At 45.0% G+C, this 120239-nt stretch overlaps 3 protein-coding genes across 6 annotated transcripts; 2 read left to right on the top strand and 1 right to left on the bottom strand.

Moving 5' to 3' along the window:
- Positions 1-16681: 16681 nt before the first annotated feature.
- Positions 16682-36060, top strand: CIDEA (cell death inducing DFFA like effector a). Of its 3 annotated transcripts, none has more exons than XM_042910817.1 (5): positions 16682-16781; positions 25884-26028; positions 26841-26987; positions 33424-33605; positions 35571-36060. In XM_042910817.1, exons 1-5 carry the CDS (start codon positions 16744-16746, stop codon positions 35716-35718), a joined length of 660 nt encoding a protein of 219 aa, XP_042766751.1. In that variant the 5' UTR covers positions 16682-16743; the 3' UTR covers positions 35719-36060. The 3 variants fall into 3 exon arrangements, with proteins under 3 accessions (XP_042766751.1, XP_042766752.1, XP_042766753.1); XM_042910818.1 differs by lacking the exon at positions 16682-16781 and adding an exon at positions 16934-17136; XM_042910819.1 differs by lacking the exon at positions 16682-16781 and adding an exon at positions 21383-21455.
- Positions 36061-58730: 22670 nt separating this feature from the next.
- On the top strand, positions 58731-72450 carry TUBB6 (tubulin beta 6 class V). 2 transcript variants are annotated; one of them, XM_042910013.1, is made up of 4 exons: positions 58731-58873; positions 59255-59363; positions 61226-61336; positions 70942-72450. In XM_042910013.1, exons 1-4 carry the CDS (start codon positions 58817-58819, stop codon positions 72003-72005), a joined length of 1341 nt encoding a protein of 446 aa, XP_042765947.1. In that variant the 5' UTR covers positions 58731-58816; the 3' UTR covers positions 72006-72450. The 2 variants fall into 2 exon arrangements, with proteins under 2 accessions (XP_042765947.1, XP_042765948.1); XM_042910014.1 differs by lacking the exon at positions 58731-58873 and adding an exon at positions 59685-59755 and having other exon boundaries at positions 59282-59363.
- A 2160-nt stretch (positions 72451-74610) lies between these two features.
- AFG3L2 (AFG3 like matrix AAA peptidase subunit 2) lies at positions 74611-114558 on the bottom strand. The gene is made up of 17 exons (XM_042910012.1): positions 114398-114558; positions 109961-110060; positions 109471-109548; positions 106666-106772; positions 106375-106527; positions 104139-104213; positions 100423-100547; positions 98159-98432; positions 96638-96775; positions 94162-94315; positions 90365-90472; positions 90141-90266; positions 87571-87681; positions 84589-84704; positions 80857-81057; positions 78712-78906; positions 74611-75443 (listed from the first exon to the last, which is right to left on the bottom strand). Exons 1-17 carry the CDS (start codon positions 114512-114514, stop codon positions 75201-75203), a joined length of 2421 nt encoding a protein of 806 aa, XP_042765946.1. The 5' UTR covers positions 114515-114558; the 3' UTR covers positions 74611-75200.
- Positions 114559-120239: the final 5681 nt, after the last annotated feature.

The following is a 120239-nucleotide window of genomic DNA, read 5'->3' as shown; positions in this document are numbered from 1 at the left end:
AGATCTTGACCTGAGCTGAAGTCATTTGCCTGACTGAGTCACCCAGGTGCCTCTACCAGTCTTTATTTTTTAATTGAAGTATGATTTACAGCCAGTAAAACTCATCCTTTTTAATGTACATCTCTGCAAAATTTCACAATGCATACAGTTGTGTAACTACCACCACAACCAAGTTTCAACCCAGCCCATCACTGTCTGCAAATTCACCAGTGTCCCCTTTGTAGTCACTCTCCCCTCAACCCCAGCTCCTGGTTCGTTACCACTGAACTATTGCTATATCTCTGCCTTCTCCAAAATGTCATATAAATGAATTACACAGTTCATACACAGTCTTTTGAATCTGGCTTCTTTCACTTAGCAAAATGCATTTCACGATCATCCATGTTGTTGCACACAGCAGGAATTCATTCCTTTTTACCGCCAAGCAGTAGTCCCTTGTATGAATAAACCAGTGTGTTTACCCATTCCCAGTTGAGGCACATTTCGGGGGTTACTTACAGCTTGGGGCCATTATGAGTAAAGCCGCTCTAAAGATTCACGCACAGGTCTTGAAATGCCCAGAGTCTAAGAGACACCCAAAAACGAACCACCAGAGTCCAGAGTCAAAGCTAAGCAGCAAGGGTCATTTATTGCAGGTTCGAACCTGGACCTCTGCGCCCTCGTTGCCGGTGACGCCGAGAGGTCCTGAGAGAGGTTTTTACACCCCTTTTATAGACAGGTACAAACAAGTCATGGGGAAATCAGGAATTTTCCACAGTTACAGAGCTGCGATTGGTTGGTGTTTAAAGTTGGACACTTAACAGTATTCGATTGGTTCCTGCCTTTAGGTCAGACCACAACCGGGGGTATGGGTATCACAATGATTGATCAGGAATACACGGATGTGCCAGGCAACAATGATTGATCAGGAGTACACGGGTGTGCCAAGTAACAATGGTTGACCAGGAATATACGGATGTGCCAGGCAACAATGATTGATCAGGAATACATGGGCGCGCCAAGCAATTGTACAGAAGCGGAACAAGCTGGTTAAGCTTGGTTAGGTTTCAATTTCCCATAACTTAAGCTTTTAAGTTTTAATTTTCTCAGGCCTCTCAGTCTCTACGTGAATATAGGTTTCTATTTCACTTGAGCAAATAATTAGAAATGGGATTGCTGGGCTGTATGGTTGAATGTTTAACTTTATGAGAAACTGCTGAGCTGTTGTCTACTTTACATTCCCACCAGCAATACATGAGAGTTCCAGTGGCTCTGCATCTTTGTCGGCACTTGGCATTGTCAGGTTTGTTGGGTTTGTCTTGTTTTGTAAGTTTTGTTTTTTGTTTTTTGTTTTTTTCTTTAAGTAGACTTCATGCCAGCGCAGAGCCCAACACAGGGCTTGAACTCACAACCCCGAGATCATGACCTGAGCTGAGATCATGAGGCAGACCCTTAACTGACTGAGACACCCAGGCACCCCTGTTTTGTTTTTTTTTTTTTTTAAGTAAACTCCACACCATACATGGGCTTGAACTCACTATCCCAAGTTGAAGAGTCGATGCTCTATATTGACTGAGCCGGCCAGATGCTTCCTGTCAGATTTGTTTTTAATTTGTAAATTGCACACATCTTAATAAGTGGCATCTCATCATAGTTCTAATTTGTATTTCTCTAATGACCGTCTCTTAGTGTGAATTATCTTCTTTAGTGAAGTATCTCTCCAAATCTGTTCCCCATTTTCTACTGGGTTGTTTTCTTATCATTGAATTTGAGAGTTATTTATTCTGGATATAAGACCTTTATCACAATATGTGATTTGCAAATATTTTCTCCAAATCCACGGCTTGACTTTTCATTTTCCTAACAATCCCTTTTGAAGACAAAATGTTATGAACTTTGATACAGTTCAATTTATCATTTTTTTTTCTTTTATGGCTTATAACTTTGATGTGGTAGCTAAGAAATCTCTGCCTAACCCAAACTCAGAGTACTTTTCTCCTATTTTATATTCTAGAAGTGTTATAGTTTTAGATTGTACATTTAGGTTGTACATTTATGACCCATTTTGAGTTAATTTTGTATATGGTTCAAGGTGTGGATCAAAGTTGTTTTTTCATATGGATATCCAACGCTCCAGAATCATTTGTTGAAAGACTACGGACTTAACTTTACACTTTGTTAGAAATCAGTTGACCACATATGCCTGGAACTCAGCATTCAGAAACTCAGGTTTCTAAACTCCATTCTGTTCCATTTGATTGGTATGTCTCTTCTTTCACCAATACCATACTGTCTTGATGACTAGCTTTATAGAAAGTCTTAAAGTCAGGTAGAGTGACTCTTTCAATTTTGTTCTTCTTTTTCAAAATTTTTTGGGCTCCTTTGACTTTCCATCTGAAGTTTAGAATCATCTTGTTGATTTCTAAAAGAAAAAAATTCCTGCTAGCATTTTGATTGGGATCACATTGAATCCCTAGCTCTCAGTTGGGGAGAATTGGCATCTTACCAATACTGGACAATATTGAACCCACAAACAAGTTGTCTGTCCCTATTTATCTATATCTTCCTTGATTTCTTTAATCTGTGTTTTGTGGTTTGCAGAATATGGGTCTTGAATGTATTTTGTTAGATTTCTACTCAAGTATTTTTTGTTGTTTCTGCTATTTTTTATCATGGTAAAATATATATAATGTAAATTTTTACCCATTTTAATCATTTCTTAAGTTTATTTTTTTAAGAGGGAGAAAAAGAGATGGGAATGCAAACTGGTGCAACCACTATGGAAAACAGTATGGAGGTTCCTCCAAAAACTAAAAATAGAACTGCCCTCCGACCCAGCAATTGCACTACTAGGCATTTATCCATGGGATACAGGTGTGCTGTTTCGAAGGGACACATACACCCCCATGTTTATAGCAGCACTCTCAATAGCCACGGTATGCAAAGAGCCCAATGTCCATCGGTGGATGGACAGATAAAGAAGATGTGGTATATATATACGTTGGGGTACTACTTCGCAATCAAAAAGAATGAAATCTTGCCATTTCCAACTACGCGGATGGAACTAGAGGGTATTATGCTAAGTGAAATTAGAGAAAGACAAAAATCATATGACTTCACTCATATGAGGACTTTAAGAGACAAAACAGATGAACATAAGGAAAGGGAAACAAAAGTAATATAAAAACAGGGAGGAAGACAAAACATAAGAGACTCAAATATGGAGAACAAACTGAGGGTTACTGGAGGAGTTGTGGGAGGGATGGGCTAAATGGGGAAGGGGCACTAAGGAATCTGCTCCTGAAATCCTTGTTGCACTATATGCTAACTAATTTGGATGTAAATTTAAATAAATAAATAGATAAATAAATAAAATAAATAAATAAATAAATAAATAAATAAATAAATAAATAATTTTTTTAAAAAGGGAGAGAGAGAGAGAGCGGGAGGAGCACAGAGAGAATCCCAAGCGGGCTCCAAACTGTCAGTGCACAGCCTGATGCAGGTCTTGAACTCATGAACCATGAGATCATGAACTGAGCTGAAATCAAGAGTCAGATGCTTAACGGGCTAAGTCACCCAAGCTCCCCTACATTTTAACCACTTTTAAATATGCACTTCAGAGGCATTAATACATTCCCACCACTTGTGCATTCATCACCACGAAGCATTTTCAGAACTTTGTCATCATCCCAAACTAAAACTCCATATCCATTAAATGTTAACTTCTCACACTTAATCATGATGAACACTGACTAATGTATAGAATTGTTGAATCACTAAATTGTACACCTGAAATTAATATAACACTGCATGTTAACTATATTGGGATTGAAATTTTAAAATTAATTAAAGAGTAAAATAAAAACTGGGGCGCCTGGGTGGCTGGGTTAAGCGTCCAACGTCAGCTTAGGTCATGATCTCATGGTTTGTGAGTTTGAGCCCCGCATCGGGCTCTGTGCTGACAGCTCAGAGCCTGGAGCCTGCTTTGGATTCTGTCTCCTTCTCTCTCTGCCCCTCCCCACATGTGCTCTGTTTCTCTGTCTCTCAAAAATAAATAAATGTAAAAAAAGTTAAAAAGAAAAGGAAAATAAAAAATAAAAATCCCCCCCCCCCGCCCCTGCCAAAATAACTTCTCATTCCTTCCCTTTCCCTAACCCCTGGTTATATCTATTCTACTGTATGTCACTATGAATTTGACTACTCTCTGCACCTCATATAAGTCAAATCACATAGTATTTGTCCTTCTGTGACTGGCTTATTTCACTTAGCATAATGTTCTCAAGGTTCATCCATGTTGTAACATGTGTTAGAATTCTTTCCTTTTGAAGGCTGAATAATACCCATTGTATGGCTTTACCACATTTTGCTTCTCCAATCATCTCTTGATGGACACTTGGGTGGCTTCTGTCTTTTGACTGTTGTGAATAATTCTGCTATCAACATGAATGTACAAATATCTGAGTCCCTGCTTTGAATTCTTCTGTGCTTATATTCTATGTTGCTGGAATCATATGGTAATTCTATTTTTCATTTTTTGAGGAACCACCAAAATGTTTTCCACAGCACCTGTACCATTTTACATTTCCACCAACAAAGCACAAAGGTTCCAATTTCTCCACATACTCATCAACACTTGTTTTCTGGTTGTTGTTGTTTTTAAATTGCCAGCCTATTGGATGTAAAGTCTTATCTCACGGTGGTTTTCATCTGCATTTTCCTAATGTCTAATTATATTGAACATGTTTGCATATCATTTGTATATCTTCTTTGGAAAAATGTCTCTATGTTCCTTGCTTGTTTTTTAAATTGAGTTATTCTTATTGTTGAGTTGTTAAAATTCTTTATATATTCTGGATATTAGACCCCTAACAGATATATGATTTACAAATGTTTTCTCCTATTCTGTAGGTTCTCTTTTCACTTTACTATTAGTGTCCTTTGATGCCTGAAAGTTTTAAATTTTCATGAAGTCCAGTGTAGTTGTTTTGTTTTGTAGACACCCTTAATCAGCTTGAGGAAATTCCCTTCTATGCTTATTTTGCTAAGAGTTTGTGTCATAAATGGCTATTGAATTTTGTCAAATTCTTTCTCTGTATCTGCTGAGATAATGGTTTTCCATTATGGTATGGTGAGGTATGGTTTTCCTCATTTATTCTGTTGATGTGAACTTTTTTGATGTTCAGATGTTGAAACTGACTTGGCCAGTAATGACCAGTACTGAGCACAGTTCTAGCCATTTGTAGACCTTTTGTGAAGTGACTGTTCAAGTCTCTTGTCCATTTTTTATTTGGATTGTTCATCTTTTTATTGTTGATAGGAGTTCTCTAAACATTCTGGCTAAAAGTCCTTTGTCAGATATATTTTTCTAAATATTTCTCCCAGTTTGTAGCTTGAATTTTCAACTTAAGTTTATTGTTTGAGGGACACCTGGGTGGCTCAGGTGGTTAACTGGCCAGCTCCTGGTTTTGGCTCAGGCAATGACCTCACAGTTTGTGTGTTTGAGGCCCGTGTCGGGCTCCCTGCTAACAGCTCAGGGTCTGCTTGGGATTCTCGCTCCCTCTCTCTCTGTCCCTCCCCTCACTCATGCTCACTCTCTTGCTCTTTCTGTCTCTCAAAAATAAACTTTAAAAAAATGAAAATAAAATAAAAAATATTATTGTTTGATAAGAACATTTTAAAATTTAATGAAATTCAATATATCAAATTTTTGTTTTGTAGTTAGTGCTTTTTGTGTCATGTCCAAGAAATATTTGTCTACCCTAAAGTTGCAAAGATTGTTTTCTATTGTTTTCTTCTAGAAGCTTTATGGTTCTGGCTCTTATATTGTGATCTGTGATCCATCTTGAATTAATATTTGTAGGTGGAGTGAAATATGGGCCAAGCCTTATTTTTTTCTATATAAATATCTAGCTGTTCCAGCTCCACTTTTTAAAAAAAAGATCTTCCTTTTGCCCTTGGCAAAATTTGATTTGGCCCCTCAGTCAGTGTTAGTTTTCTTTTAGGATTTCTCCATAATTAGGTCTGTATGTTTACAGAAGCAACTGAAGAGCATTTGGAGCTAAATTTTAAAAAACAACACTGATTACTATTCTGAATTGGTAATACATGTGTGTGGTCTAAGTTAAAAGGTACAAAATTCTAGAGGTACAAAAGATTATAGAATAGAAATTAAATTCCCTCTCATTCTCTGTCTCTCTTACCCCCAGTGCTGCCCATTAGTGCAAATGCTGTTAGCAGTTTTCTGAGCAACTTAAAAAGACAGGCTTCACGTAAGTCAACATTGAGATTCTGACTGAGGCCTGTGAGTGTGTGTGCGTGAGTGTGTGCACATGTGTGTGTCACAGGTACAAAGTATGATTTGGGTATTACAAATCGTTTCCAGCTCATTGTAAGGGATTCACCTGTGACATCATAAGCAGCACTTAAGAACTTTTTAAAGACCCTATTTTATTCTCTTCTTCCCACTTATGTAGATAAAGACAAACAAGGTATGGCGGAGTTTTAAGCTCACAAATATGAGGTGGCAAGCTTTTTTCTTTTCTTTTTTCTCTTCTACTTCTGGCAATATTTATTGACCAACTCATCAGATCCATATACCAAATAGCTATCAGAAATTGCAATTTAATAGAAAAAAAAGTGGAGGGGCTCAGGAAGACTATAATAATTAGAGTACATCCATTAAAAAAATAATTGCATGTTGTGTATCAGTTGTGAATGCAATCTGTACACAACAAATAAGCCCAGTGGATTTATGGGTGTTTTTTTTTTTTCTGTCCTTTAAGCAATTATCATCCACTGGCATGATCTGTGAAATTCCACCATCACAAGTGGGCTTCGTTATAAAGTGGAAAGGCAGGAACTGCCCGTCTCTAGGCCAATCCTAGGTGTTATGGAATAATGAAGTAGAGAAGATTCAGAAGATTCTGCTTTAACACAATTCCTATTATTATTAATATTATTATTGTCGTTGTTGTTGTTGCAGTAGCTAACAACAAGCATATTCTTGTAGTGTCAATAGCTGAGGCCCAATTATATAGTCATACACAATATAGTGATGTGACAACTCCATACCCAGTACTCACCACAGTGAGTGTGGTCACCATGTGTCACCACACAACGTGGTTACAGTATTATGGCCTCTATTCCCTATGCTCTACTTTTCAGCTCTGTGATTTATTTGTTTTATAGCTGGAGGTTCCTACATCTTAATCTCCCTCACCTATTCCACCCACCTCCCCACCCCCACCCCCTCCCCCTCTGGCAAACACCAGTTTGTTCTCTGTGTGTAAGAAGAGTCTGTTTGGTATTTTGTTGGTTGGTCGGTTGGTCGGTTGGTCACAATTTCGTTTTTATGAAAGCGCCCCCCTTTCTGAGTGCTTGGTCATTGAATCCAGATACCTTGTTTAATGAATGCGCTAATTCGTAAAGTGAAAGAGCTTGAAACCCATGCTTTATTTATCGCCCAAGGATAAATCCTCAAGTGTCAAGACTGTGTCCTGCTCACACAACGTCTTGTTGTTCTGGCCCCCGAGCTGCGGCCGGGCTTGGCCCACCCCACCTACAAAGGGAGAGTCTCTCCCAAGAACATTACCAACCCACAAGTGGGCTGAAGCCCTGGGCCCCTACAGCCCGGGTGCTCTCCTCCCAGCAGGGCCTCCCCGAGTCCCAGGACGCACCCGCGGAAGCTGACGCGCGTCGCCTCCTCCCAGGCCAGAGCCCTGGACTCCGTCCGTCCCCTGAGACACTGAACCATGCCAAGGAGGAGGCGAGGGCAGCTTTCCGATCGGGGCACCTCACCAGACCGGCTCGAAGGAGGATCATTCCCTCAGAGTGGGGGGTGGCGCCAGGGCAGCCAAGGCACGGCCCCGGGCTGGCGCCTGCAGAGGGCGAGGCCCGCCACACGGGGAGAACGGGCCACTGCCCGGGAGGGTGCTGTTCCGAGAGACCCGTGGTGCTGCACCCTTGCCTGGGTCCTCCCTGGTGGGCCCGGTGGGTCTGTGTAAGCCGCGGGGAGCTCATAGGCCAGTGGAGACGATGAAATACCCTCCACGAGACTGGCGTTTGCCAGAATACATTCCCTGAAGCAGAATGAACAGATCAAGGGTGATGATCATTTTTCTCATGTTTGTGATACATGTTCTCGAATTACTTTCCAGAAGGATGGAACAATGTACACACCCACCAGGAGGAAGAGTATAAATTCCTATTCTCCTGCACTCTCACCAGGGCTGGTTTTTAAAAAATCTTTGCTAAAGGACAGGAGGCAGAAGGTGGCAACTGCTTCTTTTTTAAATTTATATTCCTTTGAACATTAGTGAGCTTGAACATTTTCTTAAGCATATTCCTCACAAGCCACTCGCTTTTCCATTTCTGAAAGCCTTTCATACATGCTTTAAAAAGGGTGTTTTGGGGACCCCTGGGTGGCTCAGTCGGTTGAGCGTCAGACTTTGGCTCAGCTCATGATCTCGCGGTTCCGGGGTTGGAGCCCCACATCCAGCTCTGTGCTGTCAGCCTGGGGCCTGCTTCGGATCCTCTGTCCCCCTCTCTCTGCCCCTCCTCTGCTGGTGCTCTCTCAAAAACAAGTAAACATTAATAAAGAGTACACTTTTAAATACCTTTTGAAGGAAAGTGACAGCTATTAAATTATTATTGTAATGATGACAGTTTAACAGAAATGGGAAGAAGGGCTGTCCAGGGAGGCTTTGCAGCCAGCTTATTGATCAGCGCAGGAAGGACGGGGAAAGGGCCCCCAGAGATGCCAAGAAACCTGCATACATGTTAGGAATACAAAAGTAGTATCTACTTGAATCTTTTTTTTTTTTTTTTTTTGAGAGAGACAGGGAGACAATGAGCAGGGAGAGGCAGAGAGACAGAGAATCCCAAGCAGGCTTCACACCCAGCGCAAACAAAGCCCCACTTGAGGGGACAATCTCACAACCGACGGTGAGATCATGACCTGAGCCGAAATCAACGGTTGGCCACTCAACTGACTGAGCCACCCAGGCATCCCTCTACTTGAATTTTTAAATGTACCTACCCTGGGGCACCTGGCTGGCTCAGTCAGGAGAGCATGTGACTCTTGATCTCAGGGTCATGAGTTCAAGCTCCATGTTGGGTGTAGAGCCTACTTTAAAAAAAAAAAAAAAAAAAAGTGTGCATACCCTAAAAGCCAGCATTCTCATTTCTTGGTGGTATACCCCAGAAAAAAAAAAAACAAAAAAAAAAACCCCATGCCCACAGGATGCATTTATGAGAGTGTTTACTTAGCACAGCACTGTTTCTACCCATGAACAAATGAAAACAGCTCAATATTCAGCAAGAAGGGAAATGTTGAGAAAAAGACATGGAAGGATTCATGTGGGACAGAGGAACTAGGCAGGAACAGGATCAGAGCTGGTGACAATGGTCTGAGATTTTTCCCCATCGGTAATGGTTTAATAAAATGTTTTCATGAAAATGTCTCCTAATGACAAGGTATTTGCGTATGACTTATAGACTTAAGATTTCGTTAAAACCTTTATAGAGACCAGGACACTTTGTAGAAAAAGTCTGGTGCTGGGGCATCTGAGTGGCTCAGTCGATTGAACGTCCAACTCTATTTAGGCTCAGGTCATGATCCCAGGGTCATGGGATCAAGCCCTGCTTAAGATTCTCTGTCCCTCTGCCCCTCTCCCCCGCTCCCCCACCAATAAAATTAAAAAAAAAAAAAAAAAAAAAAAAAGAGTCTAGTGCTGGTTTCTATAGACACATTGTTGTTGATATTGGCACAACTTGTTGCGAAAAGCAGAGTTCTGCTCTGCCCTCCTGCCCAGTTGGGAGAGGCAAGGACTGTTCACCCTGGAATTAGCCAAAGCACAGGCTTTTTTGGGCACTTTCTTCAGAGAGAAAAATTTGAATCAAAATCAGCAGAAAAGAACATCACCTTTGTTCCTATATTTGAAAGGAAAAGAAACATCCACACCCAGTAATGAGAACAACCAACATGAGTGTCATGATGGCAGGCAGCGGGGGCCGGTGACCCCAGGTTGTTCACAGCCTGCTCACCGAGGGCCAGCCTGGGGCTGCAGGGCTAAGCCATTTGTCCCAGCTGAGCAGGCCTCATAGCCTGTGGCACATGGAACCCCACAAAGGAGGTTGATTACGTGAGACTTTCTGGAGAAAAGGTCTATAGCTTTCATCAGCTATTTAAGGGATCTTGAACCCCAAAAGGTTGAGAATCACTGCCTTGGGATGACATGATGTCACAGGCAGGCAGTAACTCAACACTGAGGTTTTCCTGCTACACAAGAAATCATGAAAACCTTAATGCCCATTCCAGAATGTAAAGCACTTTTAATCTAGCTGCAGAAACAGCTGTCCAGACTGAGGGCTCCTCCCTCAGACCCAGGGCTCTGCCTTCAGACCTGGCATTCAGGGCAGATGAATCCCCAGCCAGCCAGTTCTGAGTCACCATAGCTAAGCCTCAGGTGGGCTGAGCGGCTTGTCCAGGGTCTCACTCCCAGCAAGTGGCAGACTTGGGGCACACCCCACAGTGTTCCCGAGAACTGAAGAAGGACCAAGCTCTGGCTTTCTGGACACCCCTTCCATACCAGGGGGCTCAGCAGCCCCTGGGACTTTCAAGTGCGAATTGGCCAACGCCCCATCCATAGCCCTGCCCTCCTCACTAAAAATGTAACTGTCTGATCTTTCCTAATTGTGATTCCTGGTCTCGTTAAAGTGTGCAAAAAAGACTGCTTAGTTGCCCACAAGCAATGCTCCCTGGTTTTGTGAAAATTCACCTTGAATCTTTGTTAGCCGGCTCATGAATAAGGCAGAGTTCTCTGTGTTTGTGACTTGGCTTCAAAGGCACTAGAACCCGAGACCTGCACTGGTGGAAATACAGACACCCTGGGCAGCCCTCACGTACAAGCCCCAAATCACACTTTCCTGCCTGTTCCTGAGAGAGGACATCTTTCCATCCGAACTGTGTTCCTGAGATTTACAAAGTCTTCCCTCTGTTCAAATGTGTCCCCTCCCCACACATCCCTCTGCTCTGCCCTCCATCCTTCTAAACGACCCACTTTATGTAGAGTGCCCATGTCTTTAGATATGCTATTTATGCCCCTTGGATGGGTCTTTGCTTTTTTCTAGACAACTCCATACTGTTAAGACTCCGCTCCCCTCTCTACAATCTTCCCTGCTTTCCTTGAGGGAAAAAAATGGATGCTCTCCTCCTTCCTCCTGTGGCACCCTGTGTTGTAATTGTCTGTGGACACGTCCGTGCCCTCAGGGTGAGCTCCTAAAGGGAAGGTAGCTTCTTACTCATTTCGAAAGCCCAGTTCCAATGGCAGAAACTGGAATACACAATGCAATTCTACTTGGTTGTAATAAAAAATGAGCAAACTGCTAATTTACGCAACAACGTGGATGAATTTCACTGACACGATCCAGAGCAAATAAAGCCAAGTATAAAAGAGAAGATCCTGTAGGATTCAATCTATCTCAAATTCAAAAGCAGGCAAAACTAATCTGTGGTGATAGAAGCCAAAATAATGTTATTGCTGGGGCGGGGCAAGGAGGGGGTTACTGCCACGAAAGAGCAAGAGGAGCCTACTGGCGTGTTGCAAATATTCTTGATCTTGATCTGAGCGTCTTATAAACATACAAATTCTATGAGTTGTAAAACAAAGAACTGTGCGCTTTACCATATGCATATTATTATGCAATACAATTGTTTTTAATTTTAGAAAAAGGCCACCAGTGCTTTCCATTAATGAAACCAATTAGAAGCCAAAGGGCAAGGCGCTGCTAGTGCAATCCCAAGGGCCAGCATCCCGGAGCCCAAGGCTGGGCAAAGAAAAGCAGAGAATGGGTTGGGGGTGGGGGCGGGGAATAACTCGTGTGATGCTCAGTAAATGTTTGCTGAGTGGGATAGCAATCATTTACACCTTAGCATAAATAAATATATGGTGTGTGTGTGTGTGTGTGTGTGTGTGTGTGTGTGTTTCCAACAGTGAGTTTACTGGGAAGCAATATGGAAATAAGAGAACACTGGGCACTTTGGCTATGAGAAATAGTGGAGCAAACTGAACGAAATTCTTTGCCTTCCTGAAAGTTCTTCAGAAGATGCCCTGCTTATGTGGTCAATAGTCTTAGAGTTAGCCCTTTCCCAGGGCTCAATTTCCTTATCAATGCCATAATAAGACCTTAACACTTTTTAGTGATTGACAGCTGACAATGTATTTCAAAACTTTATCTCATTTAATCCACATTGCAACCCACTGAGAGTTGGTAAGGAATACAGATGGTCAGGGATTATTAGAAATAAAGAAAGTGAAGCTCATAACAAGAAAAGAAATGCCGAGAAAACTTGCCCACAATCACAGAATCTGAAGGTTGCAAGGCCAGGGTTCTGACCCAGTGTTCATTGTTTTATCCACGTTGTTATTAAAAAAAAAAAAACAACACAGAAATCGGGTTAGATGCCTGCCCAAGTTTCTCTGAGCTTTAAGCATCTATGTTCTCCATAATATAGTCTTGATAAATGAGAAGCAGCTTCTGTATCAGGTATTGACCCTTGGCTGGGAGCTGAACTCCAACTGTCCATCACCTGCATCGCAGTGGCCTTGGTCACCCACACTGATAGAGCACTCTGGCCCGGGCACTGGGCTGGGCCAGGCTTTCCCTTCCAGGACTCAATTCTCTCCCAGCCTGAGGAGAGAGAGAGCCCTGCGCCTTTTTACCGATGAGGATCTACAGCCTGAGAGATGTTAGGTGACCTGCCCGCGGTCACGTTGGAATGAGGTAAGGCCGGGCTAGGAAGCTGTGCTCCAGAACAGGCTCTCGGCCAGGACTCTGAGAGGAAGGGGGATGCCCCACCTTGGAGAAGAAGCGAGACCAGGCTGCAAGGACCCCCATAGGCAGCTGCAGGGAACCAGGGAGGTCAGACTCTGGAAGTCGCCCTGAGGAGAACTGCACACAGACTCTATAGGGACTCTCGACAAACAGTGGTTGAAGTCAGCACAAAACATGGGATTTCTGATCTTAGTTGCACTGGAACATAGTAGTTGCTCAATAAAGATGCGTTAAATGGTGTTGAATGAGAAAGGAGCTTAATTGTGTCAGAGCTGGTGGCTGGAAATGTGCTGGAAAGGCACCAGCCGGCACCTGCAACCTGTCACTCACTTTCTTCTCTGTTGGCTCCTGAGCTTGGCTGCCACATGCTTATGAGCACAACATGCCTCTGCCCTCCTCTCCCTCTCTACACACCCCCACACTCATATGGCTCAGGTTCCCACTTGGGAGCAATGGTAGCCGGCCGGCCTTGGCTGCCAGCCGGGACCTCTCCCTGAGTTCCATCTGAATGTGGGCCACAGGCCGTGGGTCCACCCCACATCTCTGCCCAGTATGGTCCGCGGGCCTGTGAGCTGTAGCATAATCTCAATCTCCACCACAACCTTGCTCCCCCTCCTGTGTTTCTCCTCCCAGTAAGGGCATCACTGCCTCTCCAGTCATCCAGTCTAAAAATATCGGAGTCTCTCCAGCTGCTTTCCTTTTTGTTCATCATCAGGTCCTGTGAAATGTTCCCTGGCAGCCCCTGCCCCCACCCCCAGAGCCAATGTCAGTGGTCTCACCCCTGACATATGTCACATGGATCACTGACATGTCCCCTGGCCCCAGTCTGGCTCCTGAGCCACCCCAGAGTGGTCTTCTCAAATCTATGTCTGAACAGGTCACGCAGTCACCTCTGCTGGTTCCCCACTCAGGGCGACGGCCACTGTGCATTCGGAGCTGTGCAAATTCACTCCGGCATGGCTGCCCTGAGCGTTCTCTTCTAGAACCCCCCACCCACCCACCCACCCAGAAGCCCAGACATGCCAAGTAAGGCAGAATAGTCACAATAGCCCCCCGTGCCCCACTTGCTCTGTCACCCTTCAAGCCTCAGCTCCAGTGTTCCTTTCTGGACACCCTTCAGGAAGAATTCATCCGTTTATTCCCTTTGCAATTTGCATTCACACATTACTACTAACATATTTCCTCATCCATTCATCAAATATTAACAAGTCCACACTAAGTGCCTTTGGATCCAGATGCCTCTCTAGACCGTAGAAATATGATTGGTTATTGGTGTGTCAAGATCTGTGACCTTGACCTTCACTGTTCCAGAACAGGTCTAATACACTTGTATCTTGGGCACGGCAAAGTGCCTTAAATATAAGGTGTCATTCAACTGGGATGGTCAGGAGCTTGACTATAGACTGAGTATTAGGTGCTCTTAAGAGATCATTTTTATTTTGTTAGGAGTGCTAATGTCACTGTGGTATGTGTGAGAAGGTCCTTGCTTCTTCAGAGACACAAGCTGAAGAATGTTATGTGAAGGGGTTCAATAATAATACATATAAATAACAAGCAAACGTATCAAAACGTTACCAGTGGCTGCATCCAGGCGATGGGGTGCTCATGTAGTGTTCTGTCTATATGTCCTTATATTCGAAAGTTTTCAAAATAAAATGCTTTCTAAAAGGTGAATTGAGGGGCACCTGGGTGGCTCAGTCAGTTAAGCATCTGAGTCTTGGTTTCGGCTCAGGTCATTATCTCACAGTTTGTGAGACCAAGCCCCATGCTGGGCTCTGCGCTGACAGTGTGGAGCCTGCTTGGGATTCTCTCTCCCTCTCTCTCTGCCCCTCCCCAGCTCTCTCTTTCTGTCTCTCAAAGTAAATAAATTAATTTTTCTTTAAAAAAAGGAGAATTGAGTTGACTTGCCTGGACCCCCTTTCTCATCTGTCAGACCAGGGGTGTGTTTTAGCCCACGTGGGCCACTATAACAACATACCACAGAATGGATGGCTTATAAACAACAGAAATGTATTGCTCACAGTTCTGGACGCTGCAAGTCTGAGCTCAGGGTGCCCGCCTGGCTGCGTTCTGGCAAAAGCTCTCCTCCTGGTTCCTGCTGTGTCCTCCCCCTGTATAAGGACCTAGGGATCTCTCTGGAGCCTCTTTCAGAAGGCACAAATCCCATTCCTGAGGGCTTCACCCTCATAGCTGAAGTACCCCCCCCCCCAAGTCCCACCTTCTAATACTATCACATTGGGTATTAGGACTTCAATATATGAATTTGGGGGCGGGACAAAAACATTCAGGCCACAGCAGAGTATCCGTGGAAGGAGCCACTAATGATCGGTCTTTTTTTTTTTTTAATTTTTTTTTCTTAAAGTTTTTATTTATTTTTGAGACAAAGAGAGACAGAGCATGAACAGGGGAAGGTCAGAGAGACAGGGAGATGCAGAATCTGAAACAGGCTCCAGGTTCTGAGCACAGAGCCCGACGCGGGGCTCGAACTCCCGGACCGCGAGATGGTGACCTGAGCCGAAGTCGGATGCTTAACCGACTGAGCCACCCTGGCGCCCCTAATGATCAGTCTTAAGACCCTGTCCAGCCCCAGTGGCACTGAGCCAAAAACACAGCTCTGTGGCCTGGGCGTGGAGAGTTCCCAGAAGGCCCTGTGGAGTCCAGGACTCTGGAAGGAAATTGTTTTTGGCTTCAACACACCTTCAGGCAAGTCAAATGAGTGTTGGTATGTTGATCCCCATGCCCCTAAAGGGGAAGAAATGTGTGTTTGTTTCTGTGAGCTAAATTGAAGGATGCAGACAGAAGGAGCCATGTGTTAGGCAATGTGTTAAAACCAAGGTGAGTCAGGTGATGGGAGGCACAGGTCAGGCTACCACTCACAACAGGGCAGTCAGCAGTTACTAACAATTTCTGGAACCAGTCACTTGACCATGTGCAGGACAGTATGTACTAGGAACTCTATATCCCAGAAAGTTTCTGCCTTTGAAGGGGCTGGAATTGAGGGACTGTTTCACTCCTTAACCTGCTCGTGAGACTTCTTTGATTTTGCAGGTAGAGCTCCGTGGAATTCCTGACACGCCCCCCTGCCCTCTTCTGAGGTCCCAAACAAGCCGACTTGCATCTTCTGGTACGATTATCTGCGCAAGCAGGAGGCCGACAAAATCTCCCTCAGCCCTGGCTTGGTTTTTCTGTTGCCTCCCTTACTCTGAGAAAGTCTCTTCCCTATAGCTAAAAGATTGTTAACCAAGTCCAACGGTCCGTTTACTCCTGCATTCTAAACATCCTTCTTACTGCCCCCCAAATGCCCATCAGAACAGCCGCGGAGCACCTAACAGGAAGGGAGCCAACTCCCCGGCCCCACTTCCCGAGAATCTAAAGGGCGCTGTGTCCAGGTGTCTGCGGCCACTTCCTCGCCTTGCCAGCCGGCTTGCTGAGCTTGGAGCGGGATGTCGGTCGGGGGCTGCATCCCGGGCGCCCAACCCAGTGCGGCCCTGGGGGTAACTCATCCTGCACCTCATTCCACCGCCATCCCCGCCCCTCAGTCCGTGGCCCCCATGGGTTTGAAAGCAACACATCTGCCTTTTCACAGCCACAGCCACGCCGCCCAGGCTGCCTCACCTCTCAGAATGTGCAAGGCGAACAGGCTAACAACGACCGTTAGGGGACGCGCGGAGCAGCTGGTGGGTCTCGAGAGTCGTGGGGACCGTCCTCTGCAGCGGTCTGCGAGAACCCCTTCCCCTCCAGGGGCCCGGAACTGGCACGGACCCGGGCGCTCTCCCAGGAGGCGCAGCCACGACCTTCTGCAGAGGTGAGCCCCTAGCCAAGGTCCTCGCCCGGCGCGGGGCGGGCCGGCCGGGGCGGGGCTGGTGGCGGCGCTTTAAGAGGAGGGCGCGGGCGGCGGAGGCCGAGCCTGGGAGGGGGACCTTAGCGATGGAGACCGCCCGGGACTACGCCGGAGCCCTCATCAGGCGAGTGCAGCGCCAGCCAGGCTCTGGGCCACGCCTGCGCCCCGCGGCCACCCATCCCCCCCTGAGCCCCCGCCCCCCTGCGCTCTGAACGGTCTGCATCCCCCTGTGCCTGGCACCCCAGTGAGTCCCTCATTTCCCTGCGTCTCTCGTCCCCCCGTGCGCCGTACCCCCAGCACCTCTTGCGCCTAGCAACCCGAGCGCCCCGAGGCCCCAGTCCCAGCCCACACGCCCAGCGGCTGCGCGGGGGTGCAGAGTCCGAGCAGGCCGCGCTTCTCCTCCCCCTCCTCCAGCTGGCCGCAAGTGCCAGGTGTGGCGCTCCCGAGGTGAGCGGGCATCGACGGAACAGGTGACAGTGGTGAGTGCGGGAGTGGCTGAATTTCTTGATGCTGCTGCAGCCGCCGGGGCAACCGAGGGCCCGGTCCTGGGAAACCCGGGCAACGCCTCCACGGTGCTCCCGCGCAGGGCTTCAGGGGGACCTCGGGGTCGCGACCGGAGCTGGGGCGCTGCTGGTGGGGACGCTCGGCGGCTTTGGGATGGGCCAGGCTTACCCCTAAGGGCGAGCGCGGGCTGCGGGCTCTGGGCTCCAAGGGGAGGGTGGGCTGAGCAGAGAGCGCCCCTCGGGCTCTGAACGCTCCCAGACCCCTGCTTGATGAGCCCACCCAGGCTTGTAACGGGATGTATGGGGGGAAGCGCTACCCCTCCTCGCCGCATCTGAGAGCGCCGACGCTGCCCAGGGAGGGACCAGGTGCCTTCCGAGGCTTCTTAGTCTTCGCTCCCTTCCCGGGTCTCGCCACCCGCTGCGGGGTTGATGGCACCGCAACACTTCCCCGCCCCCCCCCCCCCCCAGCTGTCATTCATCCTCATATCTTGACGTACCCAAACCCGTCCTTGCTGATAAAATCCTACAAATATTGCATGGAAGTAATTCTCAAGTATAGACTTATGGAAGGGATAGTGCTTCTCTAAAGATCTTCAAAGTACTTCAAAAAGGATAGAGAAGCCCTTTGAGTTCTTTAAAATGCAGGTTTCGGAGGTGATCCCATCTGTACCAAAGAGCAGAGGGACAGGGTGGGTTGAAGGGGCAAGGTGGGGAGGGAGAATCACTTTACAAACTAGTGCGATCTATGGAGCTGAACTTGCCGTGCGCAACCCTCAAAGTTAGAAAAAGAGCTTCCAGGGGCGCCTGGGTGGCTCAGTCGGATAAGCGTCAGACTTTGGCTCAGGTCATGATCTAGCAGTCTGTGAGTTTGAGCCCCGTGTGGGGGCTCTGTACTGACAGAGCCTGGAGCCTGTTTCAGATTCTGTCTCCCTCTCTCTCTGACCCACCCCCGTTCATGCTCTGTCTCTCTCTGTCTCAAAAATAAATAAACGTTAAAAAGAAAGAAAGAAAGAAAGAGAAAGAAAGAAAGCTTCCAAAATGTAAAGGCGGTCTGTCTGAATGAACAGCACTGGGCTTTCACTTTAAAAAACAAAAACAATTGGGGCGCCTGGGTGGCGCAGTCGGTTAAGCGTCCGACTTCAGCCAGGTCACGATCTCGCGGTCCGTGAGTTCGAGCCCCGCGTCAGGCTCTGGGCTGATGGCTCGGAGCCTGGAGCCTGTTTCCGATTCTGTGTCTCCCTCTCTCTCTGCCCCTCCCCCATTCATGCTCTGTCTCTCTCTGTCCCAAAAATAAATAAAAAAACGTTGAAAAAAAAATTAAAAAAAAAAACAAAACAAAAACAATGAAGTCAAGTAGTAAGGAACCAGGGAAGGTGGGAAACAGACTTGTTTCCTGCATCTTCCCTAACTCATGTCAGCATGAAGGTGAGCCCTGGGTTTCCTTGTTGTTCTCCGCAACCCCCCCCCTGCCCCCCACAATCCCACTCCCAGGGGGTAACAATTATTAGCAGTTTAGAATCAATCCTCCGCACTTCTCCCCCTCAAATATGCAAATATACCCACTCAGCCACTTCTGTGAACCCTGAGGAGGTGGCAGGCCGATTTAAGGACTGCTAAGAAGGCACCCTTGATTCCTGGCTGGTATTGCCTGGAGGAGAAGGAGGAGGCAGAGCCTTCAGAACTAAGGCTGACCCTGCCCTTCCACCTGATCCCTATAACAGGTTACCAAAATCCAAAGTGCATCTGTGTAAGGTTTCCACTGGGTCAAGTGTGTATGAAAGTGACTTGCTTGTGAAATGTGGGCAGGTCAAAACGTAAGGAAATGTCTACTCAAAGACACACTCCTTCTGAGCTTGGCAAACTCTGAACGTGAGTGACTATTTGTCAGGGACGCACAGTGCAGTTCTTTCAAGAATCTACCTGCTTCCAAACGAAACTGGAAGAAAAAGGATCCATATTACTTGTTGAAAGGAAAACCCTGTCCTTCCCTGCCCTTCTTTAGAACCGCGTCAAGGCTGAAGACCCACGTGAGCCACAGACAGGGTAAAGGCCATGTTTGTAAGTTACAGTCTTGCTGGACTTCTGCCTCCTCCGTGTTCCTTAATTTAAACTAGCCGGACTTAACTCTTTTATTAGTGGAAGATTGCATTTTGCCAAAGAAAAAACTTCATCCACATATACATCGTGTTTTAAGGTCAGCAATCCTAAAGTCTTAAACTAGTCATTAGTTTGTTAATCATCTGTGATCCCTCGAGGCCTTAGTCAGGGCGAAAGCTGCCTGAGGTCCCTCAGCAGAGCTCCAGACGTCAAGGATGTCCATACCAGTGTGTGTTGTCATAGGCAAAGCCACTCAGCCATTGTGTCTGTCCGTGCTAATGTTCATGCCGACCTTGAAGTTGTTACAGAGCTGATATGTATTATACTGTGTGCAAAATTGCTGTTTTTGTTGCCATTTGGTACATCTTTCCTTTCCTTGAACCAGGAACTCTAGGTTTTGTATAGCTGGCATTTCAGTACACATTTTACCACTGTCTTTTTGTTATAAGCGAGGAACTGCATTTTCTACAAGTAAATCTCCCAGGTTACTGATGCTTACTCCTTCCTGGGTCTAAACTGTTATTTTAATAACATTTCCAAGTGTTCAAAGACTTCATGGTCATATACTGAAAATACTCTTACTACATCAAGCATTTCTCTAGGCTGGTCAAGGCACAGATGTGAGCCAGCCGCCGTCGCTGTGGGGCAGACATCCCAATGTGTGTAGCCCGTCACGTGGCTCCCGCACTGCTGGGGAAGGAGGAGTCATCACTGAGGCTGAAGCTTCTCCAGCTTCTGCCAGTGGGTTAGACCCTGCACCCTCCTGACCACTCACTGAGACCCAGCCAGGCCGGATGGGTCCCGTCTGTTTTCCGTCCCGTCTGTTTCTCTGCATTGTTGCATTTGACATCACCACTTCCCTTCTTAAGGTGTTCCTTGTCCCTAGGCTTTGGTAGTAGTGGGCAGTTGGCTTGTCATACCTGCTTGTGTGCGTTCTCTCACGTGGGTTCCTCCTTTCTACCTAACAAGGAAATGAGGGGCCCTTCTCTCTGAATGTTCCCCGGGGGCAGTACCTTACAGGGCCTCATGGAACCACCTCATCGCTGCTGACCCCAAATTATTTCTCTCTGGGGGAGGCTTTGTTCCCAGGCCTGCACTTTTCCTTCTTATTCCACTTCTGGAATAAACATCGGTCCATACAGTGGCATAAAAACATGCTTGTTTATGACTCATGGAGGCTAGCTTCCTTTTACTGGAGTGAAGTTCACCTCTGCTGTCAGTCTGTAGCCTGTTGCTTTATTTGCTACACTTTGCTAAGTCGAGACTTCTCCATTCACTTGGGGAAAAATACAAAGGCTTCTCTGTTTCCCTCACTTCTGGGAGATATGCCTCTTCACAGTTTTTAAGAATATTCTGTGAAGCCTGACTACTCTTTTTGTCTCGGTTTCCCCGAAACAATCTGTTTCCTTGAACAACCTGTTTCCTGGTTTTTCTTTTCCTTTTAGTGAGCTATTTCCTTCCTGCTTATATGGTTGTCTGCACTTTCCCAGGATGGGAGGGTGACCAGTGTGTGCTGTCTAAGGCTTCTCCGAGCTCCTGTCTCAACTTTGATATATTAAAATATTGAGGGGAGAAGAACAAGACATTTTAGATCTTGCACTAATAGCCAGTGACATAAAATATCCTATTAAGAGGACCAGGAGTGGGTTGGATCAATATCTTGCTTTCTTCATTTAGCTAGCTAGTTGCTTTGCTGCTCCTTTAGCTGGAGCAAAGTAAATATTCCTGGGGGCGCCTGGGTGGCTCAGTCGTTAAGCGTCTGACCTCGCTCGGCTCAGTCGTTAAGCGTCTGACCTCGGCTCAGCTCATGAGCTCGCGGTTTGTGAGTTCAAGCCCCGCATCAGGCTCTGTGCTGCCAGCTCGGACCCTGGAGCCTGCTTCAGATTCTGTGTCTCCTCTCTCTCTGTCCCTCCCCCGTCATGCTCTGTCTCTCAAAAATAAATAAATACTAAAAAAAAAAAAAATACTCCTATAATAGTTGTTAAATAGGTTTCATGTACATAAAATTTCATTTAACTCCTTTTTATATTATCTATAAGATAGCCTGGATCTTGTATAATTTGACACGTCAGATCACTCATCCTCTTCCTAGAATGGCAGGCTTTAATTTTCTTGTCTTCAAGGATTTTTTTTTTAGGTGTGCTCCGTAAGCCTTTTCTCCAACAATGACCCAGTGCCCGGTTAAGGAAACATAATGGGTAAGAAGAACAATATGGTGCGTATCTTTTTTTATTGAGGATGGCTGTCCTGAGGGCAGCGTGGGGAGAGGACCAGAAATGACTGCCAACACTTATCTAGTCCAGAAGTTAAAAGACAATAAGGACTTTGTATAATCAACTGTAGTACGTAACTGGAACAGTGGTGCTTACTGAGGCGTGATCGTTCGCATCCAATGAGGAGGTACAGGACCACAACTAACTAGGTCAAAGCTGTTCATGCCCACAAGGTGTGTCATTGGCCTCTAGCACCTGGACCTAAGATTCCAGCACATGAACTTTGTTCACCCATTTCTCAGATTTTTGTCCTAGCCTGTCTTTTACTCAGTGAATCGATCGCGTGCCAATGGCAGGCTAGGTGCTGTGGGGAAGTAAAAAATGTACAGACAGACCCTGACCTCAGTGAGTACAGATTCTAGAAGGGCTCGAGGACAACGGCAAGGAGTTCTTGCTTTGCAGGGGAAGAGAAGAGAGGCTCATGCTGGTGAGGGTCCGGGGTTCCTCTGCATCATAGGAGGCTTTTCACCTTGTAGGGCAGGCACCGTGGTGCAAAAGTGGGAGCTGGGTTCAAACCCCTGTTCTAGCACTGGCTAACTCTGACCTTATCCATTTCTTAACTTCCTGAGCCTCACTTTTATTCATCTGACGTGCCTGTCTTGTCAAGGTATTAGGTAATGCACTAATGCGCACAGGTCTGGCATAGAATAGAACTAGTCTCTCTCTCCTCCTCATACGGACTTCACCATCGAGTTTAAGTTTCAGGTGCCATGATTAGGTTGCCAACAAAGCCAATTCTCAGTGTGAAGCATCTTAGGTAAAATCCTCATTGCCCCATCTACCAGATCACCAGAGACAGGACTGTGAGCAGGGGGCTCTGTAGCACCAGCTCAGCAGAACGTGGGCATCTTGTCTGTCAGGTTGTGTAACCGAGGAACCTGGTGTAACTCCTTGTAATCAGGGCAAAAGTTCAGAGGCTGTGTGCCAGCCCCACCGCTGTGTCAGCTCAAGGCTTGGATTCATCTGATCAATCTAATGGGGAGCCTGCATCAGAGGCCAGTAACCTGCCACAGTCCCCTTGCCGTTGCCTCACTAGGAACAAATAACGCAGTGACTCTGGCCGCCTAGATGGGAAAGGAGCTGTCGGTGTTCACCGAGACCACTGTGGTCCTTTCAACCAGAGCAGCCCCAGACTGATGATTAAGTGATGTTTATTGCTTGAGGTTAGAAGTCCAGAGATAATTATGTCCTACTTCGTTTCCTTGTTAACTGAGTGACCTTGAGAAACCACTCTGAGCCTCGGTTTTCCCATCTGGGAAATGGGGTAATACTTTCCTTGTAAAGTTGTGATGATAATTAGTTAGTATGTATAAAAAGTTAGCATAAGCTGGCCATAGCAAGTGCTTGGATGCAAGCAGTTAGGAAACACTAATATGATGCTAGCTGAATACACTTCAGACCAAACCTGTGCTAACTAACAATCTGGGTCTGATTCCTAGAATGCCCCCTTTTTTTTTTTTTTTTTTTTTTTTTTTTTTTTTGCCAAGGATAATATGTAGATACTCACTGAAACTGGCTGGTCATGCTATGAGCATGAACTTAACCTGATGGTTTTTGAGAGCCGGTTCATTACTACACTATCAGTTTCTCATATAGAAAATTACTTGCTAGATCATTGAATTTTCACTTATGTCCATTTGTAGAACTTCAAGTTAGAACACATACTATTGAAAACCTATTTGCCTAGCACTAATCTAGGCATTATGGGAGATACAACAAAGAAGCTTTTTCCCTGAAGGACATTCCAATCTAGTTGGGAAAATAAAGCTTAGATAAATAAATGGCAATATGTATGTGTGGATGTGTGTGACTGTGTGTAGGTATGTGTGTTTGGATATGTATAAAATAAAGTGCTAAATCCTAGGTGATAGTATAAAAGCCCCTACAATTTTAGCCTTCATGGGGTTAATCTAGACGGTCCATTTTATGTGTCAGAAATCAGTGATGTCCTCACTTTGTATCTTCTGTAAGATTGTCCTAAAAATAAGGCCCTTCGTTTCATTCTTCTGAATGTCACTCTACAAGTATTTGTCCAGATCGTCAACAACGACTTGAGTGCCTGCAGTAGGTAGGATACTGTTTAGGTGTGGGGCCAGTGCAGCTGTAGGCTCTCATCCCTCGGGGCCTGGGGGAGATTAAGTGAGGTCATGTGTCACTTCTCACAGCACCTGACATGAAGCAAGAGCCACGTGAACTATTGATAACTTATGTTGATATTCTTTCCAATAATTTCTTTGCGGGTATATCCCTAAATTTAAAAAGCCCACCGTCCTGGGTGAAAACTACGCATTTCTAGACTGTTCTCCAAAGAGACTGAACCAGCTCCTAGTGCCACCAGCAAGGCACATCTGTTGCCCCTTATTGGAGTTATTTTTTTTTTTTTAATTTTTTTTTCAACGTTTTTTATTTATTTTTGGGACAGAGAGAGACAGAGCATGAACGGGGGAGGGGCAGAGAGAGAGGGAGACACAGAATCGGAAACAGGCTCCAGGCTCCGAGCCATCAGCCCAGAGCCCGACGCGGGGCTCGAACTCACGGACCGCGAGATCGTGACCTGGCTGAAGTCGGACGCTTAACCGACTGTGCCACCCAGGCGCCCCTGGAGTTATTTTTAAATCACTTCTTGCATGTGTGTTTGAAAGCATGCACTGGTGTGTCAAAGGTGGTTTTGCATTTCTTTAATTGTCATCAAAAGCCTCATATGCTCCATGGGGCGCCTGGGTGGCTCAGTCAGTTACGAGTCCGACTTCGGCTCAGGTCATGATCTCACAGTTTGTGGGTTCGAGCCCCATGTCAGGCTCTGTGCTGACAGCTTGCTCAGAGCTTGGAGGCTGCTCCAGATTCTGTCTCCCTTTCTCTCTGTCCCTCCCCCACTCACACTCTGTCTTTTTCAAAAATAAATAAACATTTAAAAAAATAATTAAAAAAATGAAATCTTAAAAAAGTGTTAAATAACTACTAAAGCAGTAAGCTTCTCATTTATCCCCCATTTTATATATATACATAAATGTATAATAAATATTTACATACATACATATTATATACATGTATATTATATGTATATTATATGTATTTGTATATGTATTATATGTATAGAATATGTATATATTATATGTATACATATATAATATACATATGTATATAATATACATATATATACATGTACATATACATATATGTATATATAATATGTATGTATGTATAATTTGACAACCAAAGGTTGGAGGTTTTTTCCCTCAGAAAATTATCTTGATTTGGTTTTGTTTGTTATTTTCCCTCTCTGTGTCAGTTTATTTTATTTTTTAATAATTTTTTTATGTTTATTTTTGACAGAGACAGAGCGCAAATGAGGGAGGGGCAGAGAGAGAGGGAGACACAGAATTGGAAGCAGGCTCCAGGCTCTGAGCTGTCAGCACAGAGCCTGACGCAGGGCTCTAACTCATGAACTGTGAGATCATGACCTGAGCCGAAGTTGGATGCTCAACCAACTGAGCCACCCAAGAGCCCCTGTGTTAGTTTTTTTAATAGTGAAACTTTAAATTAATTCTTTGTTAAATGTGGAATTTACTCCAAAGTGTCATGTGACATATGGCCCAAAGTTCCTTTCCTTCTCATTATTCCAACAACAATTATTATAGTGTTCTGTTGTTCCTCATCTTTTCTAAGTTAATTTCTAAATGTTAGTTTATTGCTCTAGTGACCACTATATGGATTTTCGATTCCTGGCTTAGTTTTACAATATGTAACTTTTGTGTGTGTACCTAATTATTTAACTACTTGGCTAATTCATAACCTCTTAAGACTTTTCAGCAATAGGGGTGCCTGAGTGGCTCAGTCGGTTAAACGTCCGACTTCAGCTCAGGTCATGATCTCACAGTTTGTGAGTTTGAGCCCCGAGTCAGGCTCTGTGCTGACAGCTCAGAGCCTGGAGCCTGATTCAGATTCTGTGTCTCCCTCTCTCTCTGCCCCTCCCCTGCTTGTGCTCTGTCGCTCTCTCTCAAAAATAAACGTTAGGCAAAAAAAAAAAAAAGACTTTTCAGCTATAAAACTCATGTTTGCAAAATCGAATTCTTATTTCTTTTTTGAGTTTGATGCTCTTACCACTTCTTTCTCACATATTTACTACAAGGACTTTGAATGTTCTAGTAAAATGGGCATAATGATGGCTGTGGTTTTTAATTGTTTGTGTTATTTGTTTCTTGGATATCAGGATTTTCAATGATCCCCAATTTTCTTTCTTTCAGATGCAAATATGAAAACTGTTTTAATTTGTATACTTCAAACCCCTCTTTGAAGATTCCTTTTTTGAAGATAATGTCAAAGATATTTTTTACTTTTCTCCTCCATTTCCAGGCCCCTGACATTTATGGGATCACAGACCAAGAAAGTCCTGCTAACCCCCCTCATGCACTCAGCTCGCCCTTTCCGGGTCTCCAACCATGACAGAAGCAGCCGGCGAGGGGTGATGGCCAACAGTCTGAAGGAGCTTCTTAGCAAGGTGCCAGGAACCCCGGGGCTTTCCCATCCCTCACAGGAGGGCCCCTGACCGCATGCAGGGCTATGGGCTTAGATACTAAGCCAGGGCAGAGACAGAAATGCCACTGTCATGGCCTTGGAGAGTCTGAGGGGAGAAGAAAAGAATGAAAGGGAACATTATTACATCTCTGTACCATAAAAGATTTAGCTACAGACACAAAAGCCTTAAAAACAGTCATCAATTGATAATACAGCCTTTCTTCTTTGACAAGGGAGAATACAGGGAAGCAGCAGCCTTTGGAAATCTGTTTTTGGTTATAAAGCCCGGAGAAAAATAGTCCTTAATCTAAAACAGTGTCCTAGATCACCAAATAAGGAAGAATCACAGACTCTCTGGAGTCTGTGGAGTCAGGTTATGGAAGCATAACCCAGACAGAGACACCTGTGGAAAAAAGAAATGAACATCCAACATGCAGACCCTGAAGCAAGAGAGGGTCAGATATGTGATGTGAGCCTAAGGCTCTTTAAATATCATTCTGTTGCATTCTTCATTTTATTTGGCAAAATAAGTGAGTAATTATAGAAACTCTAAATTTGATTCGGTGTCTTCATTTGTCTCATGTCCTTGAAATCTCTGAAGAAGATTGGTCCATTAAAAATCTTTTCTTTTTCCAAGCCAAGACTGAGTCCGAGATGCCAATGAAGGTAGATCTTTATCATTAAAGTTTTAGCAAAATCAGATCACTTCTGAATCTATAACTTAGTCAATGGCTTTGAGTGGTCAAAATGGAATCTCTTCCTTTATTCCATGTCTCTGATGTGTTGTCAATCTAGACCCTGGATGCCTTAGTTATCACCAGCGGACTGGTCACTTTGGTGCTGGAGGAAGACGGAACCGTGGTGGATACGGAAGAGTTCTTTCAGACCTTAGGAGACAACACACATTTCATGATCTTGGAGAAAGGGCAGAGGTGGACACCGGTAAGCAAAAACACTTGTCCAAACAGCTACCGGGCAGACTTTTTTACCCACAAAAGTGCATTCCCTACTTTGGTGTTGACTTGTCCTCTTTCTGAATATGAACTTCATATTCACCTAATAATTGGATCTGCTACCCTCAACAGGATTCTTAAATGTGTTTCTAGGGAACTTAGCATCTTAGTGAACCTGGGCTATAGGATTTAAAGCAAGCAGTTCTGGGAAACAGGTTTAAGCCAGTAAGTAGCTATGGGTCCTTTTAAAGCACACAGATTGACCTGGTGACCATTCACTGTCTCTGTCCTCAGGAAGCCAGCAAGCTAACACAGCCAGTGAAATTAGGTACGTGTGTGTGTATGAATGTACAGTGATTTAGAAAGGTAAACAGAGGGATGCCTGGCTGGCTCAGTCAGTAGAGCATGCAGCTCAGGTCATGATCTCTTGGTTCGTGGGATTGAGCCCCACATTGGGCTCTGCGCTGCCAGTGTGGACCCTGCTTTGGGGTTCTCTCTCTCCCTCCCTGCTTGCACTCTCTCTCAAAAATAAATAAATAGACATTAAAAATAAATAAAATAAAATAAAATAAAATAAAATAAAATAAAATAGAAAACAAACCAAAAAAGAGGAAAGGTAAAGAGATGGAATAAAGACTTCTATGTCCGGGAAAACTACAGATTATATACATATCTTGGAAAACCTTCCCACTATAAAACACCTAAAAAAGTAAAGCAAAATTTTAATACGTATTTTATATGCCTAACTGACCTCCCAGAAAGGAAAATCTTCAGAGGCCAAAACTTTTATGGGAGCCAGAGTCTAGAGAAGTGATGTCTTACCCCTGAGCACCTCACTCATGGCCATCCACTGACTTCAGTGACTTTGGGCTGCAGTTTTGACAGGTGCTGGCAGGACAGGAGACAAAGTCTTGGGCTGACACAAGGTAAGGGGCCAGATTTTAGATGCCCACATAAAGCAGAAGAATCTTAAAGGTCTCTCCCAAGAATCTGTGGCCACCAGCTGCCCTCATGAGGTTTTAGGGACTGCTGATTCCAAAAATACCCAAGAGAGCTTTTAGTTTCCAGAGCCCCAGGAAGGGAGGCATCAGTGGAAGGAGTTTATTCATTGAGTTTTTGCTCACCTGGTCCCTCCCTCCAGCCCCAGTGACCCAGGGTTGACCGTGCCCCCACATAACCAGCAGGAGAAATAGGTTCAGAATGAATCAAATCACAAAACGTAAGGACTTAAAGCACTATAAGTGAGAGTAAGCAGAAATAATAAAGTCAGGCCTCCAAAGACCTCAGATGTTGGAATCATTGGATACAGAGTATAAAATAAGTGTATTTAAAATGTTCAAAGAGTAATCAAAACTAAGAAGGGATGAGAGGTAATCAAAAGGACAAGGTAGACTTGGAAGAACCAAATAGAATTTCTGGAAGCGAAAAACACAACAATTAAACAGAGACAGGCATCACTGAAGATAATAAGAAAAAACCTGGAAGATCTGTCTCAAGAAGGTTCCCATCATGTAGCACAAGAAGGTAGAGGTAGAAAACACAAAGGAAGCTGGAGACATGACTGAGAAGGTCTAATATATGTTTGACATCCTTAGGGTGTAATGTTTTTGTTGTTGCTGTTGTTTTAAACAAGGCTGTACATAAACCATTTTTTAGCTGTTGTTGTTTTTTTCCTTTTAGTAGGCTCTGCACCCAACGTGGGGCTGGAACTCAAGACCCTGAGATCCAGGGTCACATGCTGACTGAGCCAGCCAGGCACCCCTGCATAAACCATTTTTTAAATGACAATTACAACTCCATTAAGAATTTTGTTCATCAAACGATACAATAAAGTATGTAAAATAATAAGCCACAAGTGAGCAGAAGGTGTTTTCAACATAACCCAACAAAAGATTAGTATTTGATAAATTTGGGGAACTCACAGAAATCAATTATGGAAACAATGGACACTCTAATGGAAAATGGGCAAAAAAACATGAACTGGTATCTGAAGAATGGACAGTAGAACATAGTAAAAAATTTTCAACCTCACTGGTGATTAGGAAAACGTAAGTTAAAACCACAATAAGATACTCTTTTACACAATTAAATTTGGTATTATTAGGGTTTTCCATTTTTTCCATTTTTTAAGATATGGAGCAATGAACTCTCTTACACTCTCACCAGCAGCTGTTTAAAACAGTTTACCTTTATCCCATAGAATTGAAGCACCACCTATGACCTGACAAGCCCTCTCCTAGATGTACAGTCAGCACACAGACACCCAGCCATGTGCTTCTACATAAATACATGTAAATAAATACACAGGTGACTATCCATTGAATGGAATATGCTTCGGCTGTGAAAATGCATGAAGTACAGCTACAGGGATCTATATGAATAAATCTCATCAACTCTGTTGAGTGAAAACATCACAGGATAACCCATTAAGCAAGTAATCTTCAAACTTTTTGACCTCAGGACCCCTTTACACTCCTAAAAATTAATGAGGACCCCAAATAGCTTTTGTTTATGTGGATTTCAGTGGAGTCTATAGATATCCATCAATCAGAGGTTCTCAGCTGGGAGCGATCTTACCCCTTGTCTGAAGACATTTTTGGTTGCCACAACTGGGATGAAAGGGGTACTGGTGGCATCTAGTGGGTGGAGATCAGGATACTATGAACTATTCTACAAGGCACAGGACGGCCCCTGTGACAAAGAGTTATCTGGCCCCAAATGCCAAAGTGCCAAAGTTAAGAAACTATAAGCTATAGGGGTGCCTGGGTGGCTCAGTTTGTTAAGTCTGACTTTGGCTCAGGTCATGATCTCATGGCTCGTGAGTTTGAGCCCCACATCGGGCTCTGTGCTGACAACTCAGAGCCTGGAGCCTGCTTCAGATTCTGTGTGTCCCTCTTTCTCTGTCCCTCCCCCACTCACACTGTTTCCCTCTCTCTCTCTCTCTCCCTCTCTCTCTCTCTCAAAACTAAATAAACATTTAAAAAAAATTTTTAAGAAACTATAAGTTATATAGATATTACTTATATTTGAAATTAAAGCTGAGAAAATTGTAAATACATATTTTAAATTAAAATTAATTTTAATTTTAAAATTAAATTTAATTAAATGTAATGTTGAAAATTAAATTACTAAAAATAATAACCCAGTACTGATTAACTTAGATTATATATTTTTATAAAAAAATAACTATTTTCCAAAACAAAAATATTTAATAAGTGACATCTTTTTACATTTTTGCAAATCTTTTTAATGCCTAACCAAATAGTAGAAGATGGCTACATTTTCATATCTGCTTCTATATTCAATCTGTTGTAATACATTGTTTTGGGAAGAAAATGGGACCTCCCACAGATATGTAGTTAGAAAAGGGAGAGCATTTTAATAGTCTTTTCAGGTCATTGAGGATATTCTTCTTTGATATGACACCAAAATCCATTAAGTGGTCTTTTCCTAAAGGCTGCTGCAGTGTGGAATCTGAGGGCATACCAGTGAAGTTTCCTGTTTCATTGGAATCATTGGTTTATCTTGTGCTTTGGCTGGATCGTTTTCCCAGGGATGATTTTATAACCTCATGCATCAGTTCTTTAGAAAATGTTGATTTCATTGAGTGACGCAGGTTTCTCAGCTGGGTAGTAGAAAATTCCTCCGCTCATGAGAGAAGGAGAACAAAAAAGGCAAATTTCACCTTGGTGTTTATTATGAAAATAGTTTTGATCTCTCAGCCCCCTGAAAGGGTCTCTGGACCTCAGGTGTCTCCAACGTACATTTTGGGAATCTCCACATTTAACCAATTATAGATAATCCGAAAATGTACAAAATTAGCAATATGATGTTTGAGACTCATGTGTGCTAAAAATAAAAGTAAGGGAGTGATTCACAACTTAGATGGTCTCCTCTTGAAGGGAGGTGGAAGAATATAACTGGGGAGAGGCATATGGGTGATAACAGGTTGCCAACATTTTATCTGGAGTGGTGAGTATACCCATCATCTACCCATGATACATACAGATCAGTATGTGTACTAATATCCGTATCAAATATTTCATCATTTTTCCAACTGGAAAAAAGACTATAGACCAATTATAAAAAACATAAAATTTAAAACATAGTATCTCTGAAGCAGGTGAGGAGATCATGCCAGTAGATTAGAAGAGCATGCGGTGAATTAGACAAATCATTTATTTATTTATTTATTTATTTATTTACTTTAATTTTAGCTTTTTTTTTTTTTTTGAGAGAGAGCAAGCAAGAGTGGGGGAAGGGCAGAAGGAAAGAGATTGAATCTTAAGTAAGATCTGTGTTCAGTGAGGAGCCTGATGCAGGGCTCAATCTCATGACCGTGAGATCATGACCTGACCTGAAATCGAGAGTCAAGTTGCTCAACCAACCGAGCCACCCAGGCTCCATTAGACAAATCTTTTAAAAGGCAATCTTGAGCTGGACAACTTTTTGTTTGAGAAATATGTTTTGGGCAGTATAATAGCCCCCCAAAGAGGTCCACATCCTAATCCCTGGAGTCCAGGGAGGAGTTACTTAGCAAATGGACCTAGCAGGTATGATTAAGTTAGGGATCTTGAGCCAGGGAGACGGTCCCAGATAACCCAGGGACCGGTATCATCCTGGGGTCTTCACAGAGGGAGAGGAGGGTCAGAGTGAAGGCCAGAAGCAGAGAAAGAGGAGGGGAGATGTGAGAAGCTGAGGAATGAGGGCTCCTCCAGAAGCTGGAGAAGGTGAGGGGGCCATGTGTTCCCGGCAGCCTCCGGAAGGAACCATACTTGGTGGCTCGTTGTGAACTGCCAACCTCCAGAATGTAAGGGTCTAAGTCTCTGTTATTTCAAACCACTAAGTTTGAGGCCAATTTTGTTTGACTCGGATGAGAACATCCAGCCAAGAACTAGTCACCAGAGGACCCCCTGCATCTTCAGTCTGAGTGCCTCTGAGGCCTGTGAGGAAGCAGCACCCTGGAGCCCTTTCAGGGTGAGGCAGGGGGGCAATCATTTCTTCTTCTTGAGCCAGCGAGTTAGAGAAATCCAGGTCACCAGCAGATTAGCTTTGTGAGGGCTGGGTTTTGATTTAAGACCAGACTTAAGGAAGACATTTAGGGGGAATAAGATAAAAGCTTCCATATGTCAGAAAGGAGTACAAGGTGGTGAGAAAGAACAGTGGGAGGATTACAGGTAAAATTCCCCCTTTTTATTCTGTAATCTTAATTTTTACTTTTATTATTATTTTTTATTAGAGAGAGAGCCAGTGCATGAGCAGGGGAGGGGCAAAGGGAGAGAGAGAATCTTAAGCAGGTTCCACACTCAATGCAGAGCCTGATGCAGGGGCTCGATCCCACGGCCCTGGGATCATGACCTGAGCTGAAATCAAGAGTTGGATGCCCAACCGACTGAGCCACCCAGGCGCCTCTGTAATCTTAATATTTAAAAATGATGTTTCCTAACTGCTGGACAGCACCCCCTAAAGGGGCAGCAGAAACTCTTGTGCGTTAAACAGTGGGTTTTACCGTCAATATCTCCTGTCTGTGTGGGAGGAGAGAAGGGTGGCTCCACCAAGAAGCATTTGGACACTTTTAGGGGAATTTATGTTTTAACTTCACATATAGTTGATTATTGGCATTGATGAATTTAACATTTATAGCCTCAACTGCCCCCAACCCCAAAGGTTCCGGAGACGTAGTAACTGTACTGATTGTGTAAATTTGAATACTACAAGATCTGTGTGTGAAGCAAGCCTGTAGGGAGAGTCGCCCCTGGGCTGGCATTTGTACCTTGGCATGGCTTCTTTCTCTTCTTGCTCTCTGCAAAGCTTTCTATGGGGAGGACGCTACCGTGCTCTTTATAAACCTGGGGATTGACAGAGGTCTCTGGCTTTCTCCCCTGACCTAAAGGCTCTACTGATGTTTCAGGAGGACCTAGAGGGGCGATTGTAACCCATGTCCCCAGGAGGTCTGTTTCCATCCAGGGTGGTGACTAGAAAACACAGGAAGCCCTGGGAAGTTCTCACCCTGCCCCTTTCTTCAGCCACTTGATTCTGAAACTTTCTTCCCGGCAGCCTCTTGTAAAGTGGAAATAGTGCTCCCTGCTCCTCTTTAAGCCAACGGTGCTACAGTCCTGAGACTGCCCGTGTCCACCAAACACAACCATCTCCTGAACCCCTACAGTCCAGCCCCGGAGCCACACTGCACTCATCCCACGTCACTGAACTGAAAGTAGCTTAGGGAAGGATACTTTCTAATGGGTTTGGACGTGATAGCAGTATGAACACATGGATGGGCTGAAACCATGCCTTAGGTAATTAGCAGCTCAGTCACCAGCAGATTTTAAACCAAGAGTCAAAACTAGCAAAAACCCAGAATTACACAATTTGCACGTCATAGCCGGAGATGCTCCTTAAGTCTCTTCCTCCCTCCGTGGTTCTAGGGTGGTAACCACGTCCCAGCCCGCCAGCAGCCAAAGAAATCAGGAATAGCAAGAGTCACCTTCGACTTGTACAAGCTGAATCCCAAGGATGTCATTGGCTGCCTCAACGTGAAGGCCACCATGTATGAGATGTATTCGGTGTCCTACGACATCCGGTGTACGGGAGTCAAAGCCCTGCTGAGGTAACAGACATGGGGGTCGACTGGGTTCTGGAAACTGCGCCTGGGCCATCCCCGGCCTGCTGCTTTGCACTGCCAAGCCCAGGCCCCCGGGGGCCCTGACCTGCCTGGTAGCTGCTGGCGTTCACTAATTCACGATGTCATACGGTACTTTTCCTCTTACACCCAGACTTAGGTCAGAAAACAGAGAGTCTTGAGCCAAGGTGTATATACATTTTTTTCTTCAGGGACCATTAGATACTAAGTGGAATCAAAAACTAGATAATAAATATGGAAAGGAACCAAATTTCTTTTAAAAACTAGGGCTGTGCACTTTAAAATCTTTTTTCTAAGCAATAGCAGCTAAAACGGAGCCATGGCGATTCTGACCCGGTTTGCACAGAGTAGCCATGAACCCCGGAGGAATGCTCTTTGGTATCTTCTGTATTACTGCTAACTTGAACCTAGCAGCAAGGTGGCATGGGCCTGTGCCTTTTCCACATACCCACATGCCCTGGCAAGGGCACTGTCGCCCCACAGGCTGAGGCCAGTCTGGCAGATCCGGGAGCCTGTGCAAGACAGATCCCCGATCCATACCCGCACCTTTCTGAACAAATTCTGTATGTTCACCAGGAATACTCTGTGGTTGCAACCAGGCTGGACACCTGCCCTTTGCCTCTGAGCAGCCATCTGTGTGACCTTCAACAGGTTGCTTAATGTCTCTGAGACTTTGTTTCATCATCTTTTAAAAGAGAAGGTTGCTCCTAAGTGCTTTGATTGCATAGGCTCTAAACACACCTACTTCTGTCCTCTAGTAAATTCGTATTGATCCTCTAAATAACCACTTCCTGTGGAGGGATGGATGGAGGGGGGAGAGACAGAAGGTCTAAAAAGGTTGCAGCGGCTGACAGCAGCTTTGGAAGGAAATGCTTTGGAAATGAGATTGGCCTCCTCTGATGGGGCCCCAGGCCCTGGCACAGAGGGAGCTCAGGCAGTGGCTTCTCAATGGCTTCCATTTCCCTCTCAGAACCATTAATGGCCAACTCATAGACAATTGTCACTGGGCCCGTGTTGAAATCTCAACACCTGACCCCCCGGGGGAGCTTCCTCTTTTGGCTGAGATGGGAGAAAATAGCTTGATTGATTGGTTTTTTAAAATGAGACAGGAGAGTTCTAACAACTTGGAAAAGTATAATGAAGAAAGTAAACCTCACCTAAAATCCCACCTCAACAAAATCTTTAAGAGGCAAATTCGGCCTTCTTGTCACTAATTCTTACCATCTGACATCTGATGGCACCACAAGCAGCCACAGAAGTCACCAAAGTCCCCACATCAAAGGCCTCACACCAGGGTCCTGTTGTGGGATCCCAGGGCCAGGGGGCTCTCCCGACCAGCACAACTGACCCCCAGGCCTTGTGACATGATAGGTCTTTAAAACTGGAATGAAATCCTTTAACTCTGGACTCGGTAGAGAGTAAGAATTTGAGTCAAAGCCACTTTTTTAGTCTGAAATAACAGGAATGCCAGCCTCAGCCCTGAGGCGTAGAGGCCACAGCAGGGCCGAGATGGGATGTCCCGGCCACCCTAAGTAAACTGGGTCACAGGATCAGTCTCCTTCAGCTTCTCCTTTCACACCTGACTTGCCTGATTTTAGTAACAAGCCCCAACACCCACGGTGGCCAGAGTAAGCAAGCTGCCAGAGGACAGGACTCACTGTGTGCTCTCCAGAGCACCGTCAGCCTACTCAGGGCTTCCTAGTTCCTGAACAACAGGCCACGTTTGGAAGCGGCTAGAAGGAAGGTGGTCTTCGGCCTCGTGCATCAGCATGTGCACTGTAGCAGGCCCTGGCGGGCTGGGGGGTGGCTCCTTCAGTGAGCGGTGCCTGCTCTGAGCGGATGTTTGGGGGGAGGTGAAGGATTCCCGCACTGTCTGCCCCTCGCTGGCCCAGAGCTCCAAGCCTGACCTGTGCCCCGTCCCCTTTGTTGCAGGAGCCTGCTGCGGGTCCTGTCCCACGCCACCCAGGTGACCGGACAGTTGCTCATCTACATCGGCACGTACATGCTCCAAGTGCTGGGTGACATGGACGAGCAGAGCCCTCCCCGGTCACACTCCAGACGTGGGTTCACAAGTGGATAAGGATGCACGCTGCAGGGGACCCAGCCGGCTCTCGATCCAAATATTCGCTCTCAGATGATGAATTTTGAAGATGCTTCTGTTCTAAACCACGGGCACTTGCACAACGCCTGTCACTTGTACTGGGGGGTGGCACGCAGGGGAAGGAGGAGGGGTGGAGGCACACGAAATGGGGGCTGCAGGAGGGGACGCCCTGAGGGGAGGAGATTCGTAGGGGCCTCCGTGGGGACAGGAAGGACCAAAGGGCAGGCTAGTGTGGTGGCCCGGAGCCGCACAAACCTGTGTTAGGCCTCTCAGCTCCTCACCTCCTGCAATAAACCAATCGATCGCAAGAGCTACTTTTAATACAGGTAATTCTTCCTTGTGTCTCTTCCACGTTCCCAACAAACAGCACTCCTGCATATAAGCAGAAGTCAGCCAGAACGCCCTAACAGATCATGTTTAAGTCCCTGTTAGTAGTCGATGCCAGTAAGCTAAGGAGCTGTCAGATGTTACTCCGGGGGGGGGGTGGGGGTGTTCTACTGTGGGTCTTGAATGAGCCCAGAGGGACCCAGAAGCTTCAGAACCTAAAGTTCTGGAGGGCTTCAGCCAGTGCTTATAGCCTTTTAAAGAAACAAAAACGAAAAAACAAAACAGCCCCCACAAAACTGCTTAAAAACCGCACTAGTGGACCACGTCTTCAGTTCCTAATGTCACCCAGGTTGTCAGTTGGGACCCACAGTTGTGAGTGGCAGGATGCTGACCCAGGCCACTGGGTGGCTTTAGCTGCAGGCGCTGGGGAGTGCAGGCCCCCAAGTAAGGTAGCCAGGGATCTGTCTTTCCATCTCTCTTTTTTTTTTTTAATTTTAATTTTTGAGAGAGAAAGACACAGAGCAGTGAGTGGGGGAGGGGCAGAGAGAGAGAGAGAGAGAGAGAATCCAAAGCAGGCTTCAGGCTCTGAGCTGTCAGCACAGAGCCCAATGTGGGGCTGGAACCCATGAACTGTGAGATCATGACCTGAGGCCGGTCGGGACACTTAACCGACTGAGCGACCTCAGGCTCCCCTGTCTTTCCATCTCTTGGTCCTGCTTTCCTCTGGGTTGGTATCATCTCCAGGCCAGCCCTCATATGAAAGTGAGATGCCAGCCCCACAGCAGGAAGTCCTGGGGTTGCATCCTGGGGAGAGGGTGTGCCACACAGGGCCACGGACCTGGTCCTGCAGACAGGGAAGGATCAGCCCCAGCCACACACATGGGGTGAGGACAGTGTGCCCCCCCCAAAGGAAACGGGGGAGCTTCCACTAGAATAAGGGGCAGCACGATTTGTCTCCTAAGACTCCGGGAGACAAATGTACTCCTACTCAGATTTGTGAATTTCCTTTTAGGAAATGTTAGCGCGGAGGCCTCTCTCCTCTCCTGGCTGACCGTTCAGGCACGGTGAAAAGTCACTGCAGCGGAGAGGGCCCCACACCATCCGTGGGGCTCCTGCCCACTGCCCAGGCCTTCTGGGGGGCGGGGAGTGGGGGGGCTCGGCCTTCCCTCCCTTCACACGCAGGCCACAGCCCCTGCTGCAGTCCCAGAGGTCAGCTTTGCTCCGTCCTGGGCGCTCACCGGTCCAAGCTGCCTGCTGAGAGAGGCTTTCCCTGGCCCGATGAGGCAAGAGTAAAAGAGCCACACAGCATTCCTCAAAACACAGCCTCTGCCTCTAGCATTGTGACAATATAGCTATTTTAGCCCCCCTTCCCCCTGCCGTTTCTGTCGCCTTCTAGAATATGACGCTGCTGCTGTAGAGAGAGTTCCACAGAGAAGGCTCAGAGGCAGTGCCTGTGCAGTCCTTAGAAGCCTCCTCAGTAGAGCGTTTCCTATATAAGGAGGTCTCTGCCGAAAGCCCTGCCCTCCGCGGGTTGGGGCTGGGGCTGCACAGATGCTCCAGGAGGAAGGAGAGGGCCCCACAAACTGCTCACATCTCGCTGGCTCGTCCAGCCCAGTCTTTCCAGCACCTTCAGAGGAGGAGCGAGGAGGAGCGGAGCGCGGGGCCTCTCCCTGACTGAGGGCTTGCGTCACTTCCCAAGGATTCTGCAGTCCTGGAAAGCCACCGCCTGGCTTCCAAAAAAGGAATTTTCACTGAAGTGCCTGACCCTGTTGACTCAGCTGGCGCCCTCACTCGGGCGGCGTGCCCTTGTCCTCACCGGCTCCACAGGAAACCCTGGCCTGTTTTGCAGGGAGGGGAATTAAGCAAAAGGACGACTCGGAAGTGCCATCCCACCATCAAAAGGGGGATTCACTCAGAAGGACTACTTAGGGTTTGGGGGTTCTCTTCCTCTTACCCTGTGTGGTGCTTTCCGGGGATGGCCCGGGATGGGCTCTCGGGGAAGGCTCCCGGGGCCTCTAGGCTCCAATGCACAAGGCCTGTGAAGAGAGGCAAAAGCTGATTTTGCAAACATCAAAGGCTTCTGGGGCCCTTCGTGAGGCTTTTGATGGGAGAGAACCAGCAGAATAAAAACCTGCTTCCTGTCTGGGCAGGGTCCCAACAGGTGCAGCTCCCTCTGGTCTCTGGTTTGAATTAAGCAACACGCACTCCAAACTGACACTTTCCCGTTCTAATCTTAGTGTTTGCACAGCCCACATTTTGTCCGCTAGCTGGGAGAAAGGTGTGGTCCCCATGGTCAGCAGGAACGGCTATGCTGCTGGTCAGAGACACTGCTGCTGGGTTTGGGATGTCACCAAAAGCTAAGTCAAGAGCTGAATCTGCTCCAGTGGCCTGTGTCCCTTTCAAGGGCTCAGGGTCTTTCCATGTACCCTTAATTTACTGACCTAGAAGCACAGTTCATAAAACAGGAAACCATCCCTATGAGCTCAGAGTTCATGACCTCCCATGTCTGTGTGTACCCCAATGTGTATCCGTGTGCCCCCCGTCTCAGTCACACACAGCTCCACGTCCCCACACATCCTGGCATCTCCACTGGGTAACCAGATGAGCAGGGGACAGAGGGCTTGGCATGGACTGAGAGCATTAGCATGAAATATTCCCAAAGCCATTACCTCACTGCCAGAGATGGACCCCAGTTAGAATCATCCTGCTGTGAACAGACTTCCCTAAGACTCTTTATCTGTAAAATGAGGATTAAAACGAGGTGGGCCAGGGGCACTTGGGTGGCTCCATCAGTCGAGTGTCTGACTTCGGCTCAGGTCATGATCTCACAGCTCGTGAGTTTGAGCCTCACATCGGGCTCTGTGCCGACAGCTCAGAGGCTGGAGCCTGCTTTGGATTCTGTGTCTCCCTCTCTCTCTGCCCCTTCCCTGCTCATGGTCTGTCTCTCTCCTTCAAAAATAAATAAACATTAAAAAAAATACAAAAAAATGTTTTAAAAATTTTTAAATGAGGTGGGCCAGGAAGTCCATACTCCCAGACAGGTCTTTCTTGGCACAGGTTTAAAAAAATGTTAACAGGGGCGCCTGGGTGGTTCAGTCAGTTGGGGGTCCGGCTTTGGCTGTCATGATCTCACGGTTCGTGGGTTCGGGCCCCGCATCAGGCTCCGTGCTGGTGGTGTGGAGTCTGCTTGGGATTCTCTCTCCCCGCCCCCCCCCCCCCCCCCCCCCGCTGATTGTTCATCACTTCTGTTCTCTCTCTCTCTCTCAAATAAATAAATAAACCTAAAAAAATAATTAAAAAAAAATGTTAACAGAGCGCCTCTCGTCAGCCTGGCACTTTCTGATTCACCATGTTTCTACTCTTCTGCCCAGCCCTGGAGAAGGTGTCTGTCGCCTGCTGGCCCCTGGACCCCAAGTCAGCGACCCTGCTATAGGCTTTGTCAGACAAGGATCTTAAAACCGGAATCCACTTCCTCCAAGGAAAGTTCTCTTCCTCCTCACCCAGCATGACAACTATATGCATTTCTTCCTACGCAGGAAAGGTGTGCACGACTACTCTCCAGAGCTGCCCCCCTCACAGAGAGAGCCACAGCCTGGCCCTACGCCTTGCCCACCTGGGGACACGGGATTGCTCTCCTTCAGAGCCCAGACCTAGGAGAATGTGGCCTTTCTCCAGGAAGCCACGCCTGGAGTGCTCGTGGCCCACAGACAGTGACCTGCCCCCAAGTCTGAGGGGTGCTGTTCTCACTCAGCGGAGTCTCCTGTCTCAGGCTCCCAACTCCTCTGTGATAAATAAATCGTATGTGAAGAAAACTGGGGGGAACATCCCTCTCCTTCCTCTGTGAGGACTCCAGTTCCCTGTTACAACTATCTCAGTACCTACGAGGGAGCTGGAACCACCCTCGCATGAACCATTGCAAACACCTGCCTTGTCCTGGGGGTCCTCCCCGAGAAAATCACAGCTCCAAGGTGGCTCCTTCCCCGATCTCAGAGAGGGGTCAAGGTCGAAATGTGCCACTGATAGCCACCCAGCGGCACAACCGTCCCCAAACTCTTTGAGCAGGTTTAAATCCCAGGCCACAGATGAGTGGACAAGGAGGGGACCTTTTTCCCCTCAACTTTGTGGGGTGGCAAACTGGGGAGATAAACCATATACACCATTCAAATACATGTGGATTTTTATTTATTTTTTATTTTTTTAATGTTTATTTATTTTTGAGAGAGAGAGGGAGGGCCCGAGAGACAGGGAGAGATTCCAAGCAGGCTCCCCACTGTTAGCACAGAGCCTGACTCGGGACCCATGAACCATGACATCATGACCTGAGCCAAAATCAAAAGTCAGACGCTTAACCGACTGAGCCACCCAGGTGCTCCAGAAGTGTGGATTTTTATATCTGATTGTCAATTCGCCGCTTCTTACATCAGGCCTCTATTCCACTGAGTGGTCCGCCCCCCCTCCCCCCCCCACCTCACGCCCAAGGAGTGCCAGATGCTCTCGGGGGGTAATATGTCAAGGCACCATACTGGGTTGTGTCCCACCCAGGCCTCCCCCCAAGGTGCCCACTGGCTGCGGTCTTTGGAGCTCAGCCTGTGAAGGTCATACTGAATCTCCCCGGCCTCTCCTGCTCAGAAACAGGTCCTCCCTGGCCCGGCCAGACATGAGGTTCCCCCACCCATACAACTGTGGTGTTGAGGCTCCTGTTGAGGCTCCTTGTCCTGCCAGGCAAGGACAGCTGCAAGGTGTGCTGGCTTCCCGGCTCCACCAGGAGGGGGAGTACAGGTCCATGCACGGCTCAGCTCCCCAGGTCTTCTGACTCCAGGATCTAGGATCCAGGATCCAGGATCTGACCCTTCCTAAAAGCACTCCATCTTTTCTAAGTGAACCCAGCCTCTTCTTCTAGTACTTCCTTAGCAGAGCAAAGACCAGACTACAGACTGGGCACTCCCTCCCGGGGGAGGTTGGAGGGGGGGTGGTTGTACATGCAGAAAAACTATCCTTGAAATCACTACCTTGGTCACAAATGCTGTGCCCCACACTTTCCTTGTCTACCTGGACATGATCCACAGGAAATCAACGAGGGGACAACCGTCGTGGGAAGGCATTCAAGCCTGCCAACAGCTGCCTCACTGATGTAGAGTTAGTCTTCAAACAAACAACATGAAACCTAAAAGGATGTTGCTTCCACTCGTTCCTGTACTTAAGTCACCTAAGGGTGATTTACCACTCCAAATGGCACTTCGCTTTAGAAGAGATTGCCTCTCTCCCCAAGGGATGAATCGTGCCCAGATGAGAGCACTTGGCTTAGGAGGACAGCTCCTGAGGGCCAAGCAGTGGCCTCAACATGAGTCACAGATGACACGGTGTCATGCGTGTGTGCAGAGACCCTCCCACCGCACCCAGGACGCTCGTGCTCTGTCCTCACCCTTGGTATGAACACTCTGAGGGCTCACGTCTCTCACAAAGGCAGCTCATTCTAGTTGTGGAGGGTTTTGTTAGTTTTTTGTTTTCGTTTTTAGCCAAATATCTGGGTCCCTAAAACTTCCGCCCACAGGTTCTACTTCTGCCCTCTGGAGTTATAAAGAATAAATCTTCCCTGCTTCCCCAGGCGGTGTCTTTGATCTCCGTGGACCCAGCCTGCACCCGCGGCCTGGGCCGGCTCTCCGGCCCCCCAGCACGGACCCCCCAGCCAGAAGGGAGTGCTCCTGGCGGCGGCCCAGTCTCCTTCCATCAACTCGGACTTCTCTGCCAGGGTGGCTGGGGCCAGCTGGTAACAGTACAAGCTTTCGAAAGGCACAGGACGAAGGCAGATGGGGTTGGTGACTTGGGGGTCCTGGCTCAGAGTGTACTGCTCCGGAGGGGTCTGGGGCAGGCGCCAGAGCAGAGCAGCGAGGGCGAGGAGAGAGCATGCGGGGGAGAGGGCGTCTGCCGGCAGCCGGAGGAGCTTCTAGGGGCGGAGGGGGGAGGGGGAGGTGTCTCAGCCGCCAGTGCAGGAAGGATCTCTCTGGAATCCCTCCCCAGGCGACTTCTAAACCTCCGGGACAGCGAGAAGATCCCCTGCCAGGCTCCCCCGGGTCCTGGGACCCTGGAAACCTCAGCGCGGTCTTTGGAGTGTGTGTGCTTATGCAGGTGTGAATGCATGCTGTGTGCATGTTTGCGCGTGTGTGCTCACGAGTGCTGTGTGGGCATGTGCATACGGTGTACATGTGCGCATGCTGTTAACACGTATGTGTGTGCCTGTCGTGTGCGTCTGTGCCCCTGTGTTGTTAGTGGAGAGACTTGAAACTGCTGAAGAGTTCATGTAGGAGGTAGGAGGGGAGGGAAAGCCCAAAGGTCTATTCTTTTCGTTATAAACTTATTTAAATATGAACAAACACAAAATCAGATAGGAACCCTTTATTCTGATTGCTTCTGTACAAATATTTTTTTCAAACTTACATAACAAACATAAACGAAACTGGGGGAAAACACTAAATTCAACTCAACAGCATTAATTTAATGTAGATGAAGTTAAACTGCATCTTGGAATGGACCTCTGACTTGCTGTATGAGGACTTTGCGTTGCTCAGGTCACTGCAAAGCTTGCCTTCCTACAATATTGTCCCACCGTCTACCAGCACCTAAAACAGCATCTTCACATAGAAAGTGCCCAAGGGGAGCCTGGTGGCTCAGCTGGTTGAGCATTGGACTCTTGATTTTGTCTCAGATCATGATCTCAGCCCCCTCCCCCCACCTCCCTCCACCATCAGGCTCTGTGCTGGCAGCATGGAGCCTGCTTGGGATGCTCTCTCTCTCAAAATAAATAAATGACTTTAAAAAAGAAAAAGACAACAGAGGTGCCTGAGTGACTCTGTCAGTTAAGCCTCCAACTCTTCTTTTTTAAGCTGCCAGCGCAGAAGCCGATGCCTCTGTGGGGCTGGAACCGTGAGATCATGACCTGAGCCAAAGTCAGACACTTTAATTGTCTGAGCCACCCAGGTGCCCCTGAGCCTCCAACTCTTGATCTTGGCTCAGGTCATGATCTCATGGTTTGTGATTTCAAGCCCCATATAGGGCTCTGTGCTGACAGCATGGAGCCTGCTTGGGATTCTCTCTCCCTCTCTCTCTGCCCCTCCCCTGCTCTAAATTAATAAATAAATAAATAACTTAAAAACAGACCTCAAAGTTCTAAGGGTCATCTGTCTTGTATGGTTAAAGTAACTAACATATTTAAAAATTAATTTTTAGGTGTGACAATGGTTACATTCCCAAAAAAAAACCTCACTACCTTTTAGAGCTACAAACTATAATATTTACAGATGAAGTAAATGATATCTGGGAAGTGCTTCAAGATACACGGGAGTTGGGGCACCTGGGTGGCTCAGTCGGTTAAGTGTCCGACTTCAGCTCAGGTCGTGATCTGACAGTTCGTGAGTCGCATTGGGCTCTGTGTTGACAGCTTGGAGCCTGGAGCCTGCTTCAGATTCTGTGTCTCCCTCTCTCCCTACCCCTCCCCTGCCCACACTCTGTCTCTGTCTCTCTCAAATATAAATAAACATGAGCACTGGGTGCTGTATGGAAACCAATTTGACAATAAATTTCATATTAAAAAAAATAAATATAAATAAATAAATAAATGTTAAAAAAATTTTTTTAAAAAGTGATTGGAAATTATTGAAAATATTTGAAAAATTATACTACAAATTATATCACATGATTGGCAGTGTTATAATATATAGTTTTGTTTAGCTATGAATAAAAAGAAACCATTTTGTATTTTGATGGATTGATTAAAGTATTACGGTACAAGCTCTTGGCATTTTTTAATATTGTCCTGTGTTTGCCAGACATAGATGTTTTCCTCAAGACTCATACAATATATAGGTGCTAGTTCCAATTCTACTATTTTGCTAGCTGTGGTGACTTTGGGGCAGTTGATAGTGCCACAATTTACTTCGTCATCTGTAAAATGGGTATAATGCTATTTTGCCTTCCCCAGATCACGGTTATAAGAATTGAATAAGATAATAAATGCTAAAACGGGGCAAAAATATAACCCAAACAGTAAAGTTCTATTAAATAATGGCAGGAATCGACGTAGTTCCTGGCTGTTGGGAAAAATGACAAAAATAAGAACAAAAATATCTAAGGCAGGTCGCAAGTGAGAAAAATAATTATAAAAACAAACACTCGGATTAACTCAATTGATCAGACCTGAGAAACAATTTCCTCCCTGCTGCTTTCAGAGAAGACTGCTCCCATGAGCTCCTGGGGAGATGGTTCTTTTCCTCTGTCCTGGTGCATAAGGTCTTGCTGGGCATGGGAGCCCCAGGATGGCAGACTTGGCATGCTGGCCTGGCCCCGACCCCTCTCCCAGTCGTCAAGATGAGAACATGATCAAGTAGCCACTGCCCCTTTGGCAGGACTGACCCTGCCCTACAGCCTGGAGCCACCTGCGGATGACCTACAGCCCCGAGCACAGCTGCCCAGCCAGGGGCGGCCACAGGAGCAAGAAAAGAAAAAGAAATGCCCGTGGCTCAAGCCACTGTGTTTTGGGGCTTCAGCAGCAGTAAATGCACCCCCCAGATGCCAGAGTCCAGCGCTTGTCTTGGTTGTCTGGACCCTGTGTTTCGGTGGCAGGAGCATTCTTCCTGTTCTTCAGGTGAGACAAATACGCCCTTCTTTGAGGAACAGCTGGTACCCAACTCTACAGTGTTTGCATGGAGCGGCCAAAGGTAAACTGTCCATGTGTCACATGGCCCAGGTCAGTCCAAGAAGCATCTGTGGTCCCTGCCACCTAAAAAATCCGAGAGACCAAACCAAATGGAAACAAGAGGAAGAGTGCAGGGGCAGCTGGGTCATGGCCCTCTCTGCTCCTGTGGCTGCGCCGTGATCATGTCCCCCCTTTTGTTCTGAGTAGTCATGTCAGGCGGGGCTCAAAGCAGGAAAAGCAGTCATTCTAGACAGCCCCAGCAGAAAAGGGTCTCCCACGGGGAATTAGACGCTCATGTCATAGGGATGGCTCAAGTCAGGGCTGCCTGGGCTTTGCTGCCATTGCACCTCAACATGCCCACTGGGTCCAAGGTGGGTCTTCTGGGGTCCTGTGGGGTGGTAGAAGAGCGAGAGGGAGAGTTCCACTTCCAAACCAGGCCCCCCAGCATCTCATGGCCATTGGCCATTTGCAACCAGAGACAGGGAGGGCAAAAATTCAGTTCAATTTTCCAACCCCTTCTTCTAGAAGGAGGGTGGTTTGAAGGGCCCACATGAAGGTTTCTGCCCCTGTTGGTTCAGGCATGTTCCAAATAACTTCTTTAAATTTTTTAATGTTTTTATCATTATGAAATATTTCCCTAGTTTGAAGATAGTCGTATTTGGTTTTCGTAATACAATTCAGCCCCTCATCATCATGATTACCCTGCAGATGAGGAAGCCTAGAATCTAGAATTTAGGGGCCTTTCTCACAGTCCCACCAGTGCCAGTTCAGGGCTCCAGGCACCTTGATCCACTTCTTCCTGGATCCCAGGAGCCAGTGGATGCTTGGCATGGGGCATGGCAGGTAGCAGGCACCATAGGTGCTTGGGAAGGCAACATCCTTTACATTGAGGAGAAAGAAAGATGTACCGGAAATTCAATACACTATCTTCAAAATATCTGACCCATTTATTTTCCCACTTATCCCTGAAAAAGGCCAATTAAGCCTTTACTATAAATCTGACAAAACACACCCTTTTCTTTCTTTTCTTTTCTTTCTTTTCTTTTCTTTTCTTTTCTGTCTTTTAAATCAGGAAGAGGTGTATTGTCACCTGTTTGTTTAAGAAATACTTCCATATTGGGGCCGCTGGGTGGCTCGGTCGGTTGAGCAAGTTGAGCATCCGGCTCCTGATCTTGGCTCCGGTCATGATCTCACGGTTTGTGGGTTTCAGCCCCACATCAGGCTCCATGCTGACAGCGCGAAGCCTGTTTGGGATTCTCTCTTTCCCTCTCTCTGCCCCTCCCCACTCACGTGTGTGTGCTATCAAAAAATAAATAAACTTACAAAAAAGAGAAATACTGGGGCGCCTGGGTGGCTCAGTCAGTTGGGCGTCCAACTTCGGCTCAGATCATGATCTCGCGGACCGTGAGTTCGAGCCCCGCTTTGGGCTCTGGGCTGACAGCTCAGATCCTGGAGCCTGTTTCGGATTCTGTGTCTCCCTCTCTCTCTGACCCTCCCCTGCTCATGCTCTGTCTCTCTCTGTCTCAAAAATAAATGTTTAAAAAAAAATTAACAAAAAAAAAGAGAAATACTTCCACACGAAGCTAGGTTCGTTATCCTAGGTCTAATTTGCATATGTTTCAAATTTTCTGTAATGGAAAGGGGTTTTTTATTGATTTTCAATGCTGCCTCTGTCCTAGGGCGCTATGAGTGAGGCAAGCCCTTCCTCTAACCACAGATCTGACCACGGCCCTGCCCCTCCACGTTTCTGGAGAGAAGCCCCACCTGTCCCAGGCTTAGCTTTCAGTCAGGGTGGGCCACAGAGACACCCTGGGGTCTTAGTGCAACTGAAGCCCAAGGCTTTCCCACCGCGGAGCGTTCTTGCTATGCCCTCTCCTCTGATGGCCCGAGGCCAGCCAGTAGCCAAATCACCCGCACATCACACTGTGCCGTCTGCCCAGCCCTGCCGCCTGGACCCTGGCAATGGCAGGGTGGAGCTGGCCTTAGCTTGTTCTAGAAACAGAAAGGGAACCAAGAGCACCCACATCACCCCAGGCTGTGACATGAAAAAGGCATTCTTTTTCTCTTGGTATCCTCGCACCACATTTCCAGCGTCCCTACAACAACAGTCAGGGGCAGGGCTGGGCATCCTCAGCTGTCTGGGCGTCACCCACCTGCTGTGGCATTCCTCAGGCCTGTTGCTGCCTGCCAGGCCTGGCCTAGAAGGCAGATGGCTACATAAAAATAGTCGGGGAGCCCTTGAGGTGCCACTTCTCCAGCTGCTCTGTTGAGTGGAAGCCAGAGGAGACAGGGGACAAGGCATGGCCTCCATCAGGACTTCGGAGCAGAGGCCGGCTGCTCAGTGCATCCATGTGGTGGGTCAGTGCAGGCTCTGGTCCAGGGAGGATGCACAGGAAGGGCAGGGCCAGAGAGAAAATCTCACCCCACAAGGCAAGCCTCGTGACCCCCCGCTATCCCTGGAATAAGCACTGGACAAAATAATCCTTTCTGTTTCATCAGTTTCCAATCAATTCTACTGCAGCTGAAACAGTTCTGGTGCATTATGCCAGTGTAAATACAGCCACTGATTCCGGGCCCCATTTCTTCTTTAAGAATAGGATCTAGGGGCACCCAGGTGGCTCGGTTGGTTATGTCACTGACTTCAGCTCAGGCCATGATCTCACAGTTCATGAGTTCAAGCCCTGCATCGGGCTCTGTGCTGACAGCTCAGAGCCTGGAGCCTGCTTCGGATTCTGTGTCTCCCTCTCTCTGCCTCTCCCTCTCTCTCTCTCTCTCTCTCTCTCTCCCTCTCTCTCAAAAATAAAATAAAACATTTTTTTAAAAAGCTAGAATCTAGGCAATGGGGAGTCACTAATCAGCAGGCATAAAGTGTCAGTTGAGCAAGATGAGTCAGTTCCAGACATCTGCTGTACAACCTTGTATCTACAGTCAATAAATGATACAGTGTATGCTTTGCGAAGAGGGTAGATCTCACGTGAAGTGTTCTCCCTACAATATAGTAGAACTTAAAAGAAGACAAGAAAAAGCAACAGCTAGAGTCTAAGAAGAAGCCTGAGGCCAGGACAAGTTACTTGGCCTCTCTCAGATTTGGTTTCCTCATCTGTAAGAGAGTGAACAATACCTGCCTGGGGAAGGACAATCCTTTTACATGAAATGCATTGAATAAAGCACGGTGCTCCCTGCCTGGAGCACCGGGGACACAGCGTCAGATGGCTTGATCTCTCCCGATTAAGTGAATGAGCCATATAGCCTACACTTGGCAGTTAGTCACAGATACACTTTGGTAGGGATAAAACAGAACCAGGAGACGAGCTGTCAGGGTGAGTGGAGAGTGACGCTTTCTGAATCACCAGGCCAGGCCAGCTGAGAATCGAGGGACGGGCTGCCACAAAATTCCTGAGAACAGCTGAGGCAGCTGGGAGCTGGTGGGCTCCCGTTTGAACTGAGCTGAACTCTCCAAATAGCCTTCTCTTCCCCTAGACAAGGAACAATAAGAACGGCCCATTGCTTTGGTCCGGAAGTTCAGGGTTTGCAGGCATCTTCACGTACCTCACCTTGGGTGCTCCCAGGAAGCCTATCAGGTGGAAGGGCTCACCCCATCCCAGAGCCCTGGAGCAGTGACCACAGGGCTTGTGGGAAGGCAGAAGGCTGGACCCCGCTGTCCCACCTTCCCAGACGCCCACCACCTAGATGGAAACTCAGCTCCTAACCAGAGCGGCAGGGATGACTAGCAACAAAACTCAGGCAAAAACTCACTGATCAGAATCAGCTGTGAACCGTTATGACTCTTTTTAAATGTTTATTTTTGAGACAGAGAGAGTGCACGTGTGTGCGCGTGCATGAGCAGGGGAAGTAAAGTGAGAGAGAGGGACAGAGGATCTGAAGCAGGTTCTGCAGTGATAGCACAGAGCCCCATGCAGGGCTGTGAGATCATGACCTGAGCTGAAGTTGGACACTCAACCGATGACCCACCCAGGCACCCCTTGACTCTGGTTTTAAAATGCCATCTCGGGGCACCTGGGTGGCTCTTGATTTTGGCCCAGGTCATGATCTCACAGTTTCTGGGTTCAAGCCCCACATCAGGCTCTGTGCTGACAGTGCAGAGCCTGCTTGGGATTCTCTGTCTCTCTCTCTCCCTCCAACTCTCTCTCTCTCTCTCTCTCAAAGTAAATAAACTTCAAAAGAATAAAATGCCATCTGAATTTGTATTTGGTTCTGAGAAAACCCTGGTGGAAACCTCTTTGTTTAGGGGGGGCATTACTAAATTCTTCACGATTTCCTGTCATGACATTCTGAGTCCTCCCTTCAGAATAGGAAAGTCCTCTGCACTGGAAATTTTCTTACACTCTTATTTTCTTCATTTACCATCACTTACTGGCTGCATTTGCATGTTAAGTAGTATGCTGAGTATTGCAGACACCAGATAGGAGGTCTAGTCTCTAATCTTGGGAACCTACAGTCTGGTCCAGGAGGTAAGACTGCTAAATGTGGAACACCTGGACAATCTGGTCATGGGGACATTCAATGAGCACACAACACTGGCCCTGGTGCAGACTGGAAGTTCATGACATGCCTGTGTGGCGATGTCATGTCCAACGGGAATCTGGGACCAGAAGAAAAACACATCATATTATTCCAGCCTGGAGATGGGGACGATGCACATTAAGTTAATCCATCCCACAGGGGTAAATAACAAAAACCTGAACGTTCCCGTGTGTGCTTCTAGTTGTGAAAATGCAGTCGAGGTTTAAATATCTTTGCTGGCACCATGTCATTATGTAACAGCTGAGTTAGTGAGAGGAAGGGCTGGGGAAAAAAAGATGAACAGGTCCAAACAATCCGGACCCATCCTGGCGCAGGGAGAGGCAAGCTGACACATGCCAGGAGGAGGTGAGGGAAATGGCCTGAGGGCCTCTGACAGAGGTGACAAGCAGAAGTCCCAAAGGTGGCTGGAGCACATTGCCGGGGCTTCCAAGCAGAAGACACAGGTGTAAATCAGACCAACAAACAGAGGTGATGCTGAAGGGAACAAGAAACAAGCAGCAGGCACTGCAGGGGGAGAGTCTCAGCTCCTCAGGAGGCTTGGGCTGCAGAGAGAAAGCTCAGAGGCTCAGGCTAGGGGGACTCACAGCAGTGTCCAAATCATGGGGAGACAAAATTCCGTGGCTGAGCCAAAGGTCAAGGCTCAGGGCGGGGATAAATTCAATCTTTTTCCAGGAATCAACGGACGCAAGTTTAGGCCCATAAGATTTTTATCACAAAAAATGTATCCTGGCATGCATACAAATGCTCATTGGATTCATTACAAACAAGATGCTAGAAACTATGGGTCAACCTCAGGAGGAGAAGCCGGAGGTCTCAGGAGGTCCCCAGGAAATCCCACTCCTTGGGACTTGGAGCTCTTTGCCCCAAAGCTAGGTTGCACCATGATGGTCGTCTTCATTACTGGGGACTCCCAGCCTTTCTGGAAGACCCCTCATCTCATTAGAATGGGCCCTTTGAGTCCTGAGCATCTAGCCGATCATTCTCATGCTTTCTGGTGGGCGGGGGGGGGGGGGGGGGTGTGTGTCTGATCTGCCTGTACAAATAAGTCTTGTTGCAATTCTCCTTTCAGTGATGTCTCCCCCAGACCTGCCCTCTCACACTTCTGGGCAGACTCATTCATTCACTTCCATCACTTTCTTCCTTCATATTAACATGAAACAAATTGTGCCAAGTCATTGAATAGTAAGAATTATGGCCATCATTATTTGTTCCCAGCACGTCACATCAGTATAATTGTTACTTCTTTGTCTGCTGCAGAGGTTACTAATACTTCATGACGATTACAGTCAGAATCTATAGCACAGTGTCTGGGATGTAGTAAGCATGTGACATTTGTTGAAGAAAAGAGTGAGTAAATCAATGAATCATCAACACTCAAAATAGCATCCTACGACAGAACCAGACAATAGACTGATATGGCTGTGACCTTGGAGCTTTGATACCCCAGGCCCTGCCAGGGAGCAGGTCCAGCAGGGCAGAGGGAGAGCCCAGGGAGAGACAGGCGTGGGTGCTTCCACTGGTAGATACATCAGTGGAAATGCGTGGCCCGTTTTCTCTGTTTCTCCTTCTCCTTTTACCCATGAAAGTCCGTCTGCCAGTCTGTCTCCTCCCGTTTGTCCTCTTCCTGCCCTCTCTTTCCCCTTACTAACACATAGAATTCAACACTTACTGTTATATCACTAGGTAAATATTTGTTTGATTTTAAACAAAAAGTAATTAAGTATTTCTCTCTCTCTCTCTCTCTCTCTCTCTCACACACACACACACACACACACACACACACACATCCTTTCAAATCACATAATCACTTAAATCAATTTGTAGGGGCACCTGGGTGGCTGTTAAGTGGTTGTTAAGTGTCCAACTCTTGATTTCGGTTCAGGTCATGATTTCGCAGTACCTGAATTTGAGCCCCACATCAGGCTCTGCACTGACAGTGTGGAACCTGCTTTGGATTCTCTCTCTCCCTTTCTCTCTGCAACCCCCACCCCTTCTCTCTCTCAAAATAAATAAAATACACTTTAAAAAACTATAAAAATGTTTTGAAAAATCAATTTCTATTTTACTCAGTCCAAACTTAATTTTTTATAGCCCTATGACTGCAACAAAACAAGGTTGTCTTCCGCAACTCTAGGGCTGAGAGATTAATCGTTTATAAGGTACCTACTTTAAGCCAAACATGCTGAGTGCCTGTTGTATGGCAGACGTCAAATGAAAAGAACCTTTTCATTCCCAACACACAATGCGCCCAACAATCCTGTAAGACTGGAATTATATCCCCCGTTTCCCCATGTGGCAGAGCTGAAATTAAACCCTCTGACCAATCTCCAAGCTCCATGATGTACTAGTGCAAGTCACTTCACTTTATTAGCCAGAGAGTTGGGTGCTCTAACATTCCCAAGGAAAGGACACTGCAGAAGTCACATAGAAATGGAAAGAAAACTCTTTGCAAATGAAGTCCCAGGAGGAAGGGGAGAGTAAAGTGACCTGGTGGGGTCTATAGAGTTGTGTCAGGGAAGCTTCCTTCACCCCAGGGCAGACTCCAGACAGACCCTCAATGGCATTCAGGGGGCGGGGCTCCCAGGGATCCCACCTCTCTAAACGGGGCAGGGCCCCACACCTTCATTCACACACACCAGACCTCAAGTCTCTGCCAGGTGCGCCTCTAAAGCATCTCTTCTTTAAGGGAAAAGCACAGGTTTTGTCTCCCTCTCAAAGAATTCCAGGCATCCCGGGACTGGGAGAGGAGGTTTGGGGGCTCGTGAGGATCTCCCTCCTCCACTAAGAGATTCTCACCTTCAGTTTGCAATGAGCTCTTCTTCCCTGCAGGGAGACTCTCTGGGCCTCTCTTCTGGATAGAGGACTGACAACATGGATCTAAAGCCTTGTAATCATAGCATTTGATCCAGCAATTGCGCTTTTAGGAACAAATCTTCAATTCTAAATTCAAAAATATTGCACGCACAAAGATGTCTGTTGAAGCATTATTGAGAGTAGTGGAAAACAGGAAACGACCCAAATAGCCAAACAGAAGGGAATAATTGGAAGAATAATTAGAATAATAATTAGAATACCCTATAAGATGTTGCGCAGTTAGTAAGGATGGTTTTATGAGGCAACATACAAACATGAAGAAGCTACGTTTACAAAGTTCATTGTTTTAAAGCACACAGGCAACGTGAACCTAATGAAGTTTAAGAAAACTAGTTGTAGAATAAAACATTGCCAGGAAAGGTTGCTGGAAGGGAGGTGGGCAGGGGATGGGCTAAATGGGTGATGGGCATTAAGGAGGGCACTTGTTGGGATGAGCACTGGGTGCTGTATATAAGTGATGAATCACTGGGTTCTACTCCTGAAACTAGTATTACACTATATGTTAACTAAAAAAAAACAAAAAAACAAAAAAAAAAACAAGACTGCCAGGAAATGTGTCAAAATGTCAATTAATTAATTAACTAATTAATGGTGTTTGGGGGGTGGATTTTGTCTTTTGTTCACTTTTCAGTCTTTTCCAAGTTTTGTCAAGTTTGTCTATTACTACCCCACCCCTTTATAAAATTGTGGTTTAAAGAAAGTGCTTAACATGCAATGTACCACCTTCACCCTTGTTAAGCATACAATTAATTCAGCAGCATTCAGGACATTCACAATGTCATGGGACAACTCTCCAGAATTTCCATCTTGCAAAACTCATCTACTAGTTTTTAATGGAAAAATAACATAAAGATTATTTTTAAAAATATAAATTGCCCAAGACTAGTCCTGAAAATTGCCGTGCTTCAGCTGGTTTTAAAAATCCCTAGATGGGAAATACAAATCAAAACCACACTCAGATATCACCTCACGCCAGTCAGAGTGGCCAAAATGAACAAATCAGGAGACTATAGATGCTGGAGAGGATGTGGAGAAACGGGAACCCTCTTGCACTGTTGGTGGGAATGCAAATTGGTGCAGCCACTCTGGAAAGCAGTGTGGAGGTTCCTCAGAAAATTAAAAGTAGACCTACCCTATGACCCAGCAATAGCACTGCTAGGAATTTACCCAAGGGATACAGGAGTACTGATGCATAGGGGCACTTGTACCCCAATGTTTATAGCAGCACTCTCAACAATAGCCAAATTATGGAAAGAGCCTAAATGTCCATCAACTGATGAATCGATAAAGAAATTGTGGTTTATATACACAATGGAGTACTACATGGCAATGAGAAAGAACGAAATATGGCCCTATGTAGCAACGTGGATGGAACTGGAGAGTGTGACGCTAAGTGAAATAAGCCATACAGAGAAAGACAGATACCGTATGGTTTCACTCTTATGTGCATCCTGAGAAACTTAACAGAAACCCGTGGGGGAGGGGAAGGAAAAAAAAAAAAAAAAGAGGTTAGAGTGGGAGAGAGCCAAAGCATAGGAGACTGTTAAAAACTGAGAACAAACTGAGGGTTGATGGGGGGTGGGAGGGAGGGGAGGGTGGGGGATGGGTATTGAGGAGGGCACCTTTTGGGATGAGCACTGGGTGTTGTATGGAAACCAATTTGACAACAAATTTCATATATTGAAAAAAAATTTAAAAAATAAAAATAAAAATCCCTAGATGGGGGCGCCTAGGTGGCTCAGTCAGTTAATCATCTGACTTCAGCTCAGGTCATGATCTTATCACTCCCTCATGATTTGGAGCCCTGCATAGGGCTCAGTGCTGATAGCTGGGAGCCTGAAGCCTGCTTCAGATTCTGTGTCTCCCTCTCTCTCTGCCCCTCCCCCACTCACACTTTGTTTCTCTCTCTCTCTCTAAAAAATAAATTTAAAAAAATTTTAAAAAATCCCTGATGAAGGCAACTTTCGTTACTTCCCCTTGCCTCCAGCCTAAGTCACCTGGCTGGGATATTCCAGAACCCCTTCTCCTGGGCAGCTCCCCATGAGGGCCTCTGCCTCCTCCCAGCACTTCTCTTCCCTCCTCCACAGTGCTGGGCTGATTGCTGTGGCCTCAGCCCCTAACCCCACACACCCTGCAGTGTGTGTGTGTATGCAAGATAAGGGGCCAGGGTGAGGGAGAGTGAGTGGGGAGGTCCCATGAGTGTGGCCTTGGGGTCCTGGGGGAGCCCTAGATGTTTGCACTCAAGATCTTTGCATCTGGTCACTCCACCCCCCACTCATGTTGCTGAGGAAGTAGCTGAGGCTTCCAGATCCCAGGGTCAGATCCCAGAGTTCTGTCACCTCACACAGAGCCCTTCCTTCTAGAACATACTGAAGACTTATATTGTGCACAGTAGCAGGGAAAATGGTCAGTGTTAGAGCTGATTCCATGACTGGGAAAATAGCAAAGTTAAGTTGGCCTGGGTAAAGCCATTTGACTACAGCAAGACATGCTGTCCATTTTTACCTCATTGTCACACAACATGGCAACAATTCCACTCCCATCAGATAGATGTCACATCATGTTTGTTATACAGTTGATTTACTACACTCAGTTCTGTGCACGAATGTCTATTCTTCATTGTGTGCTTCATGGATATACGCTCACTGCTTTCTTAGAAATAGATGAAATGGGACAATGAGGTCGCATTTTGATCAGCTGGCTCTTGAATGATTCAAGTTAGGACAGGTATTGATCAGTTACAAGAAGTGAGAGCTACAAGGGAATTTTAAGATTATCTGGTCTTACTCTCTCCCTGGCTAGTGAGGAAACAGATTTTATGTAAACCTGGAACTTCCAGGATGCAGGGTTAAGAGTCACAGTTAACTTTCCGATCCACGTCCCATGTAGAACAGAACAGGCAGCCCCATACCACATGCTGTTCCTGTCACACTCCAGGGAATTAGTGATTCCATAAAAACAAAGATATCCTCTAATCACACATCCCAAACCTGTCTCCTCTAGCAAAGGTATATAAAACAGGATCTTTATCTTCGTTCCCAACCCAACACAAAAGCGGCCAGAGGGGGAGCGTGGGTGGGTGTGCCCCGTTATCTGATCACCATTGTCCAGATGAACACACAGAAACTCCAAGGGGGGTTGGGGAGGGGGCTGCAGGTGAGAGTTGGGCCCAGCCTTCTCAGTTCTTTGGCCCTTGGCTTATCCATCTGCCTAGAGCTGTCAGGCAGCTTTAGCAGCTTACTGGCTCCCAAACCAGCATGGCACCCGGAACACGTTTATGTTGGTGGGATTGGATTAGATCCAAAGGACCTGTGCCCCTAACTGCCCAGTCAACATTGCGGGGGCACCCCAGAGCTCTAGAATGAATGGGGATTCACATCTTCTCTCTCTCATCACACTTGACTTAGAATGGGTTAGAGAGACTGTGCCGTTTTCAAAGACCTGTAGCCTTTGGCAGCCCTTCCTGGAGGTCTGCTTCCTCTCTTAGAGGCCCTTTTTCTCAGCCACATGGAACTTTGTACTCATCCATCCCTTCTGTGTGCCCATGAAGGGAAAACAGCTCCCTATCATACCTTTGGAGGCAGCTTTTTACCAATGGAAACTGAGACTGTAGCCAAGACGTCTGTGTCCTCTGTTCACTAGACTATTTCATTCACCGTTCCTTCCTGGCCACCATCACTGCATCTGAGAAGCTTACCAACCTGTGGGAGAGTTGAGAAGATAATACAATAATAAAATAACACCTATTGTTAACATGTTGCCACACACAAGAGGGTCCAGGCCTTGGGCTGCACCTCTTCCTGCATGGCCCCTGGGTGCCCACTCAGGGCCCAGACCACTGCTTCAGCACCCAGGATGGGAGGATGCCCTTTGCAAACATCCCAACCTGCTTCCAGGATTCCCACCCCCCATGGTTGACAGGGACATTGATGTGTAAGAAGGAGTGGCCCAGGGATGGCTGTGTGGGGGTTGGGGGGACTGGGGTGTTCACAGGAGCACAGGAGACTCTTCCCAGTGTGGGATAAAGGTGGAAGGGGAGAGGGGGGGCAAACTGAAAGTTAGGGCTAGAGGCTGGAGGCTGCAGGCTGGGAGCGTTTACTTGGAGTCAATAATTCAATTGGGCAATGACAACAAGCAGCCTAAATAGGTGCTGACTACTCAGGAGAGGACAGCCGGCTCATCTCAGGCTTAACGTTTGATGACAGAGTGTGGGCAAGGCTGTGAGCCCCTCACTTGCTTTCCTGGCATTGCAGAGGGTGAGGGAGAGGGTCAGGGCCAGAGACCCCAAGGTTAAAGAAGTTAATCCTTAAAACTGGAAACATTTGTAAAACTCCAAAAAAAAAAAAAAAAGTTTAAAGTTCTCTACCTCTTTCCAAGCACAGACCCACATTAGGACTTTCCCAAAGTGTTCATATATCTAAAAAGAAACTGCTGGTGCGGGTAAAAGAGCATTGTTGCTTCCTCTTTGTGTGGCATTTCCATTTGGCCTGGGAGGGGGTCCAGTCCAGGCCTTCCGGAGTCTCCCTACCTAAACTGCTCACACAGGGAAACTCATGCAAAAGTCTCTGGTGGATGTACATTCCAACTGAAGGTGCCACAGAATCAGAGTCCCTCGGATAATCCTTTCATTTTCCACATGAATAAACTGAAGCCCAGAGAATTTGAGTGAACACAAAGCTAATTGGAAACGGAACCGGAATTGAAATCCGAGTCAACCTGACTCACGCCGGTAGTCACTCCTTTCTACCACACAAGACCGCCTGGAAGAGGAAGGATAGCACCCCAAGCGCCTAATTCACGCCCAGAAGTAACCTTGATTCCCCAAGGGAATATGCTGAGTATCTGCTGCCCGGGCACAGGAGTGAGTGAGCCCTGCCAGCTGGAACTGTCCATAGGAACGGACTGGAGAGAGTTCTAGGTGTGGGTGTAGGTGGTGAGCATGCAGCAGAGGGGCCCAGGCTGGGTGGGGCAGACACTGGGGGGAGGGGAAGAACCAGGCAGTTGAGCAAGGAGGCTAGGGGCCAGAGCCTAGAGAACCCGGATGGCAGCCCCTAACAAGTGGGGACTGTTACCTGCTGGAGGGTGTGAAGGAAACAGGTGCCCAGGGTGGGGGCTGTCCAGCAAACACTGGGAAGCAGGAGGAGCAGAGTTCAAAGACAGGTCAGGGCTGCACCAGGTTATGAAAGAAATATGGAGCCATGCCTTGCATAGAGAGTTGTCTCCTAGTCCCCAGAGAGGGCTTGGTTCATTTGGTTGGAAATCTGCCTGCCTTCTGGTGGCCCCTTGAGGATGGAGAAGAGAGACCTGTATGATTAAACATTCCTTCTAACGTCCTCACTCCTCCAGAGCTGCGTTTACTCAAAGAACATCCGCAAAGACACACCTCCGTCCCAACAGCAGAAGGCAGTCCATGGCACCCAGGAATAGAGAAGGCTACGGAGCCGGCAGGGGTAGAACCTGGCCCTCTACACTCTCCTGGGGCCAAAGAGCTTTTCATCGCTGATTCCCAGTGGAGAGGCTTCCTAGACGACTGTGTGGGGTGCGTGTGTGTGCATGTGTGTGTGTGTGTGTGTGTGTGCGCGCGCGCGTGTGTGTATTCATTGTCAGATGGAGCCAGGTATTCACTTTAAATCCCACTACAAATGATTCAGAGTTGTCGAAATGGAATGATATCTGTATTTCCAGACGGGGAGGCGGGAAATCGAGGACATAAGAACAAAAGCCCGCGGTTAGATGTGTGTGTGTAGGGGGTGCGGGGGACGAGTGTCACAGTCACACTGAAAAACTCCACTTTCATGTCCCAAAGCACTTCTCCCGGCAGGGTTTAACCCCGCGGCGCGGGAGGGGAGCCGGCGGGGACCTAGCGCACCCGCAGCTGCAGAGCGCCCCGGGCCGGCCCCGCCAGGTCCGCGCGGCCCTGGAACCCGCCCCCCTCCTCCCGAGCGACTCTGGGTGGGATCCCGTCCGCCCTCTGCGGCTCAGCGGGAACAGCCTCCCTTCGGGAAGGGCAAGCGGGGGGCGGGGGGGGGGGGGAAGGCAGCAAAGTGGGACACGGAGGGGCCGGAGCCCTGTCCTTCCCGCCCGCCTCCCCACTTTTAAAGTCTCCACCGTCTCATCCTATCTCGGTTCCCAAACCCGCTTCGGTGGGCGCCCCAGGGACCGGCGCATTTCCCGGCCAGGCCAGGCTTCCCCAGCAAGGGGTCCCTCGGCTCCCCTTTCTGTTTTCTCTCCTAGGACTGCGCGGCGTCGAGGCGGCCCCAGGAAGAGGGCCCAGAGGGAGGCGAGCCTCGGTGGGGCACCGGCGACGGGGTGCAGGGGGAGGTAGGCCTGGGGGACGAGGAGCGGGAGCCCGGCGGAGAGGAGGGAGGCGCCAGGCCCGCCAGGACCGGAGGAGGCGCGGCCCCAGAGGGCGAGGCCGGGGGTGGGGGCGCGCGAGGAGCTGGGGAGCCGGAGTTGCGCGGGGACCGCGGGGGCGGAGGGGGCGCGGCCGGGGAGGGCGAGGCCCGCAGCTATTGGTCCGGGAGGCCCGGGTGGGGGGTGGAGAGTGAGAGGAGGGTCGAGTCCCGGGGAGCGCGCCGCGGGCCCGCAGTCTCCGCCGCGGTCCGAACAGCGAGTGCCCCGAGCGCAGAGCCGGCGCCCGCCATGAGGGAGATCGTGCACATCCAGGCGGGCCAGTGCGGGAACCAGATTGGCACCAAGGTGGGCCGGGCACTGGGCTTCCCTGCGGGTGGGCAGCTGGCAGGCCTAGGGTGTCGGGGCTCGACCCCCCGGTGCCGGCGCTCCGGTGCGCACCCTCCGTGCCCCTCGGTCCTCGAGTCCAACCCTGCCCTGCGCGGCACCCGGGAAGTGCTCGAGGAGTGGCGCGGCCGAGGAGGGGGCGTCACAGCCGGGGACCCCCTGCCCCTCACCCCATCCCCGCTCTAGCTGGGAGCGGCCGCCCGCGGCTCTGGCGCGCCTGGAATTCGGCAGCCGGGCCCCGCGCGCCCTGCCCCGCCCGGCCAGCCCTGGAGTGAGCTGCGGGGGAGGGCGCCCTAGGCTGCGGGTTCTGACCGTCTGTCCCCCTGCCTCGCCCTTCCCAAGTTTTGGGAAGTGATCAGCGATGAACACGGTATCGACCCGGCCGGAGGCTACGTGGGTGACTCGGCGCTACAACTGGAGAGAATCAACGTCTACTACAATGAGTCATCCTGTGAGTAGCGCGGCGCGGCCGGGACCCCGCCCTTCCCCTTCGGACCCGGTGGTCCCCGCCCGGACCCTGGCCGTCCCCTGCCTAGACCCCGGCCGTCCCCTTCCCGGACCTCGGCCGTCCCCGCCCGGGCCCCGGCATTCCCCTCCCAGACTTCGGCCGTCCCCTGCCCGGACCCCGGCCGTCCCCCGGCCATTTGCCCCTCCGATCCTGACCATCCCCCCGGCCCCCGCCCAGGATCCTAGCCATCTCTGCCCGGACCCTCGGCCACCCCCCTCTTGGACCTTGGCCATCCGTCTCCCTGACTCGGCCTTCCTCCTCTAGGACCCCGGCCATTTCGCGTCTTCTCCGCCCGATCCCAGACTGGCTCTCTGGATGCCGCCCTCCGCGCAAGGGTAGTTTGCTCTCGGAAAATTTCCCGGGATATAGCAGGATGCCCGGTTCCTTCCTCACTCCCTATGGGGCGGGAAATCCGCCGTCAGTTTATTTCAAAAAGCCGAATTTGGCCTATCACGCGGCTCTGAACTCTTGAACCAGACAACCCGTTAGCTGGTGTTGTGAAATCACTTACTGGGTCTTGTCCGACTTTCTGTTTTGCTTTTTTCTTCAGTTTAAAATGTATCTCTTAATGGAGATTCTTGGCTAAAAATTTGAAAAGCGCTCCGTTAAATGTCTCCTCTGCCCCTTTACCAACCTCCCAAAACTCTTAATGCTCCCTGGAAGCTGAAGTTCCGGGTAGTTGCTGAAGTTGGGTAAAAACCGCAGGCTGTCCTTTATCCAGGGTTGGGAATCATCTCACCCTTGCCCTGGAGATCTACATATATATTGTGGCTACATGTATGCACTATTTCTGTAACAATTTTATTATAAAGGTGGAATTGTGCCCTTCCCAAAACAACAAAAAATGAAGATGTTGAAAAAACACTCAGAAAATGACAGATGCTGCACTTCCATATACGTGACACATAGCCCCAGAAATAATTACTCTGGTTTTTGGAGTCATTTGCTATTTGTCCACACAAGAGCTGGGAAGAGCAGTATACATAAAGCACTGGGTTTTATTCACTCAGCAGCTGTAAGAAAAGGTCTGGATCAGCAGGACATAGAATATGAAATTTCCAGATAGCACTAAAAAATCCAGTGATACATTGCATTTCCCGTTAACCCTTAGGTCCACTTTGTTTATATCCTTGCTTCAGTGGGGTGTGTGCATTAATAGGACTGGAGTTGTAGAGCAGAGCCTATGGGCAATCATATTAACCCCATCCTCACTAGGGAACAATTTCCTGCCCAAGAGGCATGAAAATGTGCTTGCTAACAATAGGGCTGCACAGCAAATCTCATTCATTAGAGTGTCTTCCAGAAACAGCCTGTAGGCTGGCACCTGCAACAAGGTGCTCAGACTATAGCTTGGATCCATTAGTGTGTACATATGAGGGACGTGCCGAAAAGTGGAAAGAATGTCACAGCAACACAGCAGTTTGCTGCAACAGATACAGTTTATTTCCATGGAGCTAAAAAAGTAAAACCACCCAGCAGGAAAGAGGTGTCAGGGTGAAGTGGAAATACAGAAGGCAGGAAGTCAGGAGACCGGATTTCTCATCCTGCTTATTCCCGGAACTTCCTTGCTCTGCCCATTCACGCTTGGGCCGGTTCCCTCATCTGAACAATTTAAGGTGGGAATGTGTTGTCCAAGGCCCTTCCCAGTGCTAAGATTCTGTGATTTGAAGAAAGCCGAGTCTGTCTCTAAAGAAACCCTGTTTTGTAGCACCCAGGCAGCTGTGCTGGGGGGACTTGCTACAGGGAAGCCCATCACTCTGGAAACCAGAAAGTAACCCTTGTGGGTGGGCTTTGTTCTCTTCCAGCTCAAAAATACGTGCCCAGGGCTGCCCTGGTGGACTTGGAGCCGGGCACCATGGACAGTGTGCGGTCCGGGCCTTTTGGGCAGCTCTTCAGGCCTGACAACTTCATCTTCGGTGGGTTCCATCTTTCCTGCTTGCTTCTGCTTCTCTTTTTTTTCTTTCTTTTTTTTTTTAACACCAAACTAATTTATGTGCAAGATTAAAAGCATCATGTGGCAAAGAAAAGCTTAGAATGGAAATCAACAGTCCCTAGTGTCATCATAGGGTGCCCCTTTTAATTCTTCTATTTTCTTTAGGAAAGTAATGTCTGTGTCTCTAAATGAAATGCTTATATTGATAGTTCTTTTATTTTTAAGTTTATTTATTTATTTTGAGAGGGGCAGGGGAAAGGCAGAGAGAGAGAGAGAGAGGGAGAGAGAGAATCCCAAGCAGGCTCCACACTGTCAGTGCAAAACCCGACATGGGGCTCCAACCCATGAACCATGAGATTATGACCTGAGCAGAACAAGACTCGGTCACTTAGCCAACTGAGCCACCCATGTGCCCCAGCCAATAGTTACTGATTTAACAAATTATTTAGACATTAACTTCTTTCTTCCACTTATAAATTGCTATCATAATATGACAGTGATAATTTGTTTTGGTGTGTTACTCATTTTTTAACTTCAGTGTTTTTAGACCTATATTTTTCTTCCATTTCCTATAGACAATTATTTTGCTTTCTTTCTAAAGGCTGGCACCATGTGAATTTTGCTTTGTCAGAATTGGGCAAATCCTTCCCTCCTTCTTCCACCTAAAACATGATAAGAGAAAGCACCTGTCCCTCTACACACTCCTAAATAAAATTATATAACATTAAGTGAAATGGTACTGTTAAGTGCTACCAGCCTCCATCACCCTGTAGCCATGGTGTTTAGAGTCCAGGTTACTTGACAAAATAATCAAAGGGCGAATTTTCAAAATATTCAAGAAGAGACAGAATCTTGAAAGATTTTATTCCGCTCCTTTGTAGCAGAATCACTCTGCACCTGTTGTAAAGGTGACTCAGCAAGATGAACGTTCACAGAGTTTACGAATCCTTTGGGTATCATCTACTTCCCTGTCACCCTGACAACATACACAACCAATGAGACAGGGAAAGCTTCCGATAATAACTTCTTCAAGAGTTGGACCATAATTGACCCTAAGCAGAGACTCTTCTGGACCCTGCTGCCCAATGTGGTAGCCACTAGCCACATGTGGCTATTTAAATTAAAGTTAATAAAAAATTAAATAAAATCAGTTCACTTCCTCCATTGTACTAGCTATGTTTCAAGTGCTCAATAATTACATATAGCCAGTGGCTGCCATATTGGATATATGGAACAGTTCCTTCATTGTAGAAAGCTCTATTGGATAGCAGTGCTCAGGACTTAGTAGAGATACTCTACCAAATTGGGGGAACGAAGAGAGAAAATGGAAAGACACTGTGTAAACATGTGGCCATACATAGCCATTTCTATCTTAAGAGCCAAGGTAGAGGCTACAAGATGGTGGTAGATGTGAAAGTCTTCCACTTGACAATTGTATTTTAATGTTAGATACCACACATTCACTTCACTTATGTTCTTTTCTCAAAAATTACCAATGTAACAGAGTAAGAAATATGCCTGGAGGGAACAATACTACTTATCAACCGATATACCTCAATCAACAAACGCAATTTCAGTGCCTGTAAAAGGCAAAGTGTCTTACAAGCAAATGAGAGACTCCTAAGGCTGATCTGTGGCTTAAAGTTACTATGGTATAGAAATTAAATGTGTCAAAGATCTACTTTTCAACCCCTTCTCTGGAAGGGATAGAGATAGTTTCACTGAGGGTAACAGATAATCCTTTGTCATTTAAACCCTATGTATCTAGAGTATTCTCATGCAAAGTGCTTGATACATATGATCAACATCCTAGGAATGCAAGGATGGTTCAACATTGAGAAGTCAGCTAATAGATTAAGAGAAACAACACCTTAATAGGTGCCCAAAAATATTTGATAAAACTCAGTATGTGTTCCTGACTTGTATAAGACAAAAACACTTCTGCACAAGCTGGAAATAGAATTTAAGAATTACCTACTAAGGGGCACCTGGGTGGCTCAGTCAGTTAAACGTCTGACTTCAGCTCAGGTCATGATCTTGTGGTTTGTGGGTTTGAGCCCCACATTAAGCTCTCTACTGTCTGCGTAGAGCCTGCTTTGGCTCCTCCTCCTCCCTGTCTCTCTGCCCCTCCCCACATGCTCTCTGTCAAAAATAAAGAAACATTAAAGAAAAAAGAATTATCTACCAAAATACATAACTATGTCATACTCACTGGTGAAACATTAGAAGTATTCCCAGCAAAGTCAGGTATGAGAAAAAGATGTCCACTGTCTCTTCTATATTCCATGTTTCGAAGGTTCTAGCCAGTGCATAAAGACCAGAGAAAGAAAAGAGATACAAACCATTTAAAGGAAAAGACAAAATTGTTATTTGAAGGTGGAATGATCCTCTTGGATTTTCCAGATAGGCTGTCCAATGAACAGTGATTAGCATTTATAAGACCTCCGTAAGGCAACCAGACACAAGATGAAAAGACTCAGACATTATTGCTATGAGTGACCAACTGTCCTGATTTGCCTGGGACTGGGAGGTTTCCCAGGACACTACACTTTCCAGTGTTGAAACTGGTGAAGTTCCAGGCAAACTGGGACAAATTGATCTCCTTAAAGGCAATAATCAACTGTAAAATATAATGGGAAAATACCCTCTTCACACTAGGATAACAAAAGTTATACCTAGGGACAAAATTTACCAGTAATTGAGAATGAGGAGGAGTCATTAAAACAAGATATTTTTCTCCCAACAGACTGGCTAATAGTTTAAAATCTAACAGCTAGTGTTGGTGAAGGTGTTTGGGGGAAATGACAGTTTCAAGCATTGTCAGAGAACAGCTTAATGGATTCAGCAAATCAAGAATTTTGATTCAACAGTTTCAGTTCAAGGAATTTGTCCTACAGAAATGCTTGCTCATGCATCCATGGACGATGCATGTTCGTTTCTAGAAGAGCTGAACCCCTTTGCCCACCCCCACCCCCTTGCCCTTACCACCAGCTGGTGTCAGTCTCTGTCAGTTCAGTGGACTGCTCCCTCGGGGCCTTGTGATAAATAGACTTGGCTTGGAGAACAATATTCTGTATGCTCGAGATGACTCGAGCATAAGGATGACTCCCCCCTGTTTGCTTAATACAGATCAGTGCCGTCTTTCACTTTCTCTTAGTAAGTGGGTCTAGATTTTTAGCAGATGTAGACTCTTTGTAAGCCCTTTGAGTGAAATTACCCAAAGAGAGAGAGCGCTGAATGGGGACAAGGAAACTTGGCGGCTAATTTCGGCTCTGCCACCTCTGCTGCCATCAGTCCCCTTCTCTGGGCTCCTTCAGTTTAACAGTCTATGGAATGAAGGGCCCCCAAGCATCTGGGTCTCTGTAAGAATCTGAGGGAAGCAATAGCCTGTGCCTGCCACCTGCACAGAACTACACCTCCACAGAGAATTCTGCTCGGTTTCTTCCCTTAAAGTTTCAATTAATTTCTGGTAAGAATCTGAGAGGATAGCTAAGTTGTCTTTTTTTTTTTATTATTTACATTTTAGTTAACATCCTGTGCAATATTGGTTCCAGGAGTGGAATTCAGTGATTCATCACTTACCTACAATACCCAGTGCTCATCACAAGTGCCTCCTTAGTACCCATCACCCATCTAGCCCATCCTCCACCCCTCCCTCTATCAATCCACAGTTTATTCTCTATTGTTAAGAGTCTCTTGTGGCTTGTTTCCCTCTCTTCTCTTACTCCCTTCCCATATGTTCATCTGTTTTTTTCTTAAATTCCACATATGAGTGAAATCATATGGTGTCTTTCTCTGATTGACTTACCTCGCTTAGCATGATACATTCTAGTTCCAACCACGTCATTGCAAATGGCAAGGGGTGTGTGTGTGTGTGTGTGTGTGTGTGTGTGTGTGTAAAGAAGATGTGGAATATGTAATATATTCAGGAGGATAGCTAAGGTTTCTCAAACCTGAATTACAGTTGGCTGAATCTGCCTCAGTCTCAGTAAGTGTTACCAAACAAAATTAATAGAATTCATCAAGAAAAGTATATAGTTGACCCTTGAAAAATGCAGAGGTTAAGGGGTGCTGACCCCCTGCACGTCAAAAGTTTACTTACAATTTTTGACTCTCCCCAAACTTAACTACGGTTGACTGGAAGTCTTAGCGACTATATAAGCAGTCGATTAACACATATTTTGTAAGTTGTGTGTATTCTGTAGTGTATTTTTACAATAAAGTAAGCTAGAGAAAAGAAAATGTTATTAAGAAAATCATAAGGAAGAGGGGCGCCTGGGTGCCTTAGTCGGTTAAGCATCCGACTTCCGCTCAGGTCATGATCTCGCAGTCTGTGAGTTCGAGCTCCGCGTCAGGCTCTGTGCTGACAGCTCAGAGCCTGGAGCCTGACACTATTTTTACTTCAGAATTGTGAGTTTTTTAAATGAATGTTCTTATTTTGTTAAAATGGCACACTCGTTATGAGGAATGGAGAAGTGTCCCCAACGTATAAACACATTATGCTGTTTGGCAAAATAGTTGTTTTTAAGTCACCCTCCAGTTAATAAAAGAGGTAAAATTGTCTTTGGGAAATGGCTCATCCCCCATTAGCGTTAGAGCTCATTTTTTCAGAGCTGGCAAATTACAGTAAACCAGTGTCATTCCATTTCTAGGTATAGATGAAGTGTTGTTGTTTTTTTAATTTCTATTTATTTTGGGGTGGTTTTAAAAAAACAGACTTGAAGTAATATATAACTTTGAAAGTGAAAGTTATCTGCATTTAAGTTTTGCACATGAATATACTTGACAAAAACAAACCCTTTTTCTTAATGAATCACTGGTCGTATTAGTGGTCATGCCCAGGGACAGTGAGAGAGAGTTTTGTGGGAGAAAATGGAGTAACAGAAAGCCTCTTTCTGCACATGTAACTTTCCCTTCCAGATTCGGGGTTAGAGGGCTTCAGGGAGCACTTGATCCCTCACCCAGTGTGAGCAGGAGGTAAACCAGAGGATAGACTCAGAAAGCCCTGGGGACCTGTTGCCACCCGCCTGTAGCCTTGTGTCCTACGGTCCCGAGCCACCGATTAATGTCACAACATCTCATTACAGAACATGTTCAACTCATGACCCCCAAATATTTAACTGGGAACATCTGTTGCTACGAGACAGTGGCAAAATATTTTCAGAAGTCACTAGTTTCTTTTTTGTCAAGAGCAGAGAAAACCTTGTGGCTAATCATGCTGTAAATACTGAGGAAGCCAAGTGAGCTGTGTGAGCTGGACGAGGAGTCAAGTTCAGGGAGCTTGACTTGCTATGATTGCCCGTCTGCCTGCAGCCACCTACCTGCTGCTGATTGCTGGTTTCTACTCTGTTTTAATGAAATCATCTCCAGCAATTTGACAGTTGCACTCATGTTCTTTCCTTCGTGAAGGTGCGCCAGTCCTAGACTGAGCTCCATGGACGAGCATGGGTCCCCGCCCTTGTTCTTCCTGGTTCCTCTGGTGCGTCTGGCCGGACTGCTGCCTGCTAGCTTGGGTGGGGAAAGGTGGACAGCAGTTAGTGGGGGCACAGGAAGGCAACGACCATTTTTGAGCCAGCTGGGCAGGAAAACAAACAATCTGTGTTTGTAAGAGAGAACGCAGTTGCTTCCTGGACGAGGAAGTGGCCACCAGGATGGCTGAGGTGGCCGGTGCTCTTGGGATGAGCTGCAAGCATGGAGGGGCTTGCCCCGTGCCCATGTGCCACATGGAACATGGTGCTGCCATGCCTGTCATCTTGGTACCTGTGGCCAGCCAGACAGGGCAAAGGCAACAGGAGTGAGTGGCTGATCTCCCTTATGAGGTGGGACCGAGACAGATGAGCAAGGGGCCACCTGTGCCTCCTTCTGATGGGCAGTCCTGCCTTCCTGGACATATTGCTACTTAATATTGAAATGTGTTTCATGTTTTCGACACAAAGTTAAAACTGCACAGTTTTCTCTTCAAATACACAGGGGTCGGGGCACCTGGGTGGCTCAGTCGGTTAAGTGGCCGACTTCGGCTTAGGTCATGATCTCACGGTCCGTGAGTTCGAGCCCCACATCGGGCTCTGTGCTGACAGCTCAGAGCCTGGAGCCCGTTTCAGATTCTGTGTCTCCCTCTCTCTCTGACCCTCCCCTGCTCATACTCTGTCTCTGTCTCAAAAATAAATAAATGTTAAAAAAATTTTTTTTTTCAAATACACAGGGGTGTAGGGTAAAACTGGATCCCCCTCATCCCTAGTGCCGGTGACCCTGAGATTTTATTCCCGGGGCTAACTAGTGCTGTACACGGTGCAGATGTGTCCCACTTGACCTTTTCCCACATACACATGCACACACACATGCACATGCGCACACACACACACAGGCAGTTGATTTGGTTTTCAGAAAATGGGATCATGCTACTCATACCATTTTGCAGCTTTTTGAGGAGTTCATTAACATAACGGGGACACTCCCTGTGACTGTCACCGTGCCTTTCTGCTGCATGGGTGTCCTCATGTAGTAATCCCCCCACTTACTGCAGTTTTTAAAACTCCCCGTAAAGGCACATTTTCATATTTTAATTTTCTCTTTTTTTAATTTTTTAATTTTTTTATTTTTGAGACAGAGAGAGACAGAGCATGAGCAGGGGAGGGGAAGAGAGAGAGGGAGACACAGAATCCGAAGCAGGCTCCAGGCTCTGAGCTGTCAGCACAGAGCCCAACGCGGGGCTCGAACTCACAAACCATGAGATCATGACCTGAGCCGAAGTCGGACGCTCAACCGACTGAGCCACCCAGGCGCCCCAATTTTCTCTTGATTATCATAAGAGACATGTTTGTTTCGTTAAATTTTTATAAGCAATATGAATGTGGAAAGTTCACTCTCCTATTATCCCATCCTTCAGAGACAACCACAGTTACTGGTTCGCTGTGTATTTCTTCAATTTATTTCCTAAATGCAACTTTAAATGTTCTAATAAAGTCTAAAATATTCATTTTGCTAGCTAGGTAAAACATCTGCTTGGCCCAGGACTCAAAGGGAGCAAAAGGGCGCACAGTGAAAACGTGGTCTCATTCCGACCCCGAGCTGGTGCCCACCCAGGCTCCTTCCCAGAGGCAGCACTCCAGGATTTGTACGGTCACTCTGTGCCTATAGCAGCAGATACATACCTGTTACACGCATACAATGACAGCCAACTGCATACACCATTTGGTGCTTCGGGGTTCTTTTTTTTCCTCCTTAGCAATATACGCAGGACTAGGGCTGATGGCTGATTGTATTCTGTCACATAGATACCATTATTGATTTAAGTCCTCTGTTAAAAGGTATTTCGGTTGTTTCCTTTTTTCTTTACTATTGCAAACTGCTCCTTGGTGAGTACTTGTCTGCATGCCATTTTCCACGTGTGTGGGTGGATCTATCCAGGCAAATTTGTAGAAATAAAATTGCTGAGTCTAAGGGGACTAATTCTGATACATATGCTAAACTGTTCTCCATAGAGGGTAGTCCCTGTTATGCCTCTCCACAGTCTGGCAGTGTGGAGGGGCCTTCCCCCAACTCTGGCCAACAGTATCAGCAAGCTTTTTTGATCGCTTTCAGCTTCACAGGGAAGAAACTGAATCTCCTTGTTTTCATGTGCATTCCCCTTGTGAGGAATACATCAGATATTTAAGTTATTTGAATTTCCTTCCCTGTGAACTGTTTCTGTCCTTTGCCCATCTTCCTAAAAGTTTTTCCTTACTGATCTGTAGGCCTTCTTTAGATATTTAAGGCGGGTGTCCCTCTGTATGTGATACAAGTCACTGGTAGTCAACACATTTTAAACTTACTGAAGAATCACAGGATTTGGGTTGTTTTTCTTGTTTTACAGACGTCCACTTAACACCCACAGTGTTTAGCACTGATAGAAGCTGTGGAAACCTCAAGGAAATTTGCGATAAGACTCATTCCTCCAAAAGTAGGCCCTTGTGTAAGGCCACGCCCACAGTGCACTGCAGAATCCAGGGAGGCTGGCAGCAGACCTCAGTGAGAGGGCCCTCGCCCCACAGTGCGTGAGTGCCTCCAAAGTGCCTGCTTGTCTCACCTGACGCAGCACTGGGCTGCTCCCGGGAGGCAGCCTACGTGGTGTCACTGCTGCCCGGCTCAGCTCCCCACTGGTGTCTCTGGCGTCAGGTATGGACCTGCCCACCCGGAGCACAGAAGCTGGTCTCCGGACGGTGGTGGTGGATTGTTGCCACCAGCTGGGTAGAGACAAAAATCAAGTGAACATCTTTGGAATAAGTGGGCAGAGGTCCATACGGTGTGATTCCTGCGCTGGCTTAGCTCTGAGCAGAAGGACAAACAGGCCTCGGTATCTCTTCTTCCTCTCATTTTCTGTGTCCACTTGACACAATCCAATCACCTGCCAGCTCCCATGGCACATCCTGGTCCTTTTCAGAAATTCGGCACATAGGGAAAGTTTGATAGGGATGCTAACAAATTTGTTTTTAAATTTTTTATACATGATCCTTTTCAAAACTAGATTTGAATACACCTGCTTACTAAATACACAAAACGCTTTTTAATAATCTTCCTTGCTTCTTAAATAACTTTTAATTTTAGCTATATATTACATTGCCTTGTTACCAGTTAAAATAATGAGAAACAGCAGTGCCTTGTTTCTATAGTTTATTAAATAGTTCTAGGGGTGCCTCGGTAGCTCAGTCAGTTAAGCGACTGACTCTTGATTTCTGCCCAGGTCATGACTGCACAGTCGTGGGATCCAGCCCCATATGGGGCTCGTGCTGGGCGTGGACGCTGCTTGGGATTCTCTCTTCCCCTCTCCCTCCGCCCCTCCCCACTTTGCGTGTTCTCTCTAAAAAAAAATTTTTTTTAAATAAAATTGATGATATTATCTCTCACCATCCATCAGAGGAGTAAAACCAGGCATGGAGGTGGGGGAAAGGGACCACATTCATCATGAGCCTGAGGAGGTCAGCACCAAGCACTGACTTGACTACTTTTCATAATTTACCCTACAGTGTGCCCTAGAATTTAGTTCTCAGTGGTTTTTCTAATAATTCTTGAAGTATTAACGTATTGATTTAGATTGAAAAAGTCTTATAATTTTTTTTTCAGAAAGTGAGTCCAGTTTGGATGATTGCTCTGATAATTAGGACTGCCCTTGCCAGTCAGAGTATATGGCTCGTATTTTTTATAACCCGAATAAGCTAAACTCCAACCTAAAAATTCTTTCCAGTGAAAATATATATAAAACATTTAATGGAGAAACCGTATTGGCAAAGTTGTATTGGAATATTTCCATTTTCCCAACTCGATCCAAGTACATTGGATTAAGGAAAGTGCCTTTAAGTAAAATGGTCTCCACCTGTGGTAAGCCCTGGTGGTAAAGCCTTTTGGTATCCGCCAGAAACAGAAGAGAATGAACCAACGCAGGTTGTTTCCAGCGCTGCTTTCCACGGAATTGGGTTTGGGGCTGAAAGAGGTGTTTTTTCCCCCCGACCGTCTTAAAAGTGTGAACAACAGCATCACCACCCCGACCCCCACCCCCCATCCCCCGTGCAGCCCTACTGAAATTGTGTGCCACTCTCTTGTGCTTTGTCCCAGGACAAACGGGCGCGGGCAACAACTGGGCGAAGGGGCACTACACGGAAGGGGCCGAGCTGGTGGATTCGGTGCTCGACGTGGTGAGGAAGGAGTGCGAGCACTGCGACTGCCTGCAGGGCTTCCAGCTCACGCACTCGCTGGGCGGGGGCACGGGCTCCGGCATGGGCACGCTGCTCATCAGCAAGATCCGCGAGGAGTACCCCGACAGGATCATGAACACCTTCAGCGTCATGCCCTCGCCCAAGGTGTCGGACACGGTGGTGGAGCCCTACAACGCCACCCTGTCGGTGCACCAGCTGGTGGAGAACACGGACGAGACGTACTGCATCGACAACGAGGCCCTCTACGACATCTGCTTCCGCACACTCAAGCTGACCACGCCCACCTACGGCGACCTCAACCACCTGGTGTCGGCCACCATGAGCGGCGTCACCACGTCCCTGCGCTTCCCCGGCCAGCTCAACGCCGACCTGCGCAAGCTGGCCGTGAACATGGTGCCCTTCCCGCGCCTGCACTTCTTCATGCCCGGCTTCGCGCCGCTCACGGCCCGCGGCAGCCAGCAGTACCGCGCGCTCACCGTGCCCGAACTGACGCAGCAGATGTTCGACGCCAAGAACATGATGGCGGCGTGCGACCCGCGCCACGGCCGCTACCTGACCGTGGCCACCGTCTTCCGGGGCCCCATGTCCATGAAGGAGGTGGACGAGCAGATGCTGGCCATCCAGAACAAGAACAGCAGCTACTTCGTCGAGTGGATCCCCAACAACGTCAAGGTGGCCGTGTGCGACATCCCGCCGCGCGGCCTCAAGATGGCCTCCACCTTCATCGGCAACAGCACGGCCATCCAGGAGCTGTTCAAGCGCATCTCGGAGCAGTTTTCCGCCATGTTCCGGCGCAAGGCTTTCCTGCACTGGTTCACGGGAGAGGGCATGGATGAGATGGAGTTCACAGAAGCAGAGAGCAACATGAACGACCTGGTGTCCGAGTACCAGCAGTATCAAGAAGCCACGGCCAATGATGGCGAGGAAGCTTTTGAAGACGATGAGGAGGAGATCAATGAATAGAGGCGCCTCCCTGTCTCGGATACCATAGTTCAGATGTTCTTCCTTTAACTCCAGAGCATCGTGACCCTAACGGCCGCCACACGGTGCTCTGCTCTGTGTGGGTACAGGCCCCTCACCAGTGCTACAGAATTGCACTATCAGCCCTCTGGAATGAAGAAAGTACATCAGAATAGCAGAGAATTGGCAGTCCTACCCAATCAAGAGATCAGACGACAGATTTTCTACTGGAAGACTTGAAACAATGAACGGGCCATCGATGAAGGGCTAAATGACTTGACCTCGCCTTCTGTTTAGTGTTCGACCATGCTGAGAATTAACAAGGAAGCCAGAAACCCTGTTTTTCATCCTCTGTGATGAAACCTAAAGCTGTGCAGTGTTGCCTTATATTGAGAATGCAGTATGGAACTTTAAAACAACCTATTCGTAATAAAACACTAAAATTGTTTCTTTGCCTCTTCCAGCCTCTGTTTCCAGGAGATTTGTTACTTTGTGTTGTTATAAGGGTTACTTGGGTACCCTGTCTCTTCCTGGGGTGAAGTGCCTCTGCCACTAAGTGAATGAACTCAGAGGAAAGACTTTCCTTGAACTGCAGGCTTTTTAAGGGTGGCAGCATAAAAGCAGCACACACACAAATAAAAGCCCATCATCCCCATTCGCAACCAGCACTTAGACCTCCCACAGAATCTTTCACCTCCCTGCGTCATGTCCTGGTCAGTCCCAACCTTCCCTAATAGCTGGGCTAAGATTTGCCAGAGGAGCTACAGAAAATGACCTGCCAGCTTCCAGCCAAAGCCAGGGGGATGTGCGAGCTCTTGGTGGGTGAGGGGGCACCAGGCAGGGCCAGCTTTGAGAGCTGTGTGCTTCCTTCCAGGAGCACTCAGGGCCAGGGCAGAGACTGAGGGCTGTTTTCTGTATAACAGATCACCACCTTACAGTTTCTAAAACCTGACACAACTTCTGTAAGAGGTCTTGTAAAGCCAGACTCCACAGGACATGACCAGGCTAGTCCTACTAATTAGCAGACATCGCTGTTCACCTTTGTCTCTGGTTTCTTTCTTTCGGCCCCTTTGAAGTTAGCTGTGAACATGTGACTTTGCTTTAGCCAAAAGAATGTGAGTGGCATCTCACTCCAGGTGGAAGTGTCTAAATGCTAGTGCTTGACCCTCAACTCTGCCTCTGCCGGATTCCTCCATCAGTCTGGGCCTCAGTCACCGCGGAGCACAGCCCTCTTGTCCTTGTCAGACAAGGAGCGAGAAAGAACTGTTATTTGGAGCCATTTCCATCTGAGGTGACCCCACAGTGTAACCTAGCTCCCCCGCGACAGAAGGCCTGAGCTCTGTGATGCCATGGCTTACACCCAGTAACTATTTATTCTGGGCTAAGCCCTAGCCGTGGGCAGACAGAAAAGTAAGCATTAAACACAGCAGCAGGATTTGGAACCGCAGTGAAGACAGACCTCACTTTTGCAGAAATCTGAACTACTTTGTGGGTCAGGCTCCACGTGGGACCCGACACGGGCAATGCTCACCACAGTGCTGTGGGCCTCCTTGTGCAGACCAGGAAACCCACAGGTGGCCGTGCTAGCTACTCCAGGCCATGCCAGCTGCCTTCTCAGACTCCACAAGTTTGAGTGCAGCTTTCGCATTAGACATGCAGATGCGGGTTACCATTTGACCAACCATCTCATGCACAGCTTTGTCCCTTTTCTTCCTGAACCAAACCTGACTCATGTTTGGCACAACCCACCCTATTCCACTCAGGGGGCCTCACGGCCAAGGCCTACTGGAGCTCCACGCGTGCTGGCACCTCTCCTTGCAGTGGTACGAGGAAGCATAGACTCCTCGTTGTGTGGAGAACAGCACACTCAACACCCTGACGGCCAAGTGAATCATACAGCCTTCGTCACTGAACTACCTACCACAAGCATCCTGAGGGAGGGAGGCAGTAAATGTGTTACATCTGCAGGTCACCGGGCAGAGCAGTGAGCACTGAGGGACTCAAGTATGAGCTGAGGAGGGCTCCCAGGCTCCTGTAATACTGAGTGACTGGCACCCACACAGCTGCTTCTGTGGTCCGGCGAGCTGGAGCTCGGCATCTCTGGGCCACCTGAAAGAGCGGTCCTGGGACGGAGCAGCCTGCCGTCACACTTCCCACACTGTTGGTCCAGTGCTGCTCCGGGAATGCCATCTATGTCTTAAGTCTAAGAAGTCGTCATTCCCACAACATACTTAACTGCATCAAGAATACACAAGGCAAGCTGAAATAACAAATCCATGTGATGGCTTGGGACAGTCTACCAGGCCTGCTATGGTCACACACTGACTTCCAGACCCAGGTGGTGTGAGCAATGTCTGGTCATGACCAGCCTGGTGAGAATGTAAACCGATGCCATTGTCACAAGATTCTCGCACTGACTTGATATGAATGTACTTTATATCCAGAGTTCATCATTTCAGAATGTACAAATCTAGAAGTTGCCAGGCCTCTTGTGGGAGCTGGTTAAGAACCAGGACTGAGGTTCTGGAGGATTTCTCTCTCCAAAGTTAGAGCACTTAATTCCTTTCCATTATGTTTTCTAAAAGAAAACATCTCGAGCACAAAACAGTGACCCTTTGTTGAGTTCCGAAGAAAAAAAGTACAGTACGCTTTATTTTTGATGTAAAGAAGCCATATTTACATAATACATTCATATTTGTAGATATGTTACAGCTCTCTGTAGAAAACCATTCCATTAAAACGCAACGTGTGATCTGCATTCAATCTTTAAAGTATTAAGTCAAATTAAAATATTCTTATCAGGACTCCAATGTAATTTCACAGCTCATCCACAGAGGGAAACTGAAGGGAAACAGGAATGAAGAGTGGGTGACGGCAAGAGAAAAATACACCCTCTCCCACACTGGCAAGCCTCCACAATGGTGGATCCCCAACACAGCGGCTGGCACCACCCAAGGGGGGAGGGAGCAGCGCCAGGGTGCCGTCTCCACGCTCCCAGCCACTGTTGAGGGCCTGACAGGCTCGCAGACATATTCTGGGCCTTCAGAAAGTCACCCTGCCACCCTGGCTATGACTTCAGAGGCTGAGGACTAAGGACGCCTCTTCCCACCATTTCAACTGGGTCAGCAGATGGTTCTGATCAGCCTAGCAGTGTCCTTATTTCTCTGAGAAAGCCAGAATCGACCATAACACAACAAGCTAAAATGGCCTCCCTCCTCGGATCTGGTTGGCGATTTTCTCATCTCGGGGCTCCTCTTTCTCCTTTTCCCGTTCTTTGTTCCAGTCTTTAAGGCCCTCTGGAAGCGAAGTGTCCTCATCCAAGCTTCCAGTGCCTTCCACAAATTCTTCATAGGTAGATTTTTCTGCAAACGGTCTGGGGCCCAAAAGTTCAACCATGTCATTCTTATCTAATACTTCTTTTTCTAATAATAGAAGAGCAACCTGAAATACAAACAATTCCCGTTAAACACAATTACTCAGTATAAGTCTTTTCAAAGCTAATCATTTTTATTTATAGCTAGCCCCATTCCAAAATAGGATTTAAGACCACTGAAAAAGAGATACATAAGGTCCCATGATTTTAGAGTAAAATATACAAAATATTGGAAAAACAATTGCTCACCAGTAAGGGAGCAGCTAAATACATTGTGATACATTCACACAATGAACAATTATGTACCTATAAGGAAGAATCTCTCTGTTCTACATACATCATGGGAAGACATATTCAGGGAGAAAAGGTAGATGCACACCTTTGTATGGTATGCTACACTGCTTTTAAAAGGAGAAAGATATTTATCTTTTTCTGTGCTTATATATATACGTAAAGAAGTTCTGGAAGGATACACTAGTGGCTGGGAGGGCGAGTTGGAGGAAAGGGCAGAAATAGGTAAGCAGGAAATTTTAAAGTTAGTCAGAAAAAATAAAGACAAGAGTAGAGCTACAAAAGGAAGCCAGGAAGGTTTATATAAAAACATGTACCTTGAAGTTCTAGTCATTTGTACGCTCGAACTACAAACTTGACAGTACCCCTTGTAACAGGCCACCAAGAAAGAGCCACCTGAGCAGCGATGTGTATGCGGGGGAGCGAGGATGGTATCAGGGGAGCAGGGCAGAGTGGTTCTATTAGAGCATCTGACCATTACAAAGACAGTGAAACGGGTTAAAATATAAACTGACCTATAGAATATATTTAGTTCCTGAGGTAACTCCCTATTTAGAAATTTAACTTCTCCGTACCTTACACTAAATGCTATGTGTTTAAAAGATACTATGTGTTAAAAGATAAAGCAATTTTATTGTTTTTTCAATTTTCAAAAACTTTATTATGTAATATTGCAAATATGCACAAAAGTTGTAAATGGATAACGTATCCCCATGGAGCCACTATCAACGGTTAATCAATTTAGGGCCATTTTTGTTTCATCTACTCCCCAAATTATTCTGAAGAAAATCCCAGCTGTCGTTTTATCTGTATATATTTTTGTTTCTAAGAGCTAAAAACTCTTAAAAAACATAATGAAGTTTTCTTCTTAGATCACCATTATTTCTCAATTTGCCTATTTACACAGTTGTGGGTAACCCACTTAAGTTGAAATAATGTTACTTAACATCTCCATGTACTAGTTTCTTCTGTAAAATGCAATGACAATGAGGATTTTAGAGAGAAGTTCATGCACCTTAGCCCGTACCTGGTGCACATGAGACGATGAGTGAATGCTAGCTGGTTACTCTTCCTCTCCTAAAGCTCAGCGCCTACGGATTATCCTATCAAAGGAGTACAGTGAGGCCCAGAATGTGGAGGGCACTAGTCTGAGCAGCAAAGACTCCAGCCACCTCTCCTCTTGATGGCTCCCTTTCTCCCGGCTGGCTCAAACATCACTCGTAGCAGATCTAATTTTCTCAAACTGGCCGGAAGGTACTTCAGAACTCTGCAGTGTTTCGAGATCCTCACTCTGTTGAACGAATTTCCCCTTCCCAAACAAGTCTTTGTTACCACTGTCAGTACGTGCATTATACACGCAAAAGGATAACTGGATCCACTGAAACTCCCTGGATCTACGGCGTGCGTGTTGGGATCCTCCCCTCGAATCCCTGTACACAGTGTCCTGCAGCCAGCAGTCTTCAGTGAGCTCCTCCACTGTCTTTCACAGCTCAGGTCCTTCTTTCCCACAACTGCCTATTGAGGGCACCACCAAGAGATCCCATCTCCAGCCTGGACCTCCTATCCAGGTCTCATCTGCAAATGTCCATTGCCTGCGTCTCTTGGGTGTCAAGACTGACCCTGTCCTCTGTGTTTGCCACTAGGAGTCATCTCAAGGGCTTTCTTCTTGCTCATTCTGTACATTTGACCAATAAATCTCAGTTTTTCAGATCTGTCTGTGCCTTACTTCTGCTGCTACTCCCAGTACCATGCCAGGAATATAGAAGAGACCCACAGCAGCCTCTGAGCTGGTCTCTCCCACCACCCTGGACTGGCACACTGCTGCCATACTCTCCTTCAAATGATGACCTTCATCACTTCCACTCAAGACTCTTTAAGGACTCCCTAGTATAAAACAAAGGGGCTGGATGAGATCGTTTTGAAGGTCACTCTTATTTCTAAAACTGTTTCTAAACTTTCTAGCTAGTTTATGAGAACCTGGGCAACTGCAGCCCCCTCCCCCCAAATATCTGCTCAATCCTGCCCTGCTCCACACACACTTCCTGCTCACCAGGCCTCCATGCGGCCGTGTTCTTCTCTCTGCTCCCCTCCTCTCCTGGTTCACTGTAGCTTGACTTCTAGGTAAAATCTTGTCCTATCTTCTACAAGAAGCCTTTGCTGACCACTCTTATCTTCCTTTCTCAGAGCTCCTGGCTATGCCTTCCAGTGTCCCAGGGTGCCAGCTCTCTCCACCTGCACTGAGCACTTTTGTAAAAAGACATCACAGGTGCTTCTGGATTGGCTAGTATGGGGCAGGTTCACAGGAGGACTCTCTGTGAAGACCTACTGATGGAAGAGCAATGCTGGAATGCTCTTTTACCTGTGTCAACCCCTCATAAAAGGCTTTCTCATTTGTGCTTCAGGAGTATGAAAAGTTCAAAGAACGAAAAATTTTAACTTTGGTTGCATGGATTCTGAATAATTAAGGGTTTACTGGATGCAAGAAATCCACTGAATTTGGGAAGAATCCCTCCCTTTGGTAGGTGCTATCTATATGACGTACAACAGAAAATACAAAGCACGTTTATTCACAAAGCTCATAATTAAGCCAAAGGTAATCTGCATGTGCCGACTCCTATTTATCTAGTTGGGCTAGCTTTTGTTTGCCCTTTCGTCACTACCTGTTTATTCCAGGGGTGAAAATCAGTGGTAAATTCCCATCTGTCTGCTGAGTTCCTTTCTGAGGAGTAAGGGTAAAACACACGGTAGGGAGAAGGGCTGATTCAGTTGTGTATTTTGTGGTTATGAACAGTCGTGATTAATCCTGCACTCATGTTCCTAAAAGCCACAGGGGCTGGGACTGTGTTCTACTTTTGCTCACTACTGCATTCCCACCTCCTCACAGAGACAGAGCAGAAGCAAAGTTAGAATAAAGAAAGGAACCAAGAGTTAGCCAGTTCCAGGAAACGCTAATGTCTATAAACCAACCCAAATAGTCAAGCCATCACTTTAATCTTTTTTTCCTTCAAAATCGTGTAGCGAATTATTCATACAATTAGCACCTACCTTCTCCACATCAGCTTTCTTTTCCGTGAGAAGAGCCACTGTTCTTTTATAAGCATCGTTAATAAGTATTCGCACTTCATCATCTATCAGTCTTGCGGTAGCTTCACTATAAGGTTTCTCTAAAACCATATCACCCTGACGTGGGAGGTCAAAGGAGATTTGCCCGACCTTTTCGTTCATGCCAAACTGAACAATCTGAAAAAGAATACGTGATTAGTGGTGGGCGTCCAGTTTGTGGACAGGCTGATTTATAAAATGGCAGTAAGTCTTTACAATGGCATTAACTCCGCACATTTCACTTCACTACTCTTTAACCTGGCAAAATCTACAGGGCATCCCTGGATTGGCTGAGTGGACAAGGGTGTTCTGTGTAGACAGTGGTAGTGATGGATAGTATTTTCAAGTCTTCAACTAGAGACACAAGACAAGAAGCCCACAGACAACATCTACGAGACCTGCAAGATACTGCAAGAGAAGCCAGCCTCTGACAGACCCAAGAGGATAAAACCCAAGCCCTCCAGGCTCTTCCTGTAAAGGGAAGTGTGCCAACCTGAGAACAAGCGATCCTGGAAGGGAGTTTGCTTTTTCCTGTTCCCTGAAGCCCTGGGGTCCAGTCTGGACCCCCCAAAACTAAAAAGCCCCATGTTAAGAAGTTTCTGGAAGTAAAATCCAAATGCACTAGAAAAGAGAAAGCCAAGATGAAAGTAGGGAGCAGGAACAGAGCCAAGAGAACTCAGAAAGCAGGATGCCCTGTTCTTAAAACCTTCATGAAACAACAGAAAAGGGAATTCTAAAGCTATAAAACTAGAAAAGCTAGCTTCTCCCTCTTAAGAGGTCAAGAAAGCAAATTTCATATAAAATGGGCAACAGAAAAATGTCTAAGAAGTTGTCACAAGAAAAAAGGAGAATAACATCTCCATACATAACGACAGTAGGATGGGAAGACACCCATAAAAAGATGAAAACTGTAACCTACAACTTAAGAAAGCGTGAAAGAAATCAGGAAAATAACATAAAACATGAAAAAGTAATATAAATCAGAATCAAAAACACTTAGATGAGGTGCTAAAACATAGAAAAAAGTTACATATGAAAGAAAACACTATTTTAAAAATGGACATTAAGGTACAAAGAACGCAAGAGCAAACAACCACAATAATGTCCTGAGAAACAGAAGGTAAAGAGGACAACTGTTAAAAAAAAAAACAACAAAACACAAAACCGTCATTAAAAAAGACCTGAGAAACTGACAGACCAGAAGAAGGGCTGACATATGGGTAACAGGAGTTCCCAAAGAAAGTCATTTATATCAATCAAGTTCCAAGACAGCAAAACTTTGGGGATGTACACACAGGGATAAAGAAAATTTGGGTAGGATGATAACAAGCCAGGAGAGTGGATGGTCCCGCAGGAAGGGAGGGGACTGCGAAGGGACGCTCTTAGGGACAGCCCAGGGTACAGGCAGTGTTGTGCCATGGGACACACAGGCTTATAAATGGAACTTTAAACTACGCATATGTACTTCGCAGACTCTTAGTACCACAGATACCTCCTGCCTTTCCAAAGTTCGCGTTGTGCCACTTGCTTTCACAAAAGACCCTATGGCAGTACCTGCTTTCACCAACCCAAAGAAATTGGAAGAGGACTTTCTTTCACTTTTATGAAAAGAAGTGAAAAGAGCATTCAGCATTTGTTTTGCAGCAAGCTGTTACACCTTAGATGTGCTGCAAACAGGGAGTGGCACAGCCAGGCTCCCTTAGCAAGACATGTCCTGAGCTCTAATAGCCTCCCAGCGGTTATTTTTTGGGTGTGGGAACATTCAGAAAATGCTCCATATAAATTAATAGTAAGTGCTTCTTTGCTTTGAGCCATTTCAGCTTCCAAAAGGTTTCATAGGAATGCTCTACTTTCAGATAGTGGGAGAAATCTGTAAACTTTAAATACTGTGCTACCAAAAAACAAAAACAAAAAAAGTTTCTTATGAAAAAGTTTTGATTGCTTTAAAATGGATTTAAGAATTAATTCCTGCCTGAAAAGCCTCAGCCAGTCAAACACAACAGTATTGTTTCAGAGCCAACCACAAACACCCATTTCTCGTGCAAATGTGAGAAAGCAAAAAAGAAACACTCCATTTCATACACTTACTTGAGCATATGCACTCTGAGTCACTTTTCGCAAATCATCTTGAGCACCAGTTGTAATTCTTCCAAAGAAGATTTCCTCTGACACTCGGCCACCCAGAGTCATGCACATCCTGTCCAAGAGCTGCTCTTTGGTGTATAAGTATTGCTCTTTGGGTAAATACTGAGCATAACCTAGTCCTTTGCCCCGTGGGATGATGGAGACCTGGCAAGTAGAAAATATACAAAATGCTGACAACTCAGAAAAACACAAAAAACAAAACCAAAAATGTTGAGGATTCTACCACCAAATGTTGACCACAATGTTTATCTATACGTAGATAAGGTCACTGATGAAAAATAAGCATGACAGCTGGGAATTTCCGTCAGCCTTGGCAAGAGGGGATCTAGCAGAAGTGACCACTCAGGGAGGATATTTTCTTAGGATAACTTCACCTTAGAGTTCTAGACAGTATTTCTTGTCTTTCTATAAGACTCAACTGAAATTATTCAGTCTTGACAAAAGGACAACTGGTGAGTGATGACTCCTTCTGACAGCTCAAATATGGCCTAGGCGCCATTCAACTTGAGTGAGCCCCAGCCACAACCTCCTTTACCTGACAAAGGGGAAGGCAGACCTAGATGCTCAGCAGGCTTCATTTTCTCCTCTAAGTGCTTTTTGCCACTGCGTAAACTCCTTAAAATTTTAAAAAATCAACTTTACTGGGGATAGTTTATATTCAGTAAAATGTACCCATTTTAAGTGTACAGTCCAATGAGTTTTGACAAACCTAACTTCCTCCCACAACAAAGATACAAATCCTTTCTCCATCCCACAAAGTTCCTTTGTATTCCTTCTGGTCAGTCTTACCCCACACTTCCCCTCCAGCCCCAGGCAGCTGGAGATATGCTTCCAGTCCCTATGGATCAGTCACCATTTCTGGAATTGTATATAAATGGAATCATACAGTATGTACTTTATTGTGTCTGGTTTCTTTTACTGTTTCTGAGATTCACCCACACTGCTGTGTGTATTAATAGTTCATTCATTTTTACTGCTGGGTAGCATTCCATTGTACAAACATACCAAACATCCATTTCATTCTTGAGGGACATCAGGGTTGTCTCCAGTTTATTGCTATTATGAATAAAGCAGTAAAAGTCTTTGTGTGGACATGTTTTTATTTCTCTTGGGTGATTATATATAGGAGTGAGATCATTTGGTTGTATGGAAGAATTTGTTTACCCTTATAAGAAACTGCCAAATTGTTTTTCAAAAGGGATGTATCACTTCACATTCCCATCAGCAGTGGATGAGGACTCCAGCTAGACTGACATCTTAACCAACCAACACTAAGGACTGACTTTGTAACTTTAACCATTCTGACAGTTATATGGTGGTATTTCATTGTGGTTTAATTTGCACTTTCCTGATGACTAATGGAGTATCTGCATGTGCTTAATGTCTATGTGTATACCTTCTTTTGTGAAATATAGGCTCAGATCTTTTCCCCATTTCACTGGGTTGCTCATTTTCTTACAGAATTTTAAGAGTTTTTTATATATTCTAAATACAAGTCCTTTGTCATATATGTACTGTAAGTACATGACTTGTCTTTCATTTTCTTTTTTTTTTTTTTTTAAAGAAATTTTTTTTTAACGTTTATTTATTTTTGAGACAGAGAGAGAGCATGAACGGGGGAGGGGCAGAGAGAGAGGGAGACACAGAATCGGAAGCAGGCTCCAGGCTCTGAGCGGTCAGCCCAGAGCCCGACGCGGGGCTCGAACTCACAGACCGCGAGATCGTGACCTGAGTTGAAGTCGGACGCCTAACCGACTGAGCCACCCAGGCGCCCCTGTCTTTCATTTTCTTAACAGTGCCTTTCAAAGACAAAACATTCTCAATTTTGATGATATCCCACATAACTTTTCTTCTGTGGTTCATGCTTTTTGTATACTAAGACAGTTCTGCCTAAGGTCACAAAGATTTTTGACCTATGTTTTCCTCTAAAAGTTTATTGTTTTAGTTTTTACAATCTATTTCAAATTAATTTTTTACATATGATGTAAGGGTCAACATTAGCTTTTCCCCCCACATGAACAGAGTTGCCAGAACCAGTGTGACAATCCTCCTCACCTTAAATTACTTTGGCACTTCTGTTGAAAATCAATTATTTATGTGGGATGGATCTATTCCATCCCAGTGAACTGTTTAGTCCCTTCCGCAATATTAGTCTTCATTACTGTAGCTTTATTCAAAGTCTTAAAATTGGGAGTGTAACCCCTTCAAACTTGTTTTGGCTTATTCTAGTTGATATACATTTCCATATAAATTTTAGATCTGCTTATCAATTTCGATTAAAAAAAAAGTCTGCTATATTTACGGCAGAGATGTGAGCTGAAACTATACATGAGTTTGGGGAGAACGGTGATCATGGTATTTCATGAACACAGTGTATTTCTGTTTTTATTTAGGTCTTATTTAATTCAATTGTACAGATCCTACAAATACTTCAATAGATGTATCCTTAAATATTTCATGTTTCTGGATGCTGTTGTAAATGAAATTGAATTTTTAAAATTTCATTTTCCAATTGTTCACTGCTAAAATACAGAAATACAATTGATCTTTGTATACTGATCCTGCATTCTATAACCTTACTAACTTCACTTTTAGGTTCTAATGGCTTCTCTGCAGGTTATCTAGGATGGTTTATTATTGTTGTTTATTTTTTGAGAGAAAGAGGCAAAGTGTGAGTGAGGGAGGGGCAGAGAGAGAGGGAGACACAGAATCCGAAGCAGGCTCCAGGCTCCGAGCTGTCAGCACAGAGCCTGATGCGGGGCTCGAACTCATGAACCATGAAATCATGACCTGAGCCCAAGTCGGACACTTAACCGACTGAGCCACCCAGGTGCCCCAGTTGTCATTTTTTTAAGTAAACTCTACCCCCAACATGGGGCTTGAACTCATGACTCCAAGATCAAGAGTGGTATGCTTTACGGACTGAGCCAGTCAGGGGCTCCTATCTAGGATGTTTTATGCACACTTTATCTCCTCTGTGGTCACCTTGCTTCAGGGGATCCCCCTCCATTTCCAGTAGTCCCCTGACATCGCAAGTCAGACTGCTGCTTCCTGTGGTTCATGCTGTACCGGTTTGGGGACCCCACTCGGTTGAAAAAGCAAAAATTTAACAATCTCACTTGGTACACCCATCTTTCAGGAGATTTCTCTTTGTTTTCTTTCTTTTTTGCCAGGCTCTCTGGGGTCTCCCTGTGCAGGCATTGTTTAGTGGTCAGCCAGGGAGTTGGGCAGTTTCAACTCAGACCTAGGTCTCATTCCTCTGTAACTTTCTTGCTTTCAGGATTTTCCTGTTCAATTTCCAATAGTCTTCAAATCCTGAACTCTCTCCTCTGCCGCCTCAATACGGTAAAGCCAGCCTTTTCCATCACTGTGGCCACGGAAAAATCCTCAGGCAAGAAAGTCACTAACTCCCAATTCTAACCCACTATAACTACTGCTTTTCAAAAGTAAACTCTCCTCCAGCTTTGATCTGCTTTGGACACTTTTCAGTCCCCTTAAATAGCAGTCTTCTTTCCAAACTTTATAACTCATTTGCAGAAAGGTTTGCTAACCTCTTCATCCCACTGTCATTACCAGACATCTTGGCCAAATTTCTTCATACATTTATCTTTGTGGGAGTGCAACTTTCTCCTCAAGTAATTGCTCACACAATCTGTCTGACACGAACTGTTTTACCTTTAAGAGTGGGTCTGCGTGTTCCAGATACCACCCGGCAACCGCGTGACCTGCCTCATGGTACGCCACGGTCTTCTTCTCCTCGGGCTGCAGAACCTGGGTTTTTTTCTCTAAGCCTGACAAAATAATAACAAAAAACCAAAAACACTGACTCAGTGGCACTGTCATAAAAAGATGGTTTTTTGATCTACACACTTCAATCTACACAGTCTCTAATATGATTTAGAGACTAAGCTGTCTGCGACAATCCAGAAATTCCCAACCACGGTCAGACTAAGAGCAAAGGACCAACTTCAAAATACAGCCAACTCCTGCAAAATGCATTCACTACCCCCAGGACTACTTTTTTCTGAACTCTCCCACGCTTTTGAGTCATCTATTTTGTTTTGGGAAACAGAAATGCAAGATAAAATTCAGCATGTAGGTCAAAAAACATAAAATTCATAGAAAGCACAGAAAACAAATTCCATGTCCATTCATGGAATGACCCCTGCTTAGTCCAGGTACTTGGAATTATGAAGTGCAGGGTAAACAAAGATGAGACTGCCTGCTGTCTGCTCCTGACAGAAGGCAAACGGGAGAGGAAAAAGGGAGCCGGATGAAGATCTGGAAACACCTACTCAGCAAGTCAGCTAGACCAATGCTGCAGCGGCCAACACACTAATCAACTGACCCTAGGGATTCCAAGAATGAGCAGCAGGGCAGACCTGAGAAAACAGACCCAGGAGACCCCTTGTGCTGGGCCTACGTGTTGACTACACAGCCAGGGGACCCCTAATCCAAGTACAATTCCTCTCTGGCCTGGATCAAGGTGGATGCTAAACTCATTTGCACTATAGACACTAACTACATAGCTTGTACTCATACAAATCATTACACCATGACGAAAGTAGTTTGGTTGTGTTCAAGGTAACGCATCTGAGAGAACTTCTCAAATGATAACGTATTAAGGAGTCCGAAAGATTAAAAAAAAGAGAGAGTGCTTTGTTCCCAATAACACAACCCAAGACAAGTACATACCACAGAGCTGGAAGGGTGGAGATTTACAGAAGGTAAGCCTGCTGTCTTCCAGAGATAAGCAGTTCTTGCTTGTATGAGAAAATATGAATCCCACACCTCACCAAGTTTACCCCTGGAATTTTTCATTTTCCCAGTATGCTTACTGCAGAACAATTGCTCGTGGCCAGTTTACAGTGGCTGAGCTGTGAACAGGCAAGTGTCCGTCCACCTCAGAGCAAGGGCCCCTCCTAGACTTGCCGCCCTGATCTCTTTCACACTGAGCACTGACTGTTCCCCCACCTAAAAGGCACAGACATGCAGCTTTCACCTGCCTCTACAGTGAAATGTTTTAATTCCACTCACAACTCTATCAACTTAGATTTTTTTTTTCTTTTCAATTAACAAATTTCTAGAATAAGTAGTCCATTCATTCAATGGTTGGTTAGTTAGTTAGTTAGCATCTAACCCAGGTTAAACACACTGCTATACTAGCCTCTAGATCCTCACGGGAATCTCCATTAATCTGGCTTCGTATTATCCACTCAGTTGAAACTGTCACGTTACAAGACACCAAGAAGAGTCTTGTTGCCAAATCCAAGGTCATGCTCCTCAATGTCCCATATCACTGGACCCTGCCTTTAAGTCCTTTGTAAATGTGTCTTTGCCCTTGTCTCCCATCTCTTCCAACCTCCTGGATCTCCTCTAATGGCATCTATTCCTTGCCTTACTCGCTGATGCACCTCCTGGGCCTGTGGCATACAAGCTCTGCTGACCTCGCTGGCTCACTTTTCTCGCCTCCGCTACCGAATACAGGCAGTGTTTACTGTGCGTCCCCTACCCCCCAAGCTCTCTCACCCACCTCCACACCACAGGAACCACAGCTTGTGGCACCGTGGTGCTGCAGAGTTCCACATGGACAGCCCGGCTTGTCTCAAATTCTGCACATTCCATCTTCTGCCAAACCAGCTGCCTCTCGAAGCACCCCATTTTTCCTATGGCCTGTAAGGCTGTCCTTTTTTTTTTTTTGCCTATTATCGCCGGGACTACCTGTGCTAAAGTACACTACCCCACATTGATGACTATGATGTTCTCTGCCTTCAGATGCCACTCTCTTCTTCAATGTCAGATTCTTTTTCTTAAAGCCTACTCAATAGCTCAGGAAAAATCCATTAGTTTAATACTAGCCACAGGACAACAGTTTCAAAAGCCCCTGAACTCAACATTTAAGGCTTTCTAAAATCTAGATTTAAATATTTTCAGCTTTGCCTTACCTCCCAAAGAACTGGAGTCTGACTGGTTTGCTTTCCCTCCCCAAAACACAGGCTGTAACCCTACCTCTAAACTACCTTCTCTGTTCCTGCCACTCTGATGCCATACCTACCCCCCCACCCGCTACTGAAACCTGTTTAAATCCCCCCTCTTCTATAGAGCTGTGCCTGACCATAGTGCCCTTCCCTTCTTTGCCCCTCTGGAATTATCTTTTTATGCATATTAAACTATAAGCTCCCTAGAAGGCATGGAAAACATGTACATCCCCTACTGTGCTTGTGGGGTGAGCATTTCCTGGTTAAACAGCTGCTACAGCTGTTTATCCATCACCTATACCTAGCACAGAGCACATTTATGCAATAAAATATTTGGGAACAGGAAGGTTGTTTTTCAAAACATTCTCAAAACACTACATCAGTATAATTCAGGGGAAGACACCTTGCTGCTTGCTGCTTGCTGCCAATACAAGTGAGGACTAGTTTGGGCTGCTGTCTCAAACTCACCCAAACCAACAGCACCCATCTCCACCAGACCATGGGGTGGGTGGGGGAAGGGGAAGTTCACAGTACCGAGAGACACAACAGGTGCATGGTGAGCCCCAGGGTGGGGTGGATAGACTTTTCTTTGCTTCTAGATCTTGCCAAAACAGAGAAACCTATATTCTCAAACTGATTTTATTGGCCTTTTGACTTGAGTTATATTCAATTTACTTACCACCAATCACTCGCTCAATTGCTTGTTCAAAGTGTTTCTGATTTATGGAATCCGAAAGGTGTCTTGCAGCAATCAGAGCCGCTTCATTACAGACATTAGCAACATCAGCTCCTACAAAATGAATACAGAACAGCTTACCACCAAATATACTTGAACTGATTGGTCACACATTATGGATGATCATATCCAGTCAGTTTCTCAACCAGCAGTAGACTAAATAAGGGCTTAATGTAATATAATTCAGTTTGATTCATGATGACCCTAAGCTGTTCTAGCAGTCAGTAATAGCCTGGTACAATCCAGGCCCTTTGAACTGAGATGCAAGTATCAGTAATAGTAAATAGATAATTACATGCAGCCATTTACCTTTATAGGCAATATGGCTCATGTAACTACAAACTAAGACAGTCTTTAAAAATGCCCATTAATTGGGGCGCCTGGGTGGCTCAGTCGGTTGGGCATCCGACTTCGGCTCAGGTCATGATCTCACGGTCCGTGGGTTCGAGCCCTGCATTGGGCTCTGTGCTGACAGCTCAGAGCCTGGAGCCTGCTTCGGATTCTGTGTCTCCCTCTCTCTCTGACCCTCCCCTGTTCATACTCTGTCTCTCTCTGTCTCAAAAATAAATAAGCATTAAAAAAATTTTTTTAAAAAATGCCCATTAACTAACTTAGTTCTATCAACTCTGTTGGGAGAGTGACTAATACGGACGTTAGGCAATATGCTGAAATACAATGAAAAACATAAGCACTAAAAATAACGGTGCAGTTAAATACCCAAAGTTAAATACGTGAAGCTTGTCAAATGCTTTCTAGATCCGTAAGTCTCTTTATTATTTTTTTTTTAAGGTTTCTTTATTTTTGAGAGAGAGAGAGAAAACAGAGGAGGGGCAGACAGAGGATTCAAAGTGGGCTCCGCACTGACAGCAGAAAGCCTAACGTGGGGCTCGAACTTACGAACCCCTGTGAGATCATAACCTGAGCTGAAATCGGGTGCTTAACAAACTGAGCCACACAGGTGCCCCGATAAGTCTCTTTAAATTTTTTTTTTTTTAACGATTTATTTTTGAGAGAGAGTGAGCGCAAGTGGGGAAGCGGCAGAGGAAGGGGGTGGACAGAAGATCCAAAGCGGGCTCTACAATGACAGCAGCAAGCCCAATGCGGAGCTGAAACTCACAAACTGTAAGATCATGACCTGAGCCAAAGTTAGATGCTCAACTGACTGAGCCCCAAGTCTCTTGGTGCCCCAAGTCTCTTCAAATTAACTTTTCAGATAAACTATATGGTAAGTCAAATAAGCTATAAACAAATAAGCTCAATAAGCAAACATTAAAACGTTATAAATTCCAAAGTCCAAAGATACAAAACAAATAAAAAGTTAGAACCCTGGGACATTTAAGATGAATATATTCTTCTAACCATATACTTACATATAATCCTCTAAGACTTTCCAAATGTTCATTTTTATTTCATTTTGAGTTTGGAAGAAAGATAGGAGAAAGGAGTTTGGAAGAAAAGAAATTTGAGTTTGGAAGAAGTGAGAAAGGCTCACATTTACATTTTAAAACTCTTGGAATAAACACATGCAAAGATACTCAACATCACTGGTCATTAGAGACACAAATCAAAACCACGAGATGCCACTAAGGTGGCTGCAATCAAATAGACAACAACCAGTGTTGGCAAGAATGTGGAAAAACTGGAACCCTCTTACATTGCTGGTGAGAATGTAAAATGGTGAAGCCACCTTGGAAAACAGATTAATAGTTCCTTAAAAAGTGATTCAGCCACTCTACTCCTAGGTATATAGCCAGAGAAATCAAACGTATGTCCACATAAAAATCTGTACATGGATGTTCACAGCAGCATCATTCACAATAGCAAAAAGATGGAAACAACCCAAATAAAGAAGATGTGGTCCATCCACACATTGGAATATTATCCAGCCAGGGAAAGGAATAAAGTCCTGACACCTGCTGCCACATGGCTCAACTCTGAAGACACTACACTTAAGTGGAAGCAGCCAGGGAGAAAGGATCCTATGTGGTGTAATTCTTTTTACATGAAATGTCCAGAATATCTATAAAAATGGAAAGTAGGTGAGGGGTTGCCTAGGGCTGGGGATGGAGGGAGTAGCTGCTAATGGATTCTTCTGGGGTGATAAAAATGACCTAAAATTAGACTACAGCAGTTACAGTGCAACCCTGTAAATACACTTTTTAAAAACCACTGAATCATACACTTTACAATTCACAGATGAACTTTATGGTATGTGAATTTTATGTCAGTAGAGTTGTTAAAAAACAAACAAACAAACAAAAAAAAACACCCACATACAAATAATCCAGAGGCAGCAGGAAGAGGGTGGGGTACATACGAAATAAGGTTTAACACGCACTGAGAACTGTTCCTGAAGCTAGGTGATGGGTGCAGAGGGGTTCATTATAGTATTTTCTCAATGTCTGTATATGTTTGAAGTCTCCCACTGAAGAGGCCCCAAGGTGAGAGGTAAAAGTTCACTGGGAGCTGGTAAAGGACTTCTGACACAGGACATCAGGTTCTGTTCCACTCACCTGAAAACCCTGGAGTTAAGGAGGCAAGTTTTCTTGCCAGCTTCTCCTTTTCCAGGGCACTGTCCAGCTTCAATGGTCTGAGGTGAACTTTGAAAATAGAGGCTCTTCCTTTTATGTCCGGTGGTCCTTGAGAAATTATTTTTAAGGAAAAAAAAAAAATCAAAGTGAAATAGTTATATCTCTCCTCATAAGAACTGGACTGAACCTGATGAAGGTCATCTCACCAATAAATATCTGCCTATCGAAACGCCCTGGCCTCATCAGTGCCGGGTCTAGAATATCTGGTCGATTGGTGCCCGCCAAAATGACGACGTTTGTTGTTGTGTTAAAACCTAGGGACATAAAAAAAAAAAAATGCCAGACTTAAAGCTTTAAGCATCATTTCTATAAACACAAATGCCAAAGGGGTGCCTGGGTGGCTCAGCAGGTTAAGCACCTGACTCTTGGATTCAGGTCAGGTCATGATCTCATGGTTTTTGAGGTCAAGCCCCACATCAGGCTCTGTGCGGACCTTGCAAAGTCTACTTGGATCCTCTCTCTCTCCCTTTCTCGCTGTCCCTCCCCCACTTGCACTTTTTCAAGTGCGCATTCTGTCAAAATAAAACACATACACACACACACACACCACACGCAAGATTGTAATTTATAGAACTGTAACTTCAGAATATGTTGTTCATTTTTTAAACATTTTAAAATTGAGGTGATTAAATTTGCGAAGAATGTGTCTAACCTCCCTGGGCCACAAGACAACCCATTGAATATTTGAAGACAGGTATCAACCTCCAACTCCAGCCCCTTTGCCAGACTCTGCTTGGTTCTATTGGTCTCTTCTCCAATGTCAATGCCTTGGCTACAGGAGCCTTCACCCTCAGGACCCCGGCCCTGAAAGAGCTTTGGTGCTGATAGCCCACAAATATGGCCATACATGGACTGGACCACCACAGAGTGAGGGAAGAGCTCTACCTTAATCGGATATAGGCAGACCTCGTTTTATTGCACTCTGCTTTACTGCACTTCACAGATACTGTGTTTTGTACAAATTGAAGGTCTGTGGCAACCTTATGCTGAGCAAGTCTATCAGTGCCATTTTTCCAAGAGCATTTGCTCACTCTGTCTCTATTACATTTTGGTAATTCTTGCAATATTTCAAACTTTTTTGTTATTGTATTTGTTGTGGTGACCTGTGATCAGTAATCTTTAATGTTACTATTTTAATAGCTTTAGGGCACCACACACTGCACCCATATAAATGAATTTAACTGATAAATACTACATGTGTGTTCTGACTGCTCCAGCAATGAACTGTTCCCTCTCCCCCTCTCCTTGGGCATCCCTATTCCCTGAGACACAACAAAATTGAAATTAAGCCAATTAGCCCTACAGAGACCTCTAAGTGTTCGAGTGAAAGGAAGAGTCTCAAGTCTCTCACTTTAAATCAAAAGCTAGAAATGATTAAGCTCAGTGAGGAAGGCATGTTGAAAGCTGAGATAGACTGGAAAGCCAGGCCTCCTGTGCCAAATAGCCAAGGAGTAAATACAAACCAAAGGTTCTTGAAAGAAATTAAAATGCTATTCCAGTGGACACATGATGATAAGAAAGCAAACAGACTTACTGCTGACGTGGATAAAGTTTTAACTGTCTGGATAGAAGATCAAACCAGCCAAAACATTCTCTTAAGCCAAAACCTAATCCAGAGCCAAGCCCTCACTCTCTTCATATCTATGAAGCCTGAGAGAGGTGAGGAAACTGCAGAAAACAAGTTTGAAGCTGCCAGAGGGTGGCTCACGAGGTTAAAGAAGCTGTCTCCATAGCATAATAGGGCAAGGTGCAGCACCAGGTGCTGATGCAGAAGCTGCATCAAGTTATCCAGGTCTAGCTAAGGTAATTAATGAAAGAGGCTACACTAAGTAAAAGATTTTCAATGCAGATAAACAGTCTTGGATTGGAAGAAGATGCCATCTAGGACTTTCATAGCTAGAGGGGAGATATCAGTGCCTGGCTTCAAAGCTTCAAAGGACAGGCTGACTCTCTTGTTTGTGGCTATGCAGCTGGTGACTTTAAACTGAAGCCAGTGCTCATTTGCCATTCTGAAAATCCTCAGGCCCTAAAGAATTATGCTAAATCTACTCTGCCTGTGCTCTAGAAATGGAACAAAGCCTGATGAGAGCACATCTGTTTATAACATGGTTTACTGAATATTTTAAGCCCACTGTTGAGACAGCTGCTCAGAAAATATTACTTCTGACAATGCCCTGGTCACCCAAGAGCTCTGATGGAGATGTAGGAGACTAATGTTGTCTCATGCCTGCTAACACAACATCCATTCTGCAGCCCATGGATCAAGGAGTGATTCTGACTTTTATGATTTATGAAATACATTTCGTAGGGCTATAGCTGCCAGAGATAATCAAAAGAATTCCCCATTCTGGATGCCACTAACAACATTTGTGATTCATGGAAGAGGTCAAGATATCAACATTGCCAGGAGTTTGGAAGAAGCTGATTTGCCCCCTCATGGATGAGTCAGGACTTCAGTGGAGGCAGTGACTGCAGATGTGGGAGAAATAGCAAGAGAACCAGAATTACAAGTGGAGCCTAAAGATGTGACTGAATATTACTGCATCTCATGAGAAAGCTTGGAACGTCTGAAGAGTTGCTTCTTATGGATGAGCAAAGAAAGTAGTTTCTTGAGACGGACTCTAATCCTGGTAAAGTTGCTATGAAAATTGTTGAAATTACAGTAAACTATTTAGACTGTAACAAAAACTTAGTTGACAAAGCAGGGGCAGGGCTTGAGAGGACTGATTCCAAACTGAAAGGAGTTTACTGTGGGTAAACAATGCTATCAAACAGCATCGCATGCTACAGAGAAACTGTTCATGAAAGGGAAAGTCAGTCAATGCGGCAAACTTTCTTGCTGTCTTCTTTTAAGAAACTGCCACAAAGCATCCCAGCCTTCAGCAGCCACCACCCTGATCAGTCAGCAACTGTCAACACTGAGGCAGGACCCCTTCACCAGCAAAAAGATTACAATTCACTGAAAGTTCAGATGATGGTTAGCATTTTTCAGCAATAGAAGCTAAAAAAGATTTTAAAATCTTTATTTATTTATTTTTGAGGGGAGGGAAGGGGCAGAGACAGAGGAAGACAGAGAATCCCAAGTGGGCTCTGTGTAATTAGTGCAGAGTCCGATGTGGGGCTCGAACTCAAGAACCAGGAGATCATGACCTGAGCTGAAATCAAGAGTTGGATGCTGAACGAACTGAGCCACGCAGGCACTCTGAGCATTCTTTAATTAAAATATGTACCAAAAAAATATGTACAATTTTTTAAGACACATACTGCATACCTAAAAAGACTCAACATAATATAAACATAACTTTTATATGCACTGGGAAACCAAAACATTCATCTGACTCGCTTATTGCGATAGTCACTTCATAGCAGTTGTCTGGAACTGAACCCGCAGTATCGCCGAGGATGCCTGCCCGATGCCCAGCTCAGTCTCGTAAACCAGCTTAGTACTGAGCACTGCGCTTCCCCTTCTGAGCACACAACAGCATCCGTGTATCTTACAGCACAAAGTATTCTCACATCCCACAAAATGGCTTTCCTAATAAAAGAAAAAGCTGACTAATGTGGAAAGACTGCTACTCTCTTAGTATTTGAAATCTGCCAAATTCACACACTTGGTTATGCATGGGTTTTCCTGATGCTTCAGAATCATAGATGATTTTAAGAATGAGACCACAATTCTTTTGCAATCATTTCACCAATTTTTCTCTTATTCACATCCAGATGCAAACACCATCTTAATACCAATATTGTTATGGCAGGCTGCCAAGTAAGAATATTTTGGCATTATCCATACTGGTACAGAAGAGCCTTTAAAAAGGGCTGTTTGTTTTAGAGAATACTTTTTTAAAATTTGAACTCAATATCCACATAAGGATTCTCACTTTAGCTATATGGAAAACAATTAGAAAATGTAGTTTAAAATACAAAAGACTTGAATATTCACCATCCATCTCCACAAGCAGCTGATTGAGTGTATTCTCCTGTTCACTCTGCCCCCCAAAGTTGCCTCTTCCTCTCTTCCTTCCCACGGCATCTATTTCATCAATGAAGAGAATGCAAGGGGCATTCTTCCGAGCAAGGGCAAATAAGTCTCGGACCTGGATAAAAATATAAACACTAGAGTCACTTAACAACTGAAAATTATTTTCCTCCTAATAAAAAATAAACATCATGCTTCCATCCAAGAGGAAGATGATCTTTTTGTGTTAGATACTGTGCACTACATATTTAAAAAGAGTTATAAGAAGCAAAGAGGTGGCAAATGATGAGTAAGGTGGTGGGTAACTGCTTTAAGGTGAGTAAATATTATTTCTATAATATCATAACTTACTGTATATATCACAAGTGCTAACAATATCTGCTATTTTTATAGCAACAAATTAATACTACACATTTTTACCCTACCAAAAGAGAATACTGTAGAGGTGTAAACTTTATATTCAGTGTAAAAGTTCAAACTACTCTGGCCCGAGGCAGGCTGTTAATAAGCAGACACTTACTAACAGATCTAGGTAACATGTATACACACCGCAAAGGCCGTGAACTACACAAGACCACACAGTGATCACCCCCAGAGCATAATACAGTGCCCTGCCACTACAGGAGCAGGTGTGAGGCCCATGCACCTACATTCTGTCCTGATAATAAGCATGTGCTTATGCTTATGATGAAGGAGTGGCCATCCCCAGGGTCTCAGCCTATCACCTGCCCCTTTTAAGAGATCCAGAAACAATCTCCTATGCCTCACATCCCTTTTCACTTCATTCACCAGAAGTCCAAGTTTCCCCATCGTCCTTTCCTGCCTAGACTTCCTAGCTTTCATTCCTATATTGCTCTGAACACATCCCCTAGGATAACTCATGTCCCTCCAAGGCCTCTCCCTCTGAACTCCAGATCAGTGATCAACAGACCCCACCCTCTCACACCTCCTTCACCTCCTTGTCTGTCCCTGCAAAGCTCTCAACTGGAAGGGGTTTTGTCTTTCCATCCGAGCCAGTAGGAGTTGAAGTGCACCTCACGCAACATGACTACTGCCAAAACAATTCTGCTGGAAAACCCCTGCTCAGAGATTCCCACCATGTGGCAGACACCCTGCCCTCCTGGTTGTAGTACTTCCTGGGCCCGATTTCCCATTCTTCCAGCCTACCCCCACCCCCTCCACTGGGCACTATTTTTTTAGTGATTCCTGGTTGGCCGTCCCCTGACCCACCTCTTTCAATCACCTTTTGCTCTATTTTGTCATGGCCAGCAATGCCAAGGTTTCCCTACACAACCAGCTTCCCGTGGTCTACTCTGCCCCCTCCCACAGGTCTGGCTTGCTCATGTACTCAAGGTTCTCTCATAGCTGGCTTCTCCTGGATCTCTAGCCCATTAGGCCCACCACTTACCCCCACCACCCACAGCTCCTCTCCTGTCTTCAGCCACCCCCCACCACTCCTACCCGTACCAGATTCCATGATCCATCATCATAAACACTCAAGTCCCCCAGGCTCCCCTAGCCGTCTGACAGCCCTCCTATGAATCCACCTACTTTACCTATCATAGCTCATTTAAATTACAATGCCATCAATAGTAAGACTTATCATTAATACACTTCCCACTGACAAAGAAAAAATGCTGCCAGTCGGTGGCACAACACTTAGTTACTGATTATAAGTTGCATCTTGGTGTTTGGAAAAGCAACTGTGGTAGCACTTTGCACTTCTACAGTGTTAAAAAAAAAAAAAAAAAAGTCAATATTTAGACACTGGTAAAATACACAAGAGTAAAAATTTAAGTGTTTCTTTAAAAACTAACCCATACTCATGCTTCCTGATTTCAAAACTTACTACAAAGGAACAGTAATCAAGACTGTGGTACTGGTATAGAGAGAGACAAATGGGTGCCAACACCATTCAATGGAAAAATCATCTTTTTAACAAATGGTGCTGGGAAACCCAGATACACACATGTAGAAGAGTGAACCAAGATGGACCCTTACACCTCACATCATATTAACTTGAGACAGATCACAGACGTAAACGTAAGAGCTACAACTTTTAAAACTCTTAGAAGAAAACACAGGAGTATTTATGACCTTGGATGGTGACAGTCTTAGAAAATGATACCAAAGCCCAAGCAACAGCAAAAAAAAAATGGATAAATTAGTCTTCATCAAAATTAAACACTTTTGTGCTTCACTACCAAGAAAGGGAAAAGACAACCCACAGAAAGGGAGAAATTATTTGCAAATAATGTATGTGATTAGGAGCTAATATCCAGAATATATAAAGAACTCTTACAACTCAACAACAAAAGGACAACCCATAAACAGACTGCACCAGTCTGGTCCAGGGCCATCTTTACCAGCTCCGTATTTGGGGGGAAGATCAGGGGGAGACAGAGGAAGGTGCGCCATCATAAGAGAATGAAAGACTTACTCTAGCTGGACCCACACCAACAAACATCTCCAAAAACTCAGATCCACTAACAGTGATGAAAGGGACGTTGGCTTCTCCAGCTGTGGCCTTAGCTAGCAGTGTTTTCCCAGTGCCTGGAGGACCAGTGAGAATGGCACCCTTCAGATATAAAAAAGGAAAAGTATATTTAGCTAGAATTTCAGAAAAGTAAATTGCATATCCACAAACAATTCTAAGATATAAATCTGTCTATAAACTCTGATTATATAACAAACATTCCTTAAACAACGATGGCAAAACATTTTTATAACAGTAAGAAGAGGAAGAAAAGGATTAGAGACTACCTTGTTTTAAAAAATGTAGTAAGAATGTAAAATCTTACATACTTCGCTTTAAGATTCTTAGCACTGCTTTTCAGATCTTTAGACTTAAGCTGAATATCTATTAATAAACCAACTGAGGTTGGGGCATCTGGGTGGCTCAGTCAGTTAAACTTCTGACTCTTGGTTTTGGCTCAGGTCATGATCTCATGGTTCATGGGCTGGAGCCCCATGTTGGGCTCTGTGCTGATGGGATTCTCTCTATCTCAAAATAAATAAATAAATTTTTAAAAATTTAACAGGTAAGTATAAAAAATAAATAAGCCAACTGAGGTTTACTTAAATAATTCAAAGAGACACAAACACCACACTCCCAAATTACATTTTGCTTATTTTCTTCCCTTTAAAATTTCACAAATGAAGTAAAAATCTAATGACCAACTATGAATGCAGTTAAAAAGGGAAAATGTGTTTGCTCAGTCTAATTATTCAAGTTGTATAGATGTTTAGGCATGATGTGCACAGATACTACATAAGTCAGAAAATTATAAAATTATCAAATATGACTTTTCATCCACACAGGCATGATATGAAAATCAAGGAAACGATTTCCTTTACAAAGGATTCCTTTAAAGTAAACTTTATTAGTGGATTTTTTTAAATAATTAAACATCTTGGATTCATTTACTTAATGACCAAACCTGGCCCTGGGAGTATAAGGATCAGTAAGGCCAGCCTGTCACCAGCAGCAGGCATGGGGACTCCTGGGAGGAGGAGGCTAGAATCAGTGCTATCTCTTCTCCACCAAATCCTGTGCCACGAATCTGAGTGCCAGGCCCAGGCAAATGGTCTGTTCAAACCTGCTAAGGGAGGGACAAGCGGGTGACAGCAGGAGGCAACGCGCTCATGTGCACAGTTGCTGAGAGACGGGGTATCCGAATCAGACTGGAGGGAGAAGCAAGGCGAATCAGGGAAGGCTTCCAAGGGGAGAGAACACAAATCTTTTCAGGAATATACACACCACATACAAGCAGACACATTCCCACGGAACAACTGACCTGAAAAAACCCTGGAGTAAAGCAGAGACTAATAAGATAGAAGGAGAAAAACAGCTACTTTGTTACAAGTAATCAAACTTCATAAAAGTATAACTTCAGAGATAAAAATTTCAAACAATTTTTGGGTTAATACGTTGAAAATAATCTGAACGTTCACTTTTTACCTTTGGGATTTTTGCTCCTAGGTCTTGATACTGCTTTGGGTTTTTCAAGAAATTCACAAATTCCATTATCTCTAGCTTGGCCTCCTCACAGCCAGCCACATCTTTGAACTTCACATCTATCTCATCCTTCAAGACTTTGGCAGTGGTTTCTCCAACACTGAAGAGTCCACCCATCCCCCGGCCTGTCCGGCCAATGCCGGCGGGCCCTCTCCGTATGGTGTACAGTAAGAAAGCGATGATAAGCACCGTGGGCAACATGCTCAGGAGAAACGAGCTAAATAAAAGAAACCACACACAACACTGACATGTTTTTAAGATGGTTACTCTTTGGCTTTTTAAATGTTTGCAAGATACACTTTTTGGTAACTGCTTAGGATATAATTGTAAATGTTTTCTATTTTTGTAAAACCTGAATATTCTAAATGTTTTATTTGAGGCACAAAGACAATCTCAGTGTCTCAATATCACTGATGTAGAATTGCAGAAGACGAGACCAAAGAAAAAACTGTTCTTAACACATATGCTGTCTACTGAGATTTTATTTCTATCCCAGTAATCTCCATTTATGCACGATACAGACCTAGCTGTAATTTACTATCATTATATCTGCCTTTCAAAGAAACTTCTTTTGAATTACTTAGAAGTTTTAACATGACCTGGCGTTAGCCTGGGCAGAAATTGCAGTTCTCTTAATTGGAATGCGTCGACTTATTCTAAAGAGATGTCTTCTAAATATCAAATCCTCGCTCAGTTAACGGCAGATCAGTTTCAAAAGCCCTGTACACAATGGTGACAGCAATCTGTTGGTGAGCGCTGCACAGGCCACTCCGTGCAGCTTGTGCAGACTTAGCAGACTGACTCCCAGGGGAGCAATCTTTTGTCCTCCAAGCTCATGCTCTGGAGGGCGCTGCTCAGATAGGACTTAAAGCCTGGAGATGCACACTCATATATATGAGTATATCCTCAGATATATACTCATATTGGTTAATATAATGCAAGTTAGCTGAAATTATCCTAAGAAATTAGGATCATAACCTTGTACACGGTTTAGCTCTAAAAAAACCCAAAAAACCAGGATCTACTTTTTAAGTTTTCATCTTTTACAATTTTTTAAAGGCCCCCACAGCAGGCAGTAAGAACATAGAAAAATTTACCTTTGGTTTATTTCTGGAGGGGGAAAAAAGATACACACTGACCATAGATGTTTAAGGAATGGTGCAACCAAACTTTCTGTAATGTTTCAGCAGCAGCTATACAGTTAAATGATTATATGACAGCCCCAGGGCCCAAGGGATATGGCACATGTGAAACAATCTTGATAGCTATCTGGATCTAAAAACAGGTAAATTGTAGGCTGACACAACTAAGATGCAAGAAAGTCTCTAAAACAGAGTAATACTACCAGCTCAATTAGCACACTAGCAATCCATTTTTCTTTTTTGCCTAATTTTTTAAAATTTATTTTTGAGAGAGCGAGACAGAGCACAAGTGGAGGAAGGGTAGAGAAAAGGAAACATAGAATCTGAAGCAGGCTCTAGGCTCCGAGCAAGTGTTCAGCACAAGAGCCCGACGCAGGGCTCAAACCCACGAACCGTGAGATCATGACCTGAGCCAAAGTCGGTCACTTAACCGACTGAGCCACCCAGGCGCCCCTAGCAATCCGTTTTTCTGCTCTTTTATTCAGAAAAATTAAGATTTACTTGTACTTTCACTCTTGAACTGCTAACTCCGTAGCAAGGTACACCTCAATGCGAATGGAGTAACTGCCAGGAAATCTATCTGGGTGTTATACATGGATGAGTACTCAAAGGCCATAGATTTCCTATAGAAACTCAAAGACAAGTGACTCTTGAAATCAATGGGCCCTCCTTGGAGGCCTCAGACTTCTAACTGGTCTTATTAAAGATAAATAACCCCTAAGGGAACAAGCAAGCTCTGACAAGAGAAAAAAGAGTTACTTAAAATTCCTGGAAAACTCTGAAAAATAAATGTAAATGACAGTTAAAAGGTGGCAATGCCATTCTTTAACAAAGGGGCTCTTTATGCTAAAATCCTACTAAAGGACGTTAATACCCCCAAACTATTGCTTAATCAAAGATAAATATAAATGTGTAGAAAAGCAGTCATGAACAAAAACCAGTAAATTACCAATGACTTAAAAGAAGTCTGGCCCAACTGAGACAGACTTGAGAATGTCGTATGTCACCTGCCATCTGGTGACAGAACACACAGCAATCCACACAGAGCACAGTGAACAGTCTTACCCGTCACTTTCAGCAATGTAGACGACAGGAACCCGATTCTCCCCTTCTATGCCCAATTCCTGCTGTAAAGTTTCCAGATTCCGCTCAAAGGTGTCCACACTGCCAATATTAAACCAGACGTATTGCTATAAAAACACAAAACAAAATATCCTAAGAATGAAGGGGAAACAAAGTTTAATTTACCAGAAGGTTCAACTTTTAATGAATTTTTCAGAAATACTGAAAATTTAGAAAGTGAAAAAAACCCCACAATAATAAAGGACTGGTTTTAATGATGCAATGATTAAATTTCACTCAGTGAGAGCACCTGGCAATCCTTGCAAATAAGCATTTCTTAAGCAATATTCCTTAGTGGTTCTACAATTATACACTCAAATGAAAAATCTATTAAAAGTCCTTTTCATAAATATGTGTCCTTTTCTGCTTCTTCATTTCCCACGTATTTCTCAGCTATTTCCAAACTGAAAACTAATGTGATGCAGTACTAACAGCCAAAGTTTCCTGAGCACTTACTAAGGGTCAGGCATGGCTCTTAGCCCTTTACATACACTAACTCATTCAATCTTCAGAACCACCCTAAGAAGCAGGTACTATCACCAGAAGTGATACTCAAAATCTGAACGTGAGGAAGGCACCCCACCACCCAATGAGAACAGAAGCGTCCTTCGCTGTGCCAGCTGTTACTCTTCTATTCACTTGGGTCAGGTGAGTTACTGAGGCCCTGGGGAGGAACCTATGAAGGATTTGAGGCGATGGCTACTTACCCCCCCACCCCAAAGTATTCCCCATTGTGCTAGTTGTTTACTGGCTGAGTATCAGCCCTGACTCTTACTGTCCCCATTTTACAGATGAGAAAACTACAGGGGTGACTTCACTTGCCCATGGTTACAAATCTAGTAAGAGGCTGGATCTGCACCAGAGGAGTCTGGCTCCCGAGCCAGTGCTCCTAACCAGCATGTCACCCTGCCTCTCTTCTACAACCACACACGTACTTATAACAGCTCACATTTATGGAGTTTTACTAATATGTTAGAACCTGTTCCAAGCCCTATGCAAGTATTAGCAGCATTTTCTAGCACAAAAAGACTCTGTTCCTCCTCTAACCTGTAATCACTTAAAAAAAGTTTTAATCAAAACAATAAATCTATGTCATAAAAACTCAATTCAAAAGTGTGCACAGAAGAGAGTAACATGTCATCCCAAAGTCCTCCCACCAACCAGTGCTACTGAGTGCAGAACAGCACTCTGGTATTTCTCTCCAAATATCTAAAAAAAAAGATGGAGAGTAGTTTTATAACAGATATATTTTTTCTTAAGTTTCTTTAATAGTATTATATAACAGTTCTTGGTAAGTTGTTCACTGACAAACCTACAAAATTCCTGCTATCACAAGCCCAAAACAAGTCAATAATAGGTTAGCCACATGTGACTAAGCATTCCCTTAACACCTACTCTCAACTGGACACTGTGCATGACTCAACATCAGACAAATGGGGCAGATAAAGAGGACCAGCAGCATGAGATTTGGGGACAAGATCTAGAGAAGACCCACCGGGGGTGGGTCTCAGCTTTCCAAGTGATTCTTACACACAGTGAAGTTTGAAAACCCCCAATGACATTCAAGATCTCATTTCAGCACTAAGACTTAAAGCATTATTATTGCCCTTCCCATCTTAGTGATAAAGAAACCCAGGCTTAGGGGAGTTGGCCATATAGCCAGTAAAGAGTAGAGCTGATCTGAAGCCTAGTCTGTCAAACTCCAAAGCCTGTGCTTCTACAGCTAACACTATAAGTAACACTGCTACTCTATAAGTAGCAGGACACCGAAAATCATCTACCCATTTCTGAAAACTCAAAATAAAGTTTTTATTATAGTAGGTATTACATGTTCTCTGGGGAAAACTACAGTAATATAAACATAAATAAAATAAAAAGCATCTGTAACCTCAACATCCAGAAACAAACACGAGTAGCAACTTTGATGCCATTCCTTCAAGATTTCATAATCCATTCCTTCAAGATTTCATAATAGCCCCTTTACTATCTTGAAATACATGCACAATTTTGAAATTGATATAAAACCTTAACCATAATATAAAGGATAAATAAAAGGAAAGTAATTTATAATAAAATGGTACAAATTTCAATACATAAACGTTTGTGCATGCCAGCACTAGATGTAAAAACTGCCCTCTAGGGAAGAGGACTGTCCTGCTGAGCCACTGCTCCAGCGGCGAGATTAAAGCAAGAGAAATGAGGAGCCCTTATTATTAACCAGGTGCCTAATGTGGGCATTTACTGATTTCCAATTTTCTGCTCTATAAACAATGTTTTGGAGGACATCTTGCATACACATCTTTACGTGCATCCTTAAGTATTTCCCTAGAATACAGTCCTAGAAGCAAAACTACTGAGTGTGTGCATACTTTCAAAACTGCTGATATACACACTGCCAAACTGTCCTCTTGAAAGGGAGTGCCAATTTAATTCCCAGCACTAAAACTCTGAGGAACAGTTCTGAGAAAAAAAAAAAGGAGCATGGTTATTAACGAACATTTCATCATAAGGCAAAAAGAATGGGAAGTGGGGTAGAAATGAAGACAATTAAAATAACTTACTCCTAAAAGTGACTGAAATACCAAACCCGCACAACTTTAGAGACATTCCTCTTTTTGTCGACATGTTTCAGACAGAGATGGTCACCATCAGTTCTAGTTTTCTTTACATGTTGCCCCACCCAGGCAAGGTGACCAGGAAATGGTTACACAAAATCATCTGGAAGGAGGGATGCAACATGGTAAAGGAGGTCTGACCCTGGGGGAGGGCAGTAAGACAGCAGGACACCAAGGGACTAGAGATGGGCCCCCATGGGGGGATGGGAGGGCTGGGAATCACCTTGGAATCACCTGGGAACCTCATCTGCCCCACTGCTGTCCTCCCCTACAATCCCCTCAACCCAGTCTAGGATATCTGGAATAGAGTTCAAACTGGCTGGACAGGATTTACAAATTAGGAGCACCTGGGTGACTCAGTAGGTTAGGTGTCCAACTTTGGCTCAGGTCATGATCTCGAGGTGCGTGAGTTTGAGCCCTGTTGGGCTCTGTGCTGACAGCTCAGAGCCCGGAGCCTGCTTCAGATTCTGTGTCTCTTGCCCCTCCCCAGCTCGTGCTCTGTCTCTCTCTCTCTCTCAAGAATAAACATCAAAAAAAATTTAACAAAAAAAATTTTTTTAAAGGATATACATATTTTTTTTTTGAAATGAGAAACGAAATGGAAATTAAAAGAATAAAATATCACAAAACACTTGGGAGAGATATGATCAGAACGCTTCTTAAACTGATTTGAAAAAAGCTGTCTCAAGACATACGCAATTCAGATTTAACAGTTTTTCCCTAACCAAAACAACTGTTCTCTCAGTCTTGAAAAATTCATAGATGATACTAGAATACTAAAAACTGGGATTTCACCATTTCCTAAAAGTACAGAACAATTACCAAATCCAACCCCAAAAAACTGACCAACTTCATAAGGCAACTACGTACGGCATGCACATTCTCCCCTGCGTGCGTTAGAGAGGCCTGTGAGTGCTGTGCTGCCCGAATCTGGCATAGCTGGTGCACAGAGCTACTGCAATGTGAGGGAATGCTTGCTTTCTGACTCTAAATCTGAAAAGTGAATTTACAGCTAATCCACATCAATTAATAAAAATCATTTACCCCATCAACAGGAGTTTTTCCTGGTATAAAAGTCACTCGAACAAAACGCTTGTTGACGACTTCCAGTCTGTCTACCTGAAATTTTAAAAAGTTAATATTCAAACATAAATTTACAGAGAAGACAGATATTCTTTTAAGCCCATTAAAATTGCACATGATATTTTAGATGTACAAAGAACAATGATGAACAACATAAGGAGGCCCCGTTGTTTCCCCTTCTGGCTTGAAAAATAAAACATCACAAATGCTGTTGAAGCCACCAGTCACCCCCTCTTCCCAGAAGTGGACACTCCCCACATTAGGTGCTGACTGTCCCAAAGCCTGTCCTGGTGCCTGTGCCACACAGATGTAACCCTGAACATACACTCACTGTCACCTGCTTTTAGACTTTAAAAATGGTCCTGCTTGGTGTATATTCTTCTACAACTCTTTTTCCCTTCCTGTCGTATTTTTGAGGTTCATCCCTGCTGACAGGTCAGATCTGCGGGGTACTCCACTTTGGGAGCACACCCCAAGTTATTTATCCATTCTCCTGATAGACATTTAGGCTGTTTCAAAACGTTCACTATCGTAAGCAATGCTGTCATGAACATTCCTGCAGATAACTTCTTGGGCACATCTTTAAAGGTTTCTCTGAACATGTACCTATAGACAGATCCAGTAAGGCTGGGTTGCAGGGTACACATACTTTACTATTCTATACTATACTATTAATAGTACATTTACTATACTATTATTTACTATTCATTTACTATACATGAAACTGCTCTCCAAAGTGGTTCTCCAATTCACGCTGCACAGCAAAATATTCTATATCCTCACATATTGGTCTACATCCTCACTTGCTAACAGAAGACTTTAATTTTCGCCATTCTATGGGTATAAAATAATATAAACTTGCTTTTTTCTGTAACATCCTAACTACATAGGATTCTTAAGAACACTTTTAAAGACCTTCTAAGTTCTTTAACCCTAAGTTCTAGGTTGATCTGGAGCATGAGCCCTTTGGAAGAAGCTTGCTTTCTGCTGCCATTAAATCTGCAATGGCAGGCAGTTTGTGAGGGAGCCCTGGGTAATTCCAGGAGGAGGTGGAACAGGGAACTACCTGTTCCCAAAGCACGTCATCTGGAAAGGACTAAAGTACTCTACCCCCCATAAAACTGCTGGAACAACAGTAGACAGATTCCAAAGAACCACTAGGCCAAAAGGAGATGCCTCTATGGAGAATCTTCCCTGAGGCCCTGTCACCACACTTTGAAGGATAGCTGTAGCCCCCTCCACAACCAGACAGGAGTTACTTCTTAGAAGGCAGGCTCCCTAAAACATCTGGGTATTATACATAAATATCCTGGCTTCCATGAGAAACATTAACCTCAAAAGTGTGAGTAAGTAATCACTTCCATCCTCACCTTATTGAACAATCTTTAAAAATAACTTTTGATTTTCTATGCTACCAGTAAGTATTACTATCTTACCTTTATTTTATCAATTTCATTGAAAAGCCCAATTCCAAGAGGTTAAGTAATCTCCCCACAGTGACACAGCAGGCCTAACCTGGTTTCTCACTATCACTTCATCAATTCTAAGGTGGACATTTTTCATATTTTAACATCTGAGAAATTAGGATATGTTTGACAACTGGTATTTTCTAGTTTCACTGGCAGCTTACTAAATTTTTCTTAGGAATGGATAAAATAATGCATCTCACAGGCCACAGCATCTCAAAGATGCTGGAGTAGTCTCACTGGGTAAAGTCCAACTGGTAGTGACAAAGGCTCCCAGCAGCCCTGCTTGGGCCCCCACTTAGAGCCCATCCGCTCTCACTTTCAACACTCGGAGTCACTTAGGCACCCAAGTCCAAGCTCATGGGAGATTAAGAGCCGTGGAGTCATAAAGGTGCCAGGAGAGGCTGGCACATTCTAGCAGGGGGAAGGCGGGACTGAGGACACACAAGAAAATGAAAGGAGACAGAGGACAGCCGGAGCAAGGTGAAAGCTAGGTTCTAGTAGAAGTGAAAGAAAAGGATTTTGTGGTAAATGTGGGGACAGCTGGGCCAAAACAAATAGGGTTGTTCTTCATTGCAATACTTTACAGCATTAAAAAAAAAATCAAGATGAAAACAGTAACTTTACAACGGACAAGCTGGCTAACTTAGTTGACTGTTACTTTGTCGGCCCAATCTACTGAATTTCACCTTTTGAACCACTATAAACCACCAATCCAATAAAATACTTACTACTCCTTTGGAAAGATAGTTATTGACAAAGTCCTTCCAAGTGATTTCTCTCCCGGAGCTCTTGAACAGGAAGTAAAACATGACTCCACCCCAAAAGAGAGCAGTCCAGAGAAAGTACATCCGGAATTCCTTGTCATCCCATGGAAAATCACCCTGGAAAAAGAAAGAGACAGTCTCTGTGAAGAATGAAAGGTCACAATAGGATCTATGCTATATTGGACACAAATCCCTCCCAACCTCTCCTGGGGCCGCTCCAGATCCTCCAAATTAACACACAGCCTGGAATCAAACCTTCTGGAATCTGGACCACCAGTGAGAATCATCTTTCTTGCCACCTCGTTTTCCACTGCCACCAACTCCTCCTCCGGAAGGGCGCGGGGTAGCAGCTGGCTTTGATTCTGTTCATAAACAGAGAGCACATACCGCAGCACAGCAGCATTTTACATCTCTCCACAAAGTTTTCATTAATGCAGCTTAACAAAAGACTTACTGCAAAAGTTCTCACAATAACTTGTTAATCTTTTTTCATTAAGAAGTATCTAGAGCCAACTATTAACAGCTGTGACCTCGTTGTTGGGTTATATGCTTAGAAATAAATGTAGGCTGTTTCCTTCTGGGAATCAGAAATAAGAAACCCTTTAGCATCCCTTATCACAGCTTCTCATCAACCAGCAATTCTGGAATCAGCCTGTTTTGTCATGGTGTCCCGACCACATTCGTTGTTGTACTCAAAGTTTGGATGAGTTTGAAGGAAATACTGTTTTCACTCTGTTGTAACTAACATACATGTCTTTGATGTTACTATAAGATAAGGAGGCAAAGTTTCAACGGGCACACACTAAGGGTTAGCTTCATTATTTGATAGTTACACCAGGTCCTTGTAAGGCAATCCAATCCTGTACCTCAACTAGATTTAAACCAAGCATAAAAGTCACTGGGCACAAAATAGCTATATTCCCGGGAAACCAAAGCATCAATTTTGTTGCTATTGTGGTTTTAGAACAAGTTTTGACCTTGACTGAGGAATCACAAGTATATCTAGGACTAGAATCCACATTTTTTCAAATGACCTTGACACCTTAAGATTTTACTTAATTTCTTTCTTTATGCTCCTGCCAAGTAGGAACAATAAAATGTGAATAACACCACCTTCTTTAGTATCAAAAATGAGAGTGAAGTTCCAGTCTCTGAAAAAAATCAAAACATTATACAAATCTAAAAAAAAAAAAAGACTTCCTGCAAAATAGCTTATGGCAACCGATCATTCTGCCATGAGGAAGAAAAGAGACTAAGAGCATTCAAGGAGGCTTGCCAGTGCTTTCCACACGTTATCCGCGATACTTGCACAATATACCAACAACCAGGTAAGTATACGACTATACCTGTTTTACAGATGAAAAGGTGTAGCTTAAGGAACTTGGTAAGTAACTGGAGGCAGTGTTAAGTGACACTGAGGAGTGACAGAGCTGTGACTGGAATGCAGGTAAATGAATTCCTGAGTTCCCAGTTGAAGGCACAAGGTAGGTGCTCCCATTTCCCACTCCCATGAAGTGAACACTGTTAACAGTGTTTCTTTCTTCTGTAGGCAAGGCGTGATTTTGATTAACTGACTAAAAAAAAAAAAAACCCCACCTCACCCACATGAAATTAGTTTCCCAGAATCTGAAATTAGTCACTGTTAAGGGTTGAACTGTGCCCCCTGCCTCCCCAATTCACATGTCAGGAGTCCTAGCCAATTGTGATCTTATTTGGAAATAGGGTCTTCACAAAAAAAAATAGTTTAAGTTTAAAATGAGGTCCTATGGGTGAGTCCTAATACAATATAACTGGCATTCTTATAGAAAGAGTAAATTTGGACACAGACCTGCACAGAGAGAAGGCGGTGCCAAAAGACACAGGAAGAAGACAGTCATCTATAAACCAAGGAGAAAGGTCTGGAACAGATCCTTCCCTCATGGCCCTCAGAAGAAGTCAACCCTGCTGACACACAGACTTTGGGCCTCCAGCCTCCAGAACTGTGAGGCATTCGTTTGTGTTGCTCATGACACCCAGGTGTGGTAGCCTGTTACAGCAGCCCTGGGAAGCTAACACCTTTCTCCCCACCCCCACATCCTCTCAAAGAATCACAAAAACTACTCTAACACCTTCACCTACCACAAAGCGACCCCTCCATTGTGTAGGATGGGAGGCTGACATATTCACCCCCCATGATGCATACAAGGAGTTTCTGCACCAGTCCTAAGTGAGGCAGGGCCTGAGAGAGAAAGCCCTACCTGTAATGAGGCACAGGACTAGGAAACAGAGTCAAGTGCGTTTCTGAAGTTGTTTGACAACATCCCCTACTATTCTGGGACAAAGGAGCACCTATACAAAAGGTACCCAACTGGTTGTAGTTTAAAAACGGACCTACTATCATTACTCTGCCCCAAACCAAGATAAAAAGACTGCCCACCACACCCCTGGGAAACATTGCACAAATTGCCCATGTCACCAAAGCTCCAATCAGACCACACTTGCGCTTCTCCCTTCTCTTGGCCTCGCTTTCACTCCTTGCATTTTTTGAGTATCTATTTGTTTCTCCAACTAGATCCAAGTTCATTTAAAAACAAGGGCTGAATTACATTTTTCCCTAAAAACAAAGATGCCAGCTGAAATGTGCCAGGCATTGTGCTAAATGCTATCACATGTGGGAAATGGGGACAGGAGTCTCAGGGCCTACATAGTCCCCCCCAGCCACCAAAAACACTGAACCACACCAAAATATATATCAGATAAATTGCATGTATTAGATTTCTAAGATTTTTCTCAATGATTTAGGTTACGTGTCAAATATATTTACCAAGCATGATATAACAGATACTGACCACTCAATATCTCTAAGGTGACCTTAAATTAATTCGATTTAAAAAATGACAAGAAAATATGAACAGAAAATTAAGGTGAAATGAAACACAGGGTCTATAGAATTTTGTACGTACTTGTAACCTCTCACTTCAGAACTGCCTTAAGAGAACATGTGCTTTGTTCGGTAAAAATTATCACCAACATCATATACTAGAAAACAGTAAGTTCAAACATAGTCTTTTTAAAAGGTACCTTTTTTTTCTCCCACAACTTCTTTAGTTTCACTAGCTTTTTTCCCATTTTTTCCATTAGGAAAGTATTTTTCAAATCCTGTTAGAAAAGAAAAAAAAATACACACCCTCAAACTAAAACTCATTAGGTTTTATGTATGCGTGTTCATTTTTAAAGCTGATACATCATTAAAAAGTATAAACTATAAGTGCAACATTTCTTGTGTAGGAGTAAGTCAAGGTCTAAATAATACAGTTCAAAAAACAGAGGTGTTAAAGAAAAAAGCCTGATTTGCAAGCCAATTTCATTACCTACAAAAGTGTTATAATCAAAGCGGATACATTTTCATCACTGCAATCAGACAAAAGGAAGTAGGGGTGGGATTACTGGAGGAGACGGAAGTTCAGAGTCAACCCGAAATAACAACTATGCATCTATTTAGTAAACACCTGCTGCCAGCACATCTTTAACAAGAATGCAGAACATTATGATCCCACCTAAGTGTGCTTACCTTTTGGAGGTCGAGAACAGAATCTTTGATAAGCAGCAATTACATCTGTCAAGAGAGAATTTCTGCTGGTTGTTGCTTGGGTTGTAGCATATCGACAAAGCTGCAGCATAACATATAAATAAAAGCGTAAAGGTTATATCAAAATAAAAAAGTTTAGAAGAACTTCCTTTCCTAATATCACAAAGTGAATTAAATGTTTCTCCCTTCAATGGGTGGTTACAGACTAGCACAGCCATCACCCCCATTTAAAGAGAGGACTAGGGTTGCCTGGGACTCTGCCACTCTATTCCAGTAACCAAACCAAGAGACATTAGTATGATCCAGAAGACAAGAATACTTCAAAATCATGCCTAAGTTAGAATTGTGGCCCCATTACTATTCTCTGCCAACACATTCACTTTGGCATTGTTTAATTCGTAGCACTCAAAAGACAAACTGACACAGAAATCTGCTCCTTCATGCTGTCCCGTGGGCAGGGTCTATAAAACTGCAAGACATTCACCTGAAATTACAGAACAGTGTGGCTTGTAAATATAATACTAAATACCTCCTAGTTCCAGGAGAAGGAAGTTACAGTCCCACATCACTGATAATCCTTACTCTAGTTAACATTTGCTAAAGTTATTCGATATACTGTCATCCTGGTGAGAACGCTGGTGATACAAGTCCCATTACAGATACATCTCTGCCTTAATAACATATGTTGCTAAAAAGTTACTTTTTAAAGTAAGGTCTAGGTAAGTGAAAGTATAACATAAACATACTGAACAAGCTCCCTATTAAATTTTTAGGCACACAATTAAAAGCAAGTTCATTGAGGGGATACATCCAAATCTGGCAATGAAAAACTTCAAGTAATCCTATCCCTTTGCAAAGTGAAACTTCATCACCAGTTTTTGGGAGGATGAACTTATAAATACAGATGAAAATGTTTAAAATGAAGTTCATCTGTATTAGCATCCACCAGCATTGCTGCCTCTACGGTCTGATGAGGAAAACACAGCATCGGAAAACCACTTCACATCCACTAGGGTGACTATGATCAAAAAGACAGTAAGAAGAGTTGGTGAGAATGTGGACAATGTGGAGAGCAGAGCCCTCGTGCACTATTGCTGGGAATGCGGAGCGGTACAGCCCCTCTGGAAAAGTTCAGCATTCTCAAAACGTTAAATGCAAAGTTACCAGATGATCCAGTCAGTCCACTCCTACCCAAGAAAATGGAAAACATATGTCCACACAAAACCTTGTACATGAACGTTCACAGCAGCATTATTCACTAGAGCCAAAAAGTAGAAACCCAAATGACAATGAACAGATACATGTGACACACTAAAGAAACGAAATATCATTCAGCCATAAAAAGGAATAAAGCACTGATACATGCTACCACATGGATAAACCTTGAAAACATTATGTTAATAAGTTAAAGACACTGGACACAAATGGCCACATAGTATATGATTCCACTCATATGAAGTGTCCAGGATAGGCAATCTACAGAAGCTGTAGATTAGCAGTTGCTGAGGGCTGGAGGAATGAATGGTTGGGGAAAAATAGAGAGTGGCTCTAATTGGTTACAGGCTTTGGGGTGATGAAACGTTCTGGAATTAGTAGCGATGGTTGTATAACCATGTGAATATACTGAAGACCACTAAGTTGTACACTTTAAAACGATTAATTCTATCGGATGTGAATAACAAAATGTCAATAATTAAAGAATGAGCTGATTTTACTTCAAATTAATATACAATTCTACACAGCAAAATAAGACAGAAACACTGACAATGATCTTGGTTGACAGCAATGCTGGTCTGACAGAATTTGGAGCTTCTGTTGTTAGCCCTCCCCGACCTCCGGGAACACTTGGCCTATGAAACAACCACTAATAATAATAACGTATCATAAACGAATAAAGTTTTCAATACCAAATCCATTAAGGGTATAGATTAAAATGATTTGTTAGTCAAGATGGACAAGGCAGCAAGTCACACTGATTCACTGGGCCATCTACTCTAGGCCACGCACTGCTAAGTGGTGGGGAGTCCCCAGTGGGGCAGGTTGGAGGTCAGAAGCAATCCTTACCTCCGGGAAGCTCAGAAGTGTAAGGGAGAGTGTGGGGACAAATCTATCACAGGATGGTATAATACACGTAACAATACAAAACCTCTAAGTATATACAACAGAGGTAGGTAGCACAGAAGAGGAAGTGATTACATGCTCAAGGGACCTAAGGATATTACAAGTAGTGACATCTAGGTCTGGAATTTGAAGGAACCATAATCACCAGGCAGACGGTGTCACAATTTTTAATTCTGTTAAAGCTGGAAATCTGAATTTTTTGACTGATGATCTTTAACACATCTGGTAGGAACTTCAGTTACGCATCTATAATGGGAGAAAACGACTAGTTCCCAGGGATGCTACCATGAGGATCAAATGTAATAACGCATGTAAAAAGCACTGTTAAAATCGTATGATGATACCTAGATTCAAATGATCATTTCCAATTACTCTGAAAGCTTTTTGAGAGTAAGTGCTCATCATCACCTTATCAAGTAGGTCTTTATGTCACCATAAAGTACAGAATTGGACACAAGGTATGTACTCCATAAATACTTATTGGCCAGTAAACCGCCTTCAGGCTCTATCTTCAAATCGTGTTGACCTGGAATACCTCTAGCAATAATCCTATAACTACTTTTAATGCTGAAGTTATTTTCTCTACAGGCACCATCAATGAAACTTTTCTCTGCTTATCTAATCCAAGCCCATTCAAAGGATAATATAAAAAAAATATCAACTCACAAGATTTAAGTTCAGAGCACCTCATTTTAGAGGATTATCTTTTATGTTTGACATTAGGAGCACTTTTTAGCTGCTTTATCATCAGTCTTATTTCTCTGAGCATAAAACCTGAGAACGGACATCTCACATCAAAGTCTTCCCCAAGAAAACTGTGAGAATCGTTCTTGTCTCTGACCTTTAACAGCAGCACAAACCTAAAGGACAAAGTCCTTTCAGACTCCCTTGCAGGTAGCACAAGAATGCCCTAATGTCCCCAGGGAATGTGTCACAGACTCCCCAATCAATCAGCTATTGCTATCAGCACAGGGGACTTCCTTATACCTCAGCGTGGAAGACTCACAGGACAACGGTGCCACTCAAAAGAGAAAGGGCCCAGACAAGATTCCTGACATAAAAACTGCAAACTCACAAGGCAGATCCCTACCTGCTCATTACAGGTCTGAGTCCAGTATTTACTAGGGACAAAAGGAGACGGCAAGATACTATGGCAAAATGGATGCAATGCAGGAAACATGAGGCCTAGTGCAGGGCAGTAGGGAGTAAGAAACAAATTAAGATACCCAAGACAGGCAACAAAGCTTCGAAGAGTAAAAATCATGAATGCAGGTACTATTAATATGCCCTTTTAAGTGGAGAGGCTGAAAGTGGTTCCTCAAGGGCATCTGGCTAGTAAGTGGCAGGTTCCTGTGACTGTCTCCAGGGCCTTAACCACCATGCTCTTTTGCCCCATGCTCCAAGGAACCAATGCAAGGTTGGTCTCTAAAAAACTGGCAGACAGCAAGAAACTGTCACTGAAATAGCTGATATCGCCTACCCATCACATGAACCTTTACTTGACAGATTACAGCCACAGTCCTGTGACAACACACTATCCTCACTCCAGAAAACGGTATTACCATAGCCCATACGTGTGGTGCCCTGTTACCACCAAGAGAGAAATAGCCTCCCACTGAGGACAGGGCTTCTTATGCAACTAAAAACATCCTCTACTCTGAAGAGGTGACGTTATTAATAATCATCGTTAGTATGTATTATCTACTATGGGGCAGACCCAGAATGCCAGCAATAGTCCCATTCAACAGATGGGGAAATGGGGGTTCAGAGGGTGAGTAGCTTACCTCCAAAACCTGTGCTATCATTAAATCACGCTCAGGCTGCCGACCCTTAAAACACATGCACAGCACCTGCTTTCTATTTTTCCAATACCATGAAAGCAGCTCAAAGTAAGGCAACCCGTGCTGGAGATATAACAAATTCCTTAACGTTTGTAGGTCTCAGTTGCTTTACCTATAATATGGTTCGGCCCTGAATCAAGTCAGAGGACCCTCCCAGATGATTATTTTGAAGCTCCCTGACGCACAAATATCTGATTCTACCTCTTTTCAAAAATCCAATTCTCTACCAAGGGTCTGACACGCTGATGTGACCCACGAGATAAATGATCTGAAACGCAGGGCGTCCTGGCATGGAACACGCAGCGCACGCGGCCTCATTCACGCGAGGAAGCCGCCCCTGACGCCCGCGAGCGCGCCCAGGGGCCGGTGACCTTGACGCCCTGCTCTCCAGGGCCGGAAGCGGGCCCGAGGGCCGAGCCGGGCCGGAGGCGGAGGGCGCTGGGCCTCCGGGACTCACCGTGCGGAGGCAGGACCGCTCGGTGGGGCCCATGCGGCCGCCAGGCACGAGCAGCAGTGGCAGGCCGCGGGGCCAGCAGCCGCCCCGGCCCCACAGCCGCAGGCAGCGGTGCGCCATGGCCGCCAGCGCCGCCCGCTCGGGCCGGGGGCGCTGCGCAGGCGCGGCTGGGCGGCCGGCGTAGGGCAGGCGGCGACGGCTGGCCTCGGGCCGCGGGAGACAGCTCGGAGCAGAGAGTTCGTGAACGACGCTGCGGGCCCACGGCTCACAGGCGAGCCCACACTCTCGACGCGCGCGTCTTCTCCAGACCCCGCCCCTCCCGGCGTGCTAACGTCAGCCGTAGGGCGGGCGCTCCGGTCCAGAGCTGCTCCTACGGCTCCGCAGCGTCCTCTCTCCACCTGGGCTAGAGGCGGGGCCTAAGCAGGAGGAGCGTGGAGAGCGAGTGGAAGCCAGTGGGTAGGGCAGAAGGAAGAAGGGAGGAAGGCAGGGCTAGAGGCGGGGCTTAAGGGAGGAGTGAGGGGTGCGGGTGTAGAGGCGTGGTCTAAGGGGAGAGGCTTGGAGTGGCGGGCGGGGCGCGAGGGTGGAGCTGGAGGCGAGGCCCAAGGGAAAGGAGGAGCGCCTGCAGGGCGGGTGGAGGGGGGGGCTGGAGGCGGGGCGCAGGCTGGGGGGCGGGACCAGCCGGGAGCTGTCGGGAGGCAGCAGCCCAGGCTGCTGGGGCCCCAGACAAATGGACCTTTACCTGTCAAGGTGCGAGGCCATTCTCGACATTTTGGGCATTTACACACGCTAAGTCACTCGTGAAATATTTTATTGAGCGCCTAATCAGTCAGTGGCGGCAACGTCCAAGGCTCTGAAAATGCCAAAACACACATCCCCAACACTAGGAGAGCAGCGCAAATAATCACAAACCAGTGAGCTAAATGCAATAATAAAAGTGTTGGGACATCAAGCTTGGGCCCATCAGGAACTGTTTCAAAGAAAAATGATTCTCAAATGAACTCAGTGGAACTGCACACTGTTTCGCACACCATGACTGTGAAGTAGAGAGAGGACTTTGGAGCCAAGTTTTACATGTCCCTCTGTTTCCTATTAGCTCTACCAGTAGTATGTATGATATAAATGATAGCTAATGTTATGGATGGGGAGGAACAGGAAAGGCAGGAGATGAGGCTGAGGAGGGGTACAAAGGTGGCATCAGAAATGTCGTATATGCACATATACAGTTGGGAAAGATCTGGAAGAACAGACATTAAAATGGTAACAAAATTTCTCACCTGTCACAGTGGCAAAATCCAAAATATTGACAACTCACTCTGCTGGCTAGGCATTCTCAGAAATAACTGGTGAGCACACGGAATGGTGAAAGCCTATAGAAGGGAATTTGGCAATGTCTGCCTAAATGTTAAATGCGTGTATTCTTTAACCTGGATATTCCATTTATGAAAATGTACCCTAATGATGAGCTTGCACACATGCAAAATGCTGTGAGCACAAGGTTAATCATTACAGCATTGTTTGTAGTCACAATTATTGGAAATAAACATTCATCTGTAAGGGACTGTTTAAAACAGTGGTAAGTTTGGGGCACCTGGGTGGCTCTGTGGGTTAAGCATCTGACTTTTGATCTCAGGGTCATGAATTCAAGCTCCACTCTGAGCATGAGGCCTACTTTTTTTTAAAAAATGGTAAATTCATATCGTTATTAAAAATGTTTTTTATCAAAGTATAATTGACATACAGTATCCTATTAGTTTCAGATGCACATGATAGTGATTTGATATTTTTATATATTATGAAGTGATCCCCATTAGTCTAAATACCATCTGTCACTATACAAAGTCCTTACAATATTATTGACTATATGCTCTAAGTGGTACATTACATCCCCATAACTTATTTATTTTATAACTGGAAGTTTGTACTTCTTAATCCCCTTCACCCATTTCATCCACCACTCAATCCTTCCCCATCTGGTAACCAACAGGTGGTTTCCTGAATCTATGAGTCCATTTCTGTTTTGTTTGTTTTCTTTTTTTATTCCACATATAAGTGAGATCATACGGTACTTGTCTTTCTCTGTCTGACTTATTTCATTTGGCATAATACCCTCTAAGTCCATCCATGTTATTACAAATGGCAAATTTTCATTCTTTTTTATGGATGAGTAATATACCACATCTTTATCCATTCATCTATGATGCTTAAGCTGCTTCCATGTTTAGCTACTATAAATAATGCTGCAATGAATATAGGGGTATGTATATCTCTTCCAATTGGTGTTTTGTTTTCTTTGGATAATACCTAGAAGTGGAATTGCTGGATCATATGGTAGTTCTATTTTTAATTTTTGAGGAACTCCACACTGTTTTCCACAGTGGCTGAGCCAATTTACATTCCCACCAACAGTGTATGAAGGTTCCTTTTTCTGCACATCCTCACTAACACATATTATTATTTTTTTTATAATAGCCAATATGACAAGTGTGAGTTGATATCTTATTGTGGTTTTGGTTTTCATTTCCCTGATGATTAGAGATTTTGAACATATTTTCATGTGCCTGTTGGCCATCTGTATGCCTTCTTTGAAGAAATGTCTATTCAAGTCTTCTGCTCATTTTTTAATCAGGTTATTTGGGGTTTTTAAACATTAAGTTAGATAAGTTCCTTATTATCTTTTGGATATTAACCCCTAATCGGATGTATGACTTGCAAATCTATTCTCTCATTTAGCATATTACCTTTTCATTTTGTTGATGGTTTCCTTCTCTGTGCAAACATTTTTTAGTTTAATGTAATCCCATTTATTTTAGATTTGTTGCCCTCCTTCCTGAAGGGACAGGTCTAAAAAGTTATTGCTAAGACTGATGTCAAAGAGCTTACAGCCTATGGTTTCTTCTAGGAATTTTATGGTCTCAGGTCTTACATTCAAGTCTTTAATCCATTTCGATTTTATTTTTGTATATAGTGCAAAATAGTAATCCAGTTTCATCCTTTTCCATGTGGCTGTCCAGTTTTCCCAGCACCATTTATTGAAGAGACTTTCTTTTCCCCATTGTATATTCTTGCCTCCTTTGTCATGGATTAATTGACCATATATGCATATTATTTTGTTTTGTTCTGTTTCTGAGCTCTCTGTTCTATTCCACTGGTCTATATCTGTTTTTGTGCCAGTACCAAACTGTTTTGATTTTATAGCTTTGTAATATAGTTTGAAATCAGGGAGTATGATACCTCCAGCTTTGTTCTTCTTTCTCAAGATTGTTTTGGCTATTTGGAGGTCTTTGTGGTTCCATACTAATTTTAGGATGCTTTGTTCTTTGTTCAAATGCTATTGGCATTTTGATGGTGATTACACTGAATCTGTACATTACTTTGGGTAGTATGGACATTTTTTTTCTTTTTTTTTAATGTTACTTTCAGTATAGCTAACATGCAGTGTTATGTTAATTTCAGGTGTACAATATAGTGATTAAACAATTCCATACATTACGCAGTGCTCATCATGACAAATATACACCTTAATCCCCATCACCTGTTTCATCAATCCCCCCCTCCACCTCTTCAGTAGTATGGACACCTCAGCAATGTTAATCTTTCCAATCCATGAGCATGGAATATCTTTCCATTTGTTTGTGTTGTCAATTTCTTTCATCAATGTATTATAGTTTCCAAAGTACAAGTGTTTCACTTCCTTGATTAAATTTATTCCTAGGTATTTTACTCTTTTTGGTGCAAATTTAAATGTGATTGTTTTCTCAATTTCTCTGATAGCTCATTTTTAGTACATACAAATGCAACCAATTTCTGTATGTTATTTTTGTATCCTGAGACTTTACTGAACTCATTTATTAGCTCTAATATTTTTTTGGTGGAATCTTTAGGGTTTTCTATGTATAGTATCATATCATCTGCAAATAATGATAGTTTTACTTCTTCCCTTCTAATTTCAATGCCTTCTATTTCTTTTTATTTCCCAATATAATGGCTAAGACTTCCAATACTATGTTGAATAAAAGTGGTGAGAGCCGGCATCCTTGTCTTATTCCTGATCTTAGAGAAAAAGCTTTTAGTTTTTCACCATTGAGTATGATGTTAGCTGTATGTTTGTCATATATGGTCTTTATTACATTGGGATACATTTCTTCTATACCCATTTTTGTTTCTTCCATACCCGTTATATTGAGGTACATTTCTTGTATACTGAATTTATCATATGGATGTTTAATTTTGCCAAATGCTCTTTTTCTGCATCTATTGAGATAATCATATGACTTTTATCCTTCATCTTCTTAATGTGATGTATCATATTGATTGATTTGTAGATGTTGAACCATCCTTATATCCCTGGAATAAATCCCTCCTTGATTAAAAGGAGTGTATGCTCCTTTTAATGTATTATTGAATTCAGTTTGCTAATATCTTGTTGAGGATTTTTGCATCCATGTTCTTCAAGGATATTGGGCTATAGTTCTCTTTTTTTGCATAGTGGCTTAGTATTTTGGTATCAGGGTAATGCTGGCATCATAAAATGAGTTTAGAAGCCTTGCTTCCTCTTTGATTTTTTGGAGTAATTTGAGAAGAATAACTACTAACTCTTTTTTTTTTAATGTTTATTTATTTTTCAGACAATGCAAGAGACAGAGTGTGAGCAAGGGAGAGGCAGACAGAGGGAGACACAGAATCCGAAGCAGGCTCCAGGTTCTGAGCTGTCAGCACAGAGCCCGACGCGGGGCTCAAACTCACGAACTGTGAGATCATGACCCTTGGCGGAGTCGGACACTTAACTGACTGAGCCACTCAGGCGCCCCCTGCTAACTCTTAATGTTTCACAGAATTCATCTGTGAAGCTGTTTGGTCCTGGACTTGTTTTTCAGGAGTTTTTAAATTACTGCTTCAAAATCATTACTTGTAATTGATCTATTCAGATTTTTTATTTCTTCATGATTTAGACTTGGGAGATTTAGTGTTTATAAGAATTTACCATTTTTTCTTGATTGTCCAATTTGATTTGTGCAATTTGGCATATAATTTTCATAGTAGTCTCTTGTAATTCTTCATATTTCTGTGGTGTCCTTTACAATTTCACCTCTTTCATTTCTGATTTTATTTATTTGGGTCCTCTTTGTTTCCTTGATGAGTCTGGCTAGAGTATTACCAATTTTGTTTATCTTTTCAAAGAACCAAGTTTTCGTTTCATTGATCTTTTCTATTATTTTTTAAAATCTCAGGGTACCTGGGTGGCTCAGTTGGTTAAGCATCCAACTTTGGCTCAGGTCATGATCTCACGGTTGGTGAGCCCAAGCTCCGCATTGGGCTCTGTGCTTACAGCTCAGAGCCTGGAGCCTGCTTCAGATTCTGTGTCTCCATCTCTCTCTGCCCCTCCCCCACTTGCACTCTGTCTCTCTCTTTCTCTCTCAAAAACAAATAAACATCAAAAATTTTTTAAAAAAATAATAAAAGAATACTCAATCCAAAATAAAGGGTAGGGGAGAGGGGGAGAAAGAAAACAAAGAACAGATGAAACAAAGAGAAAGCAAATTGCAAGATGATAGATTTAAAATCAATCATATTGGGGAACCTGGGTAGCTCAGTTGGTTGAACTTCCAACTCTTGGTTTCTGCTAGGGTCATGACCTCAAGGTTCTTGAGTTCAAGTCCCATGTCAGGCTTCGGGTTTATAGTGTAGAGCCTGCTTAGGATTCTCTTTCTCACCTACTCTCTCTGTCCCTCCCCTGCTTGCATGCTCTTTCTCTCTCTCAAAATAAATAAATAAACAAACTTAAAAACAATAAAATAAGGGGTACCTGGGAGGCTCAGTTAGTTGAGCATCTGACTTCAGCTCAGGT

Source organism: Panthera leo, chromosome D3 (genome assembly GCF_018350215.1).
Source record: "Panthera leo isolate Ple1 chromosome D3, P.leo_Ple1_pat1.1, whole genome shotgun sequence".
Lineage (NCBI taxonomy): Eukaryota > Metazoa > Chordata > Mammalia > Carnivora > Felidae > Panthera > Panthera leo.
Note: the sequence above shows the minus strand (reverse complement) of the source record. Positions and strands in the feature narration are given on the sequence as shown.

Coding starts and splice junctions, on each gene's coding strand:
- CIDEA (XM_042910817.1), top strand. CDS start 16,744: ATGGAGACCGCCCGGGACTACGCCGGAGCCCTCATCAG. Junction 26,029..26,840: donor TGAAGGAGCTTCTTAGCAAG/GTGCCAGGAACC, acceptor TTGTCAATCTAG/ACCCTGGATGCCTTAGTTAT. Junction 33,606..35,570: donor GGAGTCAAAGCCCTGCTGAG/GTAACAGACATG, acceptor CCTTTGTTGCAG/GAGCCTGCTGCGGGTCCTGT.
- TUBB6 (XM_042910013.1), top strand. CDS start 58,817: ATGAGGGAGATCGTGCACATCCAGGCGGGCCAGTGCGGGAACCAGATT. Junction 59,364..61,225: donor CTACTACAATGAGTCATCCT/GTGAGTAGCGCG, acceptor GTTCTCTTCCAG/CTCAAAAATACGTGCCCAGG. Junction 61,337..70,941: donor GCCTGACAACTTCATCTTCG/GTGGGTTCCATC, acceptor GCTTTGTCCCAG/GACAAACGGGCGCGGGCAAC.
- AFG3L2 (XM_042910012.1), bottom strand. CDS start 114,514: ATGGCGCACCGCTGCCTGCGGCTGTGGGGCCGGGGCGGCTGCTGGCCC. Junction 109,549..109,960: donor CTGTTCTCGACCTCCAAAAG/GTAAGCACACTT, acceptor CTTTTCTAACAG/GATTTGAAAAATACTTTCCT. Junction 104,214..106,374: donor ACTATCTTTCCAAAGGAGTA/GTAAGTATTTTA, acceptor TTAAAATTTCAG/GTAGACAGACTGGAAGTCGT.